We start from the raw sequence: 144,179 nt of genomic DNA, 5'->3' as shown, positions 1-144,179 counted from the left end.
TGGGAACGGGCTGGAGCGGGCAGCTCTTCACTCACCGTGTGTGTCCGGGTGATCAGCTGTGTCCGCAGAGGCAGGAGGCTGGAATGGGGCAGATGCAGGGCAGGTGATCACAGAGGGTCTGGCTCTCCTGTGTTCCACAGTGTGGCTGAAGATCCGGGCGTCCTCCTCCTCCTGCTCGACGGAAACACGAATCGTCCCCCCCCCACCCAGTAAGCCTCAGAGGCCTTTCTGGGAGCCACTGCAATTAACACCTTTTGTCTAGAGTCATCAGAGATTCTGGCTGTAACCCGGCCAGCTCCATTGGCATGGTAATGGGAAAAATACTTTCAATTGACACAGTAACAGAAAAACACTCAATCCCCAACAGAATAAAAGGCTCTTGTATATTTTCATAGCTACACTTCTCCAAGAAGAATAACTTTACTGACTCAAAAAGTCTGCAGTTTGGTTACTAAAATCTGGAAATGTCTCACTTAAATTTTACTTTATCATATGTGTCTTTGCTGTAATATATATACTTGTAATTTCCCAATGGTAGAGTAAAATAAGCAAATAACTGGGTAAATGGATGCTGAATTAGTTGCCTTGGCAGTTATTATTTTATAAGTATTTTGTTCTGATTTGCATCTTTGGAATTGCCACTTTGGTTTGGCCCTGCAAAAAGACACAGTTTTTCAATAAAAAAAGTCAGTTATGTAGAAATGCCTAATTGAAGTCACCAATTTAGGCTCTGCAAAGCAGCAGAAGCCTGCAATGAATCTATCAGTGTTTGGCTGATACAGGAGCCTCAGACCATAAAAGAATGCAGACAAAAAAAAAAAAAAATTAAAAATGCAAAGGATGAAAAAGAATATTTTCAAAGGGGAAATTGTAGCCTTTGGACATGGCAACATTATTTTTGTTCTGAGTAAAAATAGCAAGGGTCTCATTCAATAGAAGAATGACTTTAGTGATACAGCCAATGTAGGAAGCTGACATTTGTGAGGGCCAATATCTGATAATTTGATCTCCATTTGTGTTCAGCTGATCCAATGAGTTCTAGTGTAGCTGGCGAATAACATATCAGGAGCCTACAGGCTTCCTGAAATGTCTGCAGCTAAATGGAGGCTCTCCTTGCATTTTTACAACTACTTGTGGCTCCTAGAGTATCAGCATGATCACAGTCTAAAGGTAAGTGGTTTTGTGATTAATTAAGATAATTAAAATAGAAGAGTATTGATTTCCACGATGTTGGGGGTTGAGTGTTTTTCTATTACTATGTCAATTTAAAGAATTTTTCCCATTATCATGCCAATGGAGCTGGCCGGGTTACAGCCAGAATCTCTGATGACTCTAGACAAAAGGGGTCGGTGGCAGAGACTCCCAGAGTGGCCTCTCGTGCTTCCGGAGGGGACTCGTGTTTCCGGCGAGCTCAGAGGAGGACGCCCTGTCTGCAGCCCCTCCTGCCGAGCACAGGAGAGCCAGACGGTCTGTGATACCTGCCCTGCATCTGCCCCATTCCAGCCTCCTGCCTCTGCGGACACACCCTGACACAAACGGTGAGCGAGGAGCCACCCGCTCCAACCTGTTCCCACCCGAGACTGGCGTGGCTGCCGCCCCCCTCCCGCCTCCGCTCCCGCCTGCCCTCTGCAGTTCCGGGCTTTGTTCCAACTGCAGGACTGGTACCAAGCACAGAGACAGCGTGCTTGCATTTAAAGAAGGGACTGAAACCGAGTTATCTATTCTGTTCTGTTAGCAATTTTAACAACTGCTATTGTTTTCTGCTTGTACAGTTAGATATATTAGTAAAAGAGCTGTTATTCGTACTCCCTTATCTCTGCCTCAGAGTCCTTGATTCAAACAATTATAATACTTGGGGGGAGTGGAACTAAAGACTCTATTTCAAAGGGAAACTTCTGCCTTTACTGGCAGACACCTGTCCTTTCAAACCAGGACAGACGAATAAGGACTTTTCTTATTGAAACCCTCAAAAATCACCTTGATGCAAAACTACGATTTTTGACACTGCTCACAAAAAAGGAGAAGGATTTCTCTCTATGAAAGGAGCAAAAAAAAAAAATTTTTAAAGACCAAAAATTGGCAGTCAAGGGGGAAAAACCTATTCAGAGAGAAATTCTTACAGTTTTCAGTTTTTAATATTACTTTTGCAGATAATTTTTGTTACTTTTGCTCTTTTCCAGATTTTGTGGGCTAAAAGCACCATTTCCTTTCCTGTTCTGTTAACAAACATCTTTATAAAGTATACTTCTCCATTATTATTCTTATCATTTGTGGGGTAATAAATAAATTTGTTTCTACTTCCTTCATGATTAGAGAGACTAAGAAAAAGAAGGAGAAGAAAAGGAGAAAATATGGGAGGGGAAAAGAGCTGGTTCACAGGTCAATACTTCTTAGAATGAGAGGCTGTCAAAGCCAAATTGATTCATAGTTTGAATGCTGAAGTATGTTCATGTTTGCTCTGTAACCACAGAGTTATCAGAGGACAAAGTTGATGTTGTGCTAAGCAAGCTAGCAGCAGAATGATGTGGAAGTACTACCAAATTGGACACACATAAATCTAATACTTAAGAATATACTATGCTAGTCCCAGGAGAGAGTCCACCAGCTTGCACTTCAGTGCAAAGAGCTGACAAGGGAAAAACTTATGGAAGAGAGCAAACAGTCTTAAAATTTTTTCAAAAGTTGAAATGATTCATAAATCTGCTGTTCGCAGTAAATTTAGGAGCTTTCTGCAGTAATTTGACAATTGAGGTAAGTGTAGGAGTTTCTCACAGTACTGAAATGGACTAAAGGTATGAGTAGCTCTGATTTTTTTTTCTTCTGTTCTTCTGTCAGTGAATGCATCTAAACTGCCTTTCACTGGAAATATATATGGCAGATAGAGAATCTTTACAGTTCAATACAAAAATTTAGTGTCTTCTTGTTTTGATTGTTTTTCTTTATTTGGATGTACATGTGTTTAGTTGGGATTTTTTTCCCCTCCACATACCACCTGGGAGTACTTAGGCATTCTCTCATGTTTTTCTAGTGCTGAACATTGACAGAATTCACACTTAACAGGAAAGTTCACGAAGTGACATTAATAGACAGCAACAGAATAATTTTGCAATTAAACATTTGTATGATTTACTGAATTATTGAATTACTGAATTACTAATTCAGTGCTCAGAAGTTTAATATTAGTGAGGTTGTAACACTCTAGATGCATTAATGTGTGTTTACTAATGGAAAAATAGTTTTCTAACATTGAAGTTTTAAAACAATTCAAAATACACTACGAGAAATAAAATATTATGAGTTTTTAACTTTAAAAATGAATTAATTTGATCTGTTTCAGACATTATGTTTCAGTCATACATTCAACAACATACAACTTCTTAGAACAATTTTGTTTTATTATAAGTTGAGTGAAAAAACAGTTTGATGGTTTTGATTGAGTACTTGGCTAGGACCCCTGACAAATTGTGGATGACACCTGCTTATTTTAAGCCAGACAGCCAAAGGTGATATGAGATATAACAGTGTTTACTTTTTCAATTTATTTGGTAAGAAGGAAGGATCTTCATACCTCAGTAGCAATTAAAGGGAAAAGAAAAACCATCCTACAAGATAGTGTCACTGCTGTCTTTAAAATTACACCACAACTAACTTATTCTAATCACCAAGTATCAGTAGAGGAATAGATGATGATAAGCATTCTCATCATCAAGGCCTCCATAGTAGCTTTAAAGAGGCTTAAGATTTGACATCAACTAAAGGGTTTATGTATTTCACATTCACATTCACGGTTGCAAGAATCGATTTTGCTAAGCTTTTAGGGGTCCTTCACTCCAGTTAAAAATACTTATTTAAACAACTGTAGTTTCTGAGCTGACAACTCCCAAACGCATATCCATACTATTTAGACAAATGAAAAACTGAGCTCCAGAACTATTCCTTTTTCTGACTCCCAGAAACAGTTTCATATTATTCATACACTTCTATTACAAAGAAATCTGGTGGTTTTGGTACCAATGACCTCTTGCTAAATTCTTCAATGTTGAGTTTTCTTAGCAGTATAGCAAGAAATGAAGACTTATCCTGTTTTTTTTCTATCTCCTAATGACTTTGCATATACATATGCACATTCACTGGGTTCAGCATATTTTCTGTGTTCACCAAGCATGATCGTAGGATTGCATCATTCAAAAGAAAAGGGTTCACATGATTAAAAAAATACAAAGCTGAAGCTTATAATGTGATAGTAGAACAGCAACAAAATTTCCTGGTGTAGTCATGGAAGTGGATGGTGCCAGACTCTTTTCAGTGGTATACCCTGTGGTAGTGAATATTGCAGCTTTTCTAAAAGATGAAATTTGAAACCAAACCAGCCTGTTAAACAGGCAGGTACCTGGGTGAAAATCCCTGCTCATCTATTGGACCCTAAGTGCTGATGTATCACTGGTTCAGAAAGTGAGTGACAGAAGTTGTAACCTATGTGAGCCCAGGAAACATCAAACACTCTATTTAAGTGTGCTCATAGACAATAAAGAGGCTTTAGTCTTGTTACAGTGGACTGTGAGTATGGTCTCTTTGTCTCAGACCTGACACCCCCATATGGCCCAACAGATGAAACAGTAAAAACCACGTGTAACAACGTAACAGTACCCAGCAACAGAACAAGGAGCAATGGCCTATCGGCCACAAGAAATTCCACCTCCACATGAGGAACAACTTTCTGTTGAGGGTGGCAGAGCACTAGAACAGACCACCCAGGGAGGTTGTGGAATCTCCCTCTCTGGAGACATTCCAGACCCACCTGGAAATGTTCCTGTGTCACCTGTTCTAGGTGACCCTGCCTTAGCAGGGGAGTTGGACTAGATGATGTCCAGAGGTGTCTTCTAACCCTTCTTTGATTCAGTGAAGTGAAATCCAAATATCTGCTAAATGTCTGGAGCTCCCAGTGAGGTTTGGACTGATGAAGCAGCATTTTTTACAAGATGCTGTTGGCAAAATCCTGACAAGGATGGAAAATTTCTCACAGCAAACCTGCACCTTAAAATAAGAGCTTCACAGTAGCCAGTTTCTAGGTGACAGCTGCACACAACAGTTCTCAACTGAAAACTGAAGCAACTTGTATTTTCCCTAAGGCATAATTTTCAAACCTTTTTAGACTTCCCTCACATCTTTTCTGCAGCATTTTATGTCTCCTACTCTTCCCCAACATGCATATATCATAACTTTTCTAGCCTGTCCCAAACCTCTGTCTTCCTCAGCTACAGCTACTCATACTGTTTATTCTTCACAATATTTATTTCTTTACCCATATTGAACATGCACTCTTTTCTCACAGAAAACCAGCTTATACAGTCCAAATCTTATAGCTGTTTGTTGCAATTTCATTAGCTCAAAGGAAATGCCACATTTTTCAAGGGGCTGCTGAGCAGAAAATTTTAGGAGTGTGGAAAGCTTGAAAGACAGAGAAAAGCCTGGGTAGAATTTCTTGGGGTTTTACACCATGGAAGGAGGTATTGGCTATTCTTCTCTCCAAAAAAGGCCTCACTCCAATATACATGTGTTTTTCTTGTTTCTAAGGACAGGAGGTTCTGGGGGCTGATGGGCCGACTGAGAAACAGTCAGTTGCTCTCCCTGAAGGGAATGCCCTTAAGCAATAACCTCTGTCATAGTGGTGAGGAAAATTCCTCCCATAATGCTTCCCTGTTCTAAACAGATTGTTTGTACCCCATTGGCCCTTCCCCTTTTGCTCCGCCCCTGCAACCTCAGTTGATTCTTCCGTTGCTCTACCCTGCCCCCTACTCCCTCAGCCCCTTTTATAGTCAGTTTGTTCCTAGTACCCTTTGAGGCAGAAGATCAATAAATTTCTCCTTGGAACACCACACAAGACTCCCGTCCTTCTCTCTCCTGCGTTGGCCGAAGACTCATAAAAGAGCAAAATCACTCCACCCAGGAGGGCGGACATGCCTGTGCCACCAGGACATCCTTCTAAGGATGCTTCTCTGGAAGGTCGTGACACTCCACCAACACCCCACCACAGCAACTAGCTCCCGAACAGGGACCTCTGTCAAGAGGTTTCTGGAGAAGTGTCTCCTGCAGCTGAAGCTGCAGGACTCAAGCCGCTCTTGGGTAAGCCGGCTCCCCAAGGAGGGCTCCTCATGTTCTAGTGAGGACTATCTGAGGGGCGACCAGGACCTTTGGAAGATCACCTTTGAAGACCGGTCGACCGGCTGACTACTCCCCAGCAGTTTTTTGTTGACCCAGTGGGCTTCGCTTGGCCCGAAGATAAAAAGTGAGTTTACAAGGGTCTTTCCTTTCTGTTTTTCCCTTTTACTGCTAGATGGGGAATTGGAAATTTGAGCATGGGCAGCCAGTTCAGTTATCCTTGACTTAGCCCTCGTCAACAGGACGCTTATCACCAAGTTGTGGGCACCTTTCTTATTGGGAATTTTAAGTTTTCAAAGGCGCAACTCAAAAGATTCATTCATTGGGTTTTCAAACATTTTCATAACACAAATTGGGATTCTATTTGTTTGAGTTTCTTTTGGGATGATGTGGGAGAAAATTGTACAGTGTTCATGCAAGTGGGGATCTTTCAGCTGCGAAGTTTTTCGCTGTGTCTCACGTGATAGTTAAACCTACTGAATTACCAGGGAATAGTTTGGGTAAGGTTTTGAGTCCCCCGTTGAAAACCCCTTCCCCTCTTTACTGTCCCAGTACTCCCAAACTGTCTTCCCTGCCTGAGGGGTGGTCAGCAGGCAGTGGCTGCTATATTGCACGGGGCTGCTGCCAACTCCCAGATGCCTCCTGATCCCCTCTCTCCCCTTGCCAACATGGCACTGGCCATGCTACTCTGGATTTCTCCCCAAACATCCTACCTATGCCCACTTACCCAGTTCTACCTCTGTGAGAGTCCGTCTGAGCCTCTCGTCTGTTTCTGCCCAACGACCCTCGCCTGAGGCCTGCGCTGGCCAGGGATGGGAGGAAGGCCAAGTGACTGTTCCACAGGTGATGCCTACCAGGACTGGTTTCTCATGACAACTAGTCATGAGGCGTTTACTCAACAAGCTCCCACAGATGGAAGAACAATGGACTGGTCAGTATGGGCTGCCCCGCGTGTGTTCATGACGACAAAGATGGTCTGATGTGCCTTGAAGCATCCTGTTTCCACCTGTTCCTCAGCGTAACGAGCTCCACATACAATAGTCCATAAATCTTCCCATCTTTTGGCCAGAAGCCACTTGCTTTGGGAAAGGACTATAAAAGTGACTTTCGCAAAGGAGACCCCCGAGATCTCCCCAGACAGCAATGGACATCTACCGGCTGACTCCACGAGGATTCTTCTGCCCGTCTTGGTAGCTATAATCCCGACCCCCCTTTCTCTCTCTCTCTCTCCCTCTCTCTCTCCCTCTGTCCCACTATCACATTTTGGTTGGCACTAAATAAAGTGCATTTCTGTAGAAGTAAACTGGTTTTGTCCCCTGCTGTGTCTTTTGAGCTCTAAGATCCATAAAAGAACTAGTCGCAACTCACTCTTGAATTGGGCGGACCGTGACAACCTCCTGTTACCTCTTTGCAAGATGGTGCTGGCAATGTGGCTAACCCCACCATTTTGCCTCCCTCATACTCCAGTTATCCCACCCTACCATCCCAAAATGGCCACCTCTTCTCTTCCATTTCATGCGCTTTCCATCACACCTGGCTCCTCCTCCTCCCCTACATCAATGGGTGTAACTGCGTTGGGACCCTCCCCTTCCATTGGGAAACCTCTCTCTGTCGCGGACCCCATCCACTCCCCTCCTGCTCTTGTCTCCTCCCCCACTGACCAACCCTCTTCTGGCTCCCACAACACCAGAACTGGAAGTGGCCCTGACCAGAAGGAAGCCATCTTGGCTTCCACTACCACCCTCCATCTGGCAATCCCAGTCTGCCCAAAGAAGCCTCGCCCTGCGATTAAGCATCCTCCATCCTCCTCAGAGGATGAGTGATGGTTCCTCAGACTCCAACCCTGAGTCTGAAGACCATTGAACAAGCCACCCGGGAGGTAGACTTTGAGTTGATGAATAAGATCACAACATTCCCAGTTGTTTACAAGTGGGGGAGTAGGAAAAGGGAAACAGCACCTCCATTATGGGAGCCCCTTCCCTACAGGGAGCTCAAAGAATTATGCAAGGCAGCAAAAGAGCACAGTTGAGGTTCTCACTATTTTAAAAACCTCTTGGAAGCCACCTTTTCTGCCCATGTAGTATCTAGGAGTTAGTAGGGCAAAAAGACTTCCAGACATGCTCACTTTTATTGTTTTGTCTTTATTGACAAAATTCTCTAAATGCTTATCTCAGGAAACTTTATCAATTCACGAACTGCTTCACAGAAAAAAATCTTTTATGTCTACTGTGAACTCCCCTCCTCCCAATGCTGCCTAAATGCCAGAAGTTGTTTAAAGGATCTCTACAGTGTTCATTTCTTGATCAATAAGAGTTCAATGGTCTGGAAAATAAGGAAGAGTGTCAGAAGGAATTTTTGGGATGCTTTTACAAAAGCCATGTGTTCAGCACAGTGCTGGAGCCATAAGCGACCTATCAGTCCTGAAGGACATTTCTCAGACACAACTTTATTCTGCAAAAACTTCAGAATTCTATCAAAGCTTTTGTATTCTGAAAGTCTGTGATGTGGTCATGCCCCAAATTTGTACCTGGACAAACAATTTCAGACTTCCTTCAAGTTTAGAGAAAACAAGTGAGATGTTCTGATTGAACTGAACATACAATTAAAACATAGTTTTTGATCTAGAATTCAACTACAAAATCTACATAGACTACCCTCTGTTTTGTTCAGGTTGGAGGGGTGCATGTAAAGAAGATAGGTTTGAGTTATTCTCTTGTCTGTATTTTATCTGTGCAGCAACATATGGAATTTTCTACTGTTCATAGCTCTGGCATACACAATTACTATTGGTAAAGCAATGATCTAAAACTGGGAAAGGAATGCAAAAGATTGCAAAAGGATAATAGAAAATACGCAGATAAAACCTTCCAAGGGAATTAATATGGGTTTATCATCCAGGCCCAGGGCAAAACATAGGAAATGTTCAAAACAAACAAAAAAAACATATATTGGGAACTTCTGGAGTAAACTGTGTTATGTTTTACTCTGGTGCTTACACTGACTGTTGATATACTGCTGCAGCACTAGAGCTCATCCATCTTTGGATGAAAATGCCTTATTTTGACAATCGTAAGTGAGCTTTGTGCTTTTTCTTTTTTATTCACAGCTGATTAGGTGTACAGGTCACGTTCCAGCCTCATTAGCGAATAGTGGCAACTGAAGTCTAGTTATTAATTCTGCAGCTTGAAAGTTCTTAGCAACTGAAGCCAAATAATATTGGTATAATTTTGGCTGAACCAGAGATTTCAGAATCTAGTAGGATTTTTATTTTTGTTGCTTGATGGAAAATACCTTGTTGGAAAAAGCCACAACTGCTTAGCGCTATACAGGTTCACACATGCCAACATTACAACTAGTATGTTAAAACCAGGAAAAGTTACAGGCCTGAATGTTTCTATTTTGAGTCTTTTTTTTTTAATTTATTCAAGGATTCTGAAAATTTACTAGCCTGATCACATTTCCTGTTCTCCCTGGAAGTGAATTTTTTCATGAGTGTGAAGGTTCTTGTTAGCTTAAAATATAAAAATATCTTGCTTTTGCAAGATGTAATCTTCATCTTAGATACTCTGAAATACTTTAACACTCTTAGTCTTCTATCAGCAGACATATTGCATTCATTCTGCATCATTATTTGGTCACGACTTTAAGGGAACAACTATGAATTTTCATATTTTTCTAATGTATGACAAAATATATATTTGAAGAGGGCATAGAGATGAAAAATCATCACTTAAGATGTCTCTAATATGTTCATGATCAAAGTACTCTGGCATGTTAATTAAATTAACTAAAGCCTAATTCAATTAATATACGTTTTTCATCCTTCCAACAGCACAATTTTTATTTGTGTCTTTTGCATCTGTTTGTGTCCACATAATCATTCCTGTTTCAGTCAGTAAAGAACACATAATTTATAGAAATAAGCTAAGATTGGTTTTTGTCCCTAGTAATGCAATTAAACCCCAAAACTAAAGGAAATAAAACTTTATGTTGCATGACAGGACAACATCTGTTTCCTCCTGTAGTTACTACTAAAATGCAAAGGGAACTTCATATGCTGTGTTCTCAATCCCTTAATTATCTTATTAATACTATTAATGTGTATTTTCTTTTTTTAATCCTAAAATTTGACCTCTCCTTATCAAAAGTCTGTAAAATTGGCATTGTGGCTTACCTTTCAGTTCTTGGAAAATCCAATGAAATGAATCTCTGGCTGTTCATGGGTACACATTTGCTTTTCTTGTTGCAACTGTACTCTGAACTGTTGAGTTGAAGGAATATTGAAATGTCAGCATGCTTCTTGCCTATAAATAAAGAACAGGCAGGTAGAATGAGTGGTGTCAAGAAAAGAATGAAAAATCATGTTCAGATATAACCCTATATTTCTTGTGTATAGCCCCCTTATAGCTCTATCCAATATTGATATACAATTTCTGCAGTGTAATCCAAATTACATTCAAAGGATGAACAATTTTTATTACCATTCATCTTTGTCAGGATCACTTGAACAGCACATGTAACTGAACTCTGTAAGAGGCAATCTTTTTCTGTTCAAAGAGATATCAGAATACAAACAGTGCGCCAAGAAGAAACAGGGAAAAAAAAAGTTCACAGCACTCTTAAGAAAGAAAACCAAAGAAATTCTATTGAAATAAGTAAAAACCTTTTAAAATTACGCCTATTTGATTTAATTTTTTATTTGTCCAGTGTCTTGTTTCCAGAGTCCTTTAAAATGAATCCCTTTATATTGAAAATATTCATTAAAAGGCCTCCCAGTTGTCATAGTTCCTCTGTCTTCACTCAGCCTGGCTAATGCACATATGCTACTTGAAAGTTTATTTCAAGCAGGAAATTCTGAGGCTAGCAGAAATATCACTTTCATTAAAGGTGTCCTAGAGTGACTTTATGATGCTAGTATCCCCAACCACCTATTCTGTTTATGCTGGATATTTGTTTGGCAGCTTTAAGAATGTTTCTGAGAGGGAAGGGGGAGAGGAGAAGCACGGAGCTTGTTAGCAGAGACTGCATTTGCTCCCCCACATCCTTCTCACAGACAATATTGTTGTCTGCAGTAGACAGCTGGAGAAAGCCCTCCTTTGGTTTTAGCTAGTTTTTAACTAGCTGAGGTAGAGAAGCTCCGTGGACTGTGTCTTCTTTTTATTTATTTATTTATTTTATTTTTTATTTTTTATTTTATTTTTCCTTTTTCTTGGGACTGTTTGAACCTGCTCTGGACTGGGGACCCAGAAGAGCACCTGTGGCCTACTGGGCCTGGCCTGGGCCATGGCATTTCCCAGCAGTGGAGGGGCTGATACTAGACTAAGTGAGCTGAGCTGCAAACCACGAGGGGGACTTTCTGAATTTGTCATCTCTTTGGAGCAGCGAGAGGTTTTGTTGTTTGGTATTGTTTAGAATTGTGTTGTTTATTCATTTTTGTGCTGGGGAGTGCTTTGTCTGTTAAAGAAACAGTTTTTTTCCACTTTTCTTCAAGGCAATCTTTTCCAGAACCAGCTGGGGGAGGGGCCGTTTGAGTTTGCTTTCTAGAGGTTTTCTCCCAAATTTGCCCTAAATCAGGACAAAAGGCTAGAGAGAAATCAGGAGAAATGGTAGAATCAGAAATCCATATTCAGGAAAAATTATAGAATCAGAAACCATCTAGAGGAACTGTCTTATATAATTGGTGAAGAACTGTGACATGATCACAATGAGGAAAAGCAGTTTGAAGGAACAATGAGTTGGAAATGAGAGAGACAGAAAGCAAGGGGTGGCAGTAAAAAAGTGAGGATCAGAACAAACTGCTAAATTTTTAGTTTATTTCTGGTTTCTAAATGCCCCAAGCATCTCCTGATCATTCACATGTTAATCCAGAAAATTAAAGTAATGAAATTACATTTCTTTTCATCTTTTTCTGAGATGTTACTTCACAGAAATTTTGGTCTTAAATTTGATATCATAGTTCTCTATTTGTGCTATCAATTATACATTTGAATAATTCCTTACTTTTCTCGTGGTTACATTACTTTTTTTTGTTTGCTACAATAAAAAGTTGTGTTTGTGTATTTGTTCTTTGTATAATAATTATTCTTGCACATTTATGATGAACCCACATGGTCCACAATAACCCAGATCTTTAGCACATGGAGCTCTGTGTAGATTTCACCGCAGCCTCTTGCCATGTTTTCTCCATTTCTCCTGTTACTCTTGGGAGCAAGTTCAGTGATAAACAGGCACAGTGACAACAGAGATGTATCAGCACAGTGCTTCCAGGTGAATGAGCTGCACTGAAATACTTTAGGGCATTGCAATAGTATTGATGTAGTTCTTCAGCACTTTACATGTTTTCACTTTATGCTCATTGAGATAGCTGGAGTGTTCTGCAACAGCAGGAGTCCTTCTTGGTGGTGGTATAAGGAATATAAAGGCTGTATATCCAATGCTGTCAGAGCCAGAATCTCAGCACCAGTCAGAAGCCAGTTCAGACTGCAGAGCAACCCAGAATCCGAGGAGTACAAAGGTGATTTAAAGGCAGGCTTGCTTATCCTCCCCCGGTGCTGGGAATTCAGTTCTTCTTCTACATATGCAGTGTAAAATTTCTCCTGTAGCCCTGCTGCACTGCTTACGTAATTTGTCAGGCTTCTTTCTACATCAGAATTGGGTTTCCTCACTTAAAGAAAAACATTATAAATAGGAATGCTTTCCCTGTGTTATACACAGACACAGAAGCCTGGCACAGGTATTTCTGTATATCTATTTTAATCTCTGTCAGCAGAAGAGGACACATACTCCAAAGAATCACAATCAGTCTTTCTACAAACTTCAGTTTATAAATCCTCACATTATCCACAAAATGTATACAATGTAGGAGTAACTCAATGGAAAACTATATATTTTCTAGACCTGCATATTGATTTGATGTGATCACAGTTGTGGGGCAATAGGACCATTCCATTTCAGTCCTTTGCCACTCTTCTAGCAAACAAGAGGGCTGCCAATTTCTGCCAGCTGTGAGAAATTCTGAGATATGAATATTTATCCATTGGGATATGAAATGAGAATAATAAAGGGTGATATTTTCAAAAAGCTGTATTTTGAAGGGGGAAAAAGATTTTTGTGACAATTTGTTAAATATAAGATTGAGGAAAAGTCAAACTAGCTTCTTGAAGCTGACTTGGTGAAAGTGTCTAGCTTTTTGAGCCTTATATTTAATATACTGCTCACAGAATTTATCACATCCAATTCCTTTATGACAATCAGTATAATTTCATGTTTGTGTGAGACTGAGAGCTATATCAAAATGTGTTCCTGAAGTGCTGCATTGTATTGAGCCATTTTTCTGAGCCATTTTATTGAGCCTCTTCAATAAATTTACTATGGTGTGTTCACTGTCCCCAAAATATCTTTGATAAATAACAATATTGGAGATTCACCAGTGCCTGAAGGTTGTGCTAGATTCCATGCATATTCAGGATAAGACTTTTGCAGTCAAGTCAACAGGAAAATAAGTTGTAGCCTTATAGATATAATGTGAGAAGAAATAGTACAAACAGTACAGATAACTAAGAAAAGGGGGAGAATCAGGACAGAAGATTACTTCAATGCAAAACTTAATCTGAGGTGAGAGAGCAGAGCACTGGGCAGCTCAAGGGGATACTACCTTCGGGATCTCTCAGAGATATGTTCTTGATTGGATTGGACTATGACTTCCATTTTGCAAGGATGGTAGCAGGTATCCAGCATGCTCATTTTAATCTGCTCATCCCCACTAAAACAGAGTATTAGTGAGGAGGAAGTGCTGTGAGGAGCTATGTCTACTGAAATAAAGTGAACTAGGGTAGCTGAACTGAAGAATTTTTTAGTGTGAATATACTGACACTAAGAACTTCCAACTCATATTGGACAGCTTAGATGCACTGTTCCTACACTGAATAGCTTATTATCCAAACAAATATGTAAAAAAGACCAGCAAAACCTTAAACAACAACCCCCAAAAGCAAACAAACAAATAAACAAACAAATAAATATACAAGAGGAAGGAAATATAATGGATGAGGAAACTGAAATACAGAAAAGTGAAACAGCATTTCATCAGGAATGGGAGAAGTGGGTAATTAACTCAGCCTCTTTAAGGCTCTACCCCTTGTCAGTTCAATGATGCTACCTAACATTTTTAGTGGCAAAGGTCAGGAAGACTGGGAAATTTGCTTTTGGGTCCTCAAGGCACTTTCTGTGTTGCCATAACATGACTCTAGATATGACTAAATCACCTGGACTCCATGATAAATACACTGAATCTATTTAATAGACTAATTTCTAGTAAACAGAACAAGAGAAAAGAAGTGTAAGGTAAAAGCTGTTATTTACATTTTCATGTCTTGACAATAAAGTTAATTTGGTTTTATAGGCCTTTTCTCATTTTGATTAATTTAGATGCACAGGGAAGAGAAGGTCCTTTTCTAAAACATTTTTACATTTCCAAAATATTGAGGGCATATTATTTTGTTTTTAAAAAATGTATCAGTTTGAGCCATCTGTGGTCTCAGAAGCAGAGTCAAACCAGACAGTTGAAAAATATGCAATTAAATACAGGTTTGTGATGTGATGCTATCGTAAACCAAAGAAACAGTGGCATTCTGAGAATAGCCATGGCTCATATTTGGAATTCAGCAGAATAAATAATCTCCTATACAGTCCTTTGTAGCCCTTATGCAGCCATATCTGGAGCATGGTGCACTGGCATTTCCAACCACTTAGGAATAATGCAGGAAAAAAATTATGGTAAATAGTGACAAAATTTTCCCAAAGTTTCAGGGGAAAAAAATACAACAATTTGTACAAAATGGACATTTTTAGGAGCTACATGTGCATGAAATAGTTCTGTTTATTACAGCAGCTTGAAACCAGTGTTGACTGCTACAGGACCAGGTTTGGTTTCCATTTTGATTCACCTTCATGAACCAACAATTAAATTAACTATTGCAAATGATAGCTTTTGCTAGCTGTGTCTGCATATGTGTTTTGATGTGCATATACCTGACACAGTGCCACCCAACAGAAAATGTGTTGACATTTTTTCACTGTCTACTTCTCTAATTCTCACTCTTTAGCCTGGCTTGTAGATTTGAGCATTTCATCTGCATGTATTAGGTGTTAAAGACCTCAACACTGCAGCATTTGTAGATTTTTATATGGCACTGATACCTGCCCCCACGGTAGCTGGGGACCTTGGTGCATCTGCTGCAAGAATAAACTGCAGACAGAGATCTTGTGCTGCCTGCTCGTACTTCACTTTTCGTGAAGGAAAATTCACTTTCTTTTGCATTCCAGCCTCCTAGCTATTTGGCCAGAATCCCTGTTCTTTGAAAATGCTTTAATTATCTTTCACTATTGTCACTTGAAACTTAAGTATATGGTTTTAAGTCACACCACTCATGCTGCTCTTGCTTGCACCGACTGCTGTAGAAATATTTCAGAAAATGAGTTAATCTTTTTTCTTCTTTTATATTGGTTTATTTCCAATACCAAAGATGTTTCTTGTCCAACTTATTTCTGAGCTCCTAATTTATTTTTTTAAAATTATATCCCCTTCTTTCTTAATCTCCTGTTCATAGTAAAATTTTCTTGTACTATTCCTAAATGGGGGGATTTAAGATATATGTCGGTTTGGATTATTTGGACATAGGCACTATTACATTTTTGGCAGAACTAATTAGCACTTTTGACAGCTGGCTTTGTTTAGAAACCAAAGTTGCCTTATGGCTGAAGTTCCTGGAAAATACCATTCTAGGAAGATATGCCCCTTCTTATAATATTAACCTACATTAACAAAATATATTAAAATGCTAAAGAAAGTGTCTGGAACAATGTTACTAACATGGCCAAAGGTCAGCACCTGCTTTAGTTTAAATCAATGAAAACTGTACAATGTATTTTTATTTTAGTAAGAGCAAGCTGTTTGATTTTTTTTACAATCCTCCTTTCTCTCTGCCCTCCAGCAAATCTAAGAGTGCATACAGGAGAATATTCAAAGCAAAACACATATTGAAACATCTCAGCTTCTTTTCCATCTACTGGGCTTCTCTGGCCAATAAGACCTTTTATTCACTTGAATGAATGAATTTGCTTTTGACTCAGTTTTTCAGATCACTTTCAAACAGTAGGTACTATTTATATAGAAAATAGCACAATTTTGAAGCCCTTAAAATATTTTAGGTTGCAACTGATGGTCACTGACTAGTCATAACCATCTCCATCAACCTTGGAATTTTCCTCTTAATTTGGATGTGGTAAAAATAAAGGCAGGAGCACATCTCAAATTTGCTTTTGTTCAATTTTCTGAATGGAAACATACAAAATTGTGCAAGGGTAAGGAATAATAGTACATACATATAGGATGCCACTCCCACACTCATGTGATTTTTGGCCATAAAAGTTCTTGACACTGTCAGGACTCAAGTAAATGTGCTTACAGGCAGACAAATCTACAGCTTTCACACAGTACTCCAGAAGGCAGATCTGCTAAATTTCAATCCTCTTCATTTTCAGATGAGACATGAAAACAGTGACTTTTATAATAACTTACTAAGTAGCATTTTCTAACCTTGTGTACATGAAAACATTCTTAAGAAAAGTTGAATGCCCCTTTAGCCCATTTATAAACCACTGTGTATGGCTACATATAAATGTCTACTCTTAAAACATTTCATTCACTTTTATGACTTAGTTATTGCACAGATTCAAAACAAAACTTCATACTTATGAAGGATACCAGCCATGTGTCAGTCAAAGTGTTTACTCGAATTCCTGGCCGGAGTATTTTGATGGGATTATCCTTTTGCTTTCCTTTGAAAATCTATCTCAAAAATTAGCATTATTTTAGGCAGCCAGGAAAAGCAGGGTCTTTTTAGTACACTATAGGATGCACATTATTAATGATCAAAAAATTCACTATAACACATTTAAGATAACAGTCTGGTAGAGGCCTGCACATGATATGGTAGATTTTTCCTTCGTCATCTTTTAAGGTATTCATACTCGTGTTGAAGGACATGAAGCCCAGATGTTCTCTTCCCAGAAACTCCTCCAGTACAACTTACTCAGTGGAACTTAAGCTATAGTTTATGTGCAGGGCCATAGACTGGCAGCCTAGGACCAAAAAAAATAAAAAATACACTTGATGTTACAAGAAGTGGATGTTTCCTAAGGGTTTAACATTTCAGAGGGGTTTCTAAACGCTAGAGAGAAAAATGTAGGAGGCATGACTACTCCCTGGAGGGAGAGTAGTGGGGAAAGGGAGGGGGAAATCTATCCTTGATAAAAGGTCAATACTAAGTGGAGGGAGGGGAAAGAGGTCTAAAATTGGATGACAAAGGGGGTCAGATTATGTGCCCACCCGTATAAGCAAGGCAGATCAAAGAGTATGAAATGAAGTATTCGATTTATGTCTTAAAAATCAAATGCTTTCCTTTGATACAGGCACTTAAGCACTTCCATCATCTGTGGAAACTAGTGGACAAGCTAACATTAATGCAAGCTAATTTTTAGTTAAGCAATTTCACAGACTTTTCGTTGATAATTATACAACTCAAAAAGCCTCTAAATATTCACCCAGCATTGCAAATCTAAAATGTCAAAGAACAGTATTTCATTGTTCTGTTGTTTGCCATAGAGTTTTATGTGTGAAATAAGAACAATTAGATCTCTCTGCATTTAGCTTTATTTATATGTGCAATTAAATGGGTTTAGCAATTTCAAGCACCCTTGAAACAGTAAAAATCACTGAGGCTGTGATTTCTTTGCATTTATGTAAATGAAAATTAGGATTAATTCCATTAATGTTGGTGGAGTTTCAACAGCATGAAATTAGTGTGAGAAAAGCTAAGCCACAGCAACTTTTAGTTAGTTCCCAGTGCTACTAAATTATACACTCATTATCCTTAAAACAAAAATTATTTTATATGAACCATTTATAATTTTATTTCAAATAGATGCAATTCTCAAATTTAGTTATTAGATTGCTATAGATAATAAAATTATCAAACAGAATTAAGAATAATCAAGAGAAACGATTTTTATTTTGCGATCAAAATATGGTCTTTGATAGCCACAATCAAATAGGACAGCGCTCAGCGCCGGGTGAACACACACTGATCCAAACTCTATCACTCCAGATCCCCCTCTGTTCACCAATATCATCTGAGCTGGGTTTGGTTATATACAGGTTTTTCTGCCTGGGGCAGAGGTCCTTCTTTTCTTTTGTTGTTTCGCATATTCATGTAGCTTTCTTTCTCTGCATTAGGCTGGACAAAACCATTTCTGGGAAGTGATGAATGCTGATGAACGCAGATATTAGCTTACCAGAATCCAGTATTGAGATGTATTTTTCCCTGACGACTCTGATTATCTTGATTAGTGACACTTATCAAGTCTCCGCTGGAGTCATTTCTATTAAATTGCTAATTTAGGTCACTCTGCTTTGTTGACAGCTGTAGTTTTATATTTCTTGTGACGTAATCCTTTTTCCCCAACTGCTGCATATGTTCTTTCTTTTTTATTTTTTTATTTATACAAGCATGTTTTATTTCACATTAAATTACAAACCAACACAAATTATTTTATAACATACATTACATTACACAATAAATACCTTCATGCTGCAATTCCTCATATTTGTATCTGTGATGTCCACACATGCTACTTATGTCTTTTGGAAACCAGACTTAATACAAGATTGAGAAAAGTGGAGAGACAAATGCCAACCAATTAGCAATAAACATTGGCTGTACTATACTTTAAAGTTAGCAATTTTGACTTCAGCAAAACTGAGGATTACCTAGAAGACTGAGATAGAAATTCAAAACTAAAGAGTGCACTCACACAAAGTTGAGGAAGCCTTTGCTGGCAAACTCATCTTCCTCCAAATTGCTGCCTATCCTTTTTACTCTCACACATCCATCTGATTTACCTGGCTGACATTTAATGATCAAAGTTCAGAGAACTGGTATATATAATACTTTCCAGAACTGTAACAGTTATTTGCAATTAATTTATGTTTCTAAACAATTAAAAGGATAGTGGGAAGCTCCAAACTTCTCAACATTCTCCTGGTTATCAAAACAAAGCCAGTATTTTTTTTTCTCCACCTTCTACATCACTACCTCTTAGCCTGTTGATACTTTAATGTTTTTATGTGAAAAGAGATAAAAGTTTAGTAAGCAATAATGGCTCATGAACTGAGCCATAGATGGGTCTGTCCAGCTGGATGTCCCATTCTGCAACAGCAAATAGTCTGTACTTCCAGGGAAAGTATGGAAATAGCTTGAGTAACCTCTCTCTCCAGCAACAAGGTGTTCAGAAACTTTCTGAGAGTCAGAAGTACTTTTTTTGTATATCAACTATAATCAGTGAGACTTGTCCTCCATTTAATTTACTGCCCTTTGATATTGAGACCTACTCCTAGGCTTCAGTAACTATCCCTCACACTATCAGTACCTGCCGCTCACTCACTTTAAACCTGCAACCAGATTTCTTCACTGGCAGCACTCTAGTGCTTATGTTATGATAGTAATGGTGACACAGACTCTACTGACTGAAATTAAGGGAATAAACATCCAAAGGCCTCAGGAAAATATCTAGGATTCATGGTATAAAATCCAGCAAGCTGTCACTTACTAGCAGGACCTTCAGGTAGAGTTGGATACTAGGGTAAATACTGTATAACATCTCTAAGAAAGACTGAGATGATGGGATGGATTGTATATATAACTTGTTTGTAAGTGATACCAAACTGGGAGGATATGGTTAGAGAGCAGGGATGAGATCAAGCCAAATTAAATATGATTAAAATAAGCGATATTTATTTTGTGACAGAAACACGGTCCTCGATGGCCACAAACAAAAAGGGACAGCACCAAGCCTGGGGTTGGCGTCAGGTGAACACACAATGATTCGAACTCTATCGCTCCGAATCCCCAATGTTCACAAACCCCTCTTTAGTTAGTCCAGTTTTTATACAGTCTTTTCTTGCCCAGAGAGAAGGTCTTTTGTCATCTTTCATTGTTCCTCATATTCATATGGTTTTCTTTCACCACCTTGGGCTGGACAAAACCATATTCTGGGAGATGATGAATTCTGATGAAGGCATGTCCTGGCTTTCGGGAAGGTACTATTGAGATGTAACTCGCCAATCTTAGTTTACGGGGAAACAGGGCATTCAGATGTATTTTTCCCATGGCTCTGATTATCTTTAATCAAGGATATTTATCGGGTTCTTACCGCAAGGGTGTCTTCCTGGTCAGGGCCATCTCTGCTGGCTAGGTCTAGTAAGTTGTTAATTTGGGCTGTCCTGCTTTTGTTGCGATGAAACAATCTGTGTCCTTACTGTCTGTGGTCCATTTTTTGGTTTCTGAGTTTTATTATTTTGCTCTTACAAACATTACTTATTCTACACTATTGTATAATTCTGCACGAATTACATTATATCATATATCACAGCTGCTATTCAGAAGGACCTCTGTATCCTGAATGAATGGGCTGATGGGTGACTTTATAAAGTTTAACTAGGGTAAATGCAAAGTCCTGTGTCAGGGATGGAATAACTTCATGCAATAGGACAGGCTAGAAGCCAGATGGTAAAGAGTAGTTCTGCATAAAAGGATTTGGAGATACTGGTGAGGTTTGATTGAAACTGAGTTGAATGTGAGCTGGCAGCATGCCCTTACCTTTTATTAGAGGTGCACAGTGATAGGGCAAGAGGCAATGTGAGGAAGTTAGAAAACAGAAATTCCCACAAGATATCAGAAACAATTTGTTACCATGAGAGCATTCTGATAATGGAACAATTGCCCAGAGAGGTTGTGGAGTCTCCATCCTTAGAAACCTTTGAAGCATTTGAATCTGGGCTGGAAAAAGCTCTGAGCAACCTGGTTTAATTGGTCCTTCTCTGAGCAAGGTCTTGACCAAGGTGGACTCCAGAGATCTCTTCCAACATTAATGATTCTGTGTTTCTGTGAGTCTCTGGTTGTTATAATTGAACCAGAGAAGATGAGAAATAAGGTGGGGAACACAAGAAGGATGTGGGTGGACCTGTTGGAGTGAGTCCAGAGGAGTGCCATGGAATGATCAGATTACTTTCTTCTGCTCCTAGAAGAAAGGCAGAGACACAATTTGGGTTCTTTGACCTGAGAAGAGAGGGCTCCATGGATACTTTTTATAGAAGCTTTCCATTACCTGAGGAAGGCCTGCAAGAAATCTGGAGAGGAACTTTTTATATGGACATTTATAGAACAAGGGGAAACATTTATAGAACTAGTTTAAACTGAGAAAAGACAGATTGAGATTCAATTCGATTTGATTTGATTCTATTTGATTCAATTACATATTAGGAAGAAATTCTTTATGGTGAGGGTGGTGAGGCACAGGAACAGGTTGCCCAGAGCAGCTATGGCTGCCCCCTCCCTGGAAGTGTTCAAGACAATTGGATGGGGCTTTGAGCAACCTGGTCTAGTGGAAGTTGTCCCTGTCCATTGTGCACACAGCTGAAGGCCTAGGCACATTTTAGCCAGGCCTTTTTCACAGATTCTGAGTCTTTTTCTCAGGCCATGAAACTTTCTCCGCTCCAGCCAGGGTTTTTCCCAGGCTAGAGGCTTTTCTCTACTGTAAACATGAGAGAAAGAATCATAACAAAAGATAAACACCTGCTGGATCTGTGGGAAGCCAGGGACAAGAGGTGTCTCTTTCTCTGACCAATGAACTGTTTGTGTTCTGTTTTTCACGAACTGTCTAATTTAAAGCCATGGCTTCCTTCAGTAAACTGCTCTTTCTTGTGCCAAGCAAGGGAGTGCTTTGTTGCTGTGTTCTTTCGCCGCTCCGTAATTCTTAGTACAGCAACAATTGGAAGTGTCTCCCGAGATTGAATTCGACTAAGATTACCCGGGACTCGTCCCGCGGTGGGCAGCAGCACGGAGTCCCGTGGCCCGCAGCAGCACGGAGCGGCGCGGAGCCGCGGTGCAGAGCCGCGCAGTGTGGCAGGAGCCCCGCGGAGCGGAGCGGTGCAGCGCGGAGCCGTGCAGTCTCATTGGCGTGCCAGGAGCCCGGACAGCAGAGCCAGTGGAGCCGGGAGCTGTTTGGGAGCCACGGGCAGCGCTGGACTGTCTTCTCCCTCATCTGAGAAAGGTACTGTTTTCGTTGCGATTCCCCCCCCCCCCCCCCCCCCCAACCCCGTCAGCTTACAGTTAGGCAGAAAACTTTGTAACAATGGGGAGTCATTTAGCCAAGCAAGACGGAACCATATTTTCAATTTGGAAACGTTGGACGTCTTGGAAATGGCTCCTTCAGCATGGGGAGAACTGGGAGACCAACTGTATGATACACGCGTGGGGACCATTTAATTCCCTCTCCATTGAGTACTTGTGAAATGGCTAGCAGAGAGAAGGGCTTTGCCTGTCAATGTGGGAATGCATAGAAAGCAAGGGCAGTCTCTCGTTTTGTAACCCCTTCCGAAAATCTGCCCAGCCCACAGGCTCCCCACCCAGAGGCTCCCCGCCCATAGCTTCCCGATGAGAAGCATCCATCGCTCAAAGATCACACACCTGTTTCTTCTTCTCCAAAAGAGTTGCAGTGACCGATCCCCCCTGCAACTAGTGGAGCGGCTCACTCTCCCCCACTCACCCCGCAGGAGCCTGCGGCCCCCATCCCCTGGGCAGCGGGACCAGGACAGTCACCCGCTGACATCATCGCACCCCCCTCGCCCCCACCGCCTGTGGCAGCAGCGCCAGCACCTATGCCAGCGCCAGCGGCAGTGGCAGCGCTAGTGCCAGCCTTTCCTATCGATATTGTTGTGCAAATATGGCAAAACAAAACATGTTGGCACCATGGCAAAACAAACAGCAGCCCCGTATGCCGTGCTGGTGCCTTTCGCAGCCGCCCATGTGGGACAACCCCCATCAGCCGCGCGGAGCCCCACCCACCCAGGAACGCCAGCATCCTCCTCCGGTTTTCCAGGGACACCGCCGCATCCCTCGCCGTCTCCAGCGCCTTTTGCTGCGAAAAGCAGGCGCTGCAGTGACTCCATGACAGCGAGACTTAAAAATCGCCGCAGTCTTTGGGAAACAGTTAAATTGCGGGCATTGCAGCAGGGCCATTGGGATTTGCTAGAACAGATGGCGATGCCAAAGAGGGGTTTCCTTCGGGTGAAGGGGGTAGAGAAGAGTGTCCAGGTGGATGCTGCTGAGCTCGGCCCGGTCCCTGAGGAAAACCTGCCACTGTGATGAGTGTGGCCACGGGACCGGGGCGGGTGGGGGGGGGGGGGTGGAGGTTCTTGAGCCTTTCCTGTCTTTAAGGCTGCTCCCAATACAGCCGGACAGACATGATTCTATAGCTTGGCATGCTGTTCAGGATTTGCATAACAGGGTCACACAGTTTAGGCTTGGCTCTACACAAGTTAGGCAAATTATTAGAGTGTTGAATTTACTGACAGTTTAGGATGTCAGACATATAGCCCAAGTGCTGTTTCAGCCTGTTCAATTTAGAATGTTTGAGGACACTTGGAGGCAGATGGCTGACAAGGCAGCTGCAGAAAATATGGTGTGACCCTAGGATGATCCCAGGTATGCTGTAGGGAGCGATGCTTTGTTAGGTCAGCATCGCTTTGCTAGCCCTGGTTTTCAGGCTACCTGGGATCCTCTGATCCTTGCACAATGCCAAGAAATATGATTTGCAGCAATTCTAAAAACAATAGAGGCTGCAGCTCCAAAGCCAAAATATGTAAAAATTACTCAAGGCCCTAGAGATCCATTTTTAGAATTTGTTGAAAAACTGGCAGCAGCTTTGGAAAATCAGGTTGAGGATGATGCTCTAAGGCAGCTGTTATGTAGGCAGCTGGCCAGAGACAATGCTAATGATGATTGTGCAAAAATTACACAGGCTCTGCTGGGAGACCCCTTACTGACTGACATAGTGCAGGCATGTGCTAAGGTGGGTGCCATAGATCATGAGATCTTTGCTTTAACAGCTGTCATGTAGCACCATCAGATGGTGTCAGGGGGTGGTCAACAGAAACAGGGGAAGAATAAAGGTAGAAATAAGAAGAAGCCACAGCAGCAGAAGGCTGATATGGCTACCTTCTTGTGTGCTAAGTGCAAAAAACCAGGTCACTATGCAAACCAGTGCAAATCAGAAGAGCCTGCTGCTGGCCAGGAAAACAGACGAGTGGTCTGGGGTGCAGCGCACAGATACAAGCAGTGCCTCAGAACCCAGTGCTGACACAGGTTTCCCCAGTCAGCATGCAGCCAGTACCTAGGACTCTACTGGTGTGGATGTATACACCACAGCCACAGTTGTCCTAGACTCTGTTGGGATGCACAAGGTTCCTCTGGATGCTTCTGCCCTCTGGGTCAGAGGCTGAATGCACTGCTCATAGGAAGATCAGATGCCACTGTCCAAGGAATCATTGTTCACCAAGGTGTCATTGATGCTGATTTTACAGGTCAAATTGTTGCTATGGTTTCTATGCTATGTCCCTTGTCACTATCCCAGCAGAAACTTGTATTGCCCAACTTGTATTTTTTCATTCATCTGTTCTCAGGGCTGACCAACGAGATCCCAAAGACAGTGGGTTCATATCTACAGGACCACCACAAGTTTTTTGGACAATGAATATCTCCAATCAGCACCCACAGATGTTGTACATTGATGATACCAGGCACCACCCTACCTGAAATTCAGCTCAGAGGTTTGAGTTTTGGCAGCCAGGGGAGTGTGCATTGAGACAAATTTCTGATTGGGGTCACTGAGGTGAAGGGCAGAAATTATCCTTTACAGTGGTTGACTGATACCCCTGTTTGGCAGGACTAGTGGCCCCTACCAAAAATTAAGTTGATAGCCCTTCGTCAATTGGTTTGAATGCTGTGATCATTTTGGTCATTGATTTCAAGGATTGCTTTTCCACAATCCCCTTATGTTCTGAAGATAGGCCAAAATTTTTTTTTACGGTGCTTGCAGTGAACAATTCTGAGATAGGACAGAGATATCAATTGAAAGTTTTGCCACAGGGTTGCCAATTAGCCTGACACACTGCACCAGGCTGCAGAAAGCTCTTTTTACTCATCAGGTATACCGAGTGGATCCTTCCATTGATATCTCTGTGTTTATCACCACTCCGGATTTACATCCTATTGGCCAGTTACCTGGGGGGATGAGTCTGGTTGGTAAATGCTGGAAGGCCATGAGACAGGTTCTGCTCAGATAATTGAGTTAAAAGCAGTCACAGTGGCATTCCAACAGTTTTCTCAGGTACCTTTGAATTTGGTCAAAGCGTGTTTTTGATAAACAGAAAAAGGGAGTGGATGATGAAGTTCCACACAGACAATTGGGAAAAACTTTGTACACCATCAACCACCTTACTGTGCCACAAGATTCCAATAATGTTGTTATTGTGAATCATCTCACTTACTTACAGGCTGGAGATGAGACACACCTACCTCATCAGGTACGCTTGCAGTCTCAACAGATACTGGGGTACACTGGCTGCCTGCAAGGTGTGTCCACCCTGACCTGAGACATCAGGGACAGCACTCTTCGAATGCTGACCAACATGCTGATCACCAGCCAGACGGTCCCTCTAAAAGCAGAGGATGAGCATTCGTCTATTTCTTTGGAACTGTTTCTAAACCATTGAACATTGCTAGATGGGTTTTCTGAAATGTATTACAAATGACAAATCTAGTGAATGGTGGTGGGTTTTTGTTATTGTATTAGAATTGGTTTTGCGGGAAAAAGCACCAAATGTGAAGATTTCCCTGGACACTTCAGGTGTCCTCAGATCTCCTGAGTGGTGTTTGTTCTCCTTTGCAAGGTCTCTTATAGCAGAAACCTGTGAGGTTCTGACCTTGGGTGCTCTATAGGCACATACTGTGGAGCTCTTAAGCTTTTACCTCGAGCTCTTGGCTCCTACTTCGTTGGGTTATCCTAAATAAGCAAAGCAACTAAAAGTTAAAAAGGTTACTTATTACAAAGCACATTTTATTACAAAAGACATCAGTTTTAACAGGCAAGCAGACAAGCAATATCAAAGCAGAAGTAATGGCAAATGCAGTGGCAATAAGCGAATGGCTAAAAGCCTTGGCAAAAGCCAAAGGCTAAAAACAAGTGGCTAAAAGCTGAATGGCTATGTTATGGGTTGATGTTTTGACTAGCTCCTCTCCCTGCCCCCCCCCGCCATAAAGCTGCCAGGCCCTCCCCCAGGCTGCTTTATCTAGGCTGGTGTTTCTGCTGGCCTGCCGCTGCTGCTGCCGCTGCTGCTTGCTGTTGCTGCTGCCCCCCCCCCCCCCCCCCCCACTGCTTTAGCTGCCCCTCGCTTGCTTTTGCTTGCCCTGGACTCACTTATGCTTGCCCTGGGCTTGCTTCAGCTTGCTCCCAGATGCCCCTCTCCCTCTCTCCCTCCTCCTCATCCCTAAGATTTGCACCGGCTCCAGAGGACACAGATCTGAACTTCGGAGACCAACTCTGGAAGTCTGCCCAAGAAGCTCTGCCACCCTTCCTGGCGAAGATCAGCCGAGTTCATCTCATCTGGGTCTGTGCTGGGAAGTGTTTCTTTTGTATTTTTGTTAATAAAATAGTAATAAAAAAGTCCACTCTCCCCTGAAGAAAATTCCTTCCAAGCCTGGTGAAGGAAGGAATTGTAAAGGCGGGGGGTGGGGGGGGGGTGGGGGGGGGCCTTTGGAGGTCTTTTTCCCCACATTTGTCCTAAACTTGGACAAATTCTTTTGGTGGCCCTTACGGGGAAACCAGAAAAAGTGGAAAAATCTTTATTCTAATAATATTTTGTTTTCAACTGTTGGTATTGGTATGTCTATTGAATCCATAATGTCTTTTGTTGTGGAAGCTTGCCTGTATGTGTGACTGTTAGGTTTCTTCGAAGTGTTAATACCGTTGTGGTATTTGGGTTTGTTTATTTACCCAGAGATAGCTCCGGTGTTGTCTTTAATATGCAGTTTTTGTATTAAAGGGGTATTAACAAAAATACTCATCAGGCTAGGCTTGGTGGTAATGGCATACAGGAGATTTATAAGAATGTTGGAATCTGCTTCAGGAATGTATAAATCATGGTTTGTGCTATTTATTAGAGGAGAAGCAGGTAAAGAGGATTTCCTGCCTTTATTTCCTTTCCTCTCCTCTGAATCAGTTACATCTTTATTAGAAAACATTCAGATCTCCCTGAATATTAAGGAAATCATCTTTCTGGCAATTAATTTAGTAAGTCTTTGTTACACCATCTGCAGTTTACATAGAATAAAGGCTGACATTTCTAAAGGGGCTGGGAAGACTCCTGATTTAGGAGTCAAGCTAAGCAGGAGGAATCTTGAGTGGAATGGCAAATGGAAGAAAATGGGCCAGATTTTAAAGGAATTTTCTGATCCCATAATTTGGGAATTCCCACCTGAACAGATTCAAGATCCAATCGAGGTTGCAAGATACTTAAAGGGGAAGTGCCAGGATCGTTCCAAAGAGAAAAGGATTATTACAGTGAGCTGGGCCCTGGCACATGCATATCGCACCCTGCTAGGCACTATAGAGCAGAAGACAGAGGGAAGGGAACAGGGAGATAAATTATTTACTATCCCAGTTACTCAGGTTGCTGCCAATCCCCTAGGCCGAAACCAAGCAGCTAAACTGGATAATAAGCCCAAACCAATGGCTGTGGCTACCAGTACAAGAAGTGGGAAGTGCACCAAGAAGACCGATTGGCCGGTGGATGATGATGATGATGATGCTGGAGAGGGACTCTCAACACCTCCTGATGTAAAGTCGGGAGTCAAAACAACTAGTGGGAGAGCAGAGACCAATAATGAGTCCCTTTTCCTAAAGGATCTTCGTGGTTTAAGAAAAGATTACACCCGGCGACCTGATGAATCTATAATCAGCTGGCTAGTTCGTCTCTGGGATGCGGCAGGTGAGACCACAATTTTGGATGGCACGGAAGCAAAACATTTGGGGTCTCTGTCCCACGATCCCGTTATCGACCAAGGCGTGATGAGGGGGGCTAACCCTCAAAGCCTCTGGGCACGGGTCCTGGATAGCGTGGAACAAAGATATTTGTGTGCAGATGACCTGTATGTGCAGCAGACCCGATGGAAAACCATAGAGCAGGGGGTCCAACGCCTCAGGGAAATGGCAGTAGCAGAAATTATTTTTTCGGATGACATAACAACTAGAAATCCAGACCTGGTACCATGCACACCGGTGATGTGGAGAAAACTCGTGCGGCTTGGGCCACCTGAGTATGCGTCTGCCCTAGCGATAATGAAGAGAGATGAGGTGTATGAGACAGTACTCGATATGGCAAAGAAGCTTCGTGCATATGCGGATGCAGTACATGGTCCGACTCATGCTAGAATTGCAGCGGTGGAAACACGCTTGCGAGACTTAGAAGATAAAATAGAGAAAAATCATCGGAGACTCAGGGAGGAGATTAAGGAGGACGTCCTCCAAATTTCAGCTGTAATTGTAATTGTAATTGTAATTCAGCTGCAGATTAGAAACCCTGGTACCCAACGCAGACGTTCCCCCAGTTGGGAGAGGAGGTACACTCTCTGAGCTGAATTGTGATTTTTCTTGCGGGATTCTGAAGAGAACATGAGAAGATGGGATGGGAAGCCTACGGCTGTTCTGGCACAACGAGTGCGGGATTTGAAGGAAGGAAAGATTGAAAGAGGAAGTTCCACCAAAAGGAGAGCCTCTCCTGTTTCTCGCAGCCGAAGTGCCGAACATGATACTGATAATGACATGTATGACCCTCTTGAGGGAACTTCTAAGATGTATACCTCAGAAAAGAAGGAGAAACAGGCTTAGAGGGGCTCTGCCTCTAGCCAGGGTGAGGCGAGGGAGAACCGTGTTTTTTGGACCGTGTGGATTCAATGGCCTGCCACTTCGAAACCACAGAAATATAAAGCTTTAGTGGACACAGGTGCACAGTGTATGATACTTCCATCAAGACACGTGGGAGCAGAAGCTGTTTCAATTGCTGGTGTGACAGGTGGATTGCAGGACTTCACCCTGGTGGAAGCAGAAGTGAGTTTAACTGGAAAGAATTGGAAGAAACATCTTATTGTGACTGGTCCAGAGGCCCCATGTATTTTAGGCATAGATTACCTTCAGAGCGGGTATTTTAAGGACCCAAAAGGACTAAGATGGGCACTTGGAATCGCAACTGTGATGGTAGACCGCATCCAGCAATTGAACACCTTGCCTGGACTATCTGAGAATCCAATTACAGTAGGACTTCTGCAGGGAGAAGAACAATGAGTACCAATTGCCACTTCAATAGTACACCACCGGCAGTATAGAACAACGTGAGATGCTGTGATTCCTATTCATAAGATGATCCGAGAGCTGGAGAGCCAAGGGGTGGTCAGTAAAACCCACTCACCCTTTAACAGCCCCATTTGGCCTATGCGTAAATCTGATGGGGAATGGAGACTGACTGTGGACTATTGGGCATTGAATGAAGTGACTCCACTGCTGAGCGCTGCTGTACCGGACATGCTGGAACTCCAGAACGAGCTGGAGTCCAAGGCAGCAAGGTGGTATGCCACCATTGACATAGCAAATGCATTCTTCTCCATTCCTTTGGCAGCAGAGTGCAGGCCTCAATTTGCTTTCACCTGGAGGGGCGTGCAGTACACCTGGAACCGACTACCCCAGGGGTGGAAGCACAGTCATATCATCTGTCATGGACTGATCCAGGCTGCACTGGAAAAGGGTGAAGCCCCAGAACATCTACAATATATTGATGGTATCATCTTATGGGGAAACACAGCAGCAGAAGCATTTGAGAAAGGAGAAAAAATTATCCAAATTCTCCTGGAAGCCGGCTTCGCCGTCAAGAAGAGTAAAGTTAAGGGACCTGCTCGGGAGATTCAGTTCCTGAGAGTGAAGTGGCAAGATGGACGGCGTCAGATTCCTACTGATGTTATTAACAAGATTACAGCTATGTCCCCAGCTACTAACAAGAAGGAGATACAAGTTTTCCTAGGTGCCATAGGCTTTTGGAGAATGCACATCCCTGAGTACAGTCAGATTGTGAGCCCTCTCTACCTGGTCACTCGCAAGAAGAACTATTTCCACTGGGGCCCTGAACAGCAGCAAGCCTTTGCCCATATCAAACAGGAGATTGCCCATGCAGTGGCCCTTGGCCCAGTCAGGACAGGACCAGAGATAAAGAATGTGCTTTACTCAGCAGCTGGGAACCATGGCCTGTCCTGGAGCCTGTGGCAGAAGGTGCCTGGTGAGACCCGATGCCGACCCCTGGGATTCTGGAGCAGAAGTTACAGAGGGTCTGAAGGTAATTACACTCCCACAGAGAAGGAAATCCTGGCTGCCTATGAGGGAGTCCAAGCTGCTTCAGAAGTGATTGGTACGGAAGTACAGCTTCTCCTGGCACCCCGACTGCCAGTGCTGGGGTGGATGTTCAGTGGAAAGGTTCCCTCCACCCATCATGCCACCAGTGCCACATGGAGCAAGTGGAATGCCCTTATCACTCAGTGCGCCTGGACTGGAAAACTAAATCACCCTGGGATTTTGGAAATAATTACAAACTGGCCAGAAGGTGAAAGTTTTGGTGTTGCAGATGAGGAACAAGAACCAGTGATACAGGCTGAAGAAGCTCCACCCTACAATCAGTTGCCAGCAGAGGAAGCATGCTATGCTTTATTCACTGATGGCTCCTGTCGCGTTGTAGGGACGAATCGGAGATGGAAAGCAGCTGTATGGAGCCCTACACGACGGGTTGCAGAGGCTACTGAAGGAGAAGGAGGATCTAGTCAATTTGCTGAACTTAAAGCTGTCCAACTGGCCTTAAATATCACCGAAAGAGAAAGGTGGCCAAAGCTCTATTTGTATACTGATTCCTGGATGGTAGCCAATGCTCTGTGGGGGTGGCTGAAGAAATGGAAAGAAGCGAACTGGCAGTGTAGAGGAAGACCAATTTGGGCTGCTGACGAGTGGAAAGACATTGCCACTCGGGTAGAAAAACTACTTGTCAAGGTTCGCCATGTAGATGCCCATGTCCCCAGAAGCAGAGCTAATGAAGAACAGTGAAACAACCAGCAAGTAGATCAGACTGTAAAGATAGGGGGGTTGGAAATAGATTTGGATTGGGAACATAAGGGAGAGTTGTTCCTGGCTCGATGGGCTCATGATCCCTCAGGCCATCAGGGTAGGGATGCCACCTATAAGTGGGCACAAGACCGAGGAGTGGATCTTACCATGGACAGCGTTACTCAAGTTATCCATGACTGTGACACTTGTGCTGCCATCAAGCAGGCCAAGCGGGTGAAGCCCCTCTGGTATGGTGGACGGTGGTCCAAGTAGAAGTATGGGGAGGCCTGGCAGATTGACTACATCACACTGCCTCAGACCCGCCAGGGAAAACATTACGTGCTGACCATGGTGGAAGCCACCACTGAATGGTTGGAGACCTACCCTGTGTCCCATGCTACTGCCCGCAACACCATCCTGGGCCTGGAAAAGCAGGTCCTTTGGAGGCATTGAGTCAGACAATGGGACTCATTTTAAGAATAACCTTGTCAACACCTGGGCTAGGGAACATGGTATTGAGTGGGTGTACCATATCCCTTACCATGCACCAGCTGCAGGTAAAGTGGAGAGGTACAATGGATTGTTGAAGACCACCTTAAAGGCATTGGGTGGGGGATCTCTCAAGAACTGGGAGCAGCACCTGCAAAAGCCACTTGGTTATTCAACACTCGAGGTTCCACCAACCGAGCAGGTCCCGCCCAGTCTGAAGGCCTTAATGTAATAGATAGAGACAAAGTCCCAGTGGCCCATGTCAGAGGGTTGCTAGGGAAGACAGCATGGATTCATCCTACCTCGAGTACAGGCAAACCCATTTGTGGGATTGCCTTTGCTCAAGGACCAGGATGTGCTTGGTGGATAATGCAGAAAGATGGAACAACCCTCAGGGAGAACTGATTATAGGATGAATTATACACAAATATTATTGTTGAGTGTTACCAGCATTGTATGCTAGATTTTATGAATAGAAGGAAATGTGTAAGTGACAAAGGCCTGAGCAAGTGAGAAGGAGGAAGTGTGTAAGTGTTGAAGATTTGAGCAAGTCAGAGGAAGTTTTCATATTGTGCTTAGTAAGTGTGTATCCCAATCATGTGTCAATGATCACGATATGGGATAAGGGGTGGAATGTTATGGGTTGATGTTTTGACTAGCTCCTCTCCCTGCCCCCCCCCGCCATAAAGCTGCCGGGCCCTCCCCCAGGCTGCTTTATCTAGGCTGGTGTTTCTGCTGGCCTGCCGCTGCTGCTGCCGCTGCTGCTTGCTGTTGCTGCTGCCCCCCCCCCCCTCCCCCCCACTGCTTTAGCTGCCCCTCACTTGCTTTTGCTTGCCCTGGACTCGCTTTTGCTTGCCCTGGGCTTGCTTCAGCTTGCTCCCAGATGCCCCTCTCCCTCTCTCCCTCCTCCTCATCCCTAAGATTTGCACCGGCTCCAGAGGACACAGATCTGAACTTCGGAGACCAACTCTGGAAGTCTGCCCAAGAAGCTCTGCCACCCTTCCTGGCGAAGATCAGCCGAGTTCATCTCATCTGGGTCTGTGCTGGGAAGTGTTTCTTTTGTATTTTTGTTAATAAAATAGTAATAAAAAAGTCCACTCTCCCCTGAAGAAAATTCCTTCCGAGCCTGGTGAAGGAAGGAATTGTAAAGGGGTTGTGGGGGGGGGGGGTGGGGGGGCCTTTGGAGGTCTTTTTCCCCAAATTTGTCCTAAACTTGGACAGGCTAAAAGCAGCAACTCTCCCCAATAGTAACTTTTATATAGGATTTTTCCAACAAGCTAAGATGCAAGCTCCGATCATCACTCCTTAACTTATTAGAATCCTAATTTTTTAGCACACTAGGTTACATATAAACTACGCATATGACCTATCTTGTACTATTTAAAAAATGTAAGCAATATTCTTACTATAGCACTATTATGTCCAAGTCCTGTCTACAACTGTGGGCGTGGAACTTCTTGCTGAAGATATCAGTATGATTTAACCTTCACTAGAACTTGCTCTGCTACTCTGGCATTTGAAAACTTTCACTTACTAAAAGCATTAGAACTTACCCTAAATGCCGCGGCCTGAGGCTTGGGGAAATAACACACTGAGACGGTGTGGGAACAAAACTCCAATTTTATTCAAGTTCTGAAGCTTATTATATAGTTCTTTGTTTCCGTCCACACGGATGGCTGCATGTTTGGTCCTTATTCATTGGTTCTACAGTCTATGCATGCACTGGTCATGCTTTATTTTATTGGTTGGCTTCTAAATACTTTCTTTTTCTAATTTAGGCTGCTATATATTTGAAGCTTGTTTATCTCCTTGCTGCTTCTTCTTATGCTACTGCCAATTCACCGATGCTTAACTTTTCACCCTTACCCTACTTTTACAGTCTCTCATAGTGATTCAAAATGCCTAATGCCCCAACATCGCCCCCTCTTTTTTCAAAAACAGTGTGCACCATTGCTTCTAAGTGTGCTCTAACAAGGTGTAACAAGCAGGGTCCAAACACTAATCCTAATAAAAGCATTAAAATCAATCCATCAAAATGCACAATATTACTAGATAGCCATGGCCCCAATCCAAGTGACGCAAGCCATCCCTCAATTCCCAAACCTTCTTCTTCATTTAAATCGTGCAGGTGCTCCTGTAACTTCTTAATCTTTTCATGAATGGACACGGAGTGGTCAGAAAGATTCATACAACACATGCCTTCAAATTCATCACAACCATGTCCATGGGCCAATAATAAATAATCAATGGCAGCTTGGTTTTGCAAAACTGCATGATTCACACTAGATACATCAGCTGTAAGCTCATCTAATATTTGTGAAGTTATGTTAATTTCATTTTGCGCCCAGCAAGGTACTTGTTCTGCTAATACCATTGCTTTGCAAGCAGCTGCACCTGGCAAAATTGTGGCTACAACTACCTGCTTTAATTCTAACCAAAACACGGGGTTAGCCGGGTAATTGTTGCACTGTTACTCATGTACGTTACGCTTGGTTTTTCCCTTGTTCCTAATTTTGGCCAATTGTGATAGGTTTTGATGAAACAAAGTTAGTTGCCCGAGATAACAAGGACCTCCTGCTGGCATGGAATGCCATTCCATGCTCTATTTCCGCAGATTAAAAATATACCTCTTGGCAGCTTTAATGGCTTTGTTATACTGCTTCCATTGCATTTGGAATATAATTGCCCACATCTGCATCCACCAATTCAGAATCCAAAGTGACCCACAAATACCGGTTTATGTGTAGTTGGTCTGAGTGCAGTGGTTCAAATGAGAACCATCCACCTGTTTTATTTCCAATACTGGCATTGCTGCAACCAACAATATCAATTCCCTCTGGTGGGGAGTTAAGAGTGATGTTAAGGGCAAGGATGATATGGCATTGCCACCCTCCATCAAGTTGGCTGTGGGTAAAGCCAACAGTAGTTTCATTGACCTCCCATACCATTTGGGTTTCATTCTGCACAGAAACATTATTCACAAAGCCATTAAATTCAGAGGGTTGCCAAGTTGGTACTCCAAATAAACAGGTTTTAAAGGGGCTGTTAACATTTCCCATACTTAAACACATTGAAGATTGTCCTGTCTGATTTGCTATGGTTATCCACACATTCTCCTAAGGGCCAAAGTGTGTTATTAGTTTAGTTCCCGTTGTCAGCTTGTTTGTTACCCCAATATTAATAAGAAGCATAAAGACCTCCCTCATCGACATGTTTTTACAACAATATACAAAGCTCTACTAGCTGTCGTAGTAGCCCTCAAAGTTCCTAACTTCATAAAGGAATGTGCACCAAGCACACCCCCCAAACACTTGTTCTCTCCATCTGAGGGCTGCAAACGAGTCTTTCCTCTCTGGCACCACTTCTCCCAGTCTTTTGCTACATATCCTTTCTCTGTTCCTCTCTGTCCTTTGTGTCTGCTTTCTTCTCTTCTTTGTTCTTGGATGATGTTGAAGGTCCTAAAAAAGGCTTCACCCACTTCGCCGGGATCCAAAGTGTTTCACCACCTGTAACGATACAAGCATAACCTCTCCCCCAGGTTAATAACTGACATGGACCTTCCCATTTCTGTTTCCCTTGTTCCTACACCTGCACATTAATAAAAAATTGAGAAAAATCTTGGGCATTTCCTTGCCCATGAATTTCCACTGGTGTTGCTTCCCCTCGATCCCCAACCGGATTTTTCCAATTCAAAACATAGCAGACTTTCATGAGTACATCTTGGGGGGCAGGAGCGTCTCCCCCTCTTTTTTCAAAACAGCAACAAGATGTTTAAGGTCTTGATGTCAACGTTCAACTATGGCCTGACCAGTACAGTTATACAGGATCCCCGTATGATGCTTAATTGCCCAAGTGTTCAAAAATATTTCACAAGCATGGCTGCGATATGCTGGGGCGTTATCAGTTTTAATTTCATGAGGCACACCCATTACTGCAAAGGCTGATGGCCAATGGCGTCGAACAAAAGAAAAAGCTACTGAATGCGCAGCCGTGGCCCACACCATTTTACTACAAGTATCTATGGTCACATGAACGTAGCGCTGTTTGCCAAACTAATTTCGGTTACATCTGTATGCCAAATTCCTCGGGGTTGTAAGCCTCTGGGATTAAGGTAAAGTGGGAATCCGCACACAGTCTGGGCAAGAAGCGATGATCGCTTGTGCATCACTTCAAGGCAGTTAAAACTCCTGTTGCAAGGCCCGGGCAGATTGGTGAAAAAATTTATGAGATTCCATGGCTTGTTGTATTTTTACAGGCTTCTCTATAGGTGCTGATACTGCTGCATCAATGATTCGATTGCTTTCAGCCATACATCCAAGCCAGGAGGTATGACTCCGAATGTGTGAGCACCAAATAGGAAGTGTTCGTTCCGCCAAGAGACCAGAAATTTGACACAGTATTAGATGAACAGCTTCATTGGTAGATAATCCAATTATAGCAAAGTCCAATCTTGGTAACAAACCAGCTACATATTGAGAATCTGTAATTAAGTTGACAGCTTTATCCTTATGATCTAATAATGCAATGAATACAGCCTTCAACTCTAATTCTTGAACAGAATGATCCTTTTCCTGACAAAGTTTTTGGTGTCAGTCCTCATTGTGATACCAGGCATAACCGTACTTGCCCGTACGTCCACTGGCATCAGTAAACAAAGTTTTTGCTTGTGGTGTAGGTTGCTCTGCAATTATAGTTCTTCTAACAACTTCAAACCGGGTTTTAAACAGCGGGTGGGCAGGATAATGAGTGTCCATATCCAGCCCATATCACAAACAGTATACTTGATTGGAACCATTCTTCCACCAAATCCCTGGTTTTCCATGGCAATAGTACTTTCTTAGGCTCAGTTCCAAATACTTGTCTCACTCTTCTCCTGGCTTTCAAAATTAAGTTTCCAGTCCAATCACATAATGTAGATACTGTTCGCGTTGGCCTTGCAGTAGTAAATACCCATTCCAGGATTAAAACAGTTCTCTTACGAGTCACCGGACAAATAACAGCCACTGTAGGAAAATGAGTACCATATACTGCAATCTGAATCGGTAAATTAGGATCATACTGATATGTTTGGGTCGTACTTAAAGCATGCTCTAGTTCCTTTAAAGCTTGCCGAGTTTGATCATTGTGTTGCCGTGGCTCCGCAGGATTCTTGGAATCTTTTAATAGGTCTAACAAAGGCTGTATTTGTTCTGTGGTGATACCACACCATGTTCAAACCCACTGAATGTCACCCATCAATTTCAGCACATCATTTATTGTCTGCTGTTATCTGAAGTTTTTTAGGTCGAATTCTGCTAGGTGTCACAGACATAGCAAGATAGGTCCATGGAGCCTGTCTTTGAACTTTTTCTTCTGCTATAGCTAGTCCAAACTCCTTCAACTTCTGTAATAACTGTTGTTCATGTGACGTTGGTAATTTGTGGAGGCTATCAAAAGATCATCCATCTAATGATACACCATGGTCTTTCTTCCAAGGTTGTAATGCAAGATCCACATGCCACTGGCATATAGTAGGGGAATTCTTCATTCCTTGAGGCAATACAGTCCACTCATAATGATGTGCTGGAGCACTGTTAATCACTTCAGGTACAGTGAATGCAAATTTCTCCATATCATCAGGATGCAGCAGTATCAGAAAAAACCAATAATAAACAAGTGATATTTCCGGGGTAATGCAACAAGAGAGGGAAGCCCAGGCTGAAGTGCTCCCATGTCCTTCATGATCGCATTCACTTGCCTCAAATCATGTAAAAATCTCAATTTTCCGGATTTTTTCTTTATAACAAATACTGGTGTATTCCAAGGACTGGTAGAAGGCCGAATGTGTCCTTGCTGGAGTTGTTCACTCACAAGTTCCTTTAAGGCCTCTATTTTCTCATGGGGTAGCGGCCACTGGGGTACCCATACAGGCTTGTCAGTTAGCCATTGCAATTGAATGATGGGGAGGCCATGACTCCCAATGGCTGCTTCACAAAAGGCGCAGCTTGTAAAACCATGCCCCATTGAGACAGCAGGTCCTGGCCAGCAACACATAGATTGGTATCCATTACAAAGGGTTGGGTAATCGCAATATTCCCTTCAATGTCTGTGAACCAGTAATGATCTTTCGCCTGATAAGTCTGGGCTTGACCTCCTATTCCCAACAATTGGCCTGAAAAATCAAGGGCCAGTGAGGTGACCAGCATGAGTAAGATAAAATAGTAACATCGGAGCTAGTACCGAGTAACATAATAATTGCTTTCAGTCCCTGAAGTTGAGCCAAATCCTCTCTGGCTTTGTTAGTGATGGTTACTTCCACCTTTGGCCTTTCCAAAGTTATCTTTTGGGTTAATAGCATGAGATTGTCTCCCATACTGCCGAAGCCCTTATCTTGATGCTCGGATGGTTGCGACTTAGGCACTTGTGGAAAGAATGGCACTAATTGCGCGACTTTGCTTCCTTCTGGAATCATTACCAGAGGTATGAAAAGCTTAACCATTATTTTAATTATGCCAGTATAGTCTGTATCTATTACTCCAGGGAGAACAAATATTCCTCACTTACTCATACTTGATTGTCCAACCAGCAAAGCGGCAAGTCCGTGTCCTAGCTGTCCAGATGTTGTAGATTCAACAAGGTGGACTTGCTCATCATTGATGGTTACTGTTCTTGCCATGGCCAGATCGACTCCTGTGCTTCCTCTTGTAGCTGCGAAGAGGTCATTGAGGCAGCCAGAGCCTGCGGGTTTTGTGGCGAGTATTTTGTTCCCCGTGCTCACCCCATGGCCCTTCCCATTTCCCGAGAAAGTGGTGCTGGTAGTATTTCCAAGGGGGGGGTACCATCCTTTTTAAACCGAGAGTGTCATTCTCTAGCCTGATGGCCAAATTTCTTGCACCGGCGACAAGTCCCAGTGAAACCCGCTGGCGGGGACTGTTCTTTCTTTCGAATTCTTTGAGGGCAGTTCATTTTCCAATGACCTGGTTGCCCACAAGCAAAACAATTTGGTTCTTGATCCCCTCGTCCCTGGATAGGCATTTGCTTTAGTGCAACTGCCATAGCATCAGCATGGATTTTTGCCTTTATTTTCTTCTCCTCTAGGGGGGCTCAGTCACATGCCTCAATCAATTGTGTAAGGGAGGCTCCGGCAGGCTGACTAGTAATTATACAGCGGCAAGTAGCATTAGCATTCTGCATGACTATTTCTTTTAACATTATCAATTTAGCATCTTCAGGGAGACTAGCCGCATCAAGAGCATCCCTGACTTTGTCAACAAAAGTAATAAAAAGCTCTTCTGCTCCTTGCATGATTTTTAAATATAGTCGGCATGGTTTTCCAATTTGTGGCATAGCTGCGAATGCTTCCAGAGCAGCAGCTTTTGATTGCCCTAAAATTCATGGGTGTAATGCTGCCTGCCTCTGGGAGTCCCGATATTGCCACTTTTTTTCAACAACTATATACAGCTTTCCCAGGTTATTTTCATGACATTGGTAGGTTATACACATCCAGCTGATGAAGAATTTATTTTGCATCTTTTTGAAATTGTACCAGAGCTTTGATTAATTTATCATGTAAGAATACCAGCTGGGAACCATGGTCTCTCCTGGAGCCTTTGGCAGAAGGTGCCTGGTGAGACCCGAGGCCAACCTCTGGGATTCTGGAGCAGAAGTTACCGAGGGTCTGAAGCCAATTACACTCCCACAGAGAAGGAAATCCTGGCTGCCTAGGAAGAAGTTCAAGCTGCCTCAGAGGTGATTGCCACGGAAGCACAGCTTCTCCTGGCACTCCGACTGCCAGTGCTGGGGTGGATATTTAAAGGCAAGGCTCCCTCTACTCACCATGCCACAAACGCCACATGGAGCAAGTGGTTTGCCCTCATCACACAGCCCGCCCGTATTGACAACCCGAACTGCCCCGGGATTTTGGAGATAATTACAAACTGGCCAGAAAGTGAAGATTTTGGTCTCGCTGATGAAGAGGAGCAGAAGCAAGTGACCCGGGCTGAAGAAGCTGCACCATACAACCAGCTGCCAGCAGATGAAACACGCTACACCCTTTTCACAGATCGTTCCTGCCGCATTGTGGGGATGAACCGGAAGTGGAAAGCTGCCGTATGGAGCCCCACACGACAGGTTGCACAAGCTACTGAAGGAGAAGGTGGATCGAGTCAACTTGCTGAACTCAAAGCTGTTCAGCTGGCCTTGGACATTGCTGAAAGAGAGAAATAGCCACAGCTCTACCTTTACACTGATTCGAGGATGGTAGCCAATGCTCTGTGGGGTTGGCTGGAAAGGTGGAAAAAGGCTGACTGGCAATGTAGAGAAAAAAAATCTGGGCTGCTGATGAGTGGAAAGACATTGCCACTCGGGTAGAGAAGCTACCTGTGGAAGTTGGTCATGTGGATGCCCATGTTCCCAAGAGTCGGGCTAATGAAGAGCACCAACACAACAAGCAAGTAGATCAGGCAGCACAGATAAATGTGTCAAAGATAGACTTAGATTGGGAACACAAGGGAGAAGTGTTCCTGGCTCGATGGGCCCATGATGCCTCAGGTCTTTGGGGCAGAGACGCCACCTATAAGTGGGCACGAGACCAAAGGGTGGATCTAACCATGGACAGCATCTCTCAGGTTATTCATGACTGTGACACTTGTGCTGCCATCAAGCAAGCCAAGTGGGTGAAGCCCCTCTGGTATGGGGGGCGGTGGTCCAAATATAAGTATGGAGAGGCCTGGCAGATTGACTATTTCACCCTGCCTCAGACCCGCCAAGGCAAGCCCTACATGCTGACCGTGGTGGAAGCCACAACTGGATGGTTGGAGACCTATCCTGTGCCCCACGCCACTGCTCGGAACACCATCCTGGGCCTGGAAAAGCAAGTCCTCTGGAGGCATGACACCCCTGAGAGAATCAAGTCTGACAATGGGACTCATTTCTAGAACGGCCTTATCAACGCCTGGGCCAGAGAACATGGCATTGAATGGATATATCATATCCCTTACCATGCACTAGCAGCTGTGAAATTTGAACGGTGCAACGGCCTGCTCAAGACTACTCTGAAGGCACTTGGTGGGGGGACTTTCAAGAACTGGGAAGCAAACTTAGTAAAGGGCACCTGGACGGTCAACACTCGAGAGTCCATCAATCACGCTGGTCCTGCCCAATCTGAACCCTTGCACACTGTGGATGGAGATGAAGTCCCTGTAGTACACATGAAAGGCATTTTAGGAAAGACTGTTTGGTTTAGTCCCACCTTGGGCAAGGACAAACCCATCTATGGGATTGTCTTTGCTCAAGGACCTGGTTATACTTGGTTACACCTGGTGAGCAATGCAGAAAGATGGGGAAACCCATTGTGTACTGCAGGGAAACTGAATTTTAAGTGAAAACTGTGTGTAAGGTTTCATTATGCAGATGGTAATAGAATAAGGGGAGGACAATGTGATGTGGCTAAAAATGTGTATTCTATCACTGTCTCTTAAAACCGGGTGAGTAGTGATTCCTTATCTCCGTGGCACATACCATCTGCTACTGGTCCATCTTTAAGACAAGATGGGGCAATCATCACTATCTTTTCGACAACCCATCCTCCCTCCAGGAAAATATCATCTGCTGCTGGCCCATTAAGTTCCACTGTATGACTGATAAAATTACATCATCCCACTGGGAGATGCTCCAGCCAGGGGGAGGAACCAAGCCTTTCCTACCTAGACAAAAAACTGAGATTTTGGACAGCAAATTATTTTCTTTCCACTGGATTCCAGAGGAAAAGCCGGACCTTTCCACAGCATATCTGGACCTTCAGAGGAAAACTGCACCCTTTTACAAGAGCACTGCTTCAGCTGAACCACATCTGCCACTGCAGGAGGACTGTATCCATCATTTAATGGGACTGCTACCCACACTGTGACTGACTGGGTGTCAGGTTGTATTCTGACTTTGTCAGGGTTGGGATTGTTCTTTGTAATACTGTATTTCTATTTTAATTTTCCTAGTAAAGAACTGTTAATCCTAATTGCCATATCTTTGCCTGAGAGCCCCTTAATTTCAAAATTATAATAATTTGGAGGGAGGGGGTTTACATTCTCCATTTCAAAGACAAGCTTCTGCCTTTATTGGCAGACATATGTCCTTCAAACCAGGATAGGCACATCATCTCAAACCAAAAAAAGAACCAACAAAAACTAACCGCACAGGATTGTTTCTAGATGCCTATTTGTTAGAAGTAATTTTAAAAATCATACTTTCAGCTTCATATGTTCTCTGTGCTCATTTATGGTGCTTCAGTTTTTTCTTGCTTTCATGCTACTCCCTCTCTTGTGCCAGAGTAAGGATTTATGTGGTGGCAGGTGAAGTAGATTTAAAAACTCCATGTTAAATTTAAGCACAAAAAAGCAGGGGGGTTTTAATTTGAATCTGCATCATGAAACTGATCTCATTTATTAAACAGCTGTATAGATCAAGGAAGATGGAAATGTAGGGAGGAACAGAATGGGTGGAGGAAGGCTAGATTACTTCTTTTGATATCACTGCAGACCTGCAACATTTTACAGAGCATGAGAAGTTACAGACAATGAGTGGACTGATTTTTAGAGCACAGTGAATTAACATATTGTCAAAATTACTGTCAGGCCCTTACAATGCATCATAGATAACCAAATCTGGTTTTAAAGAAGAAAAATAATTTTATTAAAGGAGCAGTGGTTTGTCTCATAAATCACTAATTGGTAAATCCCTTCAATTAAATCCTGTTATGTAACTTTTAAAACAAATTCCTTTATTTAAAGAGTTTTTTTGAAACTCTATGTAAATCAATACATACTAATTAAGATATATTATTAGATCTTTAACATTTTTTCTGTCAATCAAAGTACAAATACTTAAAGGTAATGTAGTAATTTCCAATTTATATGCATATTTCCATTAGTTACCAGTCCAGCCAAGTGTCTGGATTCTATCCATGTAAATGCAACATTTATCTTTCCTGTACAAATGATTTTTGAATGGTACTGCATTGCAAATTGTGTGTTGCAGCAAAATATCTGCAAAACTATATCTCAAAAAAAAAAAAACTTGGAGATATCTTTTAACATTTAGAGATGAATGTGGTTTTTACCACTCAGATTAAATATGATTTAGGTAGAAGTAACTAAAGGTTTTTCAAAGGCATTTAGAATGCTTTTCTTTCTTAGTATGAAGGTTTTAAGGCATTTGTAGAGAAAATTCTGAAGTACCTTTCTGAAGATTTAAAGCAAATTTTCACATTTCCTGTTGCTCAGAGACGATAAGGAACAACGGTTGTAGCAAAGCATATAACGACTTGGAAAATACCTGTATTTCTCTTCGTTCTTAAACAGAAAATGTTTATTTTCTAACACCTTTCCTGTAAATCAGATCTCTTACTAAGAAGCAAATTTGGTAAAGGTTTGTTTTATTGAGGTGGTATCTATATCAAATCAAAGAAAAATCTGTGTTAAATGGGTCAGTTCAGGGGTCACATAATTTACAGTGAGCATTCTAGTTTGTTGACAGGAACTCGGGTTTCTTTAAATTAAACTATTTCTATCTTAGGAATTTTCTCTGTAGTACACCTGTGACTAACAATTGGAGAGTGTAATTCAATTCTTTGCATAAAGTACACTTCTTAATGGACAAATGGATAAAATATGTAATATGAAAAAATGGCATAAAAATCTACTACACGAGAGCTCTTCTAAAAGCTGTTTGGTTTATCTATGTAGATACATTTGGTCATTTTTTGTCTGCAGCAAAGACAAATGATGCTGCAGGCATGCCCTGCTCCACAGAAAGCAGAAACTTTCTGGAATTTCATTAGATAGGCTGACTGTTCTGTGGAGTAAAACTGGTGACCAAAAGTATGAGCGTATGTGTTGTTGCGTTCCCTAACTACTGTAAATACAAAGTTAGTTGTAATTATTAGTAACTTCACTAGAGGTTTGCACAATTGTATCAATGACATAACATTCAAGACAGGCAAGTGCTGGCCATGAAATCTCATGTTACCTTTACTACTTGCGATTATGCTGTCAGTCACTTGTGTTTAGGTTCAGGTGTTGTGCCTCTAACTCTAACACTTTCGTGAAGTATTTCTCAGTAGCTAAGAATGCCTTCAGAACAAAGAGGGTGAGTAGGAGGATTAGTGTGAGCTTGTGATAAGACATCTTCACACTTCCATCTCTTCTAATTCTGTGTGATAGAACAGCTTATCAAATGATTAAGACATAGGGATGTAAAAGGATGGCAATCTTGGATTCAACTTAATTATCTCAGCAAAAATAATAATGGAGTGGTTTTAAAATGCTTAAAGTACCAACAGAAAGAAGCAAAATAGATTCTATCAGCATCTGCATGAGGCAGTGCTTGAGGCTCTCTCCTTAACCGAGTGATCTGAGAGGTTTCACACAAAGGACTTAACTCCTCTGTGTGCTGGCTGATGGATCCCGTGCTTCTGAGACCAAATAATTTAAATAGGAACATCCTTTCAGTTTCTCCTAAAGTTCTCAAGACAATTCTACCAAATTCCTAAGCTTCTGCTCTGTTGACCTAGACAGCAGCCAAATGCCATCCATCTCTCCACCCAGGTTCAATAGCAGCACTTGGAAGCTGCTTTTTGAATTTAGATCTAACATTGGAAAACAGCTCTCCAAAGAGACATGCATGCTCAGACATCTAGGCAATAGATTCTGGATTCAGATTATGAGGGAATGATGTTATTAGCTCTGCTAAGCACCAATGAGCCTACTTCAAGTATCACAGAATTGATAGGGTTTGAAGGGGCCTCTGGAGATCATCTAGTCCAACTCTCTTGTCAAGTTAGATTCACCTCCAGCAGATGATGCAGGAACATTTCCAGATGGGTTTTGAAGGTCTCCAGGGACGGAGATGCCATAACCTCTGTTGAAGTGCTCAGCCACCCTCAACATAAAGAAGTTCTTCCTCATGCTGAAGTGAAATTTCTTATGTTTTAGTTTATGCCCATTGCTTCTCGTCCTCTCACTGTGCACCACTGAAAAGAGTCTGGCACCATCCCCTTGGCACCTGCCTTTGTCATATTTGTATGTATTAATGAGATTTTCTCCCAGTCTTTTCTTCTCTGGAATAAACAGGCCGAGCTCCTGCAGCCACTTCTCATGAGAGATGCTTCCAAGTACTGGAAGACCACAACAAAGTCTCCCCAGAGTCTTCTCCAGGCTGAAAACCCTCAGCTCTCAGTGTCTCTTCAGAGGAGAAGTGGCTCCAGGCCACTGATCACCTTGCAGCTTGTATCATTAAGGAACTACCTCTAATTTTAATTTGTAAGATCGGAAGAGATTTAAAATGGCACTTCTAGCTTGCGAGTTTTCCATGTAGGCAGACAGAGACGGCAGGAAGCTTTCTTAATTGCAGGGTTCCTAAAGTCGGGCTCTATTCCCCGCACCACCTCTCGGCTCAAGCGCGCACAACAGAGGCCGCCTTGGGCCGGGCCTCTCCTGGCAGGTCGCGGCTCCTCCCCGCCGCTCTGACTCACGGGCCAGCCCCACATAGAAAAACTCCGCAGCCGGTGCCGAACTGGGGACGTCCGCTGTGAGGGAGCAGGGGGGCGGGCACGGAATAAAATGCTCACTCAGAGGGGACCGGAGCCTTCGGGGCGGGCGGCCGGGCTTGAGTGCAGTCCCCTCCAAGGAATTAACGACGGCCCCGCTATCCTGTCGCGGACGGCGATTTGCCTGGGTAGCCACCGCCCTTCCACTTTTCCTTTCCTCATTCCTTCCCGGAGCTGGTGGTTTCGGCGAAGAGGGCGTGGAGCCCGCCTGGCCCCTCCCCGGAGAAACTTTCCGCCGCCACCGGCTCCAGGTAGGGGCTGGTCCCACTGGGGCGGGAGCCGGGAGGGGCGGTGGCGGCTGGGACGTGCCACGCACTGAGTTTCGGGGGCGGTGCGACGCCGCTCTGCTCCGTCGGTGGGCAGGATGGGCTGTCAGGCCGGAGTCAACCCTGGCCGAGCAGCTGCCGTCTGTCGCAAGGCCGCCGCGCTCTGAGGGCAGTATGTAGGTCAGTGGAAGTAATGCCCGCCTAATCCCCTTTATCTTTTTGGCTTGGCTTTTCCGCTGCTGGCTTTTAGGGGCGACCCTTGGGCAGCGTTGGTCGCAAACTTCTGGGAGAGAAAGGACCTAGGATTCACGCCGGGCTATGTGAGCGGGTGAGTGCCGAGGTGAGAATATGGGATACGAGCTTTTTTTCCCGAAGGCTTTTCTTCCCGAGTGTGACGCCCAACGGAGTGCCAGGTATTCCTGCGTAGGGCCATCAACCCCGTGACCCTGTGCATGTGCGCTTAGTTTGGGTTCACACTTCTATTTTAACAGGTTAATTAATACTGATTATTTCTTTGCGTCACTCACCGAATCACTGAAGACTATTTTGGTTTGTGCTTTGGATGCCATAGGAAAGTAGAGGTCTCGGCAACTTCGGGGCCTGGGTAACGGGAGAAGGCAGTGCGCCCTGACAGAGTGATTACTGTATTGCTTTCCCTGGTCTTTGAGGAAATATTAGCAAGGTCATGTGAACCTTTCTGTCGCACAAGGCTGTTGGTAGCAACTTGGCATGATTGAATTGCTGCATGTGGACAAATATATAGGTGCTGGCAGGTGCCCACTGTCTGCTGGGATGTCATGTGTTAGGCCAGCCTGCCAGTATAGGAGTTTGCCAGGTTGGGGCATGTGGTTTCTTGAGAAAGGCTAAGGCATACTCAGTGGTATTTGGGAATTTTTATTTCAGTATGATTTTTGTCTTCCCTGGGCTGTTTGATTGGTTTTGTGATTAGCATTAACGTAGCTCATGCAGTGATGATAAGATGAAAAAATGCATAAAATGATTGTGTAATTTTGTATGCCACCCTATTACTTGTGATTGAACTGAATCAGACTTCAGAATCTGCCAGTGCCCTCTCTGCCTTGGTATTTTCTGTTGATCTATGTGAAATTGATGCTGTGCAAGAGTTTATAGTTGCATTTTCCTTTAGTTCAACAGTGTTTTTATTCCCCCATATAGCAGTAAGAAAGATCTAGGGTCTCATCTTAGTGGGCAAACATGAGGTTTTAATTTTGTTTTCATTTTCAGAGAGAAGAGGTATTGTTAATAAATTGTCCATTCAAGGAGATCTCTCATGCACCAGTAAGGTAGTAGTTAGGTCATGCAGACTCATGTCTCTGCACTCTGCTGGTTTTACATCATAATTTCTACAAGTAAACCTTTTAGAAAAAATGTTGATTAAAAAGGTTTGTGATACCTGAAGGAGTGATGTCAAATTGTGTTTTTCACATTATCTGTGGTGCTTTATTTCTGCTGGGGTGTGTGTGTACATGAGATCTGCCTGATCTGAAACTCATCTGAGAATTAGGACCTAATGCTGTAATTTGTTTCTTCCTCTCTGGCTCTGCTTTAATTAACATGGAAGGTCAAAGGGAGAAGGGAAAGACAGAAAAACTTACAGTCCATAAATTATATATAATTATAGGGCAAGATTGTATCAGTGGGATATTTATGTGAGGATGGCACTGGTGAAACTCATGGAACATCCAAATGCCTTTTCCTCTTATCTGTCTTAATCAAAACAAATGTTTTTAATGGACTTTTGCTAACAGCTGTTTTAGTCTCTTTATTTACCCATGGTGATGGATGATATGTGCTTTGAGAAAGAAGCAAATCCTATTAGAATGATGAACAATATGTGGACAATGCCCATGGAAGAAACTTAGCTTTATGAAGATAGCTTCCTTTATTCTTCTTTAAACTTTACTGTGTCTGAGCTATATGGTAGTGCTGGTAAAAACTGGATTGTCCTCTGTAAGGGTTTTGAGTTGCTTTTCTTGCTTTTTTAGGGGGGTTTTATTCCTCTAAATGGGATATAAACCTTCATAGAATCTGAAGCCAAGAAAACCAAAATTGGAGAAACTGCTGCTATTGTGGTTTTATTTGATCCTGGCATGAAACTGAGTTTTAGAAATCTGTAGCTATGTTTTCTCTTCAGAAAGATTATCATGATGCATTGATGCCTGTGAAGCTTAAGTCTCCAGATTTACGGACTTCAGTGCCATCTGAAGCAACAGTTTCTCTGTTCAACTGTACATTAAAGGATTATTAAGATTACTTTGATATGCATAGTTTTAAGACTTCTTTTTAACAAAGAATTTATTCACAACTGCTGCTGTTCCTCCCTTTCCATATCTTTAGTTATTATATATAGATGCTGCTTTTTGATGCCTGTAGAAGGTTTCAGAAGATGTCCAAATTTTAGTTAGTCTGATGGGAATTTTGATTAGCTCAATAATATTTGAGTAGCATACTTGACTTTTTAAAGATGCAGTTCTCCACATCCTGATCTGATGTTACTGTGAGCAGTAGTTTCCCTTAGACATGAGAGAGATGTATTCTCTCTCTCTTTCTTCCTTGGCATATTTAGTGTACTTGGTGTGTTTGTGGTGTTTGTTATGTGTTGCTGAGAACGAGGCTTTTTTGACCTCTTGTTCAGTCATCATTTTTGGTAAGAATTTTATAACTACATTTTGGTTTACAGACAAGCTCTCAGACTCTTCTACTCAGACACGCTGGCTTGGCATTGTTACCTTAGTTACGCTCTCTTCTCAGCCTAACGGGATAGGTCAGTTTTATACTAAATAGCTGTCACCCCAGCAAAATAGTCAAGAGCTGTATCCTCATCAGAATAAGCACCAGGAAAGAGCGCATCAGGGAAGGCTCTTAGCAGAACAGTTTTTTTTGTGACCTGCTTTTGGATGTGTTTCAGGTAATGAGGTACACAACAGCCTATACTTTTAGTATAGATGCCTATACTTTTGGTATGTTATGGTTGCACTTTTAAAGCTCTGATAGTACTGAGTAAAGACAAACAATCTTGGGGTGCTTTCAGAAGAAGCTACAGAGGTCTGCACTGGTCAAAAGTTGGAGTATGAGTAACCTAGAAATCTTGAAATTTTTTATGATGCTATTTGCAATGCAGTATAGTGGCCAAATAAAGACATGTTAGTAGATGCTGGCATGGCTGCTTTGTCAGAATGTCTGTATCTTTAAAACTCGCACAAACAGCTTACAGGAAACAGTGCCTTTTCCTGATCTGATTAATTTATTTGGAAAGTAGATCTAGGACCTCATTGTGTCATGGGTAGGAGGTCAGTTGGACCTGGATCAAGTTGCTGAGGTTGCACCTCAAATCCTGGGTCCAGTTCTGGGCCCCTCACAAGAAGGACATTGAGGTTCTGGAGCATGTCCAGAGGAGGACAGTAAAGCTGGTGAAGGGTTTAGAGTGAGTCCTGTGAGGGGTGTCTGAGGGATCTGGGGGTGTGTAGCCTGAAGGAAAGGAGGCTTAGGGGGCTTCCTTACCACCCTCTACAACTGCCTGAAAGGAGCTTGTGACCAGGTGGATATTGGTCTCTTCTCCAAGGCAACCAACAACAGAGGAAATGACCTCAAGCTGTGCCAGGGAGGTTCAGGCTGGACATCAGGAGAAATTTCTTCACTGAATAGGTGCTTAAGCATTAGCATGGGCTGTCCACTGAAGGAGTGGAGTCACCATCCTTTCCAACCTTAATAATTCTTTGATTCTAGTGAATTAAAAAAAACAGTTTTGAATGCATTTTTAGTGTGTACAATAAGTGCTTCTGGCTTAATATCACTCTGTAATACATATGTACACACAGCAATACATTTTAAAGATTTAAACATTTAAAGCTTTAACTGTGGAAGTGCTGTGATGGTAAGGAAGCATTCACCAGCTGAAAGTAGTATTATGAACACTGAGGAGGTTTGGGACTGCAGCTTCCCTTGCTTTTTGTTGTAGGCATTGATCATAAGACTTCCTGTTAGTACAGGTAGGTATCTCTCAGTTGGGGACTCAGTGGTAGTATTCCAAGAATGCTTTGCATGTTAAACCATGCAAAATTCCTATCTAAGGTGTGATCCTGAAGAGCATGTCCAGGTGTGGCAATTCCATGTGTTTGAATTGATACAGAGCAGGCAAGATAAGAACTGGTGAGAGTGGTGATACAGGCTCAAGGCATGTGAAGACATAATCTAAGAATGTGTTACCTATGATGTCAAGTGGGATTACCTTTAATTAGCCAAGGAAAGTGTAGAAATATGACACAAGCATAGCTCTTTGCATGCAGGAGGCTCAGCATATAGCTGGGATTTTGACTCAGATGATTTCTGAACCAAATGTAGCACCTTTTCCTAGCAGTTGGAAAATTTGCCCTGAAAAGTATTCTGTTTCAACCTGTTGTGGCTTCCCATGGGTGGTGAGTAATTGAGAAATCGGTGACTTAATTATCTTTTTCTTTTCCTTAAAAAAAGGTTAAATTTTTATGCAATACTGAATTGCCTATGTGTACAGTAATGTTAGACCATGACAGTTAATTCTGATCTAAACATAATGAGCATGGTGTTATCTGCTTTGTGTGAGAACATACATAGCGTAGCTAGAGTAGTGCTAAAAGCATGAAGCAAATTCTGATAATATAGTTTTTGCCATTTAGCTTTTGAAGCACAGTCAAATGTTTTTTTCCCTTGTACCTCTACTGTAGTCTCCAAGCATATGACAGACACAGTTTTGTTTATTTGAACATTCACATGCCTTGGAAGAACTTTTTTTTTTTGTTTTTAAAGACAGCAAAACTGTGTGGTAATAAAAATGCGATAGATTGTTTGAATGAGTAACTGTTACTGAAAGACAGTTGTGCCCATTATCCTTCTGATTCTAGCTCATTTTTGCATGTTACCTGTATTGTATTTTGGTGAAGGGTAAGATTTCTTTCTGAAATTTTTTATATGGAAAGACTATTCTAGTAATAATGGAGTTTGCCTGTGGAACTGATCCAATGATGCCCTCGAACAAGCTCACAATGGGAAGGATTTCCTAGTGGACATGAGAAAAAAACAACTTTTAAAGTACTGGCAGTTTTTATATTCCAGTAAACCTTTGGATTGTAACTTAAATTTAGCTGTTGGCTAACAGTTGAAGAGTTAAACTGCTGAAGAATCAATATCGCTTGCATTCACAAAATCTTTTGTATAACCTTTTATACCCTTGAGCAGGAGGAAAGAGAATATGATACTTTTGAGTTAGTTTTATTAACAATTAACAGTTAATATAATTGTAATAATGACATTATTTTCAGATGTTTAGGTTTTTTTATATGCTAGTCAGAGAGCTGTGGTTAAAAAATTGATGCTATGCAGCCAAGTCCAAAAAGTAGTATGTTTTGTTATTGAATTGTGTTAATGCATTTTGCTGTGGTCAGCTCCTGTCCTAATGCAGCAAACCTGAGAGGCAGAGATTACTTGGCTTTCTGCTTCATCACTGTGCTGGCATTACACTGAGTAGTGCTTCTGTAAGCACGAGTACCTTAAATATACAAGGGAAGAAGGAAGCCTGAATAGGGAGATGTGCCTTTCATAATTACAAATTGAAGGTGGAACATCAGTAAGTTGCTACACTGGACCCATGGTTCTTAGTAAATAGAACTGTGCTGCTTCCTTTTTGCACGTTTGTGGCATTTTTACACTTCACCTGTACCATAAATATGTTTTAGTTCAGTGTTATAAATTCTGTATTCCTGTAAGAAACAGAAGGTCAAAAAGTTTATCTCTCCTTTTGAGGAACTCATTGGTTTCCAGTGCTGGACTTTGCAAGAAGTGCATGCCTCCAACCACAGCATGATGTCAATTTGTTTTGGAAGTGAGAGCTCTGTTCCTCTCTGTGAGTGGAATTAGAATTGTGCTGGTTTCTCTGCCTTGCATGCCTTGCCAAGGTAAGCTGACAGCAGGTGCTGAGCAGCCAAAAATTTTACTGCAAACCATAAAGATCTTCAGAATAATCTCTGTTGCTCCTTTGTTTGTTTTTTTGTTTTTTTTTTTTAGGTTTTTTTTTTTTTTTTGTTTTTGTTTTGTTTTTTGGATCTGATGTTGTTCTCAAATAACCCAATGTCCTTGGAATGCCCTTGGTATGATTGGGATTATTTCTTTCTTTTTCTTTATTTTTTTTTTTCCCTTTTAGTTGGCCATTCTGCCATTCAGTATGGAAGCAGAGAGCACTAAGCACATAGTCAGCAGTAGGTGTAACAGGATAATTTCCTTTCTGAATTGCTGATTTGCATTAAGAATAATTATGCTTGCCTTCTTGAAGTGGTTCCAGGTAAACAACTAGAAAGTTCTTTATTGCCTTCTTGAAACATATTCATAGGATGAGAAGTCTGTGAAGTGAGTACATTTTGAATGGAGGAAAATCATGGAGAGCAGAAACTGATTTGCCTTTGCAATGATTCTGTTCATAATATTTTGGTCCCAGGATTGTGAACAACACCGAAAGACATTTCCATAAACTTGCTGCCAGATAACACAGAGGTTTTTTTATGGCTGTCTGTGGTTGCATCTGCTTTCAGCATATTTTGCTGCCATTATTTTTTACAGAGGTGAGGTTTGCCAGCAACAGCCCGGTGCTTATAGGTTCCTGACTTGCTAATGCTGATAAAGCAGAATACACAGTAGTATTGAGATTCTTTTGAATAATTTCCTTTGGCTGGATAGGGCTAGGTTTGTTTTCCTTGCATGCCAGTGGAATCCTTGGACTTGGAGAACTTTTTTTTTCCTCTCACAAGAATTTTTATTGTTAGGAAAAAAAAAAAAATTCAGAGAGCAACAACTAAGGCAGTATAGCAAAAAATGCATTTATAATGCATGCTTATTTGCAAATTATATCTTTTGCTAGTAGTGTTTTTAGCAACTTATATTCAATAGCTGAAATATTACTATTTGATTTTGATGTAGCAGCAAGTGAGGGGGGCAAAATTTTGTTGTATTGGCAGAAAGGCATATTCTGTTACTAGTGTACATTTGTTTTGCGAATTTGTTTTTGAAGATTTAAGAGGCATCAAGTCAATAGCAGCATTTCAGGAGCACTTGACATTGGACTTGGTGTCAGGAGACAATGTAGTCTAATCAGATACAATTCAAAGTGCACTTAAATATTCTGAGATAAAAATATGTTTTGTTCAGAAACAGGAATATTGGAATCTGTGGGAAATGCTAATGCAGAAATTGAAACTATTCTTCCACAGAGGAAAATATGAAATGTAGTGAGAGGCTGGCTTGGCTACTAGTGAGCTCTTCATCAAACAAAAGGAGGGAAAGTAATTCCCAGCTGGATTGCCAAGGACCAGTGTAAAAATAAAACACACACATGTATAATTAAAATGCAACATTCATAATGGCCAACTCAAAAAGAATAATGAAAAATCATTGTAGAAATCTGAAGTTAGTAAGAAGAAAGTCAGAGGAGGTTTGCTCCTGCTTGCCGAGTGTAGCTGTGGACATAGAATGAAAAGCAGGCTGAGGTCTTTTTCTGTTTGTTTCTTCACCTCAGGTCTGATAAAAGATACTGGGACTTGAAGGTGAACATGATGTCTAAGTGTGTTGGGTTGATGTGGCTAGAAATGTGTATTCTATCACCATCTCTTAAAACTGGGTGGGTAGTGATTCCTTATCTCCGTGGCACGTACTATCTGTTAATGGTCCATCTTTAAGACAAGATGGGGCAATCATCACTATCTTTTCGACAACCCATCCTCCCTCCAGGAAAATATCATCTGCTGCTGGCCCATTAAGTTCCACTGTATGACTGATAAAATTACATCATCCCACTGGGAGATGCTCCAGCCAGGGGGAGGAACCAAGCCTTTCCTACCTAGACAAAAAACTGAGATTTTGGACAGCAAATTATTTTCTTTCCACTGGATTCCAGAGGAAAAGCTGGACCTTTCCACAGCATATCTGGACCTTCAGAGGAAAACTGCACCCTTTTACAAGAGCACTGCTTCAGCTGAACCACATCTGCCACTGCAGGAGGACTGTATCCATCATTTAATGGGACTGCTACCCACACTGTGACTGACTGGGTGTCAGGTTGTATTCTGACTTTGTCAGGGTTGGGATTGTTCTTTGTAATACTGTATTTCTATTTTAATTTTCCTAGTAAAGAACTGTTAATCCTAATTGCCATATCTTTGCCTGAGAGCCCCTTAATTTCAAAATTATAATAATTTGGAGGGAGGGGGTTTACATTCTCCATTTCAAAGACAAGCTTCTGCCTTTATTGGCAGACATATGTCCTTCAAACCAAGACACTAAGGCAAATGCTAAAACCCTAAGCTGGTGTGAATAAAGAGTTTTAGAGCAGTTAGGTAAGTTTAAGTTTGAATTGTTTGCAAAAACACTGTTCAAAGAGTAAGGACTGGCTGATGTAATCCTTGAGTTGCTGCAGTTACTTAACTCATGGAGGGTATGTGTAATACTGTGCCACTGAGAAGAGGAATTGTAGTATCTGTCTGTACAGGTGTCAGGGGCAAGGGGCAAGTAGAAATGTACAACTGTACAGTCAGTTGTTTATTTGTTCTAGTATTTTTATTGGGAATTAAACCCTCCCAAAGCAATAGAATATGACAAAGAAATGAGCAGTAGCCCATATTATTTTATTTTCAAGATTAAGCCATTAGTCTAATAGAATTTCTCTTTCCAAAAACATTTTTCCAGAAAAGGAGCAGTAGGTCTCTGGTAGCTTGACTCTGTGAGAGAAATTTTAAAAATTTAATTCTTATTAAAGAATGTCTGGGGGAATTGATTGTGGGCAAGTGCTAAATTGCTTGAAAAACATTGTTTTCCCTAGTATTGGACTCGTGTGATAGTGTTCTTGTTTAGGGGTGAGAGGTTTATTTTAGATAGATGCATGAAAGATTTATATATTTTAGTAGACAACAAGAATAATAGAGTTAATATTGCTACAGAATTGTAACATTAGAGAATATCATACCAAGTTACTGTCAAACATGATTGAATTCTACTCTTAGAAGATTTAGTTTTTTTTAAAAGGAGCTGGTTATTAAGTTGGGGCTGTAGTTTGTATTGCAAAACCCTATATCACAGTTCCTTATTTCAAACACAGCAACGCTTCTTTAAAGTAATTTCTGCCTCCTTGTAGATGGAGCAATTGGAGAAGGCTAGAAGGAGCAAATGCTTCTCCCTGAGGCTTGCTTCAGTTAACCTTAAGGACCTTTCTGGTTCTTATTGTGGGATTCTATGTCTGCATCACACATGTGTAAATGTTCTACAAGTTAAATGAAGTAATCTTTCCAACAATATGGATAGTGTCATGTTTAGAAGATAAAATTAATTTAAAAATAATTTAAAAGGAAAAAAGGTAATATGAACCCATTGGAGGGAGTCTGGAGAAGAGCATTAAAAATACCTGGGTGTCTGGAGGAATGACTAAATGAACTTGGAGCTGTTATTTTGGCTTCAAAGAAGTGAAGAAGATAGTGGAGAAATGAGAATGTGAGAATTTGTCTAAGTTCAGTGATCCGTTTTCTTTCCTTGCTTGGTAAGACGTTGCATTGGAATATATTATCAGAAAAAGCTGTGTATGATTTTAAGAACAGGGAATGAAAGCAGCTGTGAGTTGTGACAGAAACATGATGTGTGTTACCATGACACAGGGGGAAGGGCTAGATGACTTTGATGTGATTTTTTTTATCCTTTAATTGCGAAAAGGAGATGGTTGCTGTGGTGCAGCACTATGTGTAAAATCCAGGGAGAACATAGTATTGAGAGTTTATTTTCTTGACACCTCTGCTCCTATATTTCAACTGACAAGGTGGATCCAGAAGCTATCAAAACATTATGCCTCTTTCTCTGTTGGATGGTTTTTTTTTTTTCCCTCTTCTCACCTGCATGGAGTGGATGAGGGAGACGTGTAACTTTGCAATGTTGTGCCTGTTGAAAAGTAGCTAGAACTCCTTGTTAGAGATAACAACGTGAAAGTATGACTGTGAACATGGCTATGTGCACACTGGCTCTGCAGGAGCAAATCCTAGAACAGGGAGTGCAAGGAAACGTGGTATGAAGATGCCTGGATTAGCTTTGTCATATTTGTGTGGTGTTGCATCCAAGCCATTGGAGTTTTACTGTTTCCAGACCTGCATGAGTCTGCTATGCGGACTTAAGCAACTGGTGCTTAACTGGTGAAAATTTGTAAGACTCTTTCATGTAACCTGCTGTATGTTGCAATCAGCCCTCTATTGTGCTGCCCTTGCAGCCTATATTTATTTGAATGCATTAATTCTTTAATTTATTTGTCCAGTAACAGTCCAAAATAGAAGGTGCTCTTCACTGCAAGATACCTCTTGTCCAAATGATAGGGATAGCAACAGTGACATTAAACAAAGGTTTTAATTTCAGCTGCATGTTATTGGGCAAAACTGTGAATAGTAGAAGAAAAACAGAGGTTTGAGGAAGTTCTGCAGTGTCAACTGATCTTTAAATCAAAAGCAAATAGGCACATTTTAATGTAAAATTAGCAGTTGAGAAGATTTCTGGTTTGTTATTTATGGAGTGAAGTCTCTCTCTGTTCCCCCTCATTACCAGCCAGGATACAGAATGCAAATGAGTGTTTTTTTTAATCTGGTGCCTTGTGTTGCCTGCTTTTAAAAAGCTGTGTATTTGATGCAAAGGCAAAATATTTGCTCTTCCAAGAATGTTATATAAGGCAAGACTGCGCTTGGCCGTAATGCTTTGTCAGTGCCTACAAAGAGATCCCAGTGTCGGTGCTCTCTGGAGATAAAGATGTATTATTTCCTATCTGGTGATACTGAACTGGTGTTACTGTGTGATTAATATGACTCTCATGGGCCACAACTATAGGAAGCTCTCCATTCAATTGTGCCCATGTTTATTTAATTGCAGCTTTTAAAAATAATATTAAATTGAAACTTGCTAAATTATTCAAATTTTTGTTCTTTCATGTACTAGACTGAGTCTTCTTTTGCACTCTAACCTAAGCAGTGTCTGTGAGGATTTGGTTTTATGTGGATTTTTGGTTTTTTTTTCCAAATTATTTCAGAAGCTAAAGTCACTTAGGTTCTCGACATTTTTTCATGTCTTGGTGTGAAGTTTTCAGATTCAGATTTTTTTTTTTTTTAACATATGTTTGATCAGGGAATCATTCCATGTTCAGAATGCCTTCTCTCTAAAACTGCATTTCATAAAGATTAACTGCATATCAGAGAAATTATTAGTAGCCTACAAAAGATTTGTGATTTTCTTTATTGCCTTGGTTTTAGTAAGAATGATTCATTGAGTCAGTCTTGCAGGACTTTGAAGCTGAAACACTGACTAAGTTTGGATAATATAGCACAACTGTGATTTTTTATTAAGCATATACTTGAAAACATGTACTAGCCATGTCAGAAAAGGGATTATCCCTCATGTGACTGTTCTTCACTGGTTTCAGTCTCTTGTACCAATTTTCAATTTCAGGCTTGTGGTTCTAGATAAAAGATGATATTTAGATGGAAGCATGCTGGAATCTTTAAAACAAATGTAGTGAGAGGTTTTGCCCTCTCCCAATGTCCCCTTAAATCTGTTCACTTAAAGCCCCTCCACAGATGCTTACTGCATACTCCTTTCCCACATCTGCTGGAAAGAATGATTTCTAGAGAGGCTGTGGGTTACCTTTAGGACTCTAGTTTGGACTCTGGGTAGGGGCAATTTCTCCTTTAATTTTCCCCCCTGTTCCTCTTTTCTGTTCCCTGTGATGGATTATTTAATACGTAGTAAATGGAAATAAAAACACCAGGCGGATCAACTTGCAAACTTCAAACGTGAGGCTGTCATTTTGACGATACCTATTTTGTTGCGTGCATGACAGTAGTTTTTAAGCTACAATGCAAGTTAAAGAAGATAATCTAAGGGAGAAAATAATAGTTAAGCTAAAAGACAGTCTGGTCAAAACATAATCATAGGGTCCACTTGAAAATTTACCCAGACAAGTGATACAGCAAAACAAAAATAGAGAGAATATATTTAACAAATTAAACTTGTAACCTTATTTTTATGGGCAGATGTGATGGATATATGAAGCAGACAGGAAAGAAGTTAGTATTAATCACAAATTATGGAGAAACCCCCTTCCTTTAGGGCCCTCACTTGCAATTATTTTGAGTAATAAGAAAGTATATTAAAACTAGAATTTTGTGAACAGTATTTTAATACAGGAAATATTTTAGAGATTATCTGGAGGATAGAGAGATTGACCCTGTTACCATGTCACTTGGAAATTGAGAAATTTTTAGGACTACCTCTTTGTTGTAATTGAGGGGGGAAAGGATGCTAAAAATGTCTTATGAAATTTCTGGTTACATCTATGGAGGAACCTGATACAGTTGTCCCTAAAATTCAGGAGAATGAAATGACAAGGGATCTCTGGGGTCATCTCGTCTAGCATGTACTGAAACCATGTTATATTTGCAATATAAAAACAGTGTCTTCCCATAAACCCTTAGTTTTTATCTGTTTGGTTTATGCTCCCCTGATGGGAAAGGTATTTAAGAACCTGTTTTAGACTGTGAGTTCTTGGTCAAAAATTGTTTATTGAAAAAAATTATTTTTGCCTTGATGTTTAAACTTTTTAAACTTTTGCAGGATTCCTTTCAGCATACTGAAAACTTTCAGTTTTACCTCCCTTATTATAAGACACAGAAAAATTACAGGCTTCTTATTTTGAATTAATTTGTGTAGTGTGGTGGAATTTCTATCAGGTTAGCAGGATGGCTGTAAAATTAATTTTGAGTGCTAAGTGCTGTGTAAATGAATAGACGTGCTTTTCATACTTGCATTTTTCTGCAGCTTTGTTACATATCAAATATAAATTTAATATTAATTACTTCAGTGTTGACAGAAAGGTGTGGGTTTCTCCTTCTCCCTTGTGTGTGTTTAGCTTTTTTAGCAAGATGCTGTTTGGGTGCATTTCTTGTCTCAAAAGTGAGTGTTACAGTTTTTTGGCAGTGTAGCCAGCTTTAGTATTCAGTGTAATACCACTTTTTTTCTGCTTCTGTGTTTTATTTTTTTTTCCCAGTGGTTACTTTTTAAGCCAGAACAGTTTGTTAATTGCTTCAGACTTACTCAGTGTGTTATTCATGATTGGTTTTGGGTTGCAGCATGGATGCAGATGCTTTTGGGTTGCAGCAGCGAGCAGAAGACAGCAAGGAAGGCAAATATTGTTTCTGAAACAAAGATTGTTTCTGCTATGGAGTGGACTCTTAGTTGATCATGCCCTTGGTGTTTCCAGTTCTCACTAAGGTATTGGTGAAAGGCCTGGAAGCTCTGACCTTGTCTGTGTGGATGTCTCGTGCTGTGAAATATGCTCTGTTACTGCTGCTCCTGTGTATTTGAGAGTTTATTATCTTGTTCTCTTTAAGATGGAGGTTTTGTCCTTCTCAATTTAAAAACTGTCAGATTTCTATTAATAGAGAATGATAATTTTTACTTTGCCACTTTCTCTACCTTTCCTTGTCTGTAGTGGAAAGCTGAAAAAACTTTGAGTCTAGATTGTTCACCAAATGGAAGAGCTGCCAGCACCAATATTTCCTTGCTGACCTGTTGACATGTTTTAATTGTAGGTAAGATAAGTGTATGTTTGTGTGTGTAATAGGTAGTTTAGATCAGAAGTCTGTTTGCTGAGCCATGAGCGTTCTGTTTGGAGTGCTGGATGTAACAATCAGTTTTTGCAGTATGGACATCCATCCTGTGAAAAGTGAGCTTGAAACTTCAGTCTTACTTCAGATGCTTGATAGAATCTCCAGTAGCACTCAGCTGTATTTAGACACCATGGGCTCTGGAGCATCCTATCAGTGTTACATGTTTCAATTCTGTTCTTCTTCACACCTGTACAGTGTATCTATTGTGCAATATACCTGTGGCAGTCACAGTAATTACTTTCATGTGAAATGAAAATACAGAAATTATCAAAGGTGCTTTAGCTGTCTTTTAGTGCCCTGTAACTTCTGGAGAACAGTAAATATATTGTGATCTACATACCCTGTAGGTCAGAGGTAGGTTACCAGTGGCACACTGAGAACCCAATAGCGTCTACATTGGAATTTTCTTGACTTGGCAAGACTCCTCTTTTTTGTTGTGTTGTTTGTTTCAGAATATCTCCACATTATTTAGCTTATGGAATATGAAATAATTGGAATGCTTGTCATCTGAATAATGTATATTTTCTTTTTTTCTTCTGACTCTAACAGGTACAATGTAGGATACAAAGAGAGTTGAAGGAGGAAACACTAGTATTCTCTATCTTAGCTTAAAAATTCAGCACAGAAACTTCAGAAAAACTTTTACAACAGAGGCTGAATAAGGAGCAGAGGTCCTAGACTTTGGCTTGTCATTGGATCATCTTACTTTATCTTACTCTGTAGTGAAACTAGATAGCTGACAGATGAAAATTCAGCTAAGTCTTTTCCCCAGCCTGATCTTCAAGCATTAATATAGTTTGGTTCTTGGTGCAATATTGTACATGTGCTTTGTTTTATTAGATAAGCTGTTTTACAACGTGAAAAGGGCTGAACACTTGAGTCACCTCCCTGAGAGATGCTTATTCTCAGTTTGCAAAAGGGGTGGATGAAAGAGCATGAAAGGAGGTGTGGTTTTCATAGTCTGAATGTTTCATAGAAGAGTTGTCATCATTTGGAGAGGAGATGTGGGTGTTAATTGCAAGATTGTCATAAGGAAGCTGTGTACGGAAGGGAAGCCCAAACTAGCTAGGGAGGGAGCCTGATGTATGGGTGTGAAATGAGACTGGGATTAGTACAGACAAGCTTGAAATCACAGAAACCTGACAATATGTTTGGTTTCCCGAGTTGTGTTTATTGTATCAGGTGGAGCACTTATACGAGTCAAGCAACATTAGAAAGGAGAAGAGATATGAAATTATGCTTCATAATAACCACTAGTTCCTGTTTTTTTTATATACCCAGGTTTTCTTTCAAATTGATTAGAAAGAATACAAATATCTGATAGATTATTAACTTTCTGGTAAATTCCTGTGCCTTGTTTGTTATTTTTGTACCACCAAACACCTGCTTTATGAAAATGAACACCATTTCTCAGCAGCCTTTCATGTAGCACTTGTCTGGTCTTATTCTCCCCTGTAGTTCTTCTACCTCTTTTTTGATGTAGTTTGTTGAGATTCTTAATGCTGATGGGAGACTGGTTTGTCAAGTGGGAAGCAAGGATCTTGTTCTTCTCATCCTAACCTGCACTGCTCTGTAAGGATTGGGGAGGCATTCATTTTCTCTGTAATAGCTTATAAAAGGGCATTCATTTTCTCTGTAATAGCTTATAAAAGGTCCCAAACTATCATATCAAAGTGTCTTTAGGAAACTGAAGGGTTGTAGATAGCCTGATGCTTGCCAAATATTCAGTATGTTTCCACCTTGAATGAATTGGCAGCTCTGACAGTGTTGCATACCTGTTTCATTAAAACACAGGTCATCAGAATGTTTCAGAATATCAAACCTTGTCTAAAAGCTCACCTAGCAGGGTGTTTGGAAGGACTACATATTCCCAAGACTAAGGGCACCTTATTTATTGAGTTTAAACTTTTACATGTACTAATCTACAGCTAATCCATGATTCTGTGGCTGTACGGAAGCAGCTTTGGTTGCCAAAGTGACTCTTTGCCAATCAGTTGCTGTAGGTAAGGGTTCTTCAGATGATTTGTAGCATTAGAATATAGTATCTTGTGCAATGAAGTCTATTTCCTTCTCCAGAGAGAAAACTAAAGAACAACAATTGTTAATTTAAACTAGGGTCTGGTCTTGCTCTATACCTTTATTTCTAGCAGTGTAAAGCTTTCAGTTAGCTGTTTCTTCTTTCCCTGACTTAAAATCTAGTTATGCTAATGGAAAGGCAATACAGTCACCAATGTCAGGAAGTGACATGAACCAACAAAGTTATGTGGAGTTTTTCTCTAGTTCTCATTTCTTCCTATTCTGTGTTTGTGTAACTCCTCAGTTTTACTAGTATATTTGAATTCCTATTGGTTTAGCTAACAGCAGTAATGAAAAAGAATCCCAATTCCTTAACAGCTTTAGTATCTTGTCTAAGATAAAGTATCTGTGATTACCAACTCCATTCCCAATGGCTGTTAAATCCTTAGTGGTTTTTGTTTTTTATTGGAAAATATTAATGCATTTGGAACAAATATGTTCCCATATATTTTTGTTTTCAGTGAAACTTTTTTAGAACGATTTTAATGGATTCAAGTTGGAATTTTAGAATGACAGAAGACAGAAAGTGAAAAAATTGCATTAGTTTATATGCAGTACCTTAGAATCATGCTTTCTTTCAGCTGTGTTCTTGCTGAGTTAGTGGTGTGTAGGTGGGTTGTTTGCTTGTTTGTGGTTTTCTGTTGCTTTTTTTCCCTCCTGGTGTCCATTTATAGAGTTTTGAGTTTCTCACTATAAAAATTCTGAAGGCTTAGACTTCTGGGGAGGAAAATGTCTTTTCCATTCAGCAGTGAATTCGATCTTAGGAGCAAGCCACTAAAAACTACTGACAGTTATCTGAAATGAATATTATAGAGGAAGATGCTGTTTTACTGATGTATATAATTTTTAAACTGCCTTGAACTTCACAAATTGTTAGCATTAATAGAAAATAGCTATTACATTGATTTCACAAGACTCCTTGAGCCAATTGCAGTCTACTTTGCATGTCCTTCTTGAGGAATCAGTGATGTTCTATAAATAATTTAAATAGTTCTGATTTCTAATATTCCATCACTATATACTAGCTTACAAATTTGCTTTCCTTGTGATGCTGAGGGAGAAGTCTGTAAAGGACACATCCACCTGGCAATTCACAGAATATAAAGATGTAGACATGGCTTTCATAATGCATAGGGTGTTTTTTCTTCCTCAGCTCAAGATGAACAAGAAAAAACTTGTGTATGTATCAAATGATATGAGCTGTTCATTGTAAATTCCAGGGTATGCCATAAAGAATGTTTTGTCCAACCATCTTGATTTACTTGTCGTTGCTTATGTCTTGAGTTTAATTAGGTGAGTGTGTATTTTGCCCTGAAGAACTAAGCACAGTGCAGGGAAGTTAGCAGTGTGCAGTGGTGGATGGAGGCCAATGGCATGAGGAAATGGGAAAGTATGACTGGTTTTCTGATCATAGTTGCAACTGTTTTTCTTAACTTTGGTCTCATGGAAATAAACATGGTAAGTAGGTATTGTTCCAAAATTGACTGCACCTTGGTACTAAATCAGTGTAAATTGTCCTTGGTAGTATTTCATAAGGAAATATGTAATCATTCCAAATAAAGGAGATTTGGTTAATGTGGTGTTAGAAATACAGAGATTTTATGATAGACGTAAAAAAACCACAAAAAGCAAACCAGGGAAAAAAGTAATCATGTTTTTCATAATAAAACTGATCATTATCAACATAGTGGTTTTACATTTAATTTGAAGGAAAAGCCCACCATTGTGATGACAGCTATCTTAGAATGAAAAATATTCCCACAAAATAAGATTGTAGAACAAAATCTTTTATGATCAGTTTCTCAGTTGACATGTGTTTTCCTGTGCATCATTGTTCTTTAGATCCCAATATTTTTTAAGAAAAAAAGGGTTTTCGGGTAAAGCTAGTATGGATTAGTTCAATTGTTTTAAAGTATGCATTATTATTATTATTTCAAAATGTAAACTTATAATAAATGAAAGAGAAGAAGTGCTAGTAAGAGACGCTTAATATATAGACCAGCAAGAATAGATTCGATTGGAAGGCTAAATGTTTGTTAGATTTTGATTTGGTTTTGCAGTGCTAGAATCTGTTTGGTTGAACAGAAACATATCTTAGAAACCTCTCTATGGCTGTTGTCAGACAAGCTGCTTGCTCGCAATGCCAAGCAATGGAGATGTTCAATGTATTTTTTGTGTGTGGAGCAATGGGGATCACTGAGGGTTTTGAAGCTGAGCTGTCCTCAGAGTAGGAATTGATGGGAGAGTAGGGGACAGGACAAGCATATGGCAGTGTCCCTGGCCTTGTACAATCCATGATCTTATTTAGTAGTCTTTCCATTCCATAAATTCAGTGGGTTTTGTCTTTTTCTTTCAAAATTGTTTTAAAAATCACCAGTGCTTTTGGTAACTCTTATGGCCTGTAATAATGTCTGTAATTTGTCACAAATTATCACTTGCATGGGAATAAAGATGGGAAGTAGAGCTATCCAGTGGGAGAAGAATGCAAGATCCAAGTTCTGGGTGTCTAAATCATGTATCATATACTAATTCTAATTTTTAAAGGACCCTGTGTAATGTATATTTCAGAGCTATGAAAGTGTGTTGTCATTAAACTTTTTGGATTCACAGAAATTTTTTAAAACTCTGGTTTGCTTCAAATAGAATTGGATTAATGAAAAACGAATTTGTCACCTACTGCAAGTATGATGTTGACTTTTTAAAACAGTGTTTGTGGCCTTTGTTTCATATTAAGTTCAATGTTGTGAAATGCACATTAAGTATTTTTGTTGTAAGTCTTTTAAAACAAGGATTTGTACACTAAGTTTAACATTATTGAAAAATAAATTTGGATAAACCTTTTTGCTATCCAGATTAGATTAAATCTCAAGCACTGCCAGAAACTCCCATTAAAGTGAAGAAATTGAATGGGAGTAAATAATTGATTCCATTGTTATATGCATGCTCAAGTTCGCAAAAGGCAAGCTAAGCAGAATACTTTTGTCCTACTTTGTGGCTCTATTAACTAAAATAAACTGTATCTTAACCAACAAAAGGTAGAAGTGTTTTTTAAAAGTTAAAGCATTCCTGAAGGATATTGCTTATTGAAACTAGCATGTAGTTTGCAATATGATTTATTCTAGTATTCTTTTTATGTTCATTCAATTTAAAAGCTTCCCCTTACTTCCAATGAAGTGCTACAGTGTTATTTTACAGACAGGCTGTTCTGTTGTAGGTCGTTTCATGTATTGCAAAGGTGTGCAGCTGACTACTAGTATCATTGGAAGATTTTTGTTTTTGCAGCTTGCACAGAAACTGTTTTATGAAACACATGGGTTTTTTGCCTCTCTCCTAGTAGGAACATCATATTCAAGATTAAGGGAAAGTGTCTCACTGTAATCTAGGTGTGGCACAGAGTATTTGAATGTGTTTGCTTGAATCTTCTGCTGAGGGGAAATCTTTGGGGACTACCCTACCACAGGAGACTAACCTGAAATTATATTAAAACTTTGACCGAAGGTATTCTTCAGATACAATTGCTGTTACTGATTGACTTGATTGGCATTACTCTGGGATTTACTTTACCAACATCAATATTTTGTTTCAGTGAAGAACTGTTGGTGTTAGTTTAATCACTATATCAATTAGAATTTGAGTGCTTTCTGAAGCAGTTTGTGATCCTTCAGATATAAAAACAGATACGAGAAATTAACTTGGTCTAAGTACCACTTAATATTGATTTTGTTCAATGACATTTTTTTGCTTTATAGCTGTTGTTCACATTTAATGCCTACCCACTTATACTGAAAAGATATGTAACAACATAGTTTAGAAAACCCTATTCCTCAAACGTATCTCAGGGTGTTGATATTTAATCAGTTTTGCTGATTGTTTTTAACGTCCTAATGAGCTTTGCTTGAGTTGAAGGTTTCTCTCTGTGTTGAAATTACATTGCTGATCTGTAAAATGTTGTGGATTCTCAATTGACTTATGTAAAATATACTTTCTACACACCAGCAGCAGAGTATTGCTGTTGTAGGAAGTGCTGGAGAGAGGGATCTTCATTTCAGGCTCATGATATAATTGAGCAACCAGTTGGAACTAAAAAGGTGAATTTTTAAAAGAGGCTTTGGTAGTGAAGTTTTTACACGTGAATTCAGTAACTTTAACATTTAAATTGCAGTACAGTCATTAGAGATCTAATTACTTACCTTCTAATTTAAAAAACAGACTCCAAAAACACTCTTACTATATCATTCTATAGGTGATTCTAGTGAGAGGGCTACAATGTGATACTAGGCAAAAAGAGCATAGACTAATAGTTCACTGCTTTGGAAGTATCTTCAGTGAATGCATGAGAATATTAAAAAGCTGGAGCCTCATCAATTTATGAAGGATTATAAATTGTGATAACAGATAAGAGGGACTTGATAACCAAGGAAATCTTTCAGTTCCAATTCGTAAGGAAGGTCATGACACAGGGAAAATCTTTCAAAAGCCAAAGTAGTTGGAGTATTTCTCTCTGAAAATAACTTAGAAAATTCAGCATTAACTTTTGCTATTTATGAATGGCAAGACAGAAACTTCATTTTGCTGCAATTAAGGAAGTAGTGCTAGGCATCATTCCAGGAGCAAGTGAGAAAAGTATTATGCAATAGAGGAACAACTTACTTCCCTGCTCGTCCCCTTATTTTAAGGCTGCAACATTGTCAGTCTGTTTTCCTTTTCAAAACTGTGTCAGCTGTACACCAAAGGGCATTTTAATGTGAGATCTAGTCTCTTTACTGTTGCTATAGTAGATGCATTTTGGAATCGGTTCCCTCTGTGTCAAGGACCTTTGGGGGTTGGTGGGTAGAATAGATAAGGAATTGCTTTTTACATGATTGTTTTTCTTTTTGGCCAGGTAGAGGGAGAGGCACAGTCCTACTTTTAGCTGCTGGCGTGGATGAGATGCAAAAAGATCTGCTGGCCTCTAAGGGTCATGTTGTCAGCTTGGAATTGGCTCAATTCAGAGTTGAAAATTTAATTTTGGAGAAGTAAAATAGGAAATAAGTCTTTGAGAAATCAGAACGCTTTAAATTCCAGAGGAAAGGATGTGAAAAGTTTTACTCTAGAAAAAAATTGGGGTTTTTTTAAAGGATTTTTTTGCAAAAAGAGATTAATCTCTGGGAATGTTTTCCTTAGTGGTCATATTCAGTATATGTAATGAATTCGTGTCTAGTTCTGCAGGTGTTTCGTATAATGTTTCCTTAAATCTCCTTTATCATTTTGTGTCCCTTATTATGGGTGCAGTGGCTACCAGGGCAGAGAATATTGCTCTTTCATTAGTCAGTTCAGAATTACATGAGACCTAGAGTCTTGTGGTTCTAGTGACATGTTGAACATGTTTGCTGCTAGTAAGTTTTAATTATTCTAATATTAATGCATAAGAACTACACAACATTAATTACTGTCTCTATATCTTCAGAATGTGGCTTGCTGACTCCGAATATGCAGTTACAGTAATAAAAATCAGGGAATAATTCTAGGAGCAGCAAAGCTGATGGAGTCTTTGTCCAGGGTGGAAACTGCACAGCCTCCCCAGCCTCTGTTCCCAGTTTGCAGTGATGTGGGCTTACTCCCTTCTGTTTTACTATTCCTGTATCTGTTGCTGAACTGATTTGCTGGTGAACTGAGCAGGAACTACAGCATGAGTGTTCCAGGGATGTGGGACATGGGATGGGACTCTTGTGTGGACCATGAACTGTTCTGCTGCTTTACCACAGCTTTTGGAGCAATATTTTTAGTAAAAAAAAAAACTATCAGGGGTTTTCTACATACCTGTTTTTTCCTAGAAAAATACAGCTGAAACTAAGATGAATTGCTAATCTGAGTATTAAAATTCATAGCCTAGAAGCATTGTTGCCTCTTAAACTTTAAGACCGTGTAACTGCATTCTGTTGTCTTTTAATTGGTGTAAATCTACCTTCATTTCATTGAAAGTGAGCCTAGCATGGAGCTGGAAAGAAAAAATCAGGCTATTTAATGAGATACAGTTGAAGAAATCCAGTGAGACCAACAAAGATGAAAGAACATGAGGAAAGCAACTGCAAAGTGATTAATATGCTACATTTTGAGAAATACAAACAAGTAGGAAGGTAGGAATAAAGTGCACAGAGTAAGCCAATTGCCTAGAGCTGGGTATCCAACAATAGTTAATTTGGGAGATGAAGTTACTGTCCCGTTGCACTGCTTTCCTAAAAGAAATGAAGTAAAACTGGTCTGGCACGTTTGGAAGGCAAGGCAGCAGCTGAATCAGTATCATGAATAACTTGTGGCTTTTCCTTAACCACTTCCTGAGTGTGGAGGGGGGAATAAAACAATAAATCACATCAACCAAACAGTAAAAACCACCTCAAACAAACTAAAAGCAAAACCAAACCAAAATCAGCAATTCCAGAGTAGAATTATTTATTTTCTTTTATGAATGCTTTGGTTTTTTCTATTATTATGGAAATTTTTTAGTGTTTGCATGATTGTCTTACAATTATGTACTCCAGAAAAACATCTGAACTGGTATAGGGCAGTGTATCTTACATCTGTGTCTTCTAAAATGCAAAGTGGTGAAGTTGTGTAGATGCAGGTTTTTAAAGTATGTATTGTTCTTTTTGTATTGTCTGGCATGTTACTAATAATAAGACAATGTGCTCTATCTGTATTTTTCATTTATCATGTCGCTATTAGCTTCCACAGAAGTTCTTAAGTGTTCTGAAACAATATGGGCTTTGAATCTAGCTGAGACAAGCCCAGCACTGGATATTTCTGGAGGACATAGATCCCATTCACCTTCTGACAAGTTAGAGAATTTGTGTTGTAAGATTCAAAAAAATCACCCTTTTTGAACCTGTATGGTGTATAATTTTAGTTGAGTCTCTTAATAAAATTTGCTGTAGTAGCATACAAAAGCAGTAAGCATCTCATGATGTAGAATAGTTGTCTTTAAATTATGTATAGGGAACAACTGATCCCTGCAAGTGGGATTCCCACTTACATTCATCAGGTAAATGCATGTCTGTTGTAAATTTAGTTGCCACAAGTTGACTCTACATCCTTTCCAGACCCTGACTCCTGCATAATTATTAGTATGAGGGTTTTCACAGAAAAGGAATCTGTCCTCAGGGCTGAGCTGTGTTTGCCTATAGAATATAGGTAATTATTTTCTTGCTCATACACTTACGCTTATACTCAAAGTATTTGTTAAGCTGCTTGTACTCCTAAGTGTCACTATCTATCACCATTCTGTTTCCATTCACTTACCACCATTTATCTTCATGATGCATAGCATATATAGATGGCAAAAAGATTGAAAGTGTATCTTGGGTTTATAGGAAGAAGAAATTATTTTTTAATTCTGATAAAAATACATTATTATGCTAGTATCTCTGTATATTTCAATTTTTATTTTGGTTTTTTGCTTATTAGCTTTGGTGAGAATCACTCACAGCTCATCCTATCTGTATCTGGTATTTAAGGACTTCAACACTTTTCATTAAACTGCATACATGATTTTGACTTGTGGATGATAGAAAATGAAAGTGAAATGGAATGGCTACAGAATATTTAGAAATGAATAATTCCCCAACCAAGTTATGAGTTACTTCAAGTGAAAAATTAGCAATCTACTGTGTTTGGCATTTTAATAATGTGTAGTAAGCTAGTCCCATGTCTGGGATTTTTGTTTGTTTATTTGATTTTTATTCTGAGGGGGATTTGATGAATTTCTTTTTTAATGTTTTGGCACATAAAGAATCAAGAACATTTAAGGTTTATTTAATGCATATGTAGTTGTTCAAATTTTTTTTAGTAGAAAGATGTCTGCATCTCAAACTGCAGTTTTTATGTTCAAGTGGTAGATATGGAGGACTTGATACCCATTTTAGGTATGGCACTTACAGGGTTTAAACATGAATTTAGAAATACCTATTCAGTAAATCTGCCTCTGTATTAAGTACGCAGCAGCTCAATTCCTGACAGTAGCGTGCATTGCATTGGTTGTGTATAGCTGTGTGTGTGCAGGGTGGTGGTAAGGGTTTTAACACTGCTGTACAGTACAGAAGAGGCTGATTAGTGTTAATCACAGTAAGTCATATAAATCTATCTTTTGGTTTCCATTTCTGTTTTTCTTCTTCCCATTGCTTTTTGCCTGGGAAAAGAAATAAATGAAGGTTGGTTTTGTTTTCTATGTTAATCCTGTTTGCCAAGGCTGGATGGGAAGTTTCTGTCAGAGGACACAGCAATACTTCTTCATTGTAGAGGCTGGAAGGAAGGGGGAAAGGACATCCTTCACTGCACTAGGGAGTTTTTTGAGTTGTTGTGGTATGCAAAGTGGAAAAAGACTGTATTCCTTGTAAAGTCCTGAGCATGAGGAAGTAATACGAAGCTTTGCTCTACCTCTTCAGTCTCCCTGCTGCATATAAAAGCAGTTGCCAGGGTGAGAGAGGCTGCTGGCTTAGCTAACCGTGACAAAGATTTCCATTCCCATCCTAGCTGAGAAGGAGAAGAGAATGTGGAAGTAGGTTTTTTTTCGGTTTCTAGTAAAAATAAAAACAGGTCTCAGTCCCCAGCTATAGTTAGAGTCTTTACTGTAGTTGTTTCCTGTGGATTTTGAGGAGTCATTTGAACACATGGGATGTTCTTGCCAGTTGTATTTACCCAAATACTGAAACACCTCAAAAACAAAATCTCATTATCCACTCTTAACTCTGGTTTGTATGAAGTTACTCGGTTCTTTGAAAAACTGCTCTGCAGATCTAGGATTTTTGTGCTGTGCTGGTTTGGGCTCAGGTAGAGCTAGTTTTCAGTGACAAGTATGAGACTGTGTTTTGGATTTGTGCTGGACACACTGGTTTTTGTTATTGCTGACCAGGACTTCAAACCAAGGCCTTTTCTGTTTTTCATACTGCCCTGTTGGTGAGGGGACATAATCTCGTAACATACAGAAACCTAGGCTTAGTTTGTGAATGGTACCACATGAAGGATGCTTGTGGAGCTGAATGCTTTGTGTTGCTGCTGCTTGAACTGTTCTGTAGAAAACCATTTGGATTCAGTTGTAGTAGTGCTGTGCCAACCCTAATGAAATTCAGCCATTATTTCTGTATTCTGTTGCTTTTTGGGTTCATCTACTCACTGTTGAAAACAAAGCATAGGATTTGTGTTTGTGTTTTGTAGCAGGACTAACTTTCCTAGTGTTCTCAGTTATAAGCTTGGAAAATAAGAGTTGCAAGAGAAAATTCAGCCTAAGTGGATTTAAAGGTTAGTGTTTGGATACCTGTATTAATTGCTTAGTATTTCTTATCTAGAATTGTCAAGGCTTATCTCAGCCCTTTTAGCTGAATGCTCAATTGTCATAGAATCATTTCAAATGTTAGTGCACATTTTAAATTATTCCAACAACTAAGCAGATACCCCTGCTGACTCCATTACAAATGTGCTTGAAGGTGCTGAGTACTTGAAGGTGACTTCCTATTTCCATCTTGCACTTCATCAGTAAGGTGATTTGTAACATGTGAATGTAATTGATAGCTCTGCCTGGAATCTGGAGGCTTTGCATAATTCTGTACCTTACTGCTAATTATTCCACTAATCAGTTGCTTCTCATATGATCCTTTGTATTTTGGCAATCCTAAGAGCAGTATACATCTTTCAGACATTTCTCTAAAACCAGTAGACATTCTGTTAAACTCATAATCTCAAGTGGGGAACTGAGTGAAGACTCCAAACAGGTTCACAACCTAAATATTTTTGGCAGACTACCTGATTTCTGTAAGCAGTAAACCTTTTGGTGTTCTTCATCACACCTGTGCTCTCCAGCACCAATATTTGAGGTACTCCCTCTAGTCTGCCTTTCGGGTTCCATGAGGCTGCTTTCTAAAACTGATTTCAAAGCAAGGTCCCATTCTCTGTGCTTTCCAGACATTCTGTGGAGGATCAAGTCAGTTCTTGAACGATTCTTAAAGTAACTTACTTAAGAAAAGCAGATTCTTGTTATTTAAGCAGTATTCTCTCTGGAGAAGAGCATGTTCCAAACACTTCATTATTTTGAAAATTCTGTCTCTGAAGATCAAATTCTACATGAGTCTTTGTTAGAATAATCTGTTGGTTTGAGATTTGATTAGATTATTGCTAATGCCTTGAAAATGTCTTTAAAGTACGACTTTGTGGCATTTCTGTGCAAATGAAAAATAAGAGATGGGTGTATGCCAGACTTACTTTCATAAAAATGTGGTAGAAGAAATTATTTAAAGCTTTCTCTTACATTGACATACTGTAAATGGAGCCTATATAGAACTAAAAAAGTTAGAGAGAATAGGAATTGGTTAGAGCTGGGCTGGGTTAATTTTGTGCCTGGATGCTTGTGCTGTGCTTCTTAGAGGGTTTCTTTGTCATTTTGAATTCAAAGAGAAGTGTGAAAAATCATTATTTGTGTCTGTCCTGGTTTAGGGTAAATTTAGGGTGAAAACCTCTGAATGGGGTCCCTGTAGGAAACAGATTCAAGCAGTCCCTCTCCCAACTGGTTCGGGGAAATATTTCCTCAGAGAGAAGTAGAAAGAACCTGTTTATTTAACAGGCAAAGCATTTCCCAGCAGAAAAATGAACAATACTAAGCAACAAAACCTCCAAAGAGATGACAAATTCAGAAAGTCCTCTCCGTCATTTGCAGCTCAGATCACTCAGTCTGTTCTCAATCCCTCTGGTGCTGGGAAGTGCTGCAGCCCAGCCAGGCCCCAGTGGGCCATGGGTACAAGCTCCTGGTGCCCCTCTGGGTTTTCAGTCCAGAGCAGGTTCAAATAATTCCAAGAAAAAGGTAAAAAATCAAAGTCCAGGGAGCTTCTCTGCCTCAGCTAACCATAAGCTAACCAAGGGGAAAGGAGCGCTCTCTCCTGCTGTCCATTTAAGACAACACAGTCTGTGTGAAGGATGCAGGGGAGCAAGTACAGTCTCTGATAACAAACTCTGCACCTCTTCTCTCCCCCTTCACTCCTGGAACCAGTCTTTAAGCTTCAGAACTCAATATTCAACACCAACAGAACAGGTGATTGGAGATACAAGCATCATAAAATCATCCCAAGACAGTGTCCAACAAAAGAAGGAGCTATAGCTGTTTGTTTCTTAAATAGATTTTTAGATTTTTTAGTCCGTTTTTATGAACCATTTCCAGGGAAAATTAATATCTTCTGCAAAATTTTCTCTTTATTGCCAACTTATTCCTGATTGTGCAAACTATTCTTTGTTATTATCTGCTAGCACCTTTGAGGCAACAAATAGAAGTGGAAAAATAATTAGATCACAGTTGATAGTCTATGTAAAAGCTCAGTCACTTCAAGCCACTGGTAGTATTTGTAACATTTTATGAACTTTTTGAAACCACAATATATTAAACTGCTGAGTTTAAGATCAATTTTAAAAAGATTTGTCAGGAATGTGCTGCCCTTTCCCTGTGTTTAGAATTGTCCCCACCATTCATGCCAAACATCTGTAATGCAGAAAAAGAAAGCATGGTAAGCAGCAAAGGATGTCTTTAATTATTTGTGGGGTGGATTAAACTGGAAGTTTCTGTGTGCTGCTGTCTGACATCAGTGCTCAGCATCTATCTGTATTCAGCCCATTATCTGTCAAAGAAGGAAATGCTTAAAAAAACAGTAGTAGCCAAGCAAAGACTTCTGGTTTCTTTGAATTTCACAGAAGAGATTTTGCTGGACTTGTATAAGCGTTCGTTATCTTTTCTATTTCTGAGATGATAAAACTTTCGCTGTGAGTGCTTGCACATAAGGCAAAGCTCGTTACTGCAGAAGAACACAAACTAGAGTTGTTGCCTTTCCATGGCATTGATGCTCACAAATGCTAGTCTGGAACTCAAGTTAACCTAGGAGAATTAATTATTTATCACATATCTTTTCCTGAAAAACCTGCCTGCAGGAATACTGTGCTGTTGGCAGTTTCTTCTTTAAAAATGCTATATCCTTCAGGGGTATTTGTTGATTATAGATGCAGAGAAGTATTGAAACATTTAGATTCACAATGTCTACATTGAAATAGTAATTGGAGGAGCTTCTCTGATTATGCTTTTGGTAAACAAACCATACTCATCAAATGGCTTGGGAAAAGCCACATCCAGCACAATGTATTGGAGAAAAATGACTGCAGGGGTACTTTCTACTTTTTGGGAAGAACCTGCATTGAGAGGGCGTTGCTCCTGTGGAATTAGGCTGGCAAGGTTTTTTCCTTAGGGAAAGATGGTTCTGTGTTTTCAAAGTCGCTAGTATCCATTTTCATGACACATTTCTGTGAGGGATACTTTGAGCCCTCAACAAACACTCTTCTCTAGGTTTGGCTTCAGGACCTTGTGTGCCATGGGGCCCATGTGAAGAGCATGGCAGAGCGGGAGGGAGGGGACAAGGATATATGTTCCATTGGCATAACTCATACTAAAGGGTTCTGATGGAGGCTCAGCTGGTTTGGTCAGCTTGTGGCATCTAGCATCTACCACTGCTCTTTTTTTTTTTTTTTTTCTTTTCCATCTGCAGCACAGGCTTGGGGATGCTGGGCAGTACTCACAGCTTCCTGCAAGCAGGAATGCAATGGGATGCTCTACAGAAAGCCATACCAAATCTTTTCTTTCTGACCTCCACAGCATTTCTTTGCTCTTACTGCTGAAATATGGCACACCTGTATTTTAAAGCTGAAGAAAGTGGAGTGGATCGTGTTACAGGCTAAATGTTTAAGTCAGGTGATAAATTGAAAGGAACAAAAATGTGTTCAAAAAATCAGTTGCATTTATTGTTTCACACATGATTTGCTTAGCTAGTTTCTTTTACTGTCACAGTGCAAGTGCCTTTTCACTTTTCCCCACAGAAGAAAAAAATCTAATTGTTCTGCAGTGCCTTTTTTTGCATGTGTAATGAATGTCTGCTTTTGAGTATTACCTTACAAATAAAAAGTGGATGCTTTATCTGTAGTGTTTTTATGCTTTTTATTGTCATTCTTTATATTCTGCTTCTAAAAGGTAATGATGGTTGTTTTGCTATCCTGTATATGATTCCCCTAGAGGAAGGAGAGCTGGCACCACTCTTGTGTTGGAATGGGAAGATCCTGGAGGAACTGCATACCTTAAGCTTGTGCTGCCTGCATATTGTTTTTGGACTGGGACATGTAAGTCCTCACACTGGGTACTGTTGATCCATGTCACTGGCTGTGACTGGAGCGGTTTAGGGTTTACCCCAAGTTGCCACAACAAGCCTGGATAAGAAATTCTGTAAGGAACAGCTTTTCCTGGTGCTTCTGGCCAATTTCAGCCACAAGGTATTGAGATGCTAGCAGGCCTAGAATATAGGCTATTAGCTCTTTTTGTGATCTTTGCTTGCAAAGTACCTTCTTAGCCAAAAGAGAAAAGAGATTGAGAAAGCTGCATAGATGTTCGGTAGATACTTTATTTCTTCTATGAAGGTGTTTAAGGCAGCAGTCTGAATATATGAGGTATTAAAGAGGCTTTTATAGGGTTAGGATGCCTTAGAAAATGAACCAATAATATCAAGGATTGAAAAGCTAACCAACTACTAGGCTTTAGGTAAAGAGTGACCAATCACCCAGGGGATCAAAAAAGGACCAATTAGTTCACAAAGAGATAAAGTGGGGGTCTGCAAGAGGGGGTGAAAATATTTCTAGTTTTAGTCATTCTAAGGAAGCGATTTCTTATTTAAGGGATGATTTTTCCAGGGAGGCCCTGTCAGGGTTTTTGCTCCTTCCGCAGCTGGCACTTAATTATCCCATGTCATCTTTTTTCCATTGCTGTCACAGGACAAATACATCGTGGAGATTAAAATGGAAAGAATATTATGGTCCTTGTCCTCCTGTGTTATCCTTATAAATCATTGTTGTTCATTCAAGTGCTTGCATAGATGTGGCACAAAAATACGTAGGCTAATGTAAGGTAGAAAGTGTATTTCCAATATTCTTTCGAGAAAATGGAGGGGTTTTTATAGTTATATTAGTAGTTTTGAAAGAAGATGGTGAAAAAGGTGAAAAAAAAACCCAAGAGGTGGGGTTTTCAGGGTTTTGTTATTAATTTCGTTAGTATCTCAGTGCTTTCGTTTTCTGTTAAGAATTAGAGAGTATATGTATATATCAAGTGCAATTTAATATGCTGTAGATACAAAAATATTTGTCACTTAATCCTTGCTGTTACTGCAGTAAGACAGACACTGTTGAAATCATAGTAATGAGCAAAGTAATGTTTATGTTGATGTTGCATTGTTAGAAGAACATGACTTTGGGTTCCCAGAAGGATAAGGAAAAAGGCACAGAAAGCTTGTGCTTTCTTGTAGCATGACCTCAACAGGTGTTTATATCCAGGTGCAGAACACTTAACTTCAGATCTACAGTAATACTAAAGGTTGTGCTTCTAACATCCTGCTCGGTTGTTATGGTTTAATGCCATTCAGTATGATAATTAGCTTTACTAGACATTAATAAGTGGGTTTAATATTAAAACCATGGTGTTGTAGTTAAATGTGCCAATGAGCCTTATCAATGGAGCAAAATGTAAATTTTGACTCATTTATCTCATTAGTCTTTAATAAGGCTGTGCTTCGCAAATTATGGCTGCATCATGTGCTGATTTTATCCTCTGATCTGCTAAGCAAAATAGCAATCTAATAATTGCTGTACATTGCATTAAATTCTCCCAGTGGTGTTCTGGAATACTTCATGTATTTATTTTTTTTCATTTAAAGGGCCTTGATTGTGTTTTATCTCTTCTGCACAATGCCAAAATACAGAAATTAATGTAAGATGAGAATTCATTACTAGTAGGCCCTGGATCTAGAAGTGTTTTGCCAAATAGGAGTTTGTGCTGGGCTGTAAGTCTAAGTGTGTAGTCTGTAAGTCTAAGACTGTAGTGCGTAGGGATTCTGAGAGTTTTTGGGAAAGATAAGCGGCCACACAGTCAACTGAATAATGTTGACTTTCTGATTTAATAATATTCAGAGCTCTCCAAAAGTCTGTGACTCTTTGTCGTGGTTTTGGTTTAACTAGGCAGAAACACAAATTTTTTATAGTGGCTTTGGTTTGGCAATTTGAGATTTCCTTGCTGTAAGATAGGATTAGGAGGAAGGCAAAACAGGCTCAACTTTAAATGGTGCAGATAAGAACTTCATTATGAGAAACTATAAGAAAAAAGAATAAAATTCAGAATAAAACATTTATAGCACTCCTCCTTTCACAATACACTTCCTTTTCTTTCACATGGACAACATACAGAAAAACATTCTGTCAGTTTACCGTTTTTAAAAAAAAGTCTTTTACTAATTCACTTGGGAGAGGAGACTTACCTCTTCAGTCTGTGGAGATGTCTACACAAGAAAACAGTTTTCTTGTGGCTTTGATGTCACAGTGATCAGCCGCCCAGGAGAATTGAAATCTGATCACCATGTAAAAATTCCTTCCTCAGCAGTTTGCCCACAACCAATATATCAACTTAAGGGGCACACTTTAAGGATTATAAGAGTTTAAACAAAAAGCTCTCATCTTTGAAAACAAAGATTTTTCTTCTTCCCTGGAGAGGAGCAGGGGTCTTAATCTTCTCACTATTTAATCTTAGAGGATCACAGCCATTTTAATATTTACTTACTCTAACACCAATGTCTCTCTTTATATCTACAGTTAAAATATTCAATCCATACCATAAAATATCTTTGTGTTATAGGGAAACAAGAGTCTTTTCTCCATACCATAAAAAAAGAGAAATTTCAGTCCACAACTTTCCTCCTTCTCTCATGTGGGACTTGATTCTTCCTTTTGTCTGACTTTGGTGTTTTCACGCTGTTTCTGTGCGTATCATCATCCTGATTCTTTTCTGTCACTTTGGAAAGAGAGCAAAGTTTGCAAGTCCCATTCTGGGCAGTGAAACAGTTAATACCTTGCCTGGGCAACGGATGGTCCTGTGATTTCTTCCAGGTGGCTGGCTGGAGCTGTTTACTATAAAGAGTCTTTCCGGCCATGGTGTGGCTGGGCTAGGATTGTAAGGGCCCAGCCAGAAAGCAGCAATGAGTTTTCTGGCACCATGGCTGTTTTCTGGCATGTGCTGCATTCAATTCCAGCTGTGGGCTGGTGGTCTTCCCCCTACCCTGCCTAGCAGGCAAGGGTCAGGTTGGGGAAAGGCCTTGCCAGAATGGGGCCCAGCTGTCTTCCCCCAGGCTGCATGGGCAGTGGGGCGAGGCAGGCTGCCTGGAGTTGCTCCGGGCTGGCGGCAGGGCAGGGTTCTGCCGAGCTGTGGGCTTCCTGACCGATCTGGGGGGGCTAGAATCTTATCAACGCACTTCCCTTTCCCCTTTCTTTTGGAGCCCTAGTTGAAAATGGGGCCTGGCGGGCTTCTTGAGCCCTGCGTCAGAGCCTTGCTTCAGGCCCATGTAAAAGGGAAGAGCATTGGAGGAAAAAGTAAGGTCTTGTGGCTTGAGCTCTTATATGCAAGCAGTTATTATGGCAGCTCATGATGATGATCATTGTGTGCCCTGCATATTATTTAGAGCAAGTAAGAAAATTGAACACATTTGAAGTAATTGTTCTGGCAAGTTCAGTTTTGATGCTTTCCCCCCTTGCTCATATAGCATTGTCCAAGTCTAAAGAAACTTACTCAATTCTTCTAGATGCTTTCAAGCTTTGAAGGTTTTTCAATAGGTGTTATTAAGATTCACTGACTGGGAGTGAGTAGGTGTGATTCTCGTGTCTGAGGCAACAAAACTCAGTCATTCCACTTGTAAGCCAATTTGCTTCAGGTTTGCTTCAATATGGTCTTTTTTTTTTTATAAAATTTATACTAGCATTCTCAGGTTGGTTTTTTCTTTTTGGTTTTTTTTTGTTTGTTTGTTTTTAGGGGTTTTTTTTGGTTTTTTTTTTATGTTTGTGTCTCTTTCTAGAGCAACATTAAAGAAGTATTTCAAATTTGCGTGGTCTATTATAACAGACAGGGAGCTAGGGGTGCAGGGGGAATCTCTTTCCTTACCATAGTGTGTTAAGCTGATATTTAAATCTCTTTGTAGTGTGCTGAGGCATGCTAGCAGTGTATTTTAATAGCAACACCTACTGTCCTCACAAGGGCACAGAGCCTGTTGACTACTTTTGAGGGTAGATGGACTATGCTGGTAGTCATCCTTCACAGTACTGTACTGTATTTTCTTTGTAATGGTCAGCTGGTAGGTACATACATTGTCACAGAGAAAACTGTTTTTTCCCTTGTTAGAGAAGACCACAGATGTGTCTCTGAGTCTTACAAAATTAAGTGGATGGAGTGGCTTTGCCACAACCCCATCTGTACACATGGAATCCAGTGGTTTTCATTTTAAAGTGTTGGCAACTTTGAGGACTGATTCTTTCTAATTAGGCTGATTGTTGCCTTTGGTACTCACACTCCTGAAGAGAGGCTTTCATAGCATCACTAGATAGCTTGGGTTGGAAGGAACCAGAAAGATTATCCAGTTTCAGTCTTGCCTCCATTGTCAGGGACACCTTTCACTAGACAAGGTTGCTCAGGGCCCCATTGAACACTTCAGGAACTGTGCATCCAAAGCTTCTCTGGGCAACCTGTTCCACTGCCTCACTATTCTCTGAGTAAAGAGCTTCTTCCTGTCGCTTAGTCTAAACCCCTACTCTTGTAGTTCCAAAACATTTCCATTGTCCTATCACTGTCTGTCCATGCAAAAAATTGCTCTCCCTCCTTTTTGTAAGTCCCCTTAAAGTACTGGAAAGTCTCCCTGAAGCCTTTTCTGTGCTGAACAACCCCAGCCCTTTCAGCCTGTCTTTGTAAGAGAGGTGCTCCAGCCTTCAGGTTATCTTTATGGCCCTCCTCTGGACCTTCCCTAAGAGGTCCATGTCTTTCTTGTGCTGAGCACTGTGGACCTGGGTGCAGTATTCTAGGTGTGGTCTCACAAGATCACGGTTTTCTTCTATCCTTCATTAATTTATCATTAGTCATGTATATTTGGTTTTGTGCTGACTTACTAGTAACACATTTTCGGTTGGTTTTTTCAGCACACACACTTGGTTGTATGCAAATGCTTCATGACTCTCAGGACTGAGGGTAATGTCTTTCAGACTAAAAGTCTGCTTGGGAGCAGCAGGGGTGTCTGAACTGCCTGACAGTTCTGAAACAGCAGGGAAGAGCTTTAATATTGCAGTGGCTGTGGCATGAATTACTGTGGAAGTATAATGTTATCTATGGGGCAAAGTTAAGATGAAGCAAAATGGAGATGACAGTGCATGTTGTGACAGTGGAAATGCTGTAAGTTTTGTTTCAGCTGAGGGGTTGCTGGTGAATGATGTAACAGTTTTGTGTATTTTAAGGTACTTTCAAAACTGATGTGTCAAAACAAAAACTTGGTTTGACATACGCTTTCTACAATTCAGAGGTTGGAAAAATAATCATGAATTTTTTAATTCACTGTCAAGAACCAGGTCCTCAGGAATAAAGTTTGAGGTCTCACTTCCAGCATGCTGTGGTTACAGCTGACAGCTATTCAAGGTCTGTGTATACGGACAGACTTTCTTGTGTCTCTTTGAATTGCTTCTGTCTTCAGCTTGGGAGCTCTCTGAGGACTGGCGTGTCAGATCTGACTGTGGGATACTGTAGCTTCTGCACCTCTGACAGTCTTACACAGAAGCATAGAAGTGGAGGTGAGAAGCAGCAGGGTTTCTCAAGGCATACACAGACACTCCCCACTTTGAGAACTGTGCAGGCAGGAATGAGCAACATGGTGATGGGTGCAACCTGTGCTTTCCCACACTGGTGGAAGCCTCCAGGGGTGCTACAAAATCAGATGGGAGATGGTTTGGATTTTGGTTATCTATGCAGAGAATTATTCCCTACCAAGGCTGACATTCCAACTCTCTTATTTACTGTCTTTCAGTATTGGTCATTCCAAGTGTTAAAATTTTTAAATAGTAACTAGATTTTATTTTTACCTGAATCTGATACTTGCTTCACCTTTTAGTAGATACATTTGTGAGATTCTGTGTTTTTCAGAGCACTCCTTTTATAAGATGAATAGTTTTCTGTCCTGGGTTTGAAAGGACAGATGTCTGCCAGTAAAGGCAGAAGTTTCCCTTTGAAATAGAGACATTAGTTCCACTCCCCCCAAGTATTATAATTGTTTGAATCAAGGACTCTGAGGCAGAGATAAGGGGGTAGTAATAACAGCTCTTTTACTAATATATCTAACCGTACAAGCAGAAAACAACAGCAGTTGTTAAAATTGCTAACAGAACAGAATAGATAACTCTGTTTTCAGTCCATTCTTTAGATGCAAGCACGCTGTCTCTGTGCTTGGTCCCAGTCCTGCAGCTGGAACAAAACCCGGAGCTGCAGAGGGCAGGCGGGAGTGCAGGAGGCAGGAGGGGGTGGCAGCGGCCACGCCGGTCTCGGGCGGGAACGGGCTGGAGCAGGCGGCTCCTCGCTCACTGTTTGTGTCCGGGTGATCAGCTGTGTCCACAGAGGCAGGAGGCTGGAACGGGGCAGATGCAGGGCAGGTGATGACAGAGGGTCTGGCTCTCCTGTGTTCCACAGCGTGGCTGCAGACGGGGCGTCCTGCTCCGAGCTTGCCGGAAACACGAGTCCCCTCTGGAAGCCTCAGAGGCCCCTCTGGGAGCCGTTCCCACCTACCCCTTTTTGTCCAGAGTCATCAGAGATCCTGGGTGTAACCCGGCCAGCTCCATTGGCATGATAATGGGAAAAATTCTTTAAATTGACATAGTAATAGAAAAACACTCAACCCCCAGCATTTTCATTTGCAATTTGTTAGGTTATTTGCCTTCTTTTACTCTCTAGGGTGTGACAGTTGCTAATTGATCTGCATTCCTTCCTGGACTAGAAAGACACCTATATTCCTGTTCGTGTTTCTCAAAGGTTCAAAGGCAAGACTGAAAACAAATTATACAGAATTGCTATCAAAGTGTCAGATTACCTCGATTGTTTTTTTATTTTAAATTCTTCCTCTGATTGTTTATCAGTTTCTTTTATTTGCATGTTGGGAATATGTCTGATACAGGTGTTGTATAGATTGTATATGTTTAATTTTTGGGCAGTGCATTCACATGTTTCATTATCCTGGGAAAGGCATTCACAGGAATGGGACATGCTGTAGTGATATTCAGTTTTCAGTTGCAGAAGACTAGGTGATGTGAGAGTGTAAAATATTTTTGTAGTAGAATAGCCTTATGTTAAGAGATCAGAGATGCAGAATTAATTTGCATTCTGCCTAATTAAAAACTTAGCATTAATTACATGACACAAATAATCTTATTCCTAGGAAAGATGGAGAAGCTTCAAGGGAAAAAATCTGCCACCTGTATAAAATGCAATGTAATTAAATAGAAATAGAAAGATAAATTACATGTAGATTTTTCTTTAATCTGTTTTTTTATGCACTAGACATCATAAAAATGCCATGACTCAATTTTGGATTTTCTTGTTTACTACCATCTGTATTAAAAGCAAAAAATTTAACCTACATACAGAAAAGCTATGGTTTGCCAAAGTCCACCCAAAGTGCAAATCTGTACTAATACTTTAAAATAAGAATGTCACTACAGGGAGCAAGGTTGTTTTTCCATGGAACTGTACTCATAGATTTGTTATTTTATTGAGGTTCTTGACTTGTTACAGGAATTAATATAATGTGGATCTTCAAGTTCTGCTTGTCTGCCTTGAGTTAGAATAGAAAGGGAGAGAGAGGGCAGTGTTTCTGTGCAGTTTCCTATTACATGAATACCTGGGATTTTGTTCATGGGGAGCTAGAGAGATAGGGTTTTGTAAGGAAGTTTTCTTTTGCTGTTCCCCTGCTTTATTCTTCCACCCTGTTGCTCTTCAGTGTACAGTGAGGTACAATGATTTGTGTGTCTCATCTTAAACACTAATGTTTATTCTGTGGTCTTGCCCAAATTTGACTATTGCAAATCATAAAAAGAATTTTGCAAGGGGCTTTCTCTTTGTCCAACTAGAACATAATTTAGATAAAGGAAGTTCACTAACTTCTGGAGCTTTCTCCAGGCTCAACTGGAAATGTCTGATGCAAACAATACTGGTTCTGTTTTTTCTATCTTTCTTTTAATTCTTTTCATGAAGGAAATAAAACGACAAAAATACATCTAGGTTTATAAGTATCAATCCACCAAGTATAACATTTTGCCATGAGGCTTCCCTAATATGATAGATGTACATAGGGCGAGATAAGAAAATAACCTTTCAGGTTTTAGAGCTCATTAAGTTGACTAAGTCTGAGGAGTAATTTGTGATGGACTTCTGCCATCCTATAGTGCACTGAAACAGTTGTCCTGAAGGTCTGTAACAAGATGCTTTTGCTCATTTGTTCATTAGTGCATTATGTCACTAACATGCTATCATTTCAGAGTGTAGGAAAAATGTTGACTTGGTGGATAAGTAGCTTGGGGTGGTAATTATCTCTAAAATTAGTAGTTTCAGTAACTGTGTACAGCAGATAAATGACAGATTCAAGTTATCTAGTCAATTGTTGTAGTCTGTGTGCTATAATGAACATATTGAGAGGTATAGGAGGGTTTTACTGTGATATAGGGACTTAAATTTAGATAGAACATCAGTTTATAACTCTTCAGGGAAAAAGAGGACTTTTTATTGTGAATGAAGTTTTGGGAGGAGAAATAAATATGTTTATAGATCATTATGTTAAACAAGTATGTCCTAACCATTCTATACATAACATACATAATTTTATGGAATAAGCTGTCCTTTTCTGGTGCTTTTAGTTTGAAAGAGAAACATAAAGAGAAGTATCATGTGCATGTGAACAAGAGAACAATTCCATATGCAGAGTGGAAATTCTTTTCTCAATGCAAACTTGGCAGCAATCCTCTTGGGAAGCTTGTTGTTTGGTTTCTTTGTTTATTGGTCAGATATCAGTGCAGTCTTAATGGTGTTTTACTGCTTATTCTTGTGTTTGAACTGTATTTCGAACACATAAAATCAACTCAGAGTGTGGAAATGAACAAAAAAGTTTGTGGCTTCTCTGTCATGAAAAACAGAATGTTTAGAATATATGTGCATTTGCATTTTGTTGTGATTAGTGCTGAAAGCATACACGTCTTCTTTAATGTCATTTTGCACACTTGAGAATATTAGTCTTGGACTTTTTATGCTTGTTATAATGAATAATTTGACATATACACAAATTACTTGAAAGTTGTCTTACACATTATTGTTGTAGCCATAAAATCTATAACTTAATCTTGTTTTCTGTAATCTACGTATGATAAATACAGGTATATTGATAACATTTTTCTAGCCAACCTTTCTGTTGGGAAGGTAGTATTTTCTGTTCTGTATGCTAGTGTTCTGAAAATCGTTTTAAAACTTCAGATTTTTAGAGTCTTCTGCTGCTTTGCTGGTCTCATTTGTCTTCTTGTCAAGAAGGCTTTCTAGAAAGGCAACTTAGTAATTTTCTATGGATTTATTTTGTACTTTCAGCTACAGGAACCGTTTTACCTTTCTAAAACCAATCTAAACAACAAAAAAATATTCCATCACTTCAACACCACAGATTCAGGAAGCATGTGGTTTCTCTAAATTACGAGCATGTTGGGGCCAGGTTTGTGTGTCACACAGGCATCAGAATTATCTTGGAAAGCAAAATCTATGTGCAGAGTATACACATCACTTTGATTTCTTTCTTCCACTACCATAATCAGAACATAAAGTAGATTTTGTCAAATGTTTGCTTTCTGATGTATTGCTCCTTCCCACTCCTGGATAGTGATGAATTTTGAAATAGCTCTGAACAGATTCTCGGAAAAGATGAGGACCCTGGCAACAACTTTTTAGCAGTAATTCACCTCAATTACAGAAAAAGAATACTAGTCTAGATATAGCATAGGATATTTGTAATTCACTATATGTGAAGTAATGGAAAGTCCATTCTTTCACTCAGTGATGGGTGCTGTGCCTTCTAGGGTTGTTTTGTTTCTCTTTGAAACATTTGCAGTACAAAGTTTTAAGCTGAGATTTGTTTTGCTTTTAAGGTCTGTTTCACACAGTACAACCAAATGCTTTGGTCTGTGGGCCTTGGACATTTTATGACTTGGTTTTCTGTTGAAGTAGTCTTTTCTGGGGTGGTCAGTTTTGTTGGTGATGTGGAAATGAACCAGCAAAGCTAAAGCCTTTGACCTGATTTCAGTTCAATGTCATCTGCATTATTTAGTGTGTAGATAGAAAAGACCTTTTTTGAACTGCTATTTTTAAGGCCTTTTTTAAAGTTCAGTTTTAATATCCTTTTCTCTAGTAGCAGACTAAACACTTCGGTCATACTGTGCCAGAATGCTGTTGAGAATAGAGAGGTATCTATCTTGGATTTAAAGAACCCTAGCTGCTATCCTATTATTACAGTTTTAACCAATGTAATCTGGGTTTCAACCACTAATTGTTACTGAATCGTTGCCTTTCTGTAGTAAGCTAAATGTGAGGATATAAAATACAACAGAGAAGCAGGTTTATTATATTCCTTATCTCTCATAAAAAGGATCAAGTCATACCATTAGAATAACAACCATGATTTTTTATTTTCCTCTAGCTTCAGAATTATGACCTAGGGATATGAATATGTATTTCATTCCTTCTGGGACTTTGGAAGCATAGCTTCAGTAATCGTATGCTCTCAAGTTCCAGTGAAATTGCTTATGTGCAAATGAGTGTAGTAGATGAACATACCCTGTGGTGAAACAGCTGAGTTGGGCCTTTCCTGAACAGGTCAAGGTCTCTGTCAAGTATTCTATGTTGCTTAATTCCTGTTTTCTTGTTTCGGTGCCATTTCTCTGCTTTGGTAATGTGACCTTTTATGAACCATCTTTGCTGGTTAGCTCTTTTCCCTTCCTGGGTACATTGTGTGTAATTTTAACCTAAGTCATCAATGCATTTTGGACCATACTATGTAACTGGCATCTCTGTTCTTTCATTGTGGCTTAACAATGCAGTGGGACTCTCTGAGGACCTGGGATGTGGCTTAGCCTGTGTCCCAGTGCATAGGCTGCCAGCAGGAGCTGATCCTGTTGCTTGCTCTTGAAGTAAACCTGTTATGCCGGTGTAGAACTGCTGGTCTGGGACTGTCAGTTGGGCCTTGGGGTGTCACTGCTGCTTGCTTGCTGTGGGGGAATTGCCTGTTCATGTGTCTGGAGAACTATGGAGTTATTTAATGCTGGAACCTGGATCTTCTAATGTATAATACTGTAGGATTATGTAGATCACGTGAAGAAGAGCTTAGTGGTAGCCCAGTTGAACTAATGTGAATCTACAATAAGCATGTTAGTGGTGTAGCCCCCCCAGACATTTGATAAAAGATGAATTGTGCTTTTTTCAACTGAAGCAGGCTGACTGTAGATGGGACAGGAAGATTTTTTTATCTCATTGTAAAACATATTGTATGTAGTTTCTCTCATGAGAGAGATCATTAGGCAGACTCTGTGGGAATAAGGTGCAAGACATTCTTACTTTCATATAAGCAGGTTGGGTTAATTGTGCTTGATAAGAACAGATTGATTCTTTGATTAACATCGTTGCTTTAAATTTGTGGTGATTCATTCTCTGTTAGGCTTTTAAGCAGATAAGCTTTATCAGTGAAAAATATACCTTGTTCCATCTACACATGGAAGGCTAAGCATCTTTGCAAATACTGGGTATAAAAGCTGAATTGAAGAAAGCTGCCTTAATGTGAAATGCTTGCTTGAGGTAGACAAAGGACACTGAGAAATTTGGATTGTAGCACTAATATAAAAGGACAAATGAAGAAGGAAGATAATTGTTCCCATGGTTTAAATGATTCCAAGTAATCTGCTTCAGCTTTCTTGCTAGTATATCTTCTGAAGGTGAGTAGAACTTAATGAAAATGAGGATTCCTTGATGCAGTGACTTCTAACCACTGACAGTTGTGCAGTTGCCTACGACAGACCTACTGCTCTCCAGTGAACAATGTGCCATCCTTCTGCACTCTTGTGGTGATTGTATAGGATCATTAAGGTTGGGGATGTGACTGTTCTTCATAGGCTTTGCTTTTGCAGCAAAATTTTGCCTTAAGCTCTGTTAATCCTTTTCTTTGAAAGAATTGATGTCTTCCTTTGAAACACTATTGTTAGTAAGATTTAAACCCTCTCCCTGATCGTAGTCCGTAAAGAAGATCTGGTGAATTCATGCAGAAGACTTTCTTTTCAATCAAAAGTAAACAAATCCTGAACAAGGATCTTTTAAAGTTGAAATTGAGTTGAGACAGGCTAAAATTTGCCATTTCTGTCTCCTATCTTTCCTCATCAACTATCTGAGACTGCAGAGATGTGATTGCATAGATATGAGCAAGACCGTATAACTTCCTTCTACTTTTTGAAGTGGTCTAGTTTTAAGCCACTTTATGCTATACTGATCCATGAAAAAAATTTCATATGGGCTGTTTCTTTCACTGCCATTGAGGCTTCTCTGTTGCCTCTTGTGCCTTCTCTGTGCCTCTTGGACTGACAGGGTGGAAAGCTTTGGGCTATAAAGGGCAAAACTGTGCAATATTTGATAACACAGGTTCGCTTGTGTTTGTGAATCGTTGAGAATGGCATCTTAAAGTCTCAACAGAAGACAGCCTTAATAAATTTGCATGGCCTTGCAACATATTTTATGCCTTCTTTCCTGTGTTGCTGTGTTAGGCTGCATATTTTTTGTTATGCATTGCCTGGAAAACCGCAATCCTGCAAACTTTTCTGCTGATTTATTGGTTTTTATTTTTTAATGCAAAGTAACATTTTTGAGAAGAGACACTCCACTATGGGAAGACTTCACGAGGGATTCTCTGCTAGGCTGTACTTCCTAGTGTACTTTGCAGTAAAATAAGTACTTCCTTTGATTGAGGTGTTCAGCCCATAATCAGCTGTGTGAACAGAGCTGATGACTTCCAGGCTTCTGAAGGAAAACTGAATGCAGATATCCTCCCATGATCCAATAACTGAGTCTTGTGGACTGCTGCTTTTCTTCAACTGGAACTAGGCCAAGTTGTTCTAAAGTTTTCTGAAATAGCTCTAAGATCATATGTGAGTGAGCTTGACCTTGTGATAAGGTGAAACAACTGAGATATGAAAGCTTTACCTGCTGAGAAGGATCTGTTACTGTATGGCAGAATCAAAGTATTAAACTCAGCAGTGGCTTTTGGAAGTAGAATTTTGAATGGACTGTGGAGAGGTATATTCACACTTGTCAGGGTTGTCAAATGGTGAAGTAATAACTTGATCAGGATTTAGCAGAGATAAAAGGTTAAATTATTGTAAATTTTTAATGATGAACTTATTAAAAGAAATGGTTACTTTTGTAACCAGCGACCCCTGAGTTCACTTCTACTTTTTCCTCCATGAATTGGTGCTTTCATTTACTTCCTTACCTTTGGACTCATTATGGTCAGATTATTTGTCTTGTTTAATTGGAGTGAGATTTAATTCACAGAGAATGATGGAATATTGCATTTAGTGTTGCACATTTGGTCCTGCAATATAATCAAGAAAACCTAGTCCAGTAACAAAATGTGTTTACAATGAATGTAAATCTGATCTGAATGTAAATCTGTTTACAATGAATGTCTGTCTGCTACTGCCAAAACTATAGCATGCTGTTAGATTGAAATGTATCTTACAAGATAGTCTCTCTTCCAATTCAATTACCTTTTTAAAACAGGAATGCTGTTTTTGGGATTTATTCTGTGACCACTTAAGTTGTCAATGCTTTTTGAAACACTGTTACAAAGTTTGAAGTCTTTGAAGCCTACATAATCTATTAGAGTTTTGTATTACTAAGGAAATCCCAGCATCCCAAGACACTTTTGGAACTGGAAATACTTGTTTCCTTAGGGGAATTGAACTTAGAAATCCTATTGAACATGGCAGTCTGCAATGCTGTCTTGTTATTTTTAGATTAAAGATTATTAAAAAGCCATAGTTGGGTGGCTGTGAGCATAATGTCTGTGTTTTTCAACTACTCTCAGATTTCTGATCCAGTAGCTGGGCTAGAGGCAAGTGAACTAAGCCCTTGTCAACAATGTTTGCTGCAGATAAGTTGTTTTTCACTAGTTATTTAAATTTGCTGGTTTTGTTCTTCATTTGATGCTCTGTGGAGTCTGTTTATGATGACTTTTGTGAAGTGGGAGTAAGCATTCAGAGTGAAACACTATAGATGTTATTGCTTGTCACCACAGGACAAATTACATTTTTGGTGATTATTTCATATTCAAGAGGTAAGTGGCTTTAATGCCAGGATTGTATGTATGTGTAGTACATTTCTAGGTGCAGGTTTTACTTATAGAACATAAATGCTGAAGATGAATTTCCTATTTTACAGTTTGTTGGTCACATATTACCAAAGATCTTTACCAAGCAATGGGGGTGGTGTTTGTGTCGCTAGTACAGTAAATAGACCTAGCAGGATGCACAAAACATGTGCTTGAGGGGACCTTCCTGAAAGGTTTCTGTGATTGGTAGCATAGGCATTTCTGGAGTTGGCAACACTAAAAGCCCTTGCTGTTCTGATCTAGGCTCATCTGACAAAGATGCAGTTTGAACCAAAATGCTGGCAGGTTTTGGTGACTTGTGTATCTGAGAATTTGCTGTGTTTTCGTTTGAGTGTGCCCAAACTGGGACTTGGAAAAAGCAAGAAGCTCTTAATATCTTGGATAAATAGGACCTTAGGGGATGTTATGCTGGAGATGAGGGGACACCTGTTTGTCTTGAAGGCTTTTTTCACTGGGACTGTATCTGTTCTTCATACTTAATGTCTGGAGTTAGAATATCACTGTGTAGGAAAAATGTCCATTCTCCAAGTGCAGGCTGTAGCAGTCATCTGCCTAGGCAGTAAGCTGTTAGTGGGGCAGGACTTGAATGTTCAGTGCCATAGTGATGGTTATAAATTCTTACACCAACATTGGTAACTAAACAGCACTGTTGTGGAAAGTGTGCATTTTTGTTCACTTGGGGTCTTTTCATAGCTGCAGAGAAGCAGGCTGTATTTTGGGAATCAGAAGCACCAATATGGAACTATGCCAAAGCAGTCTGTTTAGAGAGCTAAAAGATAGGGTAGGGTCTGTCTGGCGGTGAGGGAAAGAATCCTGTCTTGATGTTTGCAGAGCATCATCTGAGGCTGGGATAGGAAAGATGCATGAAGAAAAAAGATGAAGACAGAAAATAGCAAAGGCTAGGGAGGACAGAGAATTCGAACAGGTAAGAGTAGAAGAGAAGGTAATGAGGTTAGATAGATTTGGGTTGCCTGTGTGTGGTAGTGTCCTAGAGCTTTGCTTGCATCTAGAGAGTCTTACGTCACTAATTTTAGTCTCCCTTATTGTTGTTTATAATCTTAAGTACTAGAGACTGATCTGAAGTTTCTGATTCTGTGCTGCTAATGGAATTTGTCATATGATAGGTAGATGTGAGCTACCAGTTTCTTTCAGTTAGATTGTTGAACAACATGCAAAGGCTACATTGAAACAACCTGTAAGTTGTTAGGTGAAGGAACTCATAAATTCCAGAATGGAGCTTGCCTCTGCTTTAATTCTCTTACTGTACCTCCTGATACCATCTTTAATTACATGATCATATTAGTTTTTCCAAAGCTGCTTGCTTCATGCACAGGAGAGATCTGCTAAAAGGGTGAAATAGGGTTGTAAAGTAAAGGACACTTTTGCCTGGAGGAGTATGCTGGACTTCTACTGACATGGAAAGATTTTTGTTTGCAGGAGAGTGCTGGCAAAGAGGAACAGGCAAGAAATGGGCAGGGGACTGAAGTATATGTCAGCTAAATATTCCTTGGATTATTAGCTATGGTATTAGGCAGAATACATAGAGTAGGCTTTTTCTAAATGGTGTGTAAGCATATGTCGTGTTTTTCCAGTGTTTCTTGGTAGAAGTGTCAAGTGCTCAGAGTTGCAAACACATTACCAGAAGTTGTGCATTTAAGGTATAGTGCTGTCTACTTAAATAATGATAAAAGCAGCTGGATCCTGAGTGTTTCAAGTTGAGTTCTCAAATCCAGTTGCTACTCTGATTATTTTTGTTTTGCTTTGTTTTTTCTTCTGCAGGAACGTCAGTAATGTAGAAATAATACATACAGTTCATTTTCACAAGGCTGTTTAAGAAGTAGGAGTGTGGTGGCAGATGCCCTCAAATAAATGAGCACATGAGTTAGTTCTTACTGGTTGTGCACAATCCTCTCCACTGCATCTGGTTGTCCTGGTTTGAAAGGACAGGTGTCTGCCAGTAAGGGCAGAAGTTTCCCTTTGAAACAGAGACTTTGGTTCCACTCCCTCCCAAGTATTATAATTGTTTGAATCAAGGACTCTGAGGCAGAGATAAGGGGATGGGAATAACAGCTCTTTTACTAATATATCTAACTGTACAAGCAGAAAACAACAGCAGTTGTTAAAATTGCTAACAGAACAGACTAGGTAACTCGGTGTCAGTCCCTTTAGATGCAAGCACGCTGTCTCTGTGCTTAGTCCACAGCCCGGATCTGCCGAGGGCAGGCGGGAGTGCAGGCAGGAGGGGGGCGGCGGCAGCGTACACGCCGGTCTTGGGTGGGAACGGGCTGGAGTGGGCGGCTCCTTGCTCACCATGTGTGTCTGGGTGATCAGCTGTGTCCACAGAGGCAGGAGGCTGGAACAGGGCAGATGCAGGGCAGGTGATCGCATAGGGTCTGGCTCTCCCGTGCTCTGGCCGCGTGGGCTGAAGATCCGGGCGTCCTCCTTCGAGCTCCCCGGAAACCCGAGTCCCCTCCCGGAAGCCTCAGAGGCCCCTCTGGGAGCTGTTCCCACCTACCCCTTTTGTCTGGAGTCACAATAGATCCTGGGTGTAACCCGGCCAGCTCCATTGGCATGATAATGGGAAAAATTCTTTCAATTGACATAGTAATAGAAAAAACCACTCAACCCCCAACATTATCCACCCTGAATTTTTTCCATGCCGACATGCTACATCATATTGAAACCTTTAAATTATATACATACATGTAGTTACAGGCACAGTATCATAGATAGTTCACCCTAGAACAAGGTCCCCTTGGGGTATGCATCGGGTCTCTCCATCCATTTGCATCACCCACCAAGTTCAACCTGGTCCTTGAGCGAAAACCACCCCACGAACAGGATTGTCTTTGCTGGAAGCCGAGTTCACCCAGACAGTTTTTCCTAACATGCCTCTCAGGTGTACCACTGGAACCTTATCTCCATCTGGTGCTCCCAAGGGCTCTGATTGGGCAGGGCCTGCTCGGTTGGTGGAACCTCGTGTATTCACTAACCATGTGGCCTTTGGTAGATTGATCTCTCAGTTCTTGAAAGTCCCCCCACCAAGTGCCTTTAAGGTGGTTTTAAGGAGACCATTGCACCGTTCGACTTTCCCAGCCGCTGGTGCATGGTAGGGAATATGGTGCACCCACTCGATGCCATGTTCTTTAGCCCAGGTGTTTATAAGGCTAGTTTTGAAATGAGTCCCATTGTCTGGCTCAATTCTTTCAGGGGTACCATGCCTCCAGAGGACTTGCTTTTCCAGGCCCAGGATGGTGTTGCGGGCAGTAGCATGGGACACAGGGTAGGTCTCCAACCATCCGGTGGTGGCTTCCACCATGGTCAGCACGTAGCACTTGCCTTGGCGGGTCTGAGGCAGTGTGATGTAGTCAATCTGCCAGGCCTCTCCATACTTATATTTGGACCATCGCCCCCCATACCAGAGGGGCTTCACCCGCTTGGCCTGTTTGATGGCAGCGCACGTGTTACAGTCATGAATAACCTGAGAGATGCTGTCCATGGTTAGATCCACCCCTCGGTCTCGTGCCCACTTATAGGTGGCATCTCTGCCCTGATGGGCTGAGGCATCGTGGGCCCATCGAGCCAGGAACACTTCTCTCTTATGTTCCCAATCTAAGTCTATCTTTGAGACCTCTATCTGTGCAACCTGATCTACGTGCTCGTTGTGCCTATGTTCTTCATTAGCCCGACTCTTGGGGACATGGGCATCCACATGATGGACTTTCACGGGTAGCTTCTCTACCCGAGTGGCAATGTCTTTCCATTCATCAGCAGCCAGATTGGTTTTCCTCTACGTTGCCAGTCAGCCTTTTTCCACCTTTCCAGCCAACCCCACAGAGCATTGGCTACCATCCACGAATCAGTGTAAAGGTAGAGCTTTGGCCATTTCTCTCTCTCAGCAATGTCCAAGGCCAGCTGAACAGCTTTGAGTTCAGTAAGTTGACTCGATCCACCTTCTCCTTCAGTAGCTTGTGCAACCAGTCGTGTGGGGCTCCATACGGCAGCTTTCCACTTCCGGTTCATCCCCACAATGCGGCAGGAACCGTGGGTGAAACGAGCGTAGCGTGTTTCATCTGCTGGCAGCTAGTTGTACGGTGGAGCTTCTTCAGCCCGGATCACATGCTTCTGCTCCTCTTCATCAGCGAGACCAAAATCTTCACCTTCTGGCCAGTTTGTAATTATCTCCAAAATCCCAGGGCGATTCGGGTTGCCAATACAGGCGAGCTGCGTGATGAGGGCAATCCACTTGCTCCATGTGGCGTCAGTGGCGTGGTGAGTAGAGGGAACCTTTCCTTTGAACATCCACCCCAGCACTGGCAGTCGGAGTGCCAGGAGAAGCTGTGCTTCTGTGCCAGTCACCTCTGAGGCAGCTTGAACTCCCTCATAGGCAGCCAAGATTTCCTTCTCTCTGGGAGTGTAATTGGCTTCAGACCCTTTGTAGCTTCTGCTCCAGAATCCCAGGGGTCGGCCTCGGGTCTCACCAGGCACCTTCTGCCAAAGGCTCCAGGACAGACCATGGTTCCCTGCTGCAGAGTAGAGCACATTCTTTACCTCTGGTCCTGTCCTGACTGGGCCAAGGGCCACTGCATGAGCGATTTCCTGTTTGATCTGGGCAAAGGCTTGCTGTTGTTCGGGGCCCCAGTGGAAAGCGTTCTTCTCATGAGTGACCTGGTAGAGAGGGCTCACAATCTGGCTGTACTCAGGGATGTGCATTCTCCAAAAGCCGATACCACCTAGAAAAGCTTGTGTTTCCTTCTTGCTTGTTGGGTGAGACATTGCAGTGATCTTATTGATGACCTCAGTGGGGATCTGGTGCCATCCATCCTGCCACTTCACTCCCAGGAACTGGATCTCTCGGGCAGGTCCTTTGACTTTGCTCTTTTTAATGACGATACCGGCTCCCAGCAAAATCTGGATGATCTTCTCTCCTTTCTCAAATACCTCCATTGCTGTGTTCCCCCACACAATGATGTCATCGATGTACTGCAAATGTTCTGGAGCCTCACCCTTCTTCAGTGCAGCCTGGATCAGTCCGTGGCAGATGGTGGGGCTGTGCTTCCATGCCTGGGGCAGTCGGTTCCAGGTGTACTGCATGCCTCTCCAGGTGAAAGCAAACTGAGGCCTGCACTCTGCTGCCAAAGGAATGGAGAAGAATGCATTTGCTATGTCAATGGTGGCATACCACCTTGCTGCCTTGGACTCCAACTCGTACTGGAGTTCCAGCATGTCTGGCACGGCAGCGCTCAGCGGTGGAGTCACTTCACTCAATGTCCGATAGTCCACAGTCAGTCTCCATTCTCCATCAGATTTCTGCACAGGCCAAATAGGACTGTTGAAGGGTGAGTGGCTCTTGCTGACCACCCCTTGGCTCTCCAGCTCACGGATCATCTTGTGGATGGGGATCACAGCATCTCGATTTGTCCAGTACTGCCGGCGGTGCACTGTCATGGTGGCAATTGGCACCTGTTGCTCAGTCACTTTCAGGAGTCCTACTGCAGAGGGGTTTTCTGACAGTTCAGGCAAGGTGTTCAACTGCTTAATGCTCTCTGTCGCTACAGCAGCTATTCCAAAAGCCCACCTGAACCCCTTTGGGTCTTTGTAGTAGCCGTTCCTGAGGAAGTCTATGCCTAGAATGCGTGGTGCCCCTGGGCCAGTTACAATTGGATGTTTCTGCCACCCCTTCCCTGTCAGGCTGATCTCAGCTTCCAGCAAAGTGAATTCCTGTGATCCCCCCGTCACCCCAACAATGGAAACCGGTACCTTCCCCACATGTTCTGATGGTATCAGGGTGCATTGTGAACCAGTATCAACTAGCACTTTATGTTTCTGTGGCTTTAATGTGCCAGGCCATCGCACTCACACTATCCAATAAATCCTGTCATCCCATGCCTCTCCCTGGCTAGAGGCAGGGCCCCTCTATCCCTGGTGGAGGTTCCTTTCTGGGGATCTGACAGATCATCCTCCTTGCTGTAATACCCTGCACCTTGCTTGTGGGAGGTTGAGGCTACCTTCATTTAAGTGCAGTTCCCTCGGTTAGCATTTCCCTCCCTGAGCTGATGCACCCGTGCTGCCAGGACAGAAGTGGGTTTCCCATCCCATTTTCCCATGTCTTCCCCATGGCCTTGCAGGAAAAACCACAGGTCAGCTCATGAGGTGTACCCTCTCTCCCTAGCTGGGGGACGTGAAGCTCTGACTTGGGGGCCTGTGACTCGTACTGGTGCTACGCTGATCTTCCTCACCTCCTCAATTCTCTCCATCATCTCCTCCCTCATATCCCTCATCCTGTCTTGGACCTGTTGGAGGTCCCTGGCTATGGCAGAGACATTGGCCTGCATTGGGCCATTCATCATGCTCTCGAAATTTCTGAGTTCGTTGGCAACAGAACACACTGTCTCTCAGTGGTTATCAGCATTAATCATTGCTATGTAGGTGGTATATTGAGATGGACCCAAGGTTGCCAAATTCCATAGCATCTGCCCTGTGCACTTGACCTTGTCAGGGTCATTGTCATGCTGTCCATCCCTCCCAAAGAGCACCTCTAATACTGCTGTCTCTCTCAGCTGCTGGATCCCTTCCTCAAGGGTCTTCCAGCGCATCCTACAGTGGTGCTCTTGCATTCTCTCTCTATGTACAAACTTCTCTCTCACACTCATTAAAAGCTGGTCCCAGAGGGAAAGGAGGCCTTGCTCCCTTACGAATATCTGGTCCACACCTGAATCCTGGGCCAAGGATCCCAAATTCCTGGCCTCAGTTCCATCTAGTTGTACACCTGTTCTTGTAAGGTCCCAGACCCGGAGTAACCAAATTGTAAAGGGCTCACAGCCCCGCCGAGCAGTGTCTTTACGCAGGTTACGGAGACTATCGTGTGAGAGGGACTCGGTGACAATCTCAGCCTCTAGCTCCCTTGCTGGTTGTGAGGACCCTCCTTGCTGATCCCCATTATCTAGGTGCCTCGTTTTAATCTTAGATTTCCTAGTTTCCACAGGAGCAACTGCTGCTGGCTGTGGTTGCTCCTGTGATCCAGCTGGAACCTGGACAGATACAACATCTACGGGTTCCACTGCAGCACCATCTGAGTCTCCCTCTTTAGGGCAGGGGGAGGGTTTCTCACCATCTGGAGAAAAGTACTCCTTCATCATCTGGCTATGCTCCTTCAACATCTGGCTTTGCTCTTTCAACCTTTGGCCTATATCCTTCACTAGAGCCCCCACCCACTCTGGGTGGCTCATTTCTGCGGTGGGCTGTGGGGCAGCATCCGGCTCTGGGGCAGCATACCTAGTCCCTGGGGCAGAGGCAGGTTCTGGGGCAAAATCCCTAGTCCCTGGGCCAGGTAGCAGAGTTGTTCTCCAAGCCAATATTCCCTTGTTTCTGAATGCTAAGTAGAACAGGCCTATCAGCAACACCAGCCACTGAATAATAACACTGGCAATTAAAACAGATCTGAAATCCTTGAGAACCGGTGGGGTAGCCTTAAAAAACTGGGTGATAGGTTGGGAGAATATTTCCCTTGTACTCGTTATCTCACAGTAAGTACCATTACTGAAATAACCCCAGAAACACGCAGTTAGAGTACGATAGCTCTGGATCCATGCAACCGCTTCCCAGAGAAAATTAAAAACCTATGAATTCCTGACATAATCAATCCACCAAACGAATTGTATAATAGCTACAGTAACTTTGGTGAGGGGGCCCAAATTCAAATAAGGGCTTCCAAATGGGAGGGAGATGGCTGTGACCACATGGAACACAAACCAGATTAAACCAGACAACATATTGCCACTTAAGAGGCCTGTTATTCCTGTCTTAACTCTCAACTGAGTGTCCTCTGTCCCACATCTGGGTGCCAAAATCTGTCCTGGTTTAATGGACAGGTGTCTGCCAGTAAGGGCAGAAATTTCCCTTTGAAACAGAGACTTTGGTTCCACTCCCCCTTCCCAAGTATTATAATTGTTTGAATCAAGGACTCTGAGGCAGAGATAAGGGGGTAGGAATAACAGCTCTTTTACTAATATATCTAACTGTACAAGCAGAAAACAACAGCAGTTGTTAAAATTGATAACAGAACAGACTAGATAACTCGGTGTCAGTCCCTTTAGATGCAAGCACGCTGTCTCTGTGCTTAGTCCACAGCCCGGATCTGCCGAGGGCAGGCGGGAGTGCAGGCAGGAGGGGGGCGGCGGCAGCGTCCACGCCGGTCTTGGGTGGGAACGGGCTGGGGTGGGCGGCTCCTCGCTCACCGTGTGTGTCTGGGTGATCAGCTGTGTCCACAGAGGCAGGAGGCTGGAACAGGGCAGATGCAGGGCAGGTGATCGCATAGGGTCTGGCTCTCCCGTGCTCTGGCCGCATGGGCTGAAGATCCGGGCGTCCTCCTCCAAGCTCCCTGGAAACCAGAGTCCCCTCCCGGAAGCCTCAGAGGCCCCTCCGGGAGCTGTTCCCACCTACTCCTTTTGTCTGGAGTCACAATAGATCCTGGGTGTAACCCGGCCAGCTCCATTGGCATGATAATGGGAAAAATTCTTTCAATTGACATAGTAATAGAAAAAACCAGTAATAGAAAAAACCACTCAACCCCCCAACACTGGTGCCTGGTGGTTTATAATCTGGAGGGTAGTTTGTATGGAGTGCCAGCTTTATTCTCAAAATGTGTCACCCAACAGATGAAGTACAGATGAAGTGTGCAGGATTTATGCAGGTTATTCTGGCTTCTTCACATGTGGAATATGTTTATCTGCAAAAAAGATGGGCTAGACTATGTTACTTGTATTGTGTGAGAGTGCTTAGCAAATGCATAGGAAATGCATTGTAAATGCCGAAAGAAGCAGGGTTAGGATGGGAAGCTGATCATGTAATTGAATTTTGAACGTATGAATATATTTGTGCAGGTATGTACACAAGGGAGTGCATAACCTTCTTGTTAGTCTCAGAAATCTTAACAGTGGTACCTGGTATATTTTTGGACTGCCTAAAATGGCAAAAGTTGCTGCTACTTTTCAGGCGGGCAGGATCTTTTCCTGTGCTAGCAATTTCAAGAATATAAACAGAGCACATCTACATGGAACAGAGATATCCACTGCAGAGGAAAAGTCTTCATCTTTTAAGATAGGCTCAAAGAAATCCCTTCTATACTGGGAACAAATTGCTCTATGGAATCTGGCAGTTTATGTCTCAAAAAAAGTTTGTTTGCTGTTAGGCGCTTTTGGTTGGGCTTTTTTCACTATGGTCCCAAATTGAGATAAATTAAATTCCTAGTTGGTTTCAAAAAGAATAATAAAATGTAAACTTTATAAAAAGAAAAGGGGCAGGAGCTGTGTAACTTAGATATTGGTGCATGTGGGAATAATATATTCTCTTAAGCCTCTCAAATATCTGCAAGATATCAATCTTTGTTTCATTTTAACTTGCCCCTGCAGGTGTGCAACTATTTTGATACTTAGATATCTAGAATATTAAGTAATGGCTGAAAGGAGTGTTTCAATGTTTGATCTTATTCTCATAGTCCTTTAGTATGACATCTCAATTTATTTGGATTTGGATACATGAAGGTTTTGTCTTTTATGTTGTTTGGTTTGGTTTACTTTGGTATTGATACAGATTCATCCTTCTATGTGAATATGGTGTTCTACAGATGTTTTAAACTGTTTCTGGTATGATTTCTGGCACTTCTAAGAATTTGCAATTATATCTATTACTGGAAGATTTTAAAAAAATAGAGAAATAACTTATTTTTTTTTAACCTTTACAGTCTATGCAACATTAGTAATCAACTCTGAAGAGACATGGTCAGATGGCAAAAGCATTATAATGAGAAACAAAAAATGTAGTGATATGCATAAAACATTTATTTCATAAGCTTCTGTTTGGTTTGTTTTTTTCAGTAGCACCTTATTTTGGTCACTGATCTCAAAAGTTTGAGAATTTCATGCTATTACTGTGAGCAAAATTCTTAGATAATCCTGTATAACATGTTTTGAAAAATTCTATTCTCAAACTAAATTAAAAGAAGAAAAGTTTGTGTTTTCTTTAAGTGTATTCTTTTCTGTTAGACACTATAATTTGATGTACACTGGTATACGTGTTTCTTTTTTGTTTTGTTTTCTTTTTAACAGATTTCTGTGGGTACCTAAGCTCGGGACCCAGTATCCATCTCATCATGATGCTTGAACATCTGTAGCTCACTGGAGGATTTAAAAAAGAAGTTCAGTATGATCTAGTTGGCTTGACCTGTGGATATTTTATAATGTCTTCGGGAACAAGTATCAGCAGAAATAGGCAGGCTCCCAGCCTTCAGGGTGTTGACCCAGAAACATGCATGATAGTGTTTAGAACACACTGGGCACAGGTAATGTTGATTAGTTTTGTTGATTGAAGTAAGCTTCATTAATACAAATTTGTTTCATTCTTTCTTTTGTGGTAATCTTGAATTGAACAGAAACAAATGTCTTTCCTTTAGAATGTAGTAGATGACACTGAACTATTTTTAAAATACAAAGGTAATTGACCTTTCAAGGTATGGTTAGCCTTTACTAATTGTGCTTGGAACTCTGGATTTGCATCTAAATGGCAAGTGGTAGGACATGGTAATATCTTATTGAAAACCTAGATCTTCTTACTGGCTTTCCTATTGATTCATTGTGACTTGCACCCTTTTGCAGACTTCTGCACTTCTTTCCCTTGTGTTGGGTAAGTCTTGCCTATCTTTTATAAAGTAAATTAGATGCACTCTTATTTATTATGGAAAGATATAGATTTTACACTTCAGCATATTCTAAAAATTGTTTGCATGTCATCAGGATTGTAATTGCTTTCAAGCAAAGATGTTTTGCTGTGAGCACCATAGTATAAGGTCCTGTTTGCTGTAGTAATATGAATAACCTAACAATTTAGATGAAATTGATTTCTGTGCTGCTGTTCATGTTGTTCTTTGGCTCTCTCAAGAAACTGGCCAGACAAATGGTGGTGTTTCTGTGATATTTCTGGATTCAGAGGAGCTGTCATTCAAGAATTACCTTTTCTCACCTAAATAGTGATGTGTCATGTTGTCCTGGTTTGAAAGGACAGGTGTCTGCCAGTAAGGGCAGAAGTTTCCCTTTGAAATAGAGACTTTAGTTCCACTCCCCCCAAGTATTATAATTGTTTGAATCAAGGACTCTGAGGCAGAGATAAGGGGATGGGAATAACAGCACTTTTACTAATATATCTAACTGTACAAGCAGACAACAACAGCAGTTGTTAAAATTGCTAACAGAACAGAATAGATATCTTGGTGTCAGTCCCTTTAGATGCAAGCACGCTGTCTCTGTGCTTGGTCCCAGCCCGGAGCTGCAGTGGGCAGGCGGCAGCGCAGGAGGGAGGGGGCGGCAGCGGCCATGCCAGTCTCGGGTGGGAACTGGCTGGAGCGGCGGCTCCTCGCTCACCGTGTGTGTCTGGGTGATCGGCTGTGTCCACAGAGGCAGGAGGCTGGAACGGGGTAGATGCAGGGCAGGTGATGACAGAGGGTCTGGCTCTCCTGTGCTCGGCCATGTGGGCTGAAGATCGGACGTCCTCCCCGCTCACCAGAAACATGAGTCCCCCCTGCCCCGGAAGCCCCAGAGGCCCCTCTGGGAGCCGTTCCCACCGACCCCTTTTGTCTGGACTCATCAGAGATCCTGGGTGTAACCCGGCCAGCTCCATTGGCATGATAATGGGAAAAATTCTTTCAATTGACACAGTAATAGATAAAACACTCAACCTCCAACACATGTTAGGGGAGCCAATGTTCCTTTATGGTTTTGTGGCAATTATCCTCCACAAAAAGGCTAAAGACAATGTGGGATTTGATTTTTTTTTTTTTTTTTCCAGAAAAAGACCTTTATTGTTTGAATACATAACAGATTGTAATTTAGGGTTAAAAGTGCTGGTAGGACCATTATTTCTATATTGGAAGTTACAAGAGTATGTGGACATCAGTGGCTCTTTGGTACAATGTATAAGGTGTCAAGCAGAGAATAGCACTGTGGGCTGCTACTACTATTATTACTGCAAATCAGGCCATATTATATTGATATTCCTGAGCACAGTTACTTTGGCTGCAGAACAGGCCTTTTGATTTCAGTTCTCTGTGACAGTCTTGTTTGAAACATCATGGAAACTCAATTTCTGAGCACCATGGAACCCTAGTTTATCTCTATTTGGTTTTCAGGAGCAGGGTAAATGACAAATTTAGGTGCTTATTAAAAAAGGTGAACAACAGTCTATTTTTGCCTTGCACATGCAAAATGTAGAATTTCAGGTTTTGTCTTTCAAACTTCCCAAACTTGAAAACATAACAGAACTTCATGATTTTTGTGTTAAAGAATTTTGATGAATATTTTTTCTTGTAGTGATAGGTGCATGCTTTTTATGATGCATTCAAGCACATTAAAACTGATATATCTTTGTTTCTCTTTAGGTTCTGAAAATCTTAGAGAAGCATGATCCTTTGAAAAATACCCAGGCAAAGTATGGAGGAGTCTCACCTGATGAGGCCAGCACTGTGCAGAATTATGTGGAACACATGCTTTTCTTATTAATTGAGGAGCAAGCAAAAGATGCCTCGATGGGGCCTATTCTGGAGTTTGTGGTCTCAGAAAACATAATGGAGAAGCTTTTCCTTTGGAGCCTACGGCGAGAGTTCACTGATGAGACAAAAATTGAGCAACTAAAAATGTATGAAATGCTCATAACCCAGTCTCATCAGCCTTTGCTACATCACAAGCCCGTTTTGAAGCCTTTGATGATGTTGCTGAGTTCCTGCTCAGGAACAACCACTCCAACAGTGGAAACAGAGTTGGTTGTGCTCTTGAGCCAGCTCTGCTCTATAATAGCCAAAGATCCGTCCATTTTAGAACTCTTTTTCCACACTAGTGAGGACCAAGGAGCTGCCAATTTCCTCATTTTTTCCCTGCTGATTCCCTTCATTCATCGAGAAGGAACAGTAGGCCAACAGGCCCGGGATGCACTGCTTTTCGTAATGTCTCTGTCTGCAGAAAACAACCTTGTTGCAAACCACATAGCAGAAAACACCTATTTTTGCCCAGTAAGTTGTTCTTATTTTACATGGTCTTCAGTGCTAAAGTCTTTCCTGCATTCTTTCCTCCTTCTCTGTCATTTTTGTTAAAGAAGTGTAGTAACACATTTGTTTTTGCTAACATATATTTCACAAATGGTAATGCTTTTTAAACCATCCCCAATTCCAAACTTCTTTTTTCCATACCAGTGTCTTGTGCTTTTGGGCCAGCTCAAGTGTTTTTGCAGTCACACAGTGAATTGGATCGGAAAACTGATAGAAGTAATAGCAGAACGTAGTGGGAGGGAAATCCGTTCTGTCTCACTGTGAGGCACCTCTGAGATTCTGGGGCTGGAGGGAGTGAGAAAGGGGAGTGAGGTGTTCTGAGGTGGTTGTTTCAGGTGGCAGCACAAGCTTGATGTTATCTCTGTTTCTAGGGACAGGTTGGCATGTTGTGTTTTCTTACCATGCCTTTTTGTGTAATAAAGGTATCCCCTGGGGTGGGGTCTGGCCATAAGTCTCTGCTGCCTCATGTACCCAGATCAGTGTTAGATCTGTGCCAATGTGAGCCTGGAGGTTTTCTTGATACTGTTTTTTGACATAACTTTGGTTAACAACTCTTTAAAGACTGGATTGTCTGTAGTTCTACAGTATTCAAAACGGTAGGTGAAAAAAACTATCGGGAAGGAGGGAGACAGTTGTTAGGAATGCATTACTAACTCGTGTTTTTAACATGGAATGTGTGGGCAAACTATTCAGTAAAGTTTTCTGATTTTACACCAAATAATTTTTATCATGTTTTGCCATAAAAGTTTTCTGGATATGATTGAAGATACTATCAGCATTATAATAAGAAAAAAATTGTTTCTAAAGAATTTTGAGCAGGGTAACATCTCAAAGTCTCTCACAAAACTTTGTAAATACCTTACAGGTTAGGAAAACAACTTGCATTGCAGGAAGAGAGATGGCTCTGCAGTGCCCTTGAAAAGTTGCAGCTGCAAAGAGGTGGAAAGACTATGGATATGGGAGGAGTGAGAATTGTCCAGATAGTGATTGTTTATGCATTAACAGTACATTATAATCACATATTATGCCTGGGATTACAAATCACATAGTCATGACTCAATTCTGTGAGTCAAGAGAAAGTAAATAAATCAAAGAAGCTGGTTTGTAGAGAGAGACTCATGACTCAGTGGTAAGACAGAAACTGCTGGAGATGCTTGTGAAAGTAGATGAGCATGTAGGGCTGACATGGCAAATGCTGGAAGAAGTTTAGAAGGACACTGCATAAAACAAAAAATAAAACCAATCTTGTTTTTTCAGGATGTAAATGCTTGCATTTCCTTCCCTTTCAGATTATTTTTTATTTAGGTTTCATTACTGATTAAAAAATCTGTTCTGTTGGTAATTTCAGATGGTAACTCTATTTATACCATATTCTTTGTGAACATTTTAAAATATTTTTTTATCTAAAGAGATGAAATTGCTTCCTGTGGCTACTCTGTCTCAGTGCTTAAAAATCATAATTTCATAGACCCACTTGTACTGTACTTCATAGCAAAAATAAATTTGACAGATATTAGCAGCTGCATTTGTCACTTCTTAATTCAGAAAGTCTGACAAACTAAGGAATTCAAGACAATGACTGTGAGTTCACTGCTCCTGTTAGTGGAGACTAGTATGTTTTGCTCAAGGTCAGCTTCTTGTGCTTGTGGGCTAATACCCATATGAAGGAGAAACATGGGTGGGACACAACTCTGAGAATAAGATTGCTTACTGAGAGGGTGTGTTTGTGTTTATGAATAGTAATTAAATTTTAAGCAGACAATGGAAAATCAAGTGTGCATTAATTCAAAGTTCACAAGACAAACATGTCAAATTCTCTCATTGTTGAAGCTTAGGTTTATGAGAGTAAGTGTTTGTGTGGATTATGTATAGGGAGTTCTGTAAGTGCTTTTTTCTGAGCTCTTCTACTGTGAGATGGAAAAAAATTCAAAGAGATTCGGGTTGTAGAAGAATGGGATTTTACAAATAAAGCTTTGCTCAATAGCTTTAGCTTCTCAATCTTTTAATGCATGTCCAGCTTTGTCCTTTGTCTCTCTGTGTATATAAAACTGTGTGTATGTCGCTGTACTAAAGCACTCAGTTTCCACGGTATTCTCCCCTTCCCTTTAATATTTGGCTTACTTACCTATGTCAGAATAAATCCATCTTCAAAATTATGTGAAGTAGGAATAAAAAGTATTCAGAAAGACAGCCTTTGCCTTTTATGGATTTTGCCTTGTAATGGATTAACAGTTACAATTGCTTGTGCATGTTCAAAACCTGATCACCTTCTGTGAACCCTTGGTCTTTGGTCTGGACATTGTTAACTGTTTTCCAGTGTTTTCTAGTAGATAAGATCTGTGTTTCATCTGAGCTTTTACAGTCTAGCCCTGTAGATGCCAAGTAGCCTCTTGTAAGAGGAAATATTCTTAAAAGAGTCTGTTGAATGAAAATTAAAAAAATTTCCATCAGACCAATTGATAGTGTTCCCATTGAAATGAGAATCATCTTTAAAAATTATCACGAAGTTGTATGAAATCATCTCAGAAGGATAAGAGTTCTAAGTAATATTTAGAAAGTTTCTGGCTTCAAATAACTTTAATAATTAAAACCTGCATCTGAAAATACCATCCTTTAGATACATTCAGCAAAATTTAAAAACCTTTTTGGAAATATGCTTTCTAAATTATAACTAAAAATGCTCTCTTGTTCTTCAGTGATATATTCTACATAAGTCACCTGTAAGGCTTAATGTTACTGGGAAAATTGTTTAAATAATAATTGATTTCAGACTTGTTAATTTTTTTGCTTCCCTCCTTCAATTAAAGAAGGAAGAAGGAGAATGATGAACAGTTAAATTTACTTCTTTTTTTTAAAGTGGATTCTGCTGGGTTTAACTGCCTGGCAATCAAAGTCAACATGTATTTGTGTAAGTGGGGCTGAACTTCATTTTTGTTGAGGGGGCACTTCCCCCTCCATTTCTGATTTTTCATGTTTCTGAGTGAAATGACTTCATACATGTTTGAGCAGTGACATTTGAATCAGCAACAAAAGACAAGCTATAGATAATGGTGCTGATGGCTGTTTCTAAAAGGGACTGAAGGAAAGTGCAAAATAAGTTTAGAAAAATATAAGAAGAAATTAGAATTTAGGATTAGCAAAAAACCAAGATAACCTGATATTCGCTATCACTTTCTTCTAAATACCAGATCTTGAAAGAAGCATATTATATGAAAGGCTCTTTAAAATACTTATTTTTCTGGCACAGGACTTTCTTGAAAGGAAATTAATCTCAGTACTCTCTTATGTTACTAAAAGTAATAGGAGAAACCATTTGTGATGCTGCCATTCAAGCAGATGGACAGTTGGGAAATCAACTTATGTCCTATTCTGTTTCTGAAATACAGGTGCTAGCAACAGGACTAAGTGGTCTCTATTCATCTTTGCCTACAAAGCTGGAAGAAAAAGGAGAAGAATGGGACTGTCTGATGAAAGATGACTGGCTTTTGTCACCAGCCCTTCTACAATTCATGAATTCCCTTGAATTTTGCAATGCAGTGATACAGGTAACTAAACAGAGTTAGCTTGTTATTTAGAAGTAGTAGTAAGTTATATCTCCTGCAGAAGTTTGTAAGTTATTTTTGTTAATGTCAGGAACTGTTTAAGTTAGGCTAAAACAAGCTACTTAAAAAATGAATGCCTTGTGCTGTCTGTCCTGGTTATAAGGATGAATTAATATATGTGTAGTTTTCAGGTCCCAAATGTTTCAAATGAAATCTTGATATTACATTATGTAATTGGGAGCATTTTCTATTAATAGAAAAAACCAAATATTTATTGCAATTTAATGCCACTGTTAATCCTAGAAGTATATTGAATGCCTTTACATGTGGGAAGATGTAGGGTTTATATTGTATTTTTTAAGCTCTCATAATGACGTACAAAAGAAAATAGTGAGAATCATCTGTTTTGCCTGTTGGTAAGTACAACATAAAGCCTTCCAAGTGGAATTAATTAGGTCTCCTCCTAGAAGTATAACTTTATTTTAAGATTTGCATGTTTTGAATCTGTTCTGTTCTTCCAGGGTTTTTTTCAGTGCTTTGCTCCCTTACTGTTTTTTTTTCCATTTTAAATGTAGAATGAAATTCTTGGCTTTATATATTGTTTTTAAGGTTTGAATACTCAGTAGAACCCAAATCCAGTATTTCATTAAAACAGGGTATAAATTATACAGAAACTGTAGATTTGTGTTTTTTGAAGAAATGGGCTAGATAGGATTGAAAATTTAGTCACATCTACTGTTAAATAAAATACATGTTTCAGTGCAATGTGTGCAAAGTACAGTAAAGGAACTGGTTGACTATTAAAGCCTTGACCAAGCAAAAATAATATTGTCATTTTTCAAATGCACTATACAAGATTTATAGTATGCATGTTTGAACATGAAGAGGAGACAGTATTAAATTTGGTGTCTAAGTAGAGTTATTATCCAGATCTATGTTTGCAGGAGATTGTAGCTGATACCTTTATTGTAAAAAAATTCTATGAAGGGCACTACAGAAAAAAATCAAAATTAATTGTTTTAAAAACACTGTTCAAGTAGATGCAAAATGGTAAAGGATATCAGCTGACATGTAGAAAGAGCAGTTTCTGACTACTGCTTGATTGTGTCTATATAGTCTTCAGCTGGCTTGAAAGCTCAATTACTGTAGGAATGTTTGCTTTGCACATGGACTGGTCTGTGTTCACCCAAAAACTTTGGCCAGAGATTTAAAAAGGAACAAGGTAGCCAAGACCTGTTGCCATTTACTACTTTTTCCCTGAACCACAGCATAGGAAACGCCACTCTTTTTCTTCTCCGTGCCAAATTAAGAGTTACAAGTTAAAGCAAGTCTGGTAAGAATTGCAGGTTGGAGAATCTATTGGAGGCCACCTATATATGAATTGCAGGTTGGAGAATCTACTGGAGGCCACCTATATATGTGACACTCCATTTTTTGTGAACTTCAAACATAATATATTGGCTTTGAAAGCTTCTGAATGGAATTTTATTTTGCTTTTATATACATATATTGATGTCTTTTCATTGCAAAGACAAAATGAATATTTAATTATAAAAGTAAATTTTTGGCTTCTGGTAATATTTTGGGAGGTTTTGTTTGTTTTATGTTTTAAAGCTCTTAACCATCCTATTGAATGAATTATGCTGGGTTTTTTGTAATTTGTTTTGTAATTTCTGGGAGAAGGGCATGTGAAGAGTGTATTCTTACCCCATAGCTAGAGAGTAATTCAGTTTACCTACTCTTCAGCTATAGGAAAGCAGCTGTTTGTTTACTTGTCCTTCTACAACAGAGAAAAGCCAATGGCAAATCCACTTTCAAGTGACCCCAACAATTTTGCAGGAGCTGAATTTAGAATTTCAGATCTTGCTTTGATACATGGCTGTATGCACTTTCCTGTCCATCCATTCAACTTTGTCAGCATGCAGGAAGATGGAAAAGACATGTCTCTATGTTTTGCAGACTTACTATAAAGCTGGTATGTGTATTTCTTTGTAGAAGAAATAGTTGTTAAGAACCTGAAACATATCAAATGCTGATGAGAAGGACAAATGAATGTCTTATTAAATGGGAAAGGGTTTTGGTAATGAATGATAGCATTCTGTGCTATTTTGTCTTTTAAATCTCACTGGAACTGTTCTATGTCTTTCTCTCCCCGCCCACCCTCTTAGGTGGCACATCCGTTGATATGCAACCAGCTTGTGAATTACATTTACAATGGGTTTTTGGTGCCAGTAATGGCTCCTGCGCTCCATAAGGTCAGTGACATCTGCAAGCATGGCACAAAAGAATGGGGAAAAGTTGTGTAAGATCTCTGTGTAAAGATACTATCACATGTATTGTTGGTAGTGGCTTCCATGCAATGCAATATGTTTCTAGACTAGCTTTCAATCTTTTCATTCTATATACTTTCTTAAGCAACTGTACTGGTTTGAAAGGACAGGTGTCTGCCAGTAAAGGCAGAAGTTTCCCCTTGAAATAGAGACATTAGTTCCACTCCCCCCAGGTATTATAATTGTTTGAATCAAGGACTCTGAGGCAGAGATAAGGGGATGGGAATAACAGCACTTTTACTAATATATCTAACTGTACAAGCAGAAAACAACAGCAGTTGTTAAAATTGCTAACAGAACAGACTAGATAACTCAGTTTTTAGTCCCCTCTTTAGATGCAAGCACGCTGTCTCTGTACTTGGTCCCAGTCCTGCAGCTGGAACAAAACCCGGAGCTGCAGAGAGGCAGGTGGGAGGGGGCGGTGGCGGCCATGCCAGTCTCGGGTAGGAACGGGCTGGAGCAGGCGGCTCCTCGCTCACTGTTTGTGTCCGGGTGATCAACTGTGTCCACAGAGGCAGGAGGCTGGAACGGGGCAGATGCAGGGCAGGTGATGACAGAGGGTCTGGCTCTTCTGTGTTCCACAGCGTGGCTGCAGACGGAGGGTCCTGCTCCGAGCTCGCCGGGAGCATGAGTCCCCTCCGGAAGCACGAGAGGCCCCTCCGGAAGCTGCTGCCACGACCCCTTTTGTCTAGAGTCATCAGAGATCCTGGATGTAACCCAGCCAGCTCCATTTGCATGATAATGGGAAAAATTCTTTAAGTTGACACAGTAATAGAAAGACACTCAACCCCCAACAGCAACATATAGGTATTTCTGAACATGTTTAAAATTAAGTATAATGAAGTACCAAAATGTTTGTGTTGTTCTATATTCATATATCATTAAAAAAAAGCAGTGGAATTTTAGACGTTTTATCATGGCAGACATGTTTCCATGACCATGTTTTTCTAAGTGATTTTTTTCCATGTGGGAAGATTCGCACGAGGAAAATGTTTAGTCAAGAAATATTATGCTAGTCTTAGAAAAGTTGCAATTATTTTGTAGTTCCTTATCATATTGAGTAAAGTTACTTTCCTAAAGTAGAGTTTGCTATCAGTTTTCTAAGGTATTAGAGTTCAATTTATGTTACTTTGAAGAAAAAAAAAATTTTTTTTTCTTTGAATTTTAGGGTTTATCCTTTGCAAAATATGTCACCAATATTAGGGAATTATGTATTTACTTTTTTTGGTTAGGCTGCTGTGAAAAACACGGTTCACTGTTTTGGGAGAATTAAAAGGTTTAATAAAAAGACAATAGGAGACATACGTAAAGCAAAGGGTTAAAATGGCCAGGTGCTTGGAATGCTGCCAAGAGCACACTGCTTTGGGAACACCCCTTTAAATAGGTTTTACAATCCATCTATTTGTTACATATTCATAGACCTTCATAAATAGTCAACTGTTTTTGAGAACTGTTTAGCATGGCTACTCCTTGTGTCCACCTTTTTAGAGCATGTGTGTTTCTTGGCTTGTGGTTTTATTTGTCTTCTTATCCCTTTTTAATTTGGGTGGTGGTCCAGTGAGTGCATGTTGATAATTTTCTTGTCAGCTGCAGGGGTCCCCATCACATGTTCATGGGCTGTTATCTTTGGCTAAGCAGGTAGTTTAAGCATACTATCTCTAAAAAACTTTTGTCTAACTTTTACTATTAACCAAGACTATATCCATATAGAAGTGCTATTTTAACACTAGACATATAGCATTTATCCCAATACTTGCAAAGAGCCAACAACATGCTATGCATTCATTACAGCTGCAAAAAGCTGCATTTCCAGCTGTTGCAGAATATGTCAATTATGTCAATTCCCCATCCCTGAAATTGTTCAAGGCCAGATTGGATTGGACTTTGAGCAGCCTGGTGTAGTGGAATGTGTCTCTTCCATTAACTGGTGAATTGGAACTAGATGATCTTTAAGGTCCCTTGAACCCAGGTTATCATATGGTTCTGTGACTTTATGAATTAACAGTTTTCATTGTCCTGTAAAAGAGCACCTCTTTTGAGAAGAAAGTGTAGAAACAGCTGAGAGTAAAAATCCACAAAAAAACTTTCAGAAGCAAACTAAAAATTTACTATTGTAAGGTCTCCTAAGTCTCACAAAGCCAACCAAACACAAAGCATTGCAACTGTTCCATTTTCTGGAGGATAGTGAAACATCATACCCTGCCTTCTTGTTCACAGTTTGTTTTGGTAGCACACACAGTTCTTCATGGTAGTCACCAAGAAAGTCATAAGCAATGTAAAGTCTTTTTCATAGGTGACTTTCAAAGCCTAGATCTTTCTCAAACCCTGATATTCTATGTGGTGCCTTGTTCTTCCACTAATAAACCTTTCCTTGATTAACATTAAAAATTGACTTCTTCCTCAATAAAAATTAACTTCTTGTGTATAAACTTCAAATGATTTCAATGGAGAAGATGGATTGCACCATCTAGTGGATCTATTACAAGGCTCTCATATCTGTGAGACCAAAACTCTATAGCAAAAGGAATTAAGTAAGTTGAGGCACATTTCACCTCTTCAGTCTTTGTCCTGTACTCCATGTTAATAACAGAAAATAAATATTTTGCCTTCTTGCTTCTGAGATACATGTCTACATGTCTATGCACTATGAAAATTATGCTGCAACAACACTTTCATATATTAAAATAGTTTCTAGTTGCCATTGAAAATATTAATGCTAAGGGGAAGAGTGGACTTTGAAAACTATCTCCCATTTCAGGACTTCATGTTGTAATTAACCTTGAGGTTAATAAAAAATTGGAAAGGCCCAAAATGAGAGGACAAATGTATCATGACAGTTTTTAAAACAGGAGTTCTTTCATTTAGTACAATACTAAATGGATCTTGATTTTTTTTCTTTTAAGCTCACTGAAGTTGGTTTGATGTCATAAAGTCTACTTGTGGCTGAAAATTTTAGTTTTAATTCGGGCATTCAATTTGGATTGTACTGATTCATTCTGGCTTGAGTTCAATTACAGTGTATAATGGAGCATGATCTAAATACCTGATTTGGAAGACAGAGCAATGCAAGGTTAAAGGGTGGTTAGAAGAGGTGATGGTAATTACTGGTACATCTTCCTAAGGTGTTTCTATAAATCTTATTTGTAGAATTTAACTGGTGTGGAGCAACTGCATTTGGTAATTCTTGGTGCTGGAAAGAAGGAAGGAAGTCTAGCCCTTGTGTGGCATACTGGTCTTAATATCCCACATCCAATCTGACACTCATAGCTCAATCTTTGTAAAAATTGGAAGGGGGATGAGGTTCTGGCTCTGCTTTTGAATGGCTTGGAGAGACAGGCTACTACAAACCTGATCTTTCTGTATTATGTTCTAGTCCTTCTAGAGCAAGTATGTTCTGAGGAAGCAATTGCACTGCAGCAAGGCACAGACTAGCATTAATTGGTTTTGCAAAGACAGTTCCAGTCAAGAAGGGGATTGGATGAGGTATCTCCAGAGGTTTCTTTCAACCCTAGTTATTCTGTGATTCTGTCATTGAGTACTGTGATGTCTTTAATGTATTTTGTCTTCAGATCCCCACTGTTCAGCAGTGAGCAGGCATTTTTCATTATATTTCTTTTGCTGTTGAAGCTCTTCTTCAGCTCCATCTGAGCTTTGGCTTTCCTCATCCTTTTTCTGCATACTCAGGCACTTCTTCTGTATTCCTCTTGGGTCACCTTTTCATGCTTCTGTCTCTTCATGTTTCAAACTTTTTAGGAGCTCTTAATTCATCCACACACACCTTTTACCTACTTTCCTTGATTTCCTTGTCTTTTCCCATCTTAAAACATCTGACTATCAAACAAGACCTTTGGTAAAGGTAGCATAAAAAATTCATTTAAAATTGTTTAGAGTTTCAATATGTGGTTCAAAAATAATAGGCTTATGTATGATCATGAAATGTTTGTAACATTTATGGAACCATGTAGTAAGCTCTGCCTTTTAAAATTTTTTGTAGATTGTCTCCCTATAAATACTTTCTATGTACACATTTCACTTGTGAATGAAACAGTACAAGACAGTTGAGGATGGAGAGGTGTTGCTGTGAAAATGTCAGGGGATGGGGAGACCAATATATTTTTCTTGGTGTGATTTTTCTGGCTTTATCTCAGGAAGCTAGTATGCGGTTGAAAAAAAAAGGTTTTCTAATTCAAGTTTTTTCCAGTTAAGGAAGTTTCAAATTGATTGGGCAAGCTGGCTAGCTTGAAGTAACCTGTCTTTCACAGTGAGCTCTGTGAAGATTATTTTTGTAGCAGGTTAGTTGTGATGTGCTTTAAATAACTTGTGACTCCCTAACTTCATTTTTCAAAGATAAGTATCCTAAATATAGCATGTTCTTGTAGCCTAATTAATACCTTTTCTGTCCTAGTCCTGTCACGTTGTGTGGGTTATCCCACCTACACATTTAATGAGTGATTGCCTGTTCCTATCTCCAAAGCTGCACATTGCTCCAAGGGCAGTCAGAGCCCAGATTTGTATTATGTAGCTGGGGATGTGCATTAACTGGCTGTGCTAGAGAGCCCTGGCTTGTCCTTTGGTTATCTGGATGTTATTGTACTTTTTACAGAAGAGTTACCTCCCTTACTTCTGACACAGGAGTTGCTTGCGACATCAAAAAAAGTGATTCAATGAAATTGTTTGCGGAGCAGGAGGGAAGGCATGTCTTTGTACAAGTTCACAAATTCATTTGAGAACAGAGGAATAAAGTGTTTTGTCTGTAAAGATACAGAGTTAAGAAAATGTTAATTTGGTAGGTTTTTTCCCATTATTTAAATTTTTACCCAAACAGTCTTTTATTCTTTCTGGTATAAGGGTCTGGGATTTAGAAAAACTAAGACTACCTGGCAGAAACTGTTCTTAAATTGAGACTGATAACTTTTGATGGCATGTCAGTTACAACTTAAAATCATGCAGCTCTGTGTGTTCTTTCCTGTATTTTGATATATTTTGTAGGAAGAAAATACTCATGAGAAGGTATAGTTCTGTTCAGAGAATGGTACAAAGCTATACCGTTTCTGTGATTGTCTGGATTCTGTGACATATTTCACTGGCTATTTCCTGCTGCGCTTTCGAAAATAACATCGAGCTCTATCCAAGGTCTTCTGGGGCCAGATTATAACGGTCTAAGTAATCAAATACAACCAATTTTCTCCTAAGTTGAAATATCATTGAAATCCCAGAGTGAATCCAGAATAACCCTACTGAAGTAATTTTTACTGGTTCTCTTAGAGACTATCACCTTATTTTGGGCTATATATGTTAGTAGACTGTGTTTATTTACCTTATTCTTTTAGGTTTTTACAGGACTTCTATAAAAAGATAAGTGAAATCCTTTTCAGAAGGTCTTGTATATTTTGCAGTCAAAACCATGTGGTAGATTATTTAGGAGCCACACTTTGGTATTTATAAATATTTTGTTTCCTTTGATACAATTCAGATTCGTTATATACATCCTTTCACTGTAAACACATGTGATTTCATTTTAGTTTGGCATTTAGAGAATTTGGTTGACAAAGGCAACTATTCAGATCATCTTGAATGTCTATGTAATTTGTGGTACTTCAATTTATTGAAGAAAGCACTAAAATCTGACAAATTATATGATAAATGCAAATTTTTGGTGTCATTTACTCCTCTCCTACATGGCATTTAATCCCTAGCTATGATCTAATTATTTTTATACTTGTAACGTTTGTTTTAATCTGAAGAGGCTTGGTTTAGTCTGAATAATGGAAAATTGCTCTAGCTTTTTAATATAAAGCATTGCTACTGGCTAAGTGAACAGAATTTCTCTGCAGAGGTGCTGGCACAGTCCTGTCAAGTGGACTTCAAGTCTACTGCACACTAACCCATCCAAATAAAAGCCTCTGACATGGTGTGTGTCCAAGTTTAGGACAAATTTGGGGAAAAAGAGCTCCAAAGGGCCCCCCCCCCCTTTCTTTTTTACAATTCCTTCCTTCACTGAGCTCAGAAAGAATTGTTCTTGTGGTGAAAATGGAAAAAACTTTTTTATTAACAAAAATACAAAAGAAACACTCCCCCAACCCAAACCCAGATGAGACAAACCCAGCCGGTCCTCGCCGGGGAGAGCGGCAGAGCCTCCCAAGCCGACCTCCAGCAGCGGCCCCCAAAGTCCAGATCCTTGTCCTCCGGAGTCGGTGCAAATCCCTGGAGCAGGGACAAGGGAGAGAGGGGGAGAGGCAGCCGGGAGCAGGCCCAAAGCAAGCCCAAGACAAGCTAAAGCGAGCCCAAGACAAGCAAAAGCAAACCCAAGACAAGCCAACACAGGGGCACAGACAAAACAGCTGGGGGAAAAGGGAAAAAACGGCCAAAGCAGCCAGGGGAGGGGGTCACAGCTGAGCAGACGGCAGAGAGCAAGACACAGCCCACAACCGAAGCGCAGCAAGAGAGAGAGAGCCAGAAAACACCAGCCTAGATAAAACAGTCCGAGGGAGGGACTGGCAGCTGCACGGGGGAAGCAAGGAGAGGAGGCAGTCCAAACATCAGCCCATAACAGTGTGTTACCGTGATAATTCAATAATACTCGATTGATGATCATAGAGCTCAGCTAGGGAGAAATGATCCGTAAATTATACTCTAAAGATTAGAAGGAGCTTCTTTATAAATATCCTACAAGACTGTCAGTGCCCATTTAGGAATAATACTATCTTTCACTTACTTTTACTGGAGAACATTTGGACAAATGCTATAAAATCATAAACCAAATATCACTGGATAACTTTGAGTAGCCTTGTACTTTGCAGAAGCCCATTAACAACTACAAAACTTAATTTTACTTAATTTTTTTATCCATGGTGATATTTGTAAAGAGGTCTCTCACTTCTTACTTCAGCCATGCAGTTCAATTTAATTTTAACCTGGTGTAAATTGAAGCAGTTTATAAACATAAGTCGAAGGAAGTTGGAATAGTTTGGGTTTTCTGGTTCCCAGTGGGGAACCTCTGTCCCTGATCCTGATTTTTTATTTTTAATAAAATCAGTCTTTTCATTTATCCAGCCAAGTTTGGTAAACACAAGATGTTTAATACTTCCTTTCATACAGACAGGTACTTGTATTTAAGGGTTTATCTTCATGCACTTAAGCTTATTATATTCCTGGTTAACTATTTAAAAAATGCTGACTTTGCAAGAACAGTATGTGGCACAGAGGTGGGCTTTGGAATTTTCTGTGCTTTGCCAGTGTGTTCTGTAAATGGATAATCTCCAAGGGATTGCAATAAGCAGAGCAGTGTGGGTTATGGTATGCAATATCACATGAATCATTAATTCTGTTTTGATCAACTAATAGCAGTGTAGACTTTGGGTTGGGCTTTATGTGTGAATATATTTGTATATATACTCCTTTTAAAAATTGAGTAAAATGAGAAAATGTGCTGTGGCAAAATAAAAAGAAGGAAAATCATGACAAAATTCTGGACATCTCTGGGAATTTTCTCTTTAAAGCTTCATGACCATGAGTTTGTACTGTGCTTTGATTCTGCTCTGACATTTCTTTTTAGAAAGTGGTAGACGCAGGCATTCACAACATCTGAAAATGCTTCTGAGGAACCACAGAATTGTGATGAAAAGGAGATGACATGGGCAAAAATGTGTTGGAGATTTTCTAGCATAATTTCGTCCTTTGATTTTCACTATGTGCGAGATGTGGGGTGTCAGTTTGGGGGAAGATGTTTTTTCCTGGGGATGCAAGACAGGTAGGAAATGTGTTCAAAATGCTTGTGAGGCAAATTTAAGAATGAAGACTCGGTGTTTTTTGTGGCTGTGTTATGGATGGAGGGCTTTGCCGGATATACCATTGCACAAGATGGGTGGATATTTTGTGTGTGCAGTTTATTTGTGTTTGCAATATTTACATTACTTTTGCTTACAGGTGACTGTGGAGGAAGTGATGACTACGACTGCATACCTGGATCTCTTCTTGCGCAGCATTTCGGAGCCAGCCCTCCTCAAGATATTCCTTCGCTTTATTTTGCTGCACCAACACGAAAATGTTCATATCCTGGATACACTTACCAGCAGAATCAACACACCATTCCGGGTAAGACAAGTAGAAAGGAGGTCCAGGTACTCAGCAGGCATGTAGGTACAATGTTTATGTGGGAGATTTCATATATTACAGTTGGGTACTTGTTTAACTAGGAATTTTCTGCCCTCCACTTTGTGGTGGAATTTCTCCACTCTGTCAATTTTGTATGTGTGTTTTGACATTTGGCAGCCATTATAAAAAACTAAAAAACCTGTGAAGTGATTTCACATATGTGAGAAATGGGATAGAGGTAATGAAAGCTTCTGGAAGTCTGAATCCTGTTGGAAAATAAAAGGTAAATTTGGAAGCGTTTTTATTTTGAACAGTGCTGGATTATTGCTGTCATAGATAACTTTTCCTGAGACCTACAAATACACTTGTGGTAAAGAGCATTTTTGATCTTTGGAGTTTTGCCAAGCAACAAGCATTTTCAAATAGTCCATCAGGAGAAACAATGGCAGCCCTCTAAGGATGTCTCCAAATGGATCTCAGTTGTCAACTGCGATCTCACTGATGCATTTCTCAGGAATCTATAGTCTGTATTACTGTAGCATATTTACTTAACTATGATGTTGCCTGCTTTATTTGATTAAAAGAACATGGTTTCTTACTCAAGTAATGAGGTTGCTGCTTCCTTCTCTTTGCCTTCACTGCCTTGTGCAGTAGGGGTTTATCTCAGGTTTGTGCTGAACCCTTTCTCAGCCTAGGCACAGTGCAGCACATAGCTGGAGAGTTGCCTGCCAGAGAAAGTATCTGTGTACCTTTGCCAACAGTTGGTTGTTCTGAGTGAGACAGTGACTACTCGCTGCACTGGACTACTTGAGTGAACCTTGCTTGACTGGCAGCCTTGGCTGATGCAGAGCTTCATAGATGAAATACTGCTTTAGTACAAGAGAAGCCAGAACACCAGCATGCACATTAAATTTGTGTATTAGGTAGTAGCTTCTTCTGAAAATTGTTTTGAAATGTAAGTGCATGCAAATATCAATATATGCTGCTTTTAGTTCATCTCTAAGATGGATTAATTCTGAAACATGGAACAGTTCTGTCAACAAAAATGCAAAATGCTGTTGTCTCTGCTAATCATCAGTTACACAGGCAACAAGATGGGAATTGTAAAGAATTTTGCAGCCCTGATGTGTTGGTTTCATGTGCTAGGGGGAGGGATGGATTTCGCTTGAGGGAAGCAACATGAGGCCGGGGAGTGGGAGGGCTGTTCCGTCTCTGGGGGCTTCCCCTGTGAGCTGCGGGTACCAATCGGAGAGCTGATTTGGTGATGGACAGCTAGGGAAACCAATTAGAAGTTATTTCGCTTTCACAAATCACAGTGGATGGAGTTGGCTAACTGTTTTTTTGGCATCTGTTTCCTGGGGTGGTGTGGTGGCCTCTGGCCGGGACACCAGCCCCCTGGTCTGGCTCCGGTTTCGGTGGGGGGCCCCGGCCTGGCACTCCAGCCTGGCACTGGCTCTGAGGGGAGCCCCTGGCCTGGCCCTAGCCTGGGGGTCCCCGGCTCCATGTGGCGCCCACGAAGCCCCGCCTCCGGGCAGTCCCAGCCCTGGCCTGGTGGCCCCAGTTCCGCATGGCTCCGGCACCGGCCCTGGCCCTGCTGGCCCCTGGCTCTGCTCGGCTCAGCTCTCCACATGGCAGAAGAGGCCTCCAGCTACCCATGTGGCTTCTTCATGTTCTGGATACAATTTTAACTTCTTAATGCCTGGATAAGATTCTCGATCTCCTGAGCTCCCCTGAATGAGAAGAAATACAGCATGGAGTCCACAGAAGTCAGTGGAATGAAGAAACAGTTCCTGATGGGAAGGGATTGAAAAGATGCAACTGATAAGTAGCTGAAAACCTTTTATCTGTGGGGCTATGAGGGAATTGTGACTTCACTAAAATTCCTTTAAACTGTGAAATATATTTGGGGAGGTTTGGTTGCTTGAGAAGAAGACTTTTTGCCTCAGGGAAATTGAGCTTTCTGTTTTGGGAATGGAATATGAACAGAGACATTTGATAGAGAAGGAGATGAAGAGAATTTTGTTTTTCAGCAGCCTGCCTTTAAAAGTAGTATCCCATGTGTGCATCATAACCCATAACACAGCTCTGGAAGGACTGTGTAAATGGGAGGAAAATTCATGGTTCTGTAGGTCCGGGCGGATGCAGACTGTGAAGGTGAAGAAACCCCCCCTAAGCCTAAACCAGAAAAAGGAACTTTTCTCTCTAAAGTGAATTGAAATGATTAGTTATCAGTAGATAACTGACTGAAGTGTTCTCTGTATGTGATTGTTAAGGCATGTGGAATGAAGGAAAGGGGAGGAGGGAACAATCTAGGAATCTTATTCTGAATTTTTTTTTTTTTTGTGTTATTAATAAATTTCTGCTTATACCCTTTTAAGTTTTGAGCTTGCCTTGCCTCTACTCCTAAATCCTATCTCTAAAAGAAATTAAATATATTAGAATTGGTAAAACCCAAGTCACACTGTGACACCTGAGCAGCACAGGATCTCAGCCGAAGTGGTTGTGTCTGTGATGCTAAAGCAGTTTTCTGCAGTATAGCTCAGCCAAGTGCAAACATAGCACAAAAGCTGTGTACATTACTATTGATGTAAATAATGATTAATAATTCACAGAGTTATACTTACTTAGAGGCAGGTGCCTGGAAGGATTTGTAGAAATACTACCATCTTTTTTCTTAAGTGTATTTTAAATGTTATCTTTTTATACAGTACAAAAATAGACTTCGATTTAGTTATTCGGAAGATGCCAGATTTGCAAATGGTTGCAAAGACTGATGATTACTATTTTCCTGTAAACTGAAATTTACTAAATACAGGATAATTGAGGCAGCAGCAGGTGTTTTTGAAGTTTCATGTCATGAAGAAAAGTTATACTTGACTCCCTGTAAATTTCACAAAGGAAGGATTTCTTGTTTTTTTCCTTTGTCCCTCCCCCAATTAAAACACACCTTTTATGCAAGAATCTGACTTCTTCCAATGGCTAGCTGTGAAGCTCTTCAACCATTCAGCTTCTTAACGTGCAGAACGCTAATAATTCCTTATGCCTAACGCAACAGAAACCTGAAGTGATTGATAACTTTTCTTTCAGAGAAGACCATTAGTTGGTTCAAATTCTGTGCCAGGGGTAAAAGCTAAAACACTGTATTGGAAGTTACAGGGTTCAGTTCAAGCTAAGACAACTTAAATGAATAATATTTAAGACTGCTTTTTAATAGCTTATTTAAAGAAAAATTCTGTTTGTATTTTGTTAAAATGTAACATTACATGTATAGCTCTAGACAAGAAAAGAAATCTCATGGGGTGCTGACTAAATGAAATACCATTCTAAGAGTGTTTTATAAATTGTGATGTTCTAGCAGAGCCATTTTGTAATTTAGTATGCAGGGATGATTGGAAAGATACAATTTCCAGATCAAAAGCTGACAATGTTCATAATTTTCCAGCTCTGTATGGTCTCCTTGGCATTGTTCAGAACACTCATTGGCTTGCATTGTGAAGATGTGATGTTGCAGCTAGTTTTGAGGTAAAGCCAAAACTCTTTCCCCCATTCTTCATCCTAACTCTGGGATGTATGGTCTCTGTCTGTGAAGGCAGAGCTGGATGGAAATTCTCCAAAAGGGCAGAAATCCAAGTAGCTACAGAGATAAGAATATTTATGGTCCTGACAAAAGTCTACCAGACCTGATGAAGTTTGATTTGCATCCTGATGTCTCCAGAGCAAGAGATTTTTCTTGAGATTTATTTCTAGAAAAGTGAGAGAAGCTGAGAATATATTTATCACCTCCAAAGTCCTTATTCCCTGCTTCTAAATGCGTAATTCTTTCCTCCTGCATGTTTTCTCTTGTGTATTACGCATTGTGATACAGACTTATATACTGTTCGCAGGTTCCACCCTTCTTGTTGTTTTTCACCTCTTTGATTCCTCACTCAATGAGAATACTTCAGGTTCCTACACTATTGTAGGTAGATTAAGTGATGTACTAAATGCAGTGATAATTTTTGTTTTTAATTTGTGGTTCTGTTTTGCTTCAAAATACTTATAATTTGAGTATGTTTATTAGACAATTGGTTATTTATTTGGAAATATTGGTATAAATTACTTGGGCTTTTGGCATTGTGGATCTCATGAATATTCCAGATGCTGTCTGTTTTTCCACATGCAGGCATTAAGGTGAAATTCCCTATAGATCTGGCAGTGGTGCCTGAAAATAGTGTTAGGACCTCTGTGAACACAAGTACATCACCACTCTAGCATTAGAGTGCTGTGGTTGATATTTTTGTTTAGGGAATCCTTTAGAATTTATTTGTATTTTAAATGGCAGATCATTGGTGCAGTTAGCACTGAGGCTCTTACAAAGGTGCTTTTAAAAAGCATAATGAAAGTGCTCTGAAGAAGTTCAACATGAGACTGCTTTCTCTGTTGCTTAGCTTCTTCCCTCCTCTGCCTAAGAGCTCAGTCTTAATCTACTGCAGTAAAACTCTTGTATGACCCTTCCCTCCCTTTTTTTTTCTGGCTGTTTGCCTGGCAATCTGCCTCTCTCTGGATTACCCTGGGAAGCCAATAAATTGAGGATTCTGAGACAGAATGCATTCATAGTCAAATCAAACCATTCTACTGGCCTTTGACATCTGCCCATCCCCTCCATACTTTGTTACAACAAGTTTGCTCTGATGTGCAAAAGATTCCCTGTTCTGATACAACTGTCACCGATCTCTACTCATCTGGTCAGCTCCTCATTAAATCAAGTATCACAATATAGAGAATCATGGTTTCATGCTCTTGAGGTTTAGAAAATGGATCACTGTAATTATTATTATTGCTGGTTTTTTTTCATTTGAGAAGCCAGGGAGGTGGGAAGGGAATTCTGTGTGGTGTTGTTTTCTCTAACATGAAAGGATGATAAGTAATGCTGGATGCTGCTGTTTCAGGTATCTGATCCCATGCAACCACATGATGCTGAGCCAGCAGCAAGCTGTGAAAGAGAGAGACTGTTACTCTGTATCTGCTGCAAAACTGCTGGCCCTGACACCTCTGTGCTGTTCCACCGGAATCACTTTGACACTTGAAAGCCAAGGAAACAACTATATTCTCTGGACAAAACCAGCACAAACTAAAGGTGCTCAGGGGAAGACAAAATCATTAACTGAGTTTGATCTGGTAGCACTTTATGAGAGGAATTGGGAAAGAATAGAAGGAGTAGAAAATGTGGTGGGCAACAATAAACTGGGCAAACTGGGACTAGAAAGTGTGTTTAAATCCTTCCGTGTGTCCAGGTCTATTGAAACCTAATTTTAACAGCTATCCAGCTTGAATAGGCATTCATGACAACAGTGTGACATGTCAGCAACTCCAGCTACTTCAGAGTGGTTGCTGCATTAAGGTTTGAATGCAGGCTGCTCTTAGAGAAATCTTGAGTTACAGGTTTTTTTTGGTTGTTTGTTTGAGTTACAGTTTTTTGTTTGTTTGTTTGTTTGTTTTTTGTGATGGGAAAAAGTTGTGTTATGAGCAAATCTCAATTGTACTTTGGTCTTCCTGTCTTATTGAATAGTAAGGGTTAAAGACTCTTCCTGCAATGTCTTAGTGGATGCCTTACTGGAGAAAATTTTATATACTACTCTTGATACAAGTTGTCTTCTTTACTTCCAGATCCTGGTAGACACTCATCTGAATCTGCTTGCATTGTGGAGTATGGAAGGGCTGTGGACATCAGCTACTTGCAGTACCTGGGGGAAGCTCAAGCAGCCATCATGCAGTGCATGAAAGACTGTAAGGTTTGGTCTGCCTTGTATGATGGAGTAAATCCTGATCCAGACACCTTTATCCAGACACTTGCAGAGGAGAACAGTACAGATGTGGAACACCCCATGTTTCAGCTCCAGCAAAGGACACCTAGCACATGTAGCTCTGCACAAGCTACTCTGTTCAGTGAGAAGATGCAGCTGGAGCTAGAATGGGATGATAGCTATGACACAGTGATTTCTCCTGGTTCTAATGTGAGCTCACCACAACGAGATGATGATCTGGGAAGCACAGAAATGCAGCCACCTGCAGAGCCACCAAAACACATTCAAGAAATGAAAAAAAATGCTATTATGGTCATCAAAGGCTCTTACATAGAGGAGTCAGACTTTCAAGATGATGTTATGATTTACAGGTTATGTGCCCAGAAGGATACTCAAGATGACAACAGCTCTAAGGAGAAACCTTTAAATGTACCCAGAGAACACAAGGTGCAGAGCCAGACCATAGTCAATGGGTCTTTTGAAAAGACCCAGCTGGAAATGGACTTGGATGAGCACAGTAAGAGAAATTCAAGCTCAACTAAGGTTGTAATTAGAGAACAAATAAACCAGAAAATCACTGAGATTGATCCAAAGCCAGACTTAGAGTTAAAGATTTCTTCTCAGGAAGCAGATTGTAACATAAGTGTAAAACTGCTGAGCACAGATGGTGAGGATTTCATTGCACAATATGACAGAATTATCAAGGAACTAGATCCAAACAGTGTATGCTTGGAGGAGCAGAAGTTGGATGCTCCTGATCCTGTCTCTCCAGCAGAAGAAGAGGAGGGCTTTGAGAATTTCTCAGCAGATACCCCTTCTGCAGAGAGTATATTATCTCCCTTTGGACCAAAGGAGGATGTCTCTCCCAAACACTATCCAAGGAGCCAGAGTGTGCCGTTTACAGGTGGAATGTCCTGTTAATTGCATGTGTAACAAACATAAGAAGGCATGGTGATTAATGGTGGCCAAATGAGATCACACTGTGTGGCGCACAATACATGCATAGAGCAAGGAAGAGTCCTGGCACTAAACAGGATATAGCCTAAATAGCTGAAACCACTCCAAGGAGAGTGAGAGATAGAATGTGAAAATACAGCAGAGTTATCAGTGTGGTGAAAGCAAATGGTAGGGGTGTCCTGGTTTGAAAGGACAGGTGTCTGCCAGTAAGGGCAGAAGTTTCCCTTTGAAACAGAGACTTTGGTTCCACTCCCCCCTCCCCCCCCCCCCCAATTATTATAATTGTTTCAATCAAGGACTCTGAGGCAGAGATAAGGGGGTAGGAATAACAGCTCTTTTACTAATATATCTAACTGTACAAGCAGAAAACAACAGCAGTTGTTAAAATTGATAACAGAACAGACTAGGTAACTCGGTGTCAGTCCCTTTAGATGCAAGCACGCTGTCTCCGTGCTTAGTCCACAGCCCGGATCTGCCGAGGGCAGGCGGGAGTGCAGGCAGGAGGGGGGCGGCAGCGGCGGCCACGCCGGTCTCGGGTGGGAACGGGCTGGAGCGGGCGGCTCCTCGCTCACCGTGTGTGTCCGGGTGATCAGCTGTGTCCGCAGAGGCAGGAGGCTGGAACAGGGCAGATGCAGGGCAGGTGATCGCATAGGGTCTGGCTCTCCCGTGCTCTGGCCGCGTGGGCTGAAGATCCGGGCATCCTCCTCCGAGCTCCCTGGAAACCTGAGTCCCCTCCCGGAAGCCTCAGAGGCCCCTCCGGGAGCTGTTCCCACCTACCCCTTTTGTCTGGAGTCATCATAGATCCTGAGTGTAACTCGGCCAGCTCCATTGGCATGATAATGGGAAAAATTCTTTCAATTGACATAGTAATAGAAAAAACCACTCAACCCCCAACATTATCCACCCTGAATTTTTTCCATGCCGACATGCTACATCATATTGAAACCTTTAAATTATATACATACATGTAGTTACAGGCACAGTATCATAGATAGTTCACCCTAGAACAAGGTCCCCTTGGGGTATGCATCAGGTCTCTCCATCCATTTGCATCACCCACCAAGTGCAACCTGGTCCTTGAGCGAAAACCACCCCACGAACAGGATTGTCTTTGCTGGAAGCAGAGTTCACCCAGACAGTTTTTCCTAACATGCCTCTCAGGTGTACCACTGGAACCTTATCTCCATCTGGTGCTCCCAAGGGCTCTGATTGGGCAGGGCCTGCTCGGTTGGTGGAACCTCGTGTATTCACTAACCATGTGGCCTTTGGTAGATTGATCTCTCAGTTCTTGAAAGTCCCCCCACCAAGTGCCTTTAAGGTGGTTTTAAGGAGACCATTGCACCGTTCGACTTTCCCAGCCGCTGGTGCATGGTAGGGAATATGGTGCACCCACTCGATGCCATGTTCTTTAGCCCAGGTGTTTATAAGGCTAGTTTTGAAATGAGTCCCATTGTCTGGCTCAATTCTTTCAGGGGTACCATGCCTCCAGAGGACTTGCTTTTCCAGGCCCAGGATGGTGTTGCGGGCAGTAGCATGGGACACAGGGTAGGTCTCCAACCATCTGGTGGTGGCTTCCACCATGGTCAGCATGTAGCACTTGCCTTGGCGGGTCTGAGGCAGTGTGATGTAGTCAATCTGGCAGGCCTCTCCATACTTATATTTGGACCATCGCCCCCCATACCAGAGGGGCTTCACCCGCTTGGCCTGTTTGATGGCAGCGCACGTGTTACAGTCATGAATAACCTGAGAGATGCTGTCCATGGTTAGATCCACCCCTCGGTCTCGTGCCCACTTATAGGTGGCATCTCTGCCCTGATGGGCTGAGGCATCGTGGGCCCATCGAGCCAGGAACACTTCTCCCTTGTGTTCCCAATCTAAGTCTATCTTTGAGACCTCTATCTGTGCAACCTGATCTACGTGCTCGTTGTGCCTATGTTCTTCATTAGCCCGACTCTTGGGGACATGGGCATCCACATGATGGACTTTCACGGGTAGCTTCTCTACCCGAGTGGCAATGTCTTTCCATTCATCAGCAGCCCAGATTGGTTTTCCTCTACGTTGCCAGTCAGCCTTTTTCCACCTTTCCAGCCAACCCCACAGAGCATTGGCTACCATCCACGAATCAGTGTAAAGGTAGAGCTTTGGCCATTTCTCTCTCTCAGCAATGTCCAAGGCCAGCTGAACAGCTTTGAGTTCAGTAAGTTGACTCGATCCACCTTCTCCTTCAGTAGCTTGTGCAACCAGTCGTGTGGGGCTCCATACGGCAGCTTTCCACTTCCGGTTCATCCCCACAATGCGGCAGGAACCGTCGGTGAAACGAGCGTAGCGTGTTTCATCTGCTGGCAGCTAGTTGTACGGTGGAGCTTCTTCAGCCCGGATCACATGCTTCTGCTCCTCTTCATCAGCGAGACCAAAATCTTCACCTTCTGGCCAGTTTGTAATTATCTCCAAAATCCCAGGGCGATTCGGGTTGCCAATACAGGCGAGCTGCGTGATGAGGGCAATCCACTTGCTCCATGTGGCGTCAGTGGCGTGGTGAGTAGAGGGAACCTTTCCTTTGAACATCCACCCCAGCACTGGCAGTCGGAGTGCCAGGAGAAGCTGTGCTTCTGTGCCAGTCACCTCTGAGGCAGCTTGAACTCCCTCATAGGCAGCCAAGATTTCCTTCTCTCTGGGAGTGTAATTGGCTTCAGACCCTTTGTAGCTTCTGCTCCAGAATCCCAGGGGTCGGCCTCGGGTCTCACCAGGCACCTTCTGCCAAAGGCTCCAGGACAGACCATGGTTCCCTGCTGCAGAGTAGAGCACATTCTTTACCTCTGGTCCTGTCCTGACTGGGCCAAGGGCCACTGCATGAGCGATTTCCTGTTTGATCTGGGCAAAGGCTTGCTGTTGTTCGGGGCCCCAGTGGAAAGCGTTCTTCTCATGAGTGACCTGGTAGAGAGGGCTCACAATCTGGCTGTACTCAGGGATGTGCATTCTCCAAAAGCCGATACCACCTAGAAAAGCTTGTGTTTCCTTCTTGCTTGTTGGGTGAGACATTGCAGTGATCTTATTGATGACCTCAGTGGGGATCTGGTGCCATCCATCCTGCTACTTCACTCCCAGGAACTGGATCTCTCAGGCAGGTCCTTTGACTTTGCTCTTTTTAATGGCGATACCGGCTCCCAGCAAAATCTGGATGATCTTCTCTCCTTTCTCAAATACCTCCATTGCTGTGTTCCCCCACACAATGATGTCATCGATCAAATGTTCTGGAGCCTCACCCTTCTTCAGTGCAGCCTGGATCAGTCCGTGGCAGATGGTGGGGCTGTGTTTCCACCCCTGGGGCAGTCGGTTCCAGGTGTACTGCATGCCTCTCCAGGTGAAAGCAAACTGAGGCCTGCACTCTGCTGCCAAAGGAATGGAGAAGAATGCATTTGCTATGTCAATGGTGGCATACCACCTTGCTGCCTTGGACTCCAACTCGTACTGGAGTTCCAGCATGTCTGGCACGGCAGCTCTCAGCGGTGGAGTCACTTCATTCAATGCCCGATAGTCCACAGTCAGTCTCCATTCTCCATCAGATTTCTGCACAGGCCAAATAGGACTGTTGAAGGGTGAGTGGCTCTTGCTGACCACCCCTTGGCTCTCCAGCTCACGGATCATCTTGTGGATGGGGATCACAGCATCTCGATTTGTCCGGTACTGCCGGCGGTGCACTGTCATGGTGGCAATTGGCACCTGTTGCTCAGTCACTTTCAGGAGTCCTATTGCAGAGGGGTTTTCTGACAGTCCAGGCAAGGTGTTCAACTGCTTCATGCTCTCTGTCGCTACAGCAGCTATTCCAAAAGCCCACCTGAACCCCTTTGGGTCTTTGTAGTAGCCGTTCCTGAGGAAGTCTATGCCTAGAATGCGTGGTGCCCCTGGGCCAGTTACAATTGGATGTTTCTGCCGCCCCTTCCCTGTCAGGCTAATCACAGCTTCCAGCAAAGTGAATTCCTGTGATCCCCCCGTTACCCCAACAATGGAAACCGATACCTTCCCCACATGTTCTGATGGTATCAGGGTGCATTGTGAACCAGTATCAACTAGCACTTTATGTTTCTGTGGCTTTAATGTGCCAGGCCATCGCACCCACACTATCCAATAAATCCTGTCATCCCATGCCTCTCCCTGGCTAGAGGCAGGGCCCCTCTATCCCAGGTTATTATTTCTTTCCTGGCCATACATAGTGGAGGTTCCTTTCTGGGGATCTGACAGATCATCCTCCTTGCTGTAATACCCTGCACCTTGCTTGTGGGAGGTTGAGGCTACCTTCATTTTAGTGCGGCTCCCTCGGTTAGCATTTCCCTCCCTGAGCTGACGCACCCGTGCTGCCAGGACAGAAGTGGGTTTCCCATCCCATTTTCCCATGTCTTCCCCATGGTCTCACAGGAAAAACCACAGGTCAGCTCGTGAGGTGTACCCTCTCTCCCTAGCTGGGGGACGTGAAGCTCTGACTTGGGGGCCTGTGACTCGTACTGGTGCTACGCTGATCTTCCTCACCTCCTCAATTCTCTCCATCATCTCCTCCCTCATATCCTTCATCCTGTCTTGGACCTGTTGGAGGTCCCTGGCTATGGCAGAGACATTGGCCTGCATTGGGCCATTCATCATGCTCTCGAAATTTCTGAGTTTGTTGGCAACAGAACACACTGTCTCTCAGTGGTTATCAGCATTAATCATTGCTATGTAGGTGGTATATTGAGATGGACCCAAGGTTGCCAAATTCCATAGCATCTGCCCTGTGCACTTGACTTTGTCAGGGTCATTGTCATGCTGTCCATCCCTCCCAAAGAGTACCTCTAATACTGCTGTCTCTCTCAGCTGCTGGATCCCTTCCTCAAGGGTCTTCCAGCGCATCCTACAGTGGTGCTCTTGCATTCTGTCTCTGTGTACAAACTTCTCTCTCACACTCATTAAAAGCTGGTCCCAGAGGGAAAGGAGGCCTTGCTCCCTTACGAATATCTGGTCCACACCGGAATCCTGGGCCAAGGATATCAAATTCCTGGCCTCAGTTCCATCCAGTTGTACACCTGTTCCCGTAAGGTCCCAGACCCGGAGTAACCAAGTTGTAAAGGGCTCACGGCCCCGCCGAGCAATGTCTTTACGCAGGTTACGGAGACTATCGTGTGAGAGGGACTCGGTGACAATCTCAGCCTCTGCCTCCCTTGCTGGTTGTGAAGACCCTCCTTGCTGATCCCCATTATCTAGGTGCCTCGTTTTAATCTTAGATTTCCTAGTTTCCACAGGGGCAACTGCTGCTGGCTGCTCCTGTGATCCAGCTGGAACCTGGACAGATACAACATCTACGGGTTCCACTGCAGCACTATCTGAGTCTCCCTCTTTAGGGCAGGGGGAGGGTTTCTCACCAGCTGGAGAAAAGTATTCCTTCATCATCTGGCTATGCTCCTTCAACATCTGGCTTTGCTCTTTCAACCTTTGGCCTATATCCTTCACTAGAGCCCCCACCCACTCTGGGTGGCTCATTTCTGCACTGGGCTGTGGGGCAGGGTTAAGCTCTGGGGCAGCATTCCTAGTCCCTGGGGCAAAGGCAGGTTCTGGGGCAACATCCCTTGTCCCAGGGGCAGGCTCTGGGGCAGCATACCTAGTCCCTGGGGCAGAGGCAGGTTCTGGGGCAAAATCCCTAGTCCCTGGGCCAGGTAGCAGAGTTGTTCTCCAAGCCAATATTCCCTTGTTTCTGAATGCTAAGTAGAACAGGCCTATCAGCAACACCAGCCACTGAATAATAACACTGGCAATTAAAACAGATCTGAAATCCTTGAGAACCGGTGGGGTAGCCTCAAACTGGGTGATAGGTTGGGAGAATATTTCCCTTGTACTCGTTACCTCACAGTAAGTACCATTACTGAAATAACCCCAGAAACACGCAGTTAGAGTACGATAGCTCCGGATCCATGCAACCGCTTCCCAGAGAAAATTAAAAACCTATGAATTCCTGACATAATCAATCCACCAAACGAATTGTATAATAGCTACAGTAACTTTGGTGAGGGGGCCCAAATTCAAATAAGGGCTTGCAAATGGGAGGGAGATGGCTGTGGCCACATGGAGCACAAACCAGATTAAACCAGACAACATATTGCCACTTAAGAGGCCTGTTATTCCTGTCTTAACTCTCAACTGAGTGTCCTCTGTCCCACATCTGGGCGCCAAAATCTGTCCTGGTTTAATGGACAGGTGTCTGCCAGTAAGGGCAGAAATTTCCCTTTGAAACAGAGACTTTGGTTCCACTCCCCCTTCCCAAGTATTATAATTGTTTGAATCAAGGACTCTGAGGCAGAGATAAGGGGGTAGGAATAACAGCTCTTTTACTAATATATCTAACTGTACAAGCAGAAAACAACAGCAGTTGTTAAAATTGCTAACAGAACAGACTAGGTAACTCGGTGTCAGTCCCTTTAGATGCAAGCACGCTGTCTCCGTGCTTAGTCCACAGCCCGGGTCTGCCGAGGGCAGGCAGGAATGGATGCAGGAGGAGGGGGCGGCAGCGGCCATGCCGGTCTCGGGTGGGAACGGGCTGGAGCGGCGGCTCTTCGCTCACCGTGTGTGTCTGGGTGATCAGCTGTGTCCACTGAGGCAGGAGGCTGGAACAGGGCAGATGCAGGGCAGGTGATCGCATAGGGTCTGGCTCTCCCGTGCTCTGGCCGCGTGGGCTGAAGATCCGGGCGTCCTCCTTCGAGCTCCCCGGAAACCCAAGTCCCCTCCCGGAAGCCTCAGAGGCCCCTCTGGGAGCTGTTGCCACCTACCCCTTTTGTCTGGAGTCATCATAGATCCTGGGTGTAACCCGGCCAGCTCCATTGGCATGATAATGGGAAAAATTCTTTCAATTGACGTAGTAATAGAAAAAAGCACTCAACCCCCAACAAGGGGTTTCAGGGCTTTTTTCTTGGTAATAGTTTAAAACATTAAGCAGGGATTATGTTGTTTGTTATGTGGGAGCTTTGTCACACCAGGTTGTTTTAATACACAGAGCCTGGATGAATGATTTTATTTTCTGTCAGCTTTCATCTCTGCTGGAAAGGATGCAGCATCATAGTGCCATTTTTCTTTTGTCTGCTATTCCACATTGTAGCAGAAGATGTCAGCCGTGGTGCCATATCTGTACTTGCCTGTCTCCCTGCTTTGCCCTGGCATCCTGTTCTTCAGTGTCTGGTCTGCCCTCCCTGTTGGCATGCTTTTCTGTCTAGTGCCAGGCAGCAATTTAAGCTTGCTATCTGCTGACTATCTAAGCTATTCAGGATTTACATTACTACTGGAGGTCATAGTGGGCTTTTGGTCTGTATTTGTGCAGCTCCTTGCACTGCAGGCTCCTCGTCTTTAATTAGGTCTCCTAGATACCAGAGTAATGCAAATAATACAAAATAATATGCTAGATTTCTTCACCCAATGTAAAACCTCTGTTAGATGGCTTCTTGTTCATTTGAAGGGAGAAAATGTGTGTTCATTGAAAAACAACCCTTTCTGGTCAGCTGTAACCTGAATGCTTGACACTGTTTCCTAAATGAAAAATCCAGTTTGTTTTTCAACTAATTTGTGATTTTTGCTGTGGTGGCACTTTCCTTGTACTGTACCAAATCTCTGTTTTCCATTATTTTCTGTCAAATGTAACCCAAAAATGTTCTCTCCATTTGTTAATTTTCAAAAACCCACCCCTCACACAAACACACAAAAACCTCAAAACTGAGGAAAATTAAGATTAAAAGCTAAAAACAGTAAGCCTAGATGTTTGCTACCCATCTACAGTGTGTTTTACTCTTAGACTCCTTACCTTGCTTTAATGGAGGTCTTAGTGATTGGACTTTCTTAGTATGAGGAGGTACTTGCAACAACACCTTGGAAACGTTAAAATTGAAGGGCCTTTCAAGGATAGCAACCTGGTCTAATAGAAGGTGTTCCTGCCCAGAGCAGGGAGCTTGGAACTACATGGTGTTTGAGGTCCCTTCCAACCCAAACGATTCTATGATTCTGTGTCTAGTTTGTGATGCTTTGCTGTATTGTGTTTGTAGATGTGTTTGGTAAAGCTTTTAGGTTGCTTTTACTGTTTTGGGGTGGCATTAAGGGTTGGGGTCTCTCTGACAGAAGTTCCTCACAGCCAGTAAGTGTCAGCAATGCAAAGATGTTCCCTTCAGGCCTATGGATCTGTGAATAAAATGCCTTCTCATTTTCTTATATCCACTGTAAAAGCATTAAACACTCATCCCTATTTTCACTTGTGGTGTTCAGAAATAGGAGTTTATATAAACATATATCAGTGTTTGACTTCATGGCCATAAAATAAGTAATTTTTTGACTTCTCGTCGAGTTACTCTGTTTCTTTAAAGCTTCTAAACACTGCTTACATACTCTGATTCTCATTTCAATACATTATTGGGGGTAAACTTTAAAAAAAAATGTTTATGTATTTGGTAACCTCTCTTGCAGTGGCAAGCAGCAGTTGTTACATGGACCTAACTTCAGCTTTACTTATTCAGCTTTGAAATGTTACCAAGAGAAGAGAAACAGTGACACATCTCAGCTCCTTCTGCCAGCCCTTTTGATACAGTAGGGCTCCCCTCAGGAGGTCTGTGAAAATGTCACCATGAACAGGATAGGTTATGTTGGGACAGTATGAACTGTGTCTCAGCAAAAGTGTTTGAGGATGCTTCACTGGGTACCTGGGCTCTGATTGCTGTCTGGTGGTTGAAAGACAGCAGCCACATAAAGCATTGTCAACTCTGGCCCTCCCACATTTCTTATTGTGAGTGGAGCTGTGCCAGCATTAGCCCTGAGAGATGAGTCTGGAAGGAGTGCTTGCTTTGTGCTCATAGTTCATGTAAAGCATGACAGATTCCAGCCTCTAGTGAAGCTTTGTTAATGGCAACAGGGGCACTCCTTATTTGATCCTTTCTGTTCCACTGGCCCAGAAGTGCCTTACCCTCTGCCTCATGCAGCCCTTCCAGCAGGCGTATTGAACTGGGCTGCACTGTGGCCCAGCCAGCTCAGATGGTAGCCATGTGCAAGCTGAGGGGAGCTGGAATGACATTGGATTATGGCTACCTGCTTCACCTTAGAAATGTCCATGACATGCATCTTTTGCACGTTTGAGGGTGGGGTAATCAAAGATAGCAGTGCTAATCATCCAGGGATTCTTCTTCATGGTTTTCCTAGCTCTTATGCAACTGGTATAGTGTGGTGGGACTGTGGGTAGAAAAGGGATATTTCTAATACTAGTGACTAGGTCTGTTGTACTGGTCCCTCAGGCATCACCCCAGCTGTGTGGTCTAACAGGTTAATATTTGGGTGAAGTAATTCTCAGCATTGCAAAGGTTTCTTAAGCTTGAGCACTAAGGGTTTATGTACTTCATGGTAAATGCTTCTGTATTTTATTGGCTGTCCTTCAGCATGAATAAACAGACTAAAGCTATTATTTATTGGTGACATTTATATCATAAATGCCTATGACAACCAGCAGTTACGCTTATAAATCTGTTTTAATGTCTTTCCTGCTTTGTGTGACTGTTTGGTATACTGAAGATATTTTTCTTGTGATGAGAACTATCACAGTTTGATTTTTATGTTTAGAATAACATTTTCATATTTTCTTTAGAACACCAGTTTTTTTGATAGAGCAAGAAAGCTAACAATAATTCACTTTGCCTAGTCCTTACATAGAAATAAGACACAGGAAGAGAAAAAAGAGCAAATTCTATTTGCATTAAAACTAGTAGTCCCCAGCCAATTTATTCAAGGGGAATAAAGTGGTGGACTATAATGTCCTAGGCTAAATCTTTATTTGCACATGCAAGTGGAATAGTCATGCATGTTAAATGTGGCATTAATGTAAACCAATTGGCTAGGTAGCAAATGTGCTGCTTTACCACAAAAGCTTTCAACACCTCTGTTAAGTCTGCTTTCTCTGTTCAGCTACAGTTTGGGTTTTCTCCTTGCTGTCTTTATTTAGTGTGTGTGGGAGGGCTGATTTGCTTGGTTATCGTGGTCAAAATTCCTTTTAATTGCCTTTTCCTTGATCTTAAGGTTTTTCTTCTGTGAAAACAAAAGTCTTGATTTCTTCTTATTTTCTTGCAGGACCATTTATCAGTGTAGTACTGTCGAAGCTGGAGAACATGTTGGAGAATTCCTTACATGTAAATTTGCTGCTTATTGGGATTATTACTCAGCTGGCAAGTTATCCACAGCCGCTTCTTCGCTCCTTTCTGCTCAAGACTGACATCGTGTTTCAGCCCAGCGTGCACTCACTCTATCAGGTATTTACCACAGGTGTTAGCCATGCCTACTGAGCAGTGTCTTTGGTGTCTCCTTAGACTTTACATTAGCTCTTTTCAGTTTCACATGTGGCTTTCCTACCTGTCTGAGAGCTTTTTATTTAATTTCCAGTTTTTTAACTACATTTGTGCAGGGAACTGAAAATTCTGACCATAGATTTTGTCAGAACTCTATTTTAATGCAGGTAGAGAAAGCCTGAATATTCAATCTGTGGCTGCAGTGGGCGCAAAAAGAGGAAGAAGTAATTGTTACTGTTGTTTTGGCAGGTGCTGGCATCTGTGAAAAGTAAGATTGAACATTTTGCATCTGTTGAAAAGGATTTCCCAGGTCTTCTCCTGGAGGCCCAACAGTACTTACTTTCTCGTGTGGACATGTCTGATGCTGCAGAAGAATTGCTCACCGAAGGTAAATAATAGCCATGCTCAGGGGAGGGCTGGGTGGAATGACTTGCCAGTTATCTCAGTCCTTTTCTCCAGATGATTAGGTGGTATGTTGTGAATTTCCTTAGCCAGCTGTATCCTTCTGACTTCAGAGTGATGATGCTCAGTAGACCACAGTGTGTGTATATCTAGTTGGATATTCTGTGCTATTTAGAAATTTTTATTTGATATATAGAACGTCTGTTTAAAGAAGTAACAAAATCAGTTCTTGGCTTGTTGTCAGTAAACGAACTTGCTTTCAAAGCATGAGGTGAGGTGGCATATGTGCATGATTTAATTTCACTTTTAGCCTGACCTTCAGCTAGTCATTGGTTGTTTTTTGATAAATGTTAGAGAGGACAGAAGTCTAGGATAAACTGGTTTCTGCAACAATTCAATAATGCTTGGTATTATGATTTGGGCTACCACTGAAGGAGATGAGATGCTGAAAGTTTTCTAGCTAGTATCTCTCTTGTATGACAAAAAAAGCAAAGCAAACAGAAAAAACCAAAAGGTGTGTGTCTAAGAGCAGTGGGGAGTTGAATAGGTATCATCCCACCAAGCCAGCTTTGCAAGTGGCTCTGTAATATCTGCTGCCTCTCAAGCATAGTGCACACTGCAGCTGTCTTTACAGTTACTTGTACTTATTTGTACCACTCTTAAAAGCCAACTTGCCACACGATGTGAATGTGTCAAATTTGGTGAGCTGAAGAGCTGACCCTGCAAGAGGGTTCAAGAGAGGCTGCATTTACAGGTGTGTGCTTACTCATCTTTGGGGATCATTAATAATCACCCACTCTGTCCACACTTCTGTGAAGATGTTCTTGCTTTTCCTGGATTTCCAGAGGTGTGGAAATCTGGACTCTTTATGTGCCATTGTAATTGTGTTTTCATATTCAAGGCTCTGAAGAATAATCTACCTAGTTTGTAGTCAGCATAGTATGTGTTTTTGAGGTTTGCAGTACATGTAGTCTGTGAAACTATGATCTTGCTAAGGCTGCTTCCCAAAGAATTGGTCTGTGGAAGGTGGCTGCTCTAAAAAAGCTGTGTACTGCTCATGTCAGTACTATTTTAGGTGCCACAGAATAGAAAGCCTTACAATTAAGTGGCATTGTAGCTAGCATGCGGGAGATGAGATTAGGAGGCAACATTCAGAGTCTTTTGTTTTTCCTCAGGTGCTGGCAATAAGAACTTTCATATAATGCATTCCCAATGGCATTTTTTTATACTTCTGGTTTTACGTCAGTTTTCTTCAGAATTTGCCAGGTTGACTCATCCTGGTCATTATTTAGGAATTTGAAACAAGGCTGCTTAGTCACCCTGTTAGTACACTTTCTTCTGTATATGGCAACTCTGCAAAGGAGGCTTCTCTTGACAAATAAGTGAAGAGTAAGTAAATGTCTGGTTAACTGCAGATTTGGTTTCCTACAGGACTAGTGATGCGAGACATCAAACTGTAATCCTGGGGAAGAGTTGGCTCAGTAGCCCATCAATTATATTGATTAAGAAGTGCAAGATAGGAACTCTGCAATAATGGTAAATGAAAAAAACAAAACCCCAAAAAACCAAACAAACAACCAAAACCAAACAACAGATTAGGAACTCCGCATGGACTTTTTTGCATTAGCTTGAACATCACCTCTAACTGTCAGACATACTGCTCTCTGAGAGACTTTTCCCCTGAATATAATATTCTCTGCAGGTCTGAGCATAGCCAGCCTCCTACAGAATTCACATATGGAAATCTGAAGCCAGAGTTAGTGAAGAAGGCAAATGTAAAATCAAAACATTGTAGAGTATTTTTTCTCTTTTTACAGGATTGGTCTCTGAAGGTGTTTGAACAGAAATGGTTTGTTCTTTTTTGCTTGCAGTAGTGTATGATTTCTTCCACAGCAGCTTGGGCTCTGGTTACACATCTAGAGCTCTCACAATGTAGCCTCTCAGTGTGATGGTAACAATCTTCAGAGTACTTGTTTGCTCAATTTTCAATTGTATGACTCAGATTGCATCCTGACCTTAGGGAGATGTGAACAATCCTTTCCAAAGGGAAAAAAAAAAAACAAATCTCTAGTTCCTATATCAGCTTTCTGTGATTTTCTGGTATTTTGAGGTGTTTTTTTCCAAACAAGCAGTTGAAGCTAAACCAAAATTATTTTTAGAAATAGATCAGTTTTAATTATTTTTAAAGGGAAGAGTATAAACAAAAGCAAAGCTTTGGCAGTATACTAGCATTCTGGTTATATTGTCTAAACTATTTAAAAAATTTAAAATATTAATTATGAAACATTTTGACATTAGAAAATCTGACCAAAAATCTTCAAAGGAAGCTTAAAAATTTTGTCTTTCATTGTAATCTATAATTAATTTTTTTTTCCTCCCACAGTCAGATTTTCCCACCTGTACTCTGTCTCTAGTAGGTGGAAATTTGGAGCATAACAACATGAATAATTGATAAGTCTGGAGTTGGAAAGGTGTTTTAAACTCAAGAAAAGTACAAGTCTGTTGAATGATTTAGATGTGTTTGGAAGAGTAGAGTAATTCCACAGTGCCTAGCGTGAAGTACAGGCAAGGAGCAAAAGTGCAGAGCTGTGGAACAGAGGAATTGCTGTGCAGCATTGAATGAGGCCTTCATCTACAGCTCCCCCTGTTTGCTACTTGGAAGTGTTTCAGAGCAAGGCTATCATCGCTTAAGACTGCTACTTGAACATAAACTGTGTGTACTGTAAGGGAAATCCCTTCTGAAGGTAGCAATGCAATGTTGGGCTTGTCTGCAGTATGTGAGTCAACATAACAGCCCTTTTATTTCTTAAATAATGATTTACTTATACATCTCAGGAGAAAATCCCACTTGTAAATTAGGCTGGATTTTCTCTCTCCACTGTTGGCGTCAATACCTTGTTGCAGTGAGTTCCATCTTGTAGCATAGCAGTGAGTTCTACAGGTTAATTTTTCTTTGTAGAGTATTTACTTCCATCAGCATTAAATTGTGTCGCCTTTTTAGTTTCACTAAATTAATTATCTAATTAAAAGCCAGTTCTGCTTCAGGTTGAAATAAGGAGCAACTGATTGAAAATTAAGTGCTGCTGTCACTGTAATTCCATGCATTTGAGCTCTGATGCTCTGAACTCTGGCAGCAGTGATCGTATAGCAGAACACACAGTGGCTTTCACTTGCTTTCTTTTTAATGATTAGTTGCTTTAAAGGGAAGTGAGTATAGTTAGTGAGACCTATAGCTGTAGAAAAATCCAGTTTTAAATTTTTTCCCCCTTAGTTTCTAACTTGCTTCAAACTCATGTGGTGATGTGTTAGCTTGGCCTCGAACCTGTTAACATGGTGATTCACAGGGAGAGGATAGAGAAAGAGCAGTAAAATAAAAATGACAGTTTGATGAGGGGAGCAATAGAGCATAGTATTGTTGAAATGAGACAGCCATGCTGGATCTAGATGGGTAGATATCTGCTGTTTCAGAAGGTAAATTGATATTACTCTTTTCCTTGACTCTTCTGCCCATATATTTCTCTTTAGAGCTGGAACTGAATGATATATAACCTGGGGAAAGATAGGTAATAAAAAGTACAGTAGAACCAGGCCACATAGAACTTTAAAATGCTCTAGTGGAGTAGTGGATTAGTGCTCTAGTGGATTAGTGGAGTATCTCCCTGCACAATCTGGGTACTGCAAATTGCAGCTCTGAACACAATCCTTATAAACCGGGTTTGGACACCGCACAAATACTCTTGTGCTTAATATACAGAGTCTTTTTTGTTTCCTCTCCTCCTGTCTTTAGGTAATTTCCAGCACAGCAGCAACACAGGGAAAGGAAAGAATCTTCCTGAAGCTTTCCCTGTACCGCAGCCTTTCCTGGGACAGAAAGGAAAGAAAGGCCTGACTCATCCCAGCCTTCCTGTGCACGTGAGGAACGCTGTACTTGCAGCTGCCCTTTTCCCGGAGTTCCTGAAGGAGCTGGCAGCTCTAGCCCAGGAACATTCCATTTTATGTTACAAAATATTGGGGGATTTGGAAGATTATTATTAGTGGTTTTAATAATGTGTTTTTCAAAAGCTTTTGGAGTTCAAGCAGATTTTTAATGTGAAGCTGCTTTCAAAAGAAGTTTGTACTTCAATATTTCCTGAAAATACTTGATTTGGAGGGGGAAGAAGGAAACAAAATATTATTCCAGTTGGGCTTTACAATTTTCCTCTGTGCTACATAACTTATTTGAGATTTCTGATACTGCTTATACTGCAGCTTCCTTCTTCATCCTTTCCTCTTTACAGAGCCACCCTTCTTCAGTGTCACTAATTTCTGTTGAATTTCTGCAAGAGACACTTGTTGCCTGGCTAAGAGACACAACCACATTAGCTTTTTCTATTCCAGAAATACTCTTCTGAATAACTTGTTAGGAGACAAGTTTGCTTGAAAAAGCATTACCCCATGGGAAAAGTTCACAATATAAAAAGACATGCAAAATCTGCACAAAACCCATTTATATGAAGGTCTGTGCTTCTTGATGTCATTGTCCTCTTTTCCATTGCTTCACCCTGAAATGGGATTCTTACCAATCCACATCCAAAACCCCCCCTTATTAACTACTAGCTCAAATTTTCTGAATTCAAGTGATCTTACATGTAGTAAACCCATGAGTAGCTGAAAGCAGGTGCTGGACCCTGCGTATACCATGTTGCCTTACGTTGCAGACAGATCTGTATCTATCAGCTGTTGGGCTTTGAAGTCCAATGGAGTGTGTAGGTGGATGTAGATTGCAGACTGCCTGGAATTTTCCTTGTGATTCTTCGGCATTCCTTGATAACTCTTGCATTGCTACATAAGCCCAGAGCATGCCTTATTTAGTAAGATTTGCACAAAGTACAAAGCAAAATGTTTCTATGCAAGCTGTTATGAGTGTCTAGTTTATTTGTATGCTTGTTATAACAAGCTGAAGAAAGATGGTATCTGTATTGTTAAATGGACAGCAGGCTATTTTTGTCTTTGTCTATTTTTTATTAAAAAAGGTTTGCTTGCTCATGAAAGGTGTACTGTTTTATTGTTAATTTCTTTTGGTTAAGGGAAAGTTAAGTACGGTTTTTTTACTTTTAATTTAGGTGTTGAATTTTCCTAAGATTGCACTTCTGGGATGGTGAGGGGAGGACCAGGCTATTCACCAGCTTCAGAAAAGGAAGGAGTAATGGGGAAAGCTGTCTGCTGGTGACTAACTGCTTGTGAAAATTCTCTTGTGTGAGTAATGGGCTTCATTAGAAGAACCCAAACATGATTAATTGGTGCATCAACACTGCATTTTTGTCTTTTTAGCTGCGTAATTGTGCTTCCAGTGTGTTCCAGTTCGCTACATAAAGAGGGACCTAATTCAAGAAAGACATTAGCCCTTTTGTCCAGGATTCAAACTAACAGTGACTCCAAAAAATGTGAAGAAACAGAAATCAGAAGTAATACTTGCATAGATTAGTTCTCATGTTCATTGTAATTCCATAATATGGAATTCCAGTTAATCACATCCTGATTTTGAAACACACTTTTTCAGAGATTTAAAGAAAAAAACAGTTTGAAAAGTTCTGCCTTTAATTTACAAGGTATAGATTAAAGTGACTGCATTCATTGTGTCATCCTGCTGTAGGCTATTCCAAAAAAAAACCCCCAAAAACCACCAAAGTCTATCTCCAACAAAATCATCACCTGTACTTCTCTGGGTCCCTCTTTACTTGTTTGCTGCACAGTCTTCACTTCTATGATGGGTGGGAGTCCTATTGCCTCCTAGATGACTCTCTCTGGTTTGCTTTCATTTGTGACTTTAGTTTTGCAGGTGTCACTGCATCACCATTCCGCAAATCACTTACTGACCTCCACATGGCCCTCTTTTACCTCACCAGCTTCTTTGGAAGCTAAACCCAAAGCTGTGGGGTTTTCCCTTAAGTATTAGTTATCCAGGTTGAAGAGAGCTCTTTCTTTTTCAGTTCCTCCCACCCCTGAATAGCTGTAAATGGGTAATGAGATTGATGGATTTCTTTAAAAAAAAAAATAACATTAAACTTGTCCTAGGGCACTGCAGGTCCTTTCCCCACTCTCCCATTTCTGCTGCCTTCCATGCTGTAGTCACAGGCTTGGCCTGAGGGGGTTCACTGTATGTGTTGAAAGTGTTTTGGCATTACGGTTGTAGGATCAGTGCTTGCTCTGCTTCTTACCTCTTTTGCAAGAACTTTATGTGAGCAAAAGGCAGGTTTGATCAGCTGACTTTTAGTGGTTCAGAAACAAGTGCTAAAATGCAGAAGCAATCCATTAATTTTTTTGAGAACTTATTAAAAAGTAATTAGAAAGATTATTTCACTTTTTTAAAAATAAAGAGCTCTGCAGACCAGCTCTCAAGAGAACAAATGACTACCTGAACACTCCCTTCCTCTAAACTAAGAATCTTTATTTGCTGGGTAAAAGGAATTTCTTTTGAGATTGTTAATTTTAACTGGTCTTTTCAACAAATGTACAAAATCACTGCAGTTTGATCCCAGCAGGTCTGTTAAGTTACATGAGGATTTTAAAATGTGGACTGCTCATAAAAGCATCTGTAAATTTGAGGAAGCAGAGGATTTTCTTCATAAGTTTAAGTAGAGCTTATGTTCTACATCCAGTAGGATAAAGTCAGCCAATCTGGAATTGTGTGGAAGGCTTCTTGCTGAAAGGCCAGAGCTGTGTTTGTACGCAGTGTCCCCTCACAAATGGGAAATATCTGTCAGCTCCCCCAAAGGAAGAGGTGGATGAGTGCAGTGACCCTGGCTTAGAATGTTAAATTGCCAGTCATACATGTACCTTTGCATTGCTTGTTTTCTGAGTGGGATCAGACTTGCAGTGTGTCTCAGATGTAATAGCAATGTAATGTCTGGCAGCTAGCACAAAAACTATTGGTGAGAATTGCTTCTTAAATCATGTATGAGTGCATAAGCTCTTCAACCAAATGCTTCTCTAATAATCCTCTTGCCCCCAGTTAGATGATGTGTAATCCTGCCTCTCACCAGATGCATCCTTTCCCAAAAAAACCCTGTGGTGTGGTCCAAGCAGTGGTGCTGTCTTTAGGCCCCTGGAGGACACCAACCTTATACTGCTCTTTCCAAGAACAAGGAAGTGCTTGTGATCTGGTTTTCCCCCACTCATATGGGTGTGTTACTGGAGCAGTCCCTCATTAGTACATTAGCTCAGCATCAGTCACAAATGAAGTGCCTTGGCAGATCTATTCCAAAGACTGCAAGTGGTGGCTCAGTGATACCGAAGTGAATTTCCAGTCTCCTACTAGATGTTTCAAACTGTGAATGTCACATTTCCAATGATGTAGCCTTGGAATGTGTTTGTAAGCTGTTCTGCTAAAGCAAGGAATCTTTCCAGCATTTTCAATGTGCTTTTTTGTGTGTATGTATTTTTGGTTTGGTTTTGTTTACTTTGGTTTTGCCACCTACCTATAAAGAGAGCACTTTGTCTTCAAAAATCTATAGTTATTCTCTTTTACCTTTGGCTGTTTTTGGATGCTTTCTGGGTTAGTCTCAGTAAACACACACAAGATTTGTACTAATTGGACTAAAGCACTCAGTGTACTTTCACGCTTGTACTGATCTTTGGACATGAATAGTCAGGTGCAGTTCATGTGTTGCTGGCTGTGCTTACTACCTTTATTATTGCATTCTAGGCATTTTTCTTAAATTTTATCTTTTCCATGTGTGCCCTAAAGAATATTATGATATTTAGAATGAGATCAAGTTGTTGGTGTTGCAGTTCTGGGTGTAAAAAATGTATAATCTTTTTTGTCCTGGCTACTTGTGACCTTGGTTTGGATAAATAGAAATGAGAACTTCTGTTTTCAGCTATATTCTGGGGAGATGAGAAAATTCCAGTATCAAGCATGGACTGTCCCTCCCACCAGCAGGCCCAGATACATGCTTCCAAGCATCCAGTTCATAAGTTACTTGTTTCCTTTTTCTCTGGGGATTTGTCACTTTGAAAAAGTCTGAATTCAGTACTGTCATGCTGTAGTACAGAGCACTTGCCTTTCAGGTGTGATTTGGTATTTTTAGTAATATTGGTAAATTGATAAATGGGAGAAAACAAAATGCAAGTGAGGTGGACCTTGGACATCAGCAGGAGGCCGTGCTTTGGAATGGGAGCAGGCCTGGATAGACAGGAAGCCAGAGAAACATTCCTGCCACCAACACTGCTCTTTGGCCTGTGCACAAAGCCCAAGTGTCCTGTTCAGTCCTTCAGAGAAAAACATTTGCAATCTTGCAACATCCTGTGGAGTCCAAGGGTTTAAGTTCAAAAGGTTAAGTTCTATTTACCCAGAGAAGTTCACCATCCAGCACAGTGTGTACATACTCGCTACCCTTTTGTGCACTCTTATTAAGCCTCTCAGAAGTTTTCATGCTTCAGGAAGGCTTTTTAGCTCTCCTAAGATGGTCTAAAATCTCCAGGTTGAAAAGAAAAGGATGGGGAGCAGTGTGATTTGTTGCAGTTAAGTTATGTCATTGTATCATATGAATTTGTAGCCACAGCTCCTGTTTGAGGATGACTTGATTTAATAAGCAATTTACCCTGCTGTATTTACTGAAATTGCTATGTCATGCCTGCAGCTCTTATGACAGCTCCCATTAAATTTGTAACATTTAAATTGCATCTGTGTTTGAGTAGAATACTGGGATTTCCCTCTTCTCTTTTAACTCATATTACAGTAACAATACTGCTGTGTCCAGATCCAATTTAGATAATTTACAGTAAGTTCCTCTTTGCAATCTTTGAGCATTATCAGCAGAAATGGAGAATACATGGCACTTGGGCTGCTTACATTAATGAGCAAACCAAAGGTAACATGCCACGGATTAGCAGGGTGGAACTTCCCTCTGTGTGAAATGCAGAATTTGCATTTGTGTTGCTCTGATTTATCAGGATTTACTAGAAAAAAAAAGCTCAAACTTGAAAAATTAATATGATCGTGTCCTACAGTACCGTCCAAGTGGACAGCAATACTGTGTGATGTTTTGGGACAGAAATGTGCAAAAGAGGGTAAAAATTGCTCCTTATGAAAGTGGTTTCAGACTTGCATAAATTGGTACTTGGGTAAGATGGTGGTGTTTCCAGCTGTCTAACTGCAGATAGCCACAGAATGCAGCACTATTTCTGTGATTTTGTTGGTGGTCAAAGCCCTGCTCTTATAAATGCACTTTCTTTTTTAGTGGCCCTCAGCTTTTCTAAACATGTTGTGGCTCAGCATCAATGTACATCATTTGTTACACACTCAGATGGAAGCCTCTTATTTATGAAAAGGAGTATTACTTGGATTCTCAAACATGTAGGTGCTTAAAGTGGTGTTTTATTTCTGAATGTGCAAATCTTCTTTTTGTTCATTGATTATAATGGTTTTTGTGTGGTAGCTGGATTAAATTAAGACTGAAGTCTCTGGGCTAAAAGCCCTGACGGAACTTTTGTGCAAAGGCTGCTTTTCTGAACTTTGGCATTTCAGCAGACTGCTCGCTTACAATTATATACTGTGTACTAAATACTTGCAGTCCTATGTCACTGATGAAGCCAATTCCACAGCAACTGTCTTTTATTGCAGTCTACTTCAAATATAACTAGCTTGGGTTTAGACCAAAAAATAACATGTTCGACTCAAATCTGAGACAACTAAACTCTGTCAAGCTCAGTGCTGCTGTGTCAGTTTGGCCAGAGCTCAGACGAAATGCCAGCTCATCCTCAAAGGAGAGGGAGTGACTCTGGGTCTCAGAATCCCTTGCTTCAGCTTGAGCCAACAACTTGTGTCTCTTGGTGCCCAAGCACAGCTTGGTGTTTAGAAATGCTGATTAGTGTCTTTCATAAATCTCCAGGGTCGTAACAGTGGTTTCTGAGCTTCAGTGTGAAAAAATCTAGCAGCCTCTAGACCAGCCTGAAAGTGTGGCCCCTTGGGCAGCTAAAATACAACTTCCAGATGGTTATGCCTGCTTAGTGGATTAGACAGGGCTGTGACTGATGCAACCACGCATTGGGAGAACTTTTGCTTTGTGTTTACAAAAAAGGCTGTTCATGGAGGGAGCATTCCTTACAGTGAAGGATCACTGGAGGTCCAAGTATTGGACTCATATGGAGGCCTTTCTCCAACAGCCTGCAAGAATGTTGCATGGGTTACTTTGCTGCCTGTGTATGAGGTTAGATAACGTGGAATCTGGCACAGCTGTCACCAGTCTTTTTCTGGGGCAAAGCCAGCAGGCAAGATGGAATCATTCACAGAGATATGAAATGGACCTCCCCACACAGATAAAGGGGAGAAACCAAAGGTCAGGATCCCTCACCAATTATTTCTGTAGCTGGTCAGCAAATGATGCAGACAGTTGTGAAATGCCTGTATGCCCTACAGCAGATCTTAAGGATCTGAGACTAGGATGGTCCTAGAGGGAAGGCTCAGTTCCACTGGGAGCATGCACAGCTGTGTTGCTCACTAAACTACCTTTTTCTGCAGTTTTGCTCCCTCACGATAGTATCTGAGCATTTCTGCAGTTTGCTTTATTGCAGTTAAAATACAGGCTGTCTAGTCTAATGTGGGTTGTGAGCTGGAGTATAGTCAGAAGAGAAGTGGTTCCCAGTGGTTTTGTATTTCCACTGCAGTCATCCCTAGTTACTGATGTGGCTTGGCCCAGGGGCTCTTGAAGATGGAGTCTAAATTTGCCGTCACAATGGGCAGAAAAATGTGCAGTAAATCACAGGTCATGACAACTTGGGATTTTGTATTTTACTGCATTTCTCACACTGTTTAGCAATAGAATCTGCTCTGTGTGTATTACCTGCATATTTGTGGCTTCTGAGGGGACAGGGGACAACTTGCACTTGAAGCCAACCCAATGCAGGGAAGCTTCTGAGCTTTTCGGTTGATAAATGTAGACCTCCTGTTTGCTGTAACTTG

At 41.2% G+C, this 144,179-nt stretch overlaps 1 protein-coding gene across 2 annotated transcripts; it reads left to right on the top strand.

Moving 5' to 3' along the window:
* Window positions 1-44,361: 44,361 nt before the first annotated feature.
* LOC306801885 (FHF complex subunit HOOK-interacting protein 1A-like) lies at window positions 44,362-138,267 on the top strand. Of its 2 annotated transcripts, none has more exons than XM_079305394.1 (12): window positions 44,362-45,570; window positions 98,824-99,056; window positions 101,145-101,771; window positions 105,194-105,352; window positions 107,518-107,604; window positions 115,606-115,773; window positions 119,216-119,295; window positions 120,702-120,889; window positions 121,420-122,460; window positions 132,621-132,799; window positions 133,085-133,223; window positions 137,025-138,267. In XM_079305394.1, exons 2-12 carry the CDS (start codon window positions 98,955-98,957, stop codon window positions 137,270-137,272), a joined length of 3,018 nt encoding a protein of 1,005 aa, XP_079161520.1. In that variant the 5' UTR covers window positions 44,362-45,570; window positions 98,824-98,954; the 3' UTR covers window positions 137,273-138,267. The 2 variants fall into 2 exon arrangements, with proteins under 2 accessions (XP_079161520.1, XP_079161519.1); XM_079305393.1 differs by lacking the exon at window positions 44,362-45,570 and adding an exon at window positions 45,790-45,998.
* Window positions 138,268-144,179: the final 5,912 nt, after the last annotated feature.

This window comes from Erithacus rubecula (genome assembly GCF_903797595.1).
Source record: "Erithacus rubecula genome assembly, chromosome: 5".
Taxonomy (NCBI): Eukaryota; Metazoa; Chordata; class Aves; order Passeriformes; family Muscicapidae; genus Erithacus; species Erithacus rubecula.
This window is presented reverse-complemented; position numbering and strand designations above follow the sequence as displayed.

What these genes read in the sequence shown, in the direction of transcription:
- LOC306801885 (XM_079305394.1), top strand. Translation starts at nt 98,955, where the DNA reads ATGTCTTCGGGAACAAGTATCAGCAGAAATAGGCAGGCTCCCAGCCTT. An exon ending in AAAACACCTATTTTTGCCCA is followed by an intron (nt 101,772 to 105,193) that starts GTAAGTTGTTCT and finishes TCTGAAATACAG; the next exon opens with GTGCTAGCAACAGGACTAAG. An exon ending in AGAAGAATTGCTCACCGAAG is followed by an intron (nt 133,224 to 137,024) that starts GTAAATAATAGC and finishes TCCTGTCTTTAG; the next exon opens with GTAATTTCCAGCACAGCAGC.